The sequence below is a fragment of the Pan paniscus genome, chromosome 15, assembly GCF_029289425.2.
Source record: "Pan paniscus chromosome 15, NHGRI_mPanPan1-v2.0_pri, whole genome shotgun sequence".
Taxonomy (NCBI): domain Eukaryota; kingdom Metazoa; phylum Chordata; class Mammalia; order Primates; family Hominidae; genus Pan; species Pan paniscus.
Genome location: NC_073264.2, coordinates 56,680,960 through 56,825,138, shown reverse-complemented (window position 1 = coordinate 56,825,138; position 144,179 = coordinate 56,680,960). Strand labels below are relative to the sequence as shown.

Sequence of the window (144,179 nt, the reverse complement as noted above, 5' to 3'; positions counted from 1 at the left end):
AAGGATGGAAAGAGAAGTCAACATCGCCACAGTAACAAAAGTGTGGATGAGAATGATGTAGAAAGAGTCAGAATGGTCTGCATACGAGAGCCAAGAAGGTCACCTCAGGAACCCCCAGACTGAGGAAGAGATTCCATGGAAGCCAAAGGTACCCCAGGGCAGCACCGTTAAGGGACAGGAGAGATCAGGAACATGCCCTACTGGCTCTGCCTCAGATGACCAACAAACATGGTCCATAGTCAAATGGAATGGGGAGAATAAAGGAAAAACTGCACCTCAACGAAAGCAGAAATGATCACAGGCAGAATTACAGGGGGGAAAGAAGGCAAGAAGCAGGAACAATGAAACAAAAGTCGATGTCAGGCCTTTGTTGGACAATACCCACTATTCATAAGTATTTGTGATAGACGAAGATGCCCTCAGGGAAACACTTCAACAAAAGCACAAGATCAAACCTTGATGGGAATGGCTGCCAATCCCTAATACAAACCTTTGCTTATTTATTTTAAATCTCTGAGCATCACTTACAGGAAAAATAAACTTTCCTTCCAAAACTAAGTTTGCTTATATGCATTGTCTATTGCCTCCCCCTAGTGATTGGATATGTGAAATGCCATAAGAATCTATTGGCAGAGCTGGAGAACTTAAGTGACCGCGATGATGGTGATGACAATGACGATGATGATGATGATGATGCCTTTTTATACTTGAACAGTATTGCATGCTCCTCAAAGTGCTTTCACACAGGTAATTTCATGTATCTGGATAACTACTTTGTAAAATAGACAATATGGATTCCACTTCCAAATCATCTCACACTGACATTGCTTTGGAGCCTATTAATCAAAATCCGAGACAGAAAACTACCTAGGGATTTGGAGTCAGACCTACATTTGTAGCCTGGTGCCACCATGCACCCCTTTGTGATTTCGAGCCAGTGGCTTAAACCATGAGCCTCCATTTCCATATGTGTAAAATGGGTTGAGACTGCATATATCATAGAGATACAATAACCACTATATGAATCATTCAGTACTGGCTTGAGCACTGTGCCTGGTGTGAGGTAAGACCTTTTAAAATGTCATGGTGGTGGTTGTTGTTGCTGCTGCTGCTGCTGCTTGTTAATGGCATCTTTTAGGAGTGGCCTTTCACTTCCTCAGGATCACATTTATGATTTCTGAGCCTGCTGGGAGACAATTCTTCCTTGTATCTAACTGAAAAACATGTACTTTACTTAAATCTACTTTCAACCAGATGCAGGAGCTTGTGCCTGTAATCCCAGTGCTTTGGGAGGCTGAGGCAGGAGGATCGCTTAAGGCCAGGAGTTCAAGTCTGCAGTGAACCATGATCACACCACTGCACTACAGCCTGGGTGACAGAGCAAGACCCTGTCTCAGAAAAAAAAAAAAAAAATCTACTTCTCTTTCTCAATTTTCCTTATTTTCCAGTTATTTTTCCCTCCTTGGCCTGGCTTATGACCTGTCTTAGGGTTCATTTCTAAAGCAGAAGAACCTTGGCCTGACAAGAAGTGCAAAATTGCAGGATGTCCTTTCCAGATGCTCCTTCAGATGCTATAAAGTCTGCCTGTCCAGCCTAGGAACCCTGGGAGCTAAGTGCAATCAGTAGAGCACATTAGACGAGGCGTTGCTCAGAACAATTCTCTTCCTCAAAGACTTTATCCCTGGTGGTTAAAGAGGAACTAGTGGTCATAAGAAAGTGTGGAAAAATCAGATAGGGAGCTTTTTAAGACTCTAAATCTGGCTTATTATCAGTGAGCAAGCTTATGAAGCACACATGCACCTGAGTGCATGCGCACACACACACACAGAGGTTCACAGCAATTATGGGCTTATGAGATCTGCTTGGGGATAGCAAAAAGTAATTCCTGAAGTCAGCTACCAAAAATAGCTCCAGCACCTGGGCTTAGCAGATGTCAGGATGAAAAGCAAACAGTTTATTCTTGAGCAAACACTTTTGACACAACCACAAGTCACCCAGGCAGCCCTCATCGCAGGTGCTGGCCTGTCTCCACTTCATGGAGGAGTCAAGAGTCTGCCACATCCCATTAGGCCTTATGAAATAATAAGTAGGAGAGAAAGTAAAATGGCATTCAGGAACTACAGAAACTTCTTTATCCTGATGCTTCCTTCCTACTGCTGAAGAAAACACCATCCTTGCCACCTCCAAGTGGCAGAAGTCTATAATTCTTTTTCCTGCATACTAGGAAGGTCTTTCTCAATAGTCATGCCCTGGGATGTGAGATACCGGCCCACAAAATCAAGCCCGTGCATGCCTCTCTGCAATGAGCTTGGAGAACTCATACTCCAGTCCCTAAAGTGCACACAGCAGACTCCATCCAAGTCTCAGTTTCTTCAAAGCTTCCAGCCTTCCCTGTGAGCCCACACCAAGGGTGGACAAAACTGTAACAAACCAGGGACCTGCCATGCTGACCCCACCTCAGGAGCCAGGGACACTTGGGAACCAGAGGCCTAATTCACTGTGCTTAGCATCGTATTTGCACCACCATATTTGCACTCAACAATGTCTGATTGAAGGATTCTATTCATGCACATTGAAAAAAATGATGTCTCCAAGCCTTAGGTGATGGTGGGTGAAGTGTACAGGACCAAGAAGATACAGCTCTTGCTCTGGGAGATGAACATTCATTGAGTACTGTCTACGTGCCAGGCAGCGTAAGATGCTTGACCCACATTTATCCTATAGTCCTCACAATGATCTATGAGAAGGTGTTAGAATCCTTGCTGGACAGGTACAAAGATTGGGGCTGTAAAAGTTTAGGTCACTCGCTGATGGCTACACAGCTTGAGGAACAGAACAAGAATTTGGAACCAAAGGCTGTCTACTTAAAGGTGGTGTGATTACAATGCTGACATCCTAAGAAGCAGCAAATGTTACTGTGAGTGGGAACCTGAAAAGATGGCTCACCTGGCTGGGACAAGCTTAGCTAAGGCAGCATTTAATAGGCAAGCTGTGCACCTCCTCAGTCCAGTCTGGACACCCAAATCTTGACTGCAGTTGTCCATTGAGGGCTACCTTATTCAAGAACTGAAGAGGGTTCTTTAACTTTATGAAGCCAGCACAAAGAACCAGATAAGAATGACCACATTCACTCTAGGGAATGAGGTTAAGAGCATAGAGGTTCTAGTGTCACATTACCTGGGTGACGCCTTGATTAAGCCACTTAGTAGCTGTATGATCTTGGGCAAGTCAATGAATCTCTCTGGGTCTCAGTTTTCTCATGTGTACAATGGGATAAAAATGGAATCTACTTCATTTAGTGGAAGGTTTAATGAGATGATATCCTGAAAGTACTTAGCACAGCAGCTGAAACATTGCAATTATTCAATTCATGCTCACCACTGTTATTACTATATTACTATCATTACAGTTATCAATCATAATTATATACAATAAAAGATAAATAATCTGTACTGGGGTGGACTCACATTAATTTCCAAATTCTCCTTGCTGGAATTGAACAACTTTAGCCAGATATGGCTAAAGGAAATGTCTTTCTTTTCTTTGGTTTTGCATTTTCTGCAGATTCTGTTCCATGCAACGTGTGCCCTTTCCCCATCTGTCTTCATCCTGGGGCCAGGAGGGAGGGAGAGCTTCCAGACTGGTCATCAGACACCAGCGTGGTCAACAGAGCATTCACAGGGACTGTGATAGAAGTCTGGTGGTAGTAGTTCTGGGGCCTAAGCAAAAGAGCTATCAACTGCCCTGTTCATCAATGCCTTGCCCCCTGACTTGTTCCTTTCCTTGAACCAGGGTCCATACCCTAAATGCAAGGAATAACTAATATCTGCTCCAAGTCCACATATTTCTATAAAAAGTTTCCATTTTGAAGGGAAAGGCACTTTCTTGCTTTACCACCACTTGTTGGCATACACACATAAGATACAGCAGTGTATCATCAGGGTTCCCCAGAGAAATAGAACCAATAGGGTAGACAGATTCTATTATAAGAGATTTATTATAAGGAATTGGCTCATGCAATTACAGAAGCTGGTTAAGTCCCAAGGTCTGCAGGGAGAGTCGGCAAGCTGGAGACCCAGGAAGAGCCAATGTTTCTGTTCAAGTCTTGCAGGCAGGAAAAAGCAACTATCCTAGTTTGAAGGAAATCAGGCAGGAGGGTCTGACTTCCTTCAGAAAGACTCAGGGGAGGGTCAGAGTATTTGTTCTATTCAGGCCTTCAGCTGATTGAATGAGGCCCATTGACACTAGGGAAGGCAATCTGCTTTACTCAGTCTACAGATTTCGATGTTAATCTCATCCCAAATTACCCTCACAGAAACACCCAGAATAATGTCTGACCAAATATCTGGGCACCAGGTTGACACATGAAATTAACCATGACGGCCAGGCGCAGTGGCTTACGCCTGTAATCCCAGCACTTTGGGAGGCCGAGGCGAGTGGATCACGAGGTCAGGAGATCTAGACCATCCTCGCCAACATGGTGAAACCCCGTCTCCACTAAAAGTACAAAAAATTAACCGGGCGTGGTGGTGGGCGCCTGTAGTCCCAGGTACTCGGGAGGCCGAGGCAGGAGAATGGTGTGAACCTGGAAGGTGGAGCTTGCAGTGCATGGAGATAGCACCATTGCACTCCAGCCTGGGCAACCAAGCAAGACTCCATCTCAAAAAAAAAAAAAAAAAAGTAGCCATCACATGCAGTGTGAGGTTTTCCTCCCTGCATTGCAGCCATGTCTCCCGCTGGGCCCTCCATTCTCAGCCTGTGATTTAGCGATGATGAAGTGTTTATCCATCCTCGGCCTGTGATTTAGTGTTTATACTCTGCTCTTGCCAGCAGCAAGTAAACTTCCAGACTGAGTATGAGCTGAAAAACACCTCCTGTAATACAGAGAAAAAAATTCACCAAATAAAATTTCCTGCATGTCAGTGTCCTGCGGCTCAACACAGTGAGAAGGAAATAGCCACATTTTGGTAGCCGGGCCTGACTCGAATCCTAGTCCTACCTCTTCTGGGTTTGTGCATCTTGGAAATGTTGCTTAATCTATTCAATCCTCGTTTCCTCATTCTTAAAATGAGCATAATAATAGCCCACTCTTGCAGGGAAATCGAGAGGATGAAAGTAACGTGTAAAATACTGGACCCTCTTAGGCATGTCATTAAGTGGGAGCTCACTGTTCCCGTGGAAGCTGGTACATGGCCCCCGGTTGCCATAGTTTGAGTGTGGTTTCTGCCCTACCATTTCGTCCTGCCTAATCATGCAGGATCCTCCACTGCCTTGAGGCTAATGGCCCTCATACTGTGCCTCTTATGATATTCTTGCTGTTGGGCTTCATTAATTGTTGCAGAAATCTGTTAGGTACAACCCTCTTGAGACTCCTACTGCGCCCCAGAATAGCTTACAATTCTTCACATTACAAATGAGCATCCTCAGCACTTCTTTTCTCGCCCCAAGCCTCCTGGGACATGTTTAAAACAATAATCAAAGCAGCATAACCCGTTGACACAAGCCTTGAATAAAAGCGGGCTGTCCCTAATCCCATTCCTTTTGAGCTCATTAAATGACCTGCAGTCCCACTTTAAATGAAATCTTTGTTTCCAAGGAAGAGAGAGGAAGTGTTTAGCATCCTAAAGTCACTGCTACCAACCTACCTCTTCCTCTTCATTCCTCCTGAGTTGCCCCTTCCTGCTCACTGTCACCCTCCTTTCTCAACAGTCTCCTCACTTTCCTGCTATCCTGCCCCAAAGTCGGTGATGATGATGATGGTAACTGAAAACATAGCCTGAACACTTACTCTGTGCCAGGCACCAATATGAGCAATTTACACACACTAAGTCATTTACTTCCCACAACAAACCTAAGAAGCGCACATTACTGTTATCCTTGTTTTTCAGATGAGGTGACAAAGGCACCAACATGTTTGAAGAGCTTGCCCAAGATCACAGGACTAGTGAATGCCCAAATCCACCACACATTAAGGATCTTCCAGCCATCCTTGAGCCCCTCTTCTCTTTCACTCTTACCCTCACCCCTACCAGATCCTATCTCTTCTGCCTCCTAAGTAACTCCTGAACCCATCCCTTTATCTCTCCTGAGATGGTCCTGCTTTTTGTAGTTTGGGCTCTCATCACCTCTTCCCTGGATTCTCACTGCTAAAATCTCTTCATTGTTCTCACTGCCACTAATGACTCCTCTCCCAAATGACTCCTCCCCCACATCACCCTCCACATAACCACATTCGGTCAGCCATTAACTTGTTCACTAAGCATTACTAATAAGTTTCACAAAGCATTAGTAAGCAGCTAACATTGCCAGGCATAGTAGTAGATTTGGGGTCACCAAAGTGGATAACATAGTCATCCCTGACTCCAGGGAACTCACAGTATCAGGAAAGTCAGACAGGCAAAAATAACAAATACTCAATGGTAATTGAACGTAGACCTATGCAACATGTGAGATGGGAACTCAGAGGAAGGACTACCAGATTCTGCCCAGTTTGATGTAGTAGGACTTATTTTGCCTACAGTTCACTAGAGCAATTTAAACAAAATCAATGGTATTTGGTCTTAGGTTTTTATTTTGTTTTTGTTGTTGTTGTTGTTCTGTTTGTTTGTTTTGTTTTGTTCTGTTTTTACATACCCAGAAGTCTGGAGACAAGAGGTTAAAGGGGTGGGTGAGAGTTTCATTGATTTTAGGGCCAATTCTCCTGCAATTCTTTTGGCCTTTCTTCTTGGTCACAAGATGGCTGCTGCATCACCAACCATCGTGTCTATGTTCAAGGCAAGAAAAGGAGAAAAGGCAAAAGGGCTGGATCAGCTCATGTGTTCTTCTTTTTAAAAAAAAAAAAAATCAAGAGAACTTTTGCTTTTCCAGAAGCCTCCCCTGCAGACATTTATTTAGGGGTCACAGCCCAGATCTAGTTTACATGGCCACTTTTAGCTGCAAGGGAAGTTGGAAAAGTGAATATTTGGTTTTCAGCCCCTCTAGTAGAGAGGCAGTAAGGGAGAAGGAGGTTTGATGTGACATTTAGATAGCCAGACCACACATGGGCAGGAAAGTTTCAAAGCAGAGGTGATGCTTAAGCCAAATCTTGATTTCTAATTCATAACCTGTATTAGTTCGGGTTCATGCTGCTGATAAAGACATACCTGAAACTGGGAACAAAAAAAGGTATAATTGGACTTACAGTTCCACATAGCTGGGGAGGCCTCAGAATCATGGCAGGAGGTGAAAGGCACTCCTTACATGGCAGCAGAAAGAGAAAATGAGCAAGAAGCAAAAGTGGAAACCCCTGATAAACCCATCAGATTTCATGAGGCTTGTTCACTATCATGAGAATAGCACAGGAAAGACCGGCCCCCATGATTTAATTACCTCCCCCTGGATCCCTCCCACAACACGTGGGAATTCTGGGAGATACAATTCAAGTTGAGATTGGGTGGGGACACAACCAAACCATATCGTAACCCATCAATGAGTGCCATGATCAGTGTGCTAGTTCTCATTCAGAAATGCTTTGACAGTGAATTCTATGTATAGAATTTTCATATTATCATTACCACATACCTGTTCAACAATAGGAAGGCAGAACTATTTGGACAAAGATGGAAACACACGTAACGTTATTCCATTGTCCTCTCCTGTACCTCCTGCTCCATCCCCTGCTCCCTCTCTGCTCCCCAGCAGCCTGCATTCCCTTCTTTGCCTGTACTGCTTCAGGCCTTGGCTTAGACATTGTGTCCTTCTAGGAGCCCTCCCTAGCCTAGGCTCAGTGCCCCTCCTGCTTAGTTTTCTGTCTTTGTCATCCCCACGGCTGCCCCGAGCTTTATGGAAGCACCGCTATGTCTCTATTGTTATTTGCTGTGGTTCTAGCCCCAGAACTTCTGCTTGGTTCCTGGAAGATGTACAATAAAAACTTGTTGAATGAACAAAAATCACAAATCCTCCATAGATATACAGTAGCATCCCCATATTTTTAGGCAAGTGCCTTTCTTCCTAGCCAAAAAGCAACCAAGAAAGCAAACAAACAAAAACCACCCTAGAAGTGAAGCCGAGAAGGAACTGGCTTAATTCAGATAGGGCTCAATATCAATCAAGGTGCTACTTTCTATTGACATCTGTACATAATCTCAAAATTGGAACCCAAATTAGAAAGAATAAGAAAGACAAACCAACAATCAGGAGATGGTGCTCAAAGGACCTAAACTGGCTTTCTGGTAACAAGAGCCAGCTCCCTGCTACAGACACGCCTCAGAACACAGGCTGGCCCTTGGCATGTGCTCACAGGGAGGGAGGGAGACGAACACTTGCTGAGGGCCCAACACACACCAGGCCCTCCACAGGCCATCCCATTTTTCTCACAACCCTCTAAGGTAGAATGGGTATGCTGTTTGTAGGAACATGCAACAAGGCTATAATATGATGTGTTAACTAATAAGCCCCAGTGGCTAAACACAATAGAAGATCATTTCTCACCCACGCAAAGTGTGCTGTGGGCCCTGCCCTGCACAGCTTTCCTCCAGGCAGTGACTCTGGGACCTAAGCTCCCTGGTGTGACTCCACCAACTTCGAGTCCTTCATTTCCATCCTTAATGATCTCTCACCTGCAACTCCCTTGAGAGCAAGAACATGCTATTCCAACTAGTCGTTTACTTCTTCCTCAATTCGTAGGTATCTAATGGTTTCTTTGCCTTTTGTCTGATGAGGTCTCTTCCTCCTCCAGATGGCCCAACTGGATAGATGCCAAGACAATGCCACTGGCTTTCTCTCTAACATGACTTATGTCTGGTCCATGGCAGACATCTACATACCCTTTGTTCTGAAAAATTTGGGAAATGCAGGCCATCCAGCATAGCCACCACTCCCTTATTTTGCCGTCAAACAAAGTAGCCATTTCTTGACCTTTGTATTTTCCGGGATGGAGTCAGACCCGTCTACTCTGTTTTCCAGATGCAGAGGATGCATAACAAACTGCCAAGTTGGATTCGTGGAAGGCCCTCCCTCTTTAGATGAAGGGTTCCCCCATTCCTGACCCTTGACGGAGGTGGGACTCACAGTACAATAACAGCAACAGCAATCTCTGAAAAATTCCCTTCTCTCCTAATTTCTAACTCCCATTTATGTGATCATAGGTGCAGGAATTAGGAGTAGCAACACCATTTCCCCATCTTCCATTTTCAGAGTACTGCATGTTTCAGAATCACACCCCACTTTGCAATTTCGTCTCTATACATGTGAGCTTCCACTTTGATATATTAATATACAGATTTGGAGCCCTTTGCAAAGCATGTGTGAGGGACAAGAGGGTAAAAGAATTTAATATATTGACAAAAGTCATGTATATAATGAATCACAGAAAAAGAAATATATATTATTTTTAAAATTTTTTAGAGCTGTCAAGGGGCTAACACCTCCATGAGGGCAAATGACAGAAACAATGGAATTTAGCAGCTAAGAAATCTGGAATGGTGACAGAGTGTATCAGAGGGTAGAATACTGGAGAACAATAGCAAGGTTCAAGCTGTGGTCTTAAGCATGAAAGAGAAGAAGGTCTTTCGAGTTGCAATAGTCTGAATAATGGCTCCCCAAGAGATAGCCACATCCTAATCCCCAGAACCTGTGAATGTGTTATGTTACAAGGCAAGGGGAAATGTGATTAAGGACTTTGAGAAGGGACAATTAGCCTGGATTACCCAATAGGCCCTAAATATAATCACAAGGGTCCTCTTAAGAGGGAGGCAAGAAGCCTTTTATGTTTAATGCAATAGGTCAAGATCATGTTTATGAGTCAACCTGACTGGGCTATGGAGTACCCAGTTAACCCATTTGGTTAAACATTATTCTGGGTGTGTCTGTGAGGCTGTTTCTAGATGAGATTAACATAAGAATCTGTAGACTGAGTAAAGCAGATTGCCCTCCCCAGTGCGAGCTGGCCTCACCCAATCCATTGAAGGTCTGAATAGATCAAAAGTCTCAGTAATGGAGAATTCACTCTGCCTGTCTTCAAGCTGGGACATCGACTTTCTCCTGCTTTCAGGCTCATACTCTGGCTGAAAATTATACCATCAGCTCTCCTGGTTCTCAGGCCTTTGTACTCAGACTGAAACTATACTGTCGGCTGTCCTGGGTCTCCAGCTTACCAAACACAGACGGTGCGGCTTCTCAGCCTTCATAAGCATGTGAGCCTATTCCTTATATTAAATCCCTTTATACATAGATGTCTTTCCTATTGCTTCTGTTTCTCTGGAGAATCCAGACCAATGCAAAGGTCAAGGGGAATGTGATGTCAAAGCAAGAGGTTGGAGTGTTGTGAGGAAGGGCTGACAAACCCAGGAATGCAGGGGGCCTCCAGAAGCTAGAGAATGTCAGGGAAGAGACTCCCTGCTGGAGCTGCCAGAGGAACCAATCCTGACGACATCTTGACTTTAGCCCATGAGACTCACTTTGGACTTTGGCTTCCAGAACTGTAAAGGAATAAATTTTTGTTGCTTTAAGCCACTAGTTTAAGCTACTAGTGGTAATTTGCTTCATCAGTTGTGAGAAACTATACATGAGTCAAGGTCTAAGAACTGTGAGCCTAGATCGCTGGGTGAGATCCACAGTAAGTTCAAATCACCTGCGACGGCTGCGGAATTTGCACTGGAGAGGAAGCTGGAAGGCGGATGCCAGTTTCTAACCCATGGGGGAGAAGTGACCAGGGGGTGAATGGGTGACAGCAAAGGGGAGAGCAATGTTTCTAGATAGCGTGAGGCTCAGGGGAGCAGAATTTTATTTTAAAGAATAGGGGAGGGGTATCAGTTTTCCAAGGGAAACGGTTATCAAAAGGAGGAGTGGATGACCCAGGTGAAAAGAAAACAAGATGTTGGGTCAGTGGTGAGGAAGCACGAGGCAGTGTGGGGATAAGAATCTAGGGGAGGATATTTGATTGAAAGGTGGATCAGTGGGTCCAATCTGGAGATAAACCCCACAAAACTTGAACAGAAAAAGTTTAATATAAAGAGTTATTCATTACAACAGGAGATGACCTACACATGGGGTAAAAATAGCACTAAAGAATACCCTGGGCCGGGCGCAGTGGTATATACATATATGGTGGTGTATATATATATGTATACACACACACACACACACACACACACACACACATGCTCTTGGCAGCCATACCATAGGAGCAATAAGCAGATAGAAAACACCAGAACTAGGAAGAGAAGGTCCTTTTCCTTTCATGTCCTTCCAACAACTTCAACTGACAAAGCTTAACAGTGTACCTGCTCCAAAGGAGAAATGTTTAAAGGACCCAGCTCCATTTTAGGGCAGACAATGAAAAGTAGGTTTGCAGCTGAGAAGCAATAAATTTATAACCGGCTCAGGGGGCCCTTACATTTGAGGTGGTAACCAAGGATGGCAGTAATATGAGGCTGGTGAGCTTACTGGTCTTAGTTTCCAGAAAAACCCTGGTGTACAGTTACTAGAGAACTGAGGATTAGATGGTGGCCAGCTGGTGGCCAGCCGCACTTGTAGATGTGAAGGCCAGTACAGAGCAGCTGAGCCTGTAGACCCTAAGACCTGTATAGACTGGGCCCTGGGGGGAGCCAAAGGCCAGGACTATAAAAAACCCCTAAAAATTTATTGCAAACTGCAAAATATTTCTTTTCAACATTTATAATGTCTGAGACATCAAATTACATGTCATCTCATTCAGCTCCATCCCTCCTGGGCCTACTTAGGCCACCCTCAATCTACAACCATTTTGGGAAAGGAGATTTTTTTTCTTTTAAGTTATCGCATAGAAAGTAGCCTCAATCCCAAATCCTATCACTCTCCTTATAATTCAGCAGCTGGTGAATTCCCTTCCAGGTTTCATTTGGAATGCTATAACCTTGAATCCCTCAGCCACTTCCATAAAGGCAAGTAAAATATGATCTCATCAGACACACCAAGAAGCCAGTTGAAATAATCAAATGATCTCTCAAGGAAGTAAAGATATCAAGCCTTAACACTTAGGAATTTCAGCTTGATTCTGCTCTGTAGTTAATGAAGTTTTTAAAGTTTGGCTCTCACTCTTCAGATCTGGCTATTGAAATTGCTGAGGGCTATGGTTGTGGGAAGTGTCAATATCACTAAAATGTGCTTATTTGCTCTATCATGATTAGGGTAATTTAAGCTTGGGACTCCAAACATTCAAATGCTTCAAATAAAAGGAAACAATATGGCTGTCATTAAAATGGTAGTAACTGAATCTGCCATTTGTTCATTTTCTGGCAGGAAGACAAATGGTCCCACATTGAAGCCTCAATTGTGCTTATTCTAATCATTTAAATCGTTGAGTTGGGTGGCTTATTTTGCCAATGGCAAAAATGCCACAGTTTGTGGAATTTTTCTCTGCAGTTACCCCTGCTTCTAAACTTTCCCTTGGGATAAGTTGCATTAGCAGGCATTTTTCCCTCCTAAGCCTATAAGTAAGCCAGACTGAAACCTTGGCGCAGTAAGTTCTACTTCCAGCTGACTTTCTATATGTCATCTATAACAAGATACAACCTTGCTTTGTCTTGGTTACCTCACCTATGAAAGGCCGACGAGAGTCTAGTAAAGTCTGTTATCTGGCATGGAAGGAACTTGGTGTTTGGAATTCTGCTATTATAATAGAAATAAAGACATGCAGGGTAGGGAGTAGAGACAGCAAGACATTCAGGACAGTGGCATGTACTCTGATAGGGTCTTTACTGGCTCAGAATCTTGTGCTTTTTCTTTTTCTGGAACAGAATGAAAATTTTTAAATCTTTTGCTGTGAGGTTGAACAGGCACCAAAGAACCAATCCAAACTTATCAAATCATCTATTTAATAAGCCAATTTATTTCATAAACAATTGAATTGTTAATGAGCAGTAATTATTCTCTCCCTGGAAGTTATCCTGGCTTAGCTTTGTGGGGCTTTGCCCTAAGCACGAGCAGATTAGTATTCAGCCAAAGACTCAAGGGAATCCCTGTTCAATTTCTGAAACTCTATAGCTCCGTCCTCTTGAGTATTCTGCTCCACAAAGTACAGTTGGTTTGGCTATCTCAAACTCTAACTTCTATCTCTTCAACTCCATGAGGCTGCATGACTCTTTAACATCCCCTTCCTCACACTATATTTTGGACATGGCTCCCAGGCAGAGACTCTGGGGAGTGAAAGCTCATCTCATTTGTCCCCTTTTTCTCAGTCACCATGGTCCTGTTGTCTGTTGTCCAATGTCTAAAAATGGTGGATTCTGTATTTTGTTCAGATTTTTAGTTACTGGTTGTTTTTGTTATCATTATTTTCTACTGTTGCTTTTTTTTCCAGTCTTCTTTTTAGTATTATGTTTTATTCCCTTTCTTTTCAGCTGTGCCCCTTTGTGTAATTATTTTTATTTGTTGCTCTAGAGATTACATTATGCCTCCTTATCAGTCTATTTGAAATTCATGTGGTACTGCCCCATGTATGCAAGAACATTACAATAACATAATTCCATTTGTCCCAAGTATTTTGTGCTCCCTCTGTCATGTATTTTACATCTATATAGTTTTACTTTAAAATTTAGTTACCCTTTAAATAAGTTTTTTAAAAATAAAAAGATAGTCTTTATATTTTCACATATTTTGCCTTTTTGGAACTCTTCATTTCTTCCTGTGCATTCAAGTTTTCATCTGGTGTCATTACCTTTACCTCCAGCTACAGGGAACTGCGTTTAGCGTTTCTTATAGTGCTGGTGTATGGGTGATAAATTCTCTCAGCTTTCATTTATCTGAAAATGTCTCAAGTTTATACCTTTTTATAACTCTTCTATTATCATTTTAGTGAGATCTTAGGAGGGAGAAGAGAAAAATTTATTCAATACGCTTTCTTTAATGCAAAGTTGGAAGCCTGACTGTATGGGATTCTCTATTTCACTCCTGGCCTCTCCCAGCCCTTCGCAATTCTGGAAAAGATTTTTTGGAAAACGCGAACTGGTGCCCAAAGCCCTCAGAGGCCAGGGGCCAGATAAAGGGTGTATAATGGTTACAGAGAGAGGTTTAGTATCCAGGCAACCATTTTAAAAACAATAGTAACAGCTAACATACATTAAGTTTATGTTCCAGACACTAGCCTGAGTGCTTTATGAGCATTCTCTTACCTCATCCTTATAGCAGCCCTATGAGGCAGGGGGAATGAGAAACATTATTGACTTCCTGGAGTTGCTGTGAGGGTAAATGGGGTGAGGATAAACCATTAGGGAGAAGGGTGGTAGCACATGGAAAACTCGACATATGTTAACTATTGTTATTATCGCTGTAGCAAAAAAACACAATGATCACAAAGAATATCAATAGGAAGGTGGATCAGCTCCAGACACAGTGGCTTGGCAGGAGGGAGCTAGGGAAATGAAGTCAAAGAGTGACTTCTGAAGGGGAGAGACTGACGGGCAATGCAGGGATGCTGTCCCTTGACTCCCTCCTGCCCACCATATCCCGAATTATCACTGCCTCATAAACTTCCTTTTCCATGATTTGATGGCTGGAGTAGCCCTGCTTACTAACAGGATGATCTGTGCAAGAGACTGATACAGATTATCCTGGTGGACGTCTCTTAATGTTCAATTATAGCTTGGTATTTTGGTTTATGTTTTTAAAACACTTATGTACAAGTCTTGTATATACATGTTGATAGCAGCTTTATTTATAATAGGCAAAAACTAGAAAAATACAAACATTCATCTATAAATGAACAAATAAATCAATGGTAGTATATACAAACAATGCCATGTACTCAGAAATAAAAGGGACTATTGATTCTTATTATGCTGAGTGAAAGATGTCAGACAAAAAATAAGTACCTACTGTATGATTCTAGAAAATGCATATTACCATAGAGAGAAAGCATTATCAGGAGTTGCTTGGAGACAGGAAAGTGGGGGAGAAGACAAGTTACAAAGGTACACAAGAAATCTTTTGTGAGTAATGTTTATATTCATTATCTTGATTGTGGTTCATATTGCAAAATTTATCCAACTGTACACATGTGTGATTTATTCTACATCTATTATATTTTAATAAAACGGTTTAAAAACAAACCATGAGATCTCAGTTAACTCCCACTATATTGGCAAAAGAAAAATGATTTGTAGAATAATACCAAGTGTTGTGAAGTTATAGAGCAATAGAAACTCCCACATACTTTTTATGGAAATGTAAATTAAAACCACCACTATAGAAAACAGGCTTGTGGTTCCTAGTAAAATGGAACATGTACATATTCCATAAGCCAAAGTTCCATCCCTAGGTATATGCCCTAGAAAAGCTCCTATCCTCAGACCCAGGAACATACGTACCAGAATATACATAGTACCATTATTCACAATAGCTCATATTCTAAAAAATGGACCCTGTTACTGTCCATTTAGAACAGATGGATAAGGACATTTTGGTATATTCCCTCAATTAAACATTATATAGGAAGATGAAGGGGGAAGAGGAAAAAAGAGAGGGGACAGAGAAAGGGAAAAGAAGGAGGAACTCAAGCTATATGCAACCATATTTATGACTCTCATAAAATAATGTTGAGCAAAAAAGGCACATCACAGAAGACATTAATCATCCATCCATCTTAGTAAAGGTCAAAAGCATATAAAACTAAATAATGTACTATTGGACGTGTAAACCTATACAAAAACACTACTTACAAAAAACAAAGGAGTAACATACACGAATTTGGAATTGTGATTATATCTGTGAGTGGTCGGAGTTGGATGGGATTGGGAAAGGATATCCAAGGAAATGCAAAGTAACGGTAACATTATCTCTTTTAAATAGGATAGCAGGTAACCAAGTGCTCATTGCATTCTTATTATTTATACCTCACAGGTATTTTACAACTGTCATTCTCAATCAAATCAATAATAAATAAAAGTAATTTTAAGAAACAGTTATTACCAAATATTCAACTTAGGCACTGTAAAGCTCTATAAAGACTCCAAAGAATAAACTCCTACAACAATACAACTTTCTAGATAACTTTCCAATGTACCAGTAGCAAAACGAAACATGGATTGAAAACACTAAGCATGGTACCTGGAAAACAGCACTCAATAAATGTTTGCAATTATTATAACTGCCATTATTTTGTTGTTGTAATTATTACTAATAATACATGCTAATTGCTTTATAGAAGCATCAGCCACAATCCAGTTAAAAATTGTAAAGTTAACTCCTAGACCATTGTGAGAGTGAACAGAAACTGGGGCAATTATGTGTTAAAGCTACTCATGATATTAAAACCAGGTGCTCAGCACATATGCAAAAGTTCTGTATTCTCCATGCAAATGTGGGTAGGAAATGCAAGCTAGTTTATTCAAAATAAGTGTCCAGATACAGGCAGAAAGTTACCAGGATTAGTTGTCAGGAAAAAAACCTGTTTCATCTGACTGGACATATTTATCTGTTCTAACAGAAGACTAAGTCTATAGAGACTGTTACCTAACAGAACATTAGGGCTAAGATTCCATAAAAACTTTTATACCTGGGTTCCTATATTGTCCTCATAGTATTAGGTGAATAAACCACCCTGTCCTTGTTACCAAAAGTGGGAAAAACTTACACTTGTCTCATCTTACATTATTCCAAGCAATTCCTTCTTCGAGGGGATAAAAATCATAATATTGGTCAATTGGAGAACAGCATTCATGCATATTCAGACTTTGTCAGGGTGGATAACAAAGAAATTCACTGAAGAGGAAAAAAGCTTCAATTTGACTTATTTCTGAAAAAAATATTCTCTGTGTGACATGATGAGAAAATATCAAGAAACACCAAGAGAACCACCAACTGGAGCCAAACACATGTTGCAGTCTCTGTTCCTCTCCAAATTTGTAGAATTTATAGAAGTGGTATAAAAATACTTAGTAAATATTTTAAAACCTTGAAAACAAGAACACTCATTTAATAAGAAACTGTGAAGAAATTGCAAAAGAAGAAAGGCAAATTGAAAACCATATGCATGACTTTCAGTGTGTTCCCCAAACCAGCAGCATTAGCTGCCGGGAATTTGTTTGAAATGCAAATTCTTGAACCCTAACCCACACCCACTGAACCAGAAACACAGTTTGGGAACTGAGAATGTTATCAATTAATAAATTTGATTTTAACAAGTATAAAGCATACTTTCAATAGTTTGGAACATTTACAGATATTGACTATATAATTGGCAACAAAGGAATTGTTAGAGAAAACTCATATTATTGCATTTGGGTTAGAATTTGCCAGTCACTGATACAGTTTGGATGTTTGTCCCCTCCAAATCCATGTTGAAATGTAATCCCCAGTGGAGGTAGGGCCTAGCAGGAGGTATTCAGATCACTGAGGCAGATCCCTCATGATTTGCTTAGTTAGCATGATGAGTGAGTTCTTGCTCAGTTAGTTGACACGAGATCTGGTTGTTTAAAAGTGCACAGTCCCTTCCCCTTCTCTCTTGCTCCTGCTTGCCATGCAATACTCCAGCTCCCCCTTTGCTTTCTGCCATGATTATAGGCTTCCTGAAGTCTCATCAGAAGCAGATGCCAGCACCCCGCTTTCTGTACAGCCTGCAGAACCATGAGCCAATTAAGCTTTTCCTTATAAATTACCCTGCCATGGTTATTTCTTTTTAGCAATGCAAGAAATGACTAACACGGTCACATTTTAATTTTATTTACATAGCTAGCAAGGAGAAAAACTAGATGCAGAGGTTTGATAAGCCTGCACAATTTAGGTGGCAATGGAACTTACCAACACAATTCATCAACATAAGTAAGCAAATTTCCATTTCCTGTAACTATAGTCTGTGGATTAACTCAACAGTAACATATTTTATATATTTTGAAATGAATACTGCATTCACTAAATAGGAACTTTGTGTTTGGCACTGGATGAAATCCCAAGAACTCTGTATTGAATAGCTCAGGAAGAACCTGCTATTGACTCATAAACTCGTAACTGCTAGATTCTTCATAGCAAAAGCAAGAGACAACGCAGAAATGCAAATCTAAATAAGACCTTTCCCCACCTGTTTGACTCTGTTTCCTATGTTCTGAGGTCACTGGAAAATAAATATTCCCCAACTCCCTCTTATTTTTTAACTGAAGAGGGTAACAACCAGTCTGGTATAGTAACCTGAAAACTCAAACTTTCAGATAATGAAATCATTTCCTGCCAAAGCTTCACATTCTTGTTGACACATTCTTATTCTAAACCAAGACTAAATAAATTTCTTTTTTGGTTTATAATTTCTTTCTGAACTCTCCACAAATTCAGGAAATTGGTGTCATATAGGTCATATTCACTGACAAAAATGCAATATTAGAAAAGGATCCTTTAAAAATCTACGCATGTGAAAAATATGTAACACACTCCAAAAAAAATAAAAAAGCTTAAAGCAAGCCCAGCTGAAAGTGGGAATGTATAAATTGTGGCATATTCTTAGTTCAAAATGAATAAATTTTAAAGTTAATATTGAATGAATAAAGCAAATGGCAGAATGATTTGTATAAATTTTGAAAACATGCAAAATAGTATTACATTAGTTATGGATACCTACCTATGGTATTGATAATAACATGAAATTAAATGATAAATCTCAGCTTCAGTGCAGTGGCTACCTCTGAAAATGCAGGGAAATTTGATGGGGGTTATACAAGATGTTTCAACTGTAGCTAATGTTTTCTTTTATTTAAAAAATTCAAGCAAACAGAAGGTGGAGGAACACCGACTTTTTCTCTTATTTTCTATGCTTTTCTATATGTTTGAAATATTCACAATTTAAAAAAATTAAAAACTGGAAGACTAACAAAATACCTACATATCAAAATCTGAGGTGCAGGTAAAGAAGTCCAGAGGAAAATGTATAGCCTAAATTATTAGAAAACAGGAACTGAAAATAAATGAATTAAAATTTACAGGTAAGTTGGCAAAGAAAATTAAAAAAGTATAAAAACATAAATGAATTGAATATAAAAAATACATAAAAAATAGTGCTAAGTTGTCCAATATAATTTAAAACTGTTGGAAAAATAAACCAACATGCCAGACCAGTGACTCGTTTTTGATCTCAGAACTGCTTTAGACTTAAAATCTTATTTCTATCAATATTCAACGTACTAGAAATTAAAACCAAGAAAATTGGAAGTTTACTAATTTAAAATAACAATACAATGAACATATTTTCATGAACTATAACTTCATTTTCCAAAACTCAAAAGATATAATGAGAAGAGTGGCATGACTTCACATATTTGCAAATCTTTTTTGTAGGGAAGGGGTCTCCCTATGTTGCCTAGGCTGCTCTTGAACTCCTGGCCTCCTCAAGGGATCCTCCCACTCCGGCCTTCCATAGTGCTGTAAGGAGTCATGAGCCACTGCACCCGGCCTTGTAAATCTCTTTAATTCCTGGCCTAATAGAAGGCAACTGCTTCTGAATTCAATCTGTTGTGATACGTTGTTTAAGTTGAAGTATATGAAAAAAATCTGGCCTCACACAGACATATCCTTGGAAAAAAGGCAGCCATTTCAGACAACTGTGGATGTTCTTTAATGCTACAGCCAAACTCAAGTGGTAATTTATTAAAGATTAACCACAATACGGAGTCTGAAATGATATCAATGAACTTTTTGCACTGTTACATTAAAATCCATTGGTTTGTCTTGCCCTTTTTTTTTTTTTTTTTTGAGATGGAGTTTCTCTCTTGTTGCCTAGGCTGGAGTGCAGTGGCACAATCTCAGCTCACTGCAACCTCCTCCTCCCCGGTTCAAGTGATTCTCTCACCTCAGCCTCCCGAGTAGCTGGATTACAGGCGCCTGCCACCACGCCCAGCCCTGTCTTGCTTTTTGAAGGGATTTTTCACCCATGCATGACTTTGTAACACTGTGCATTGATAATTTGGAAAATACTGGTTCACTGAGTTATACAGATCTTCCAAATGTTTACACACTTCATTACACATATCACAAAATCACATTCATTACCATCACTACTGATCTCATCAGAAGACATTCTTAGGTGACTTTGATATTGTAGTAGGACTTTTACTGGGATGAGTAGTGGTGTAAATACAGTAACAAACAAACAATTGGAAGCCACTGCTTTAACACTTGCTGAGGTACCATTCAGCGCAGATGTCAATATGGTGAAAAAGGCAAATAATGTCTTATTATGAAAATTAAGTTTGACCTTGCAAACTCCTAGAAAGGGTCTTGGAGATTCCCAGTGGACTGCAAACCATACTTTTGAGAACCACAAAGGTAGGCAATCCCTTGCAAAGTAGAATCAAGACAAAATGAGAGAAGGCACCTTAACAACAGGAACAAATGGAGGGAAAAAAACGAGTAAATTTAAAAATTATCAGACTATGTATAGTCTAATTTTAAAAATTACTCCAGTAATTTATATAATTACACTCACATTTATAAATGCATACATATATAAAAAAAATTTTTTTTATGAGTATAAATAAGGCAATCAAGCCAGACAGCTTAGGTTGGAGGTTGGAAACCTGGTTCCTCTACTTAGTAGCTGTGAGACCTTAATTTAATTATCCTCCCTGTGCCTCAGTTTCCTTATCTATAAAATGAAGATGATGAATGCACAAGCCCCTGGCCAGTTAAATTCTAGGGAAGATTAAATGAACTAACGTAACTGCTTAAAAAACGTCTGGCATGTGATAGGTTGTACAAGTGGTATGTTGGCTGCCTTGCAGAACTCTGCCAACAAATATGAAATGGCCAGATTTTCTAGGAAAATAAAAATGACAAAAATGTAGTCAAGAAAAAAAAATCTACCACCCAGGTTGCAGAACAGCCTAAGAAGTTAGTGTCCTTTCCCAACCATAGTCTTCAACTATGCTTTGCGGAGTCTCCCTCTTCTGCACATCCTAAGCAGACCCAAAAGCTGTTCTGTAACTTCCGTTAATACAAGTCCAGTCCAACCTAGTGTAATAACCCATCTCCCATCTGCCCCCTGGCTTTAATAATGCCAACAAGGAATCGTCTTTTCTTTCATTCTTCCTTTGCCCTTCCTTTTCTGGGGACCCAAATGAATGAGGTCAAGGGACAAACGTGTCTTAACAAACGAGGGTATAACTGCAGCCTCCTTCTGGTGGTAACTGCTTCTCCCTACATCTCATCCTGGGCAGATTCCACAAGTGGCAGGTGCCCATATGCAGTCTCTGTCCCGGGATGCAAGACACATGAAAAATCTAGCTCTAACTCTGTGAGCCTCACAGCTATTGCCCACAGCTATACACCACATAGCCTCTTGCAGCTAGAGTGAAACGCATGCAAGGCAGCTCAAGCCTGGATGCTTTACACAATATCACTACCTCCAGGAAACGAATTAGTTTTCCTACGCCAAACCCAAGGGTATGGCCGGCTTCACAGGCATCCCCACTCCTCCCTTCCACGTCTCTCTCTTCTCTTTTGGGGGATCAAGAGGTCTGCCCCTGACTATTCTTTATTCTCTTCCTGTAAGCTTTCTTCAATGTGTAATTTTCTTGGGGCTTTCTGCCTCAGTTGACTGTGATAGTGGCAAGGAGAGCCATTTGAGTTTGATGACACAGAATTCCTTCTCTTTTGATGCTCCCTTCCTCTCCTGGAGATAGGTTTGTAATATACTGGGAGAAGGTGGACAGTCGGGGATTGAGGCAAGGAGGCTAGTTTGGCCTTTAATCACTCAGTGCAACTAAGGAGCTGGGAATATTTAACTGTAAGGGGAATGAACGTAGAGCACAGAATTATCTTTGCATATCTGAACAATCACTGAGAGTGTGATAAGATTTTCCTATGTGATTCTGTAGTGAGAAAGGACAGATTGATGCAAGTATCAGGGACACAACTTTTAATAATGTCATAGAAGAACCATTAACAGTTACAGCTGTCAAGTTAGAAAAGGCAATGTTATGAACTTCCTGCTACTTCAGAGGCAAAAGATGAATGACTGTAAGGTTGGGATGTTGAGGGAAGGGATACAAACTGACAGGAGACTGGACTGTGTCCCCAGAGTCCTTTGAAATTTATTTTTTTAAATTCAAACATACAGAAAGGTTGGAAAAAAAACAGAATTACACAATTATTCTGAGGAACTTAGCTCTGAAGAGAGAAAGAGTAGCAAGAAGATACTGTAACTTGGAAGGCAGAATTTGTCTGTTACAGGTGGCAGCAACATGAGCACCTTTAGGCAATGGGAAAGGACAAAGGAAAGAGGCTGATGATGTAGTATCTGGCCTTCAGATCAATTTCCCAAGGATTTGCTGAAAGCAGCAAAGGTAGAAAAAGGTAGCTTGAATCCCCACACCAGTCCTCACTGGCCATAAGAAGTCACTTCAGTTGATTTCTATATGCCTTAGAAATACTACATGTGCAGTGAAGTGAAAAGGTTAGGAAGCACCACTTTAGATAATCTTCAACCTCCAAAAATGAATTTTATCCATTCATTCATTTAAATAGTTGAGCACAATGAAGTATCAGGCACTGTCTCAGGCTACAGATACAGCAAAGAACCAAAGAGATGTTTCTTGTCCTTGTGGAGCTTACTTACTGGTGGGAACAAGGGGAGTAGAAATCAAGTATGACAGACAATAAGGCAGAATAGGGAGGGCAGAAGGATAGCGGATAGTCAGGAAAGACTTAATTAGAAGGGTGACATTTAAGCAGATTTCAACATAGTGAAGGAGCAAGCCAAAGCTGACACACCAGAGGAGAGTTTCCAAGCCCAGAGAACAGAAAATGCAGAGGCCCCATGACAGAAGCATGACTGTTATGTGCACAAAAATAACAAGATGACCACAGTGCAGCCTAATGGGTACTTTAGGCACAAGATATTTCTCAGTGGTTATTTAGCATCTGAAGTGTTTTTAACAAATTATTTATAAAACTTTCATTGGCTGGGCACAGTGGCTCACACCGGTAATCCCAGCACTTTGGGATGGGTGGATCACTTGAGGTCAGCAGTTCGAGACCAGCCTGGCCAACAAGGTGAAAAACCCTTTCTACTAAAAATACAAAAATTAGCCAGGCATGGCGGCAGGCGCCTGTAATCCCAGCTACATGAGAATTGCTTGAACCTGGGAGGTGGAGGTTGCAGTAAGCCCAGATAGTGCCACTGCACTCCTGCGTGGACAACAGAGTGAGACTGTGTATCAAAAAACAGTAACAACAACAACAACAACAACAAGATAACACATGTAAACTGTGTAACCGTGCCTGAAAAAGAAAACTAAAAGTTAATTATTATTACTTCAAAAAAATAATAGTAATGGTAAAAATAGAGCTCCTCTACCTGAAGTGTGGGTGTTAAGTCTGAAATCCTAAATGCTTGCTCTGTCCTTTCTGAAACCCCAGCACTCCTGGGGCACTTTACATTGGACCAAACTGAAGAGGACCCAGAGCATCAGTTAGAAAGGTTACAGAGGCTACATAAACCTATCTTGTTGAATGGTTGCCAATTAATAGCTGTATTCTAAATTACAATGATCTGTACTACTAATGAAATCTGTTAAAGCTCAATAAAAATTAGAACAAGTCAAGTGTGAATAATAAGCATCCTTTTATTTGCTGACGCCATTACAAAAACTGATTACATTAGCAACAAAAAAGTGTTTTCTTGAGTTGAAGTCAGAGGCAGTTACTTCCCAAAATGTTAAGTAAAACAGTGTACAACATCAGTATTAAAATGTTAAATTTTACATTGTCTTTACCACTTTGATCTTCTGAACAATTTTATTGAGCAAAATAAGATAAAAGATTACATGTTTATCTTCAGGAATGTAAAGGTCTAATTATTCAAACAGTTTTTATTATAAAACTAAACTCTGAAGGTGTCTACAGAGTTGGCTTTTTTTTTTCCTTCTTTAAATCAGTAGTCTAACAAGGATTAGAAAAGACAAAACTCTGTTCAGTGTTTCTGACAAAGTAGAAAGGGTGAAAACATAAATAAGGCTTTAATTTGGCAAAATATAATACAATGCCTTTTTTATCCTCAAATGAACAGTTTCCCAATTACTTCACTCTGTAAAAGATCAGAAAGAATGAATTTCACTTTAAAACAAAGCAACAGAAGGCAATCAGAAGACATTTGTCAAACACCAAAAGTACATATTCCATTTGATCTAGCATGGCCCTTTCAAATAGACTCAAAGCAATTCACACTAATGGTAATCAAACTGAGAAAAATCTCAGGATTCAAAGGAAACAAGCTTTTAGGTAGATACTTTTAAATGTCAGCCAAATTCTGTTAGAAAACATTTAAGACAACAACACTGGTAATCCATTTTTATTAGTCCTACTCAAGAGAATGTAAAGCTAAAGTGAGTGAGTAGCACTGAAAAGGGGTTGAATACAACCTTACCCCAGTGAATAAATAATTTAAAAGAGCAGAAATAGATTTTTTTTTTTTTTAGGTCATATGAAGTTTTCTAAGTCAGATAAGATGACTAAAGAAATTAAACCTCAAAAGCCATTAGAGAGACTAAGAGGACTTAACCAAACACATGTTAAATTTTGCCTTGGATTCTGGTTTGAGGAAAATAGTTAAAAAGCTATTTTGGGTACAATTGACAAAATGTGAATAAATGTTTAATACTGGATAGTACATAACTACTATTTTGTCTTTTTGGTTGTAATAATGGTACCACTGATTGGTAAAACAATGTCTTGTTTTCGGAGATGCGTGCTAAAGTACTTAGAGATAAAATGTCATAATGACTAAAAGTTACTTTCAATTAGTTTAACAACAACAAAATATGTAGACATATAGAAAGAGATGAAGCAGGTGGAGGGTTTACGGGTGTTGTACTATTCTTTCAACTTTATGTGTTGAAATAAAAAGTTTAGAGGAAAGAAGCAATTGGAAAATTAAAAAGCAAAGTTATCACTGGCTATTAACAGTTGATCGGAAAGTCTAAAAAGATCACTAGTACATTAAACTCTAAAGTGCTATGTAAACACAGAAAATGAAAACCTGATCCATATGATAGCTAAGGTTCAGTGTAGAAATAAGATAAGTTTTTCTCCAGAGCATTAACTCTTGTACTTCAGGAGCCCTACAAAAGGACTTCTTCTTTCAGAAACACTTAAGAATCTATTTGTTAAAGGGAGTACAGAGAGTACACACAGAGCTTCACCTCCATTTCTTCTGGATACTACTGTAAGCCTCTCCAATACGCTACTGACAAACCAAATATCAACTTTAGGAAAAAGTCAGAATTGATTGACAAAATTTCTAAGAGGCTGGCCAAAAAAAAAATAAAAAGACAAAATGAGGAGAAAAGAAAACAGTGACAAAAGGGATCAGTGAACACAGTGCCTGAATTAGGGAGAAGAAAAGCACTGATTAAGAACACAAGCCCTGTACCCAAACTACCTTGATTTAAACCCCAGCTCGCCCATTTATTAGCCGTATGACCTTGGACAAGTTATAGAATCTCTTTGGGTCTGTTGTAACATGGGAATAATAATACCTACCTACCTAACGCACAGGGTGGTTGTGAAGATTAAAGGAGTTGCCACGTGTTGGAAGCATGCTTATGCTAACAGGCATACTCATGAAGTATCAGCTATTTAAATTATCATCCTCCCTCAACAGGATTCTACAAACTGGTTCCAAGATAAGGTAACCTGGGATAATAAAGTTTTCTGATTTGGTTAGAAATACACCTAGAAAACTTAGAAACCAGGCAAATGTGAAACATAAAGAGTAGATATCTGGGAACAAAAAAGTATATTATAAAATGCCAATACTGTCAATTCATATAAAAGGCATCTTAATCAATCTCCCACTCCCCACAATGGAAAGCGGAGGATGGTACCCTTTTCTTTTTTTGATGGGGGGGAGGAAAAACAGGTAATGGGGAAAAAAATTTCCAAGAGAAAAGTTTTCACAAATTAAAGATATCAGTTAAATACACCTACCCCTACAGCTCTAAGAAACGCTAAGTACTATGTATCAGGATTTAGAAAAACTACATCACTGCATATTATTTCTTGCATATTTGTTTTTAAAAACAACTCTCCCTTTATTGAATATGTGCAGCATTATCATAAACAATTCATAAATACTTGTGTATATTTTTAAAGGTTTCTTGACATTAGATATATTAACCTATTACCTACATTCCAATGATTAAGAAATGTGTATTTTCAATTTAATCATCTCGTGTCAGTTTAAATAGAGTATACAGGAGGGAGAATATATGTAGCAAAAATGATAGCTAAGGATAAAAACCTGAGGGTAACACAAACATTTAACGGGTATAAAGAAGAGCTACGGGAACCAAAACATAAGTACATACGGAAGAATTATCAATGTCAATGCCAGGTAGAGCCTAAGGAATGAAGAAGTTCGAGAGTGCCTGGTGGGCCTCTATTTTCATAACAATCCAGCCTATCATTCATGATATAATACTGTCAACCACCCACTTGCCAAACTTGGACTCATGTTTATCAGCTGACAAAAGAATGTTGTGCTATCACTTAGGAGGGGAGCTGCCTGCCAACTGCGTTGTGAGGGTATACAGACATATTTTAATAAATTACTATAATTCTGCAAATCAAAAAGAAAAAGTGTTATTATCAATGATTCATATGTCTCAAATGTAATACAATTAAAACAAATGTGGCAGCGGACAAGCCAAAAATAGTTCACAAGACTTAAAATGAGCAGACTATGTATTTAGGAAGAAAAGGAAAATATTAAAGAACATCTATGAGATGCTAAAGAGAGAATATTGCTTAGGTCGAAAGGCAAGGGGTAATAGGCAATCTTTTAATTGTTTAAGCTCTCTAGAAATGAAACCCTTCCCTTATGAGACAAAGGTCTAACGTCAGCATTTTTGACATATTTCATTAAGTACTTTCAGTATCTCATCACATGCAAAAGAAGGGCCTATATTGGATCTAGCAATTAGGGATCATTAATGATTTTTGCAAAAATGATTTCATTGAAATAGCAGGAAGAAAAGCCATTCTAGAGTGTATAAAGTAATCAATAACAATAAATAAGTAGATAGAGAGTATTTTCTTAAGAATACTAAATAGTAAAAAAGTAAAAAATAAGGGTGGTAACCTGAAGGAAGTACAAGGTTAAAATAAGCCATCTGAGCATGTTTTCAAGACTGAACAGAGGGAGCCAGTGGAAAGAATAAGGCTGAAGTCCTGGGAAGAAGCGATGGAAGAGTTTCCCTAGGAAGCAAAGTTATTTCCTAATTTGGAAAAGCGAGGAAATGTGGCAGAATTTTTACATTGGGAAACTGGAGAAGTCAGCTTACCAAGGATAAAAGATTTGGGATGAGGCTTAATTACTTTTATTGATATGTTGAAGAATGAGCTGGGCTTATTATATGGAAAGTCATGTTAGAGATAACTGACCTGAATTAGCATTTTGAAGGAGAGCATGTGTCAAGGTAGGCCAGAGGATGATCACTCTAAAGTGAGACAAAATGCTCCTGTAAGATCAAAATGGAAGTCCATCCCAACTTTTCCAGGATACCTAAGCTCTCCCTGAGGCCTTGTATAGCCCAACACAGTATTATCAGGGGTTCTGAAAGGGATAATTCAGTGATGAGTTGCCCCTCAGGGTCTCCAGGATATCATGATTGTTTTAGAGAAAGTATCTTCAAAAGAAGAATATCTGAAGTATTCAGTGCATATCTGAATACTCTAATTACACTCTAGGCAGTGTGACTTAAGTTATTCATAAAACAGGTAAAATCCAGGTAGCAACAGAAAAAAAAAAAACCCTACAACCAGAAAAACAAAAACTGCATTCACCGGCTGGAATACAAGTCATTTTAAAATGCTACCAAATCTGAGCCTTCCAAGGTAATATAGACAATAAAAGCTCATAACATGACTTGGTTAATTATGGGTTTAGCTATCCTCAAGTAAAAATCTCACTTCAGGAGCTAATGAACGAATTTCTTAGATTACCTAACAAAAGCAAACTTGAATAAAAACCAGCTTTCAATTTTAAGACACTGTGATGACCTTACTTTCAGTTTAGCAACCTTACCTCAGTTAAAATGTTATGGTCATTTTATTTTGGGAGGGAGGAAAGGAGGAAGGAAGGGAGGGGGGAGAAAAGGTCACAGATACTTACTCTAAACTAAGAACAGAATAAACTAACGAAGCAGTTGCAGGTATTAAGGCAACACACAAAAACCTAGGCAGCCAAGTTACAAGAGAGTCTGTTTGATACAAAAGTCAAAGGAGGCAAAGATAACCCCTCCAAGCTACAAGACCTTCAAAATATGCACAAAATAGAACTAAAGCTCCAAGAAAGCTTAAGGCTGTCATCTGGAAGTTCTGAGAGATAAAGAAGGAATATTTCCTCTAGTGAAGTGAGTTTATTTATGTAAATACACATTACACAGACACATAACATCAATTACCCATAGACAGCAATATTTCAGTTGTCCTTACCTAACACCTGGTAGTGCTCTTTCTCCTTTGTGAGCTGTTGGTTTACTGCCTGAAGCAACTGCTGTAACTGTGTTACAGTCTGATTTAGACTTACAGACATTGTCTCCTTCTCAGAAGACTCCTAAAAAGAAGATGGAAGTGATGATAAACTCCATACACAAGGAAAAGAAATGTACAACCAAACAACAGAAAATGTTATATTGCTGATTTAAACACAAACATTAAAAAATCTGAACAATGACATGAAAATCAACAATAACAAAAACCACATAGAGAAATACTGTTTGCTAACTAGTGGTGCAAACTAGTTGGCACCAAAGAAAACTATGTTATAAATGTTGTCACTTGGACACAAAAGGAAAAAAATCTAGAATCTATGAATATCAGAAATATATCCATTTTTTCTTTCAGAAAAAGAAAATTTGCCCCACAAAAGAAAGTACATTCCAAACAGTAAAAAAAGTTAACATATACTGAGCTCTTACTAAGTAAGTGCCAGGCACTGTTGTAAGTACCACCTACTATTTTAAGTGTTTTATGTATTAACTCATTTACTTCTTTCAAAAACCCTACAGGATAGGTACTATTATCATTGCCTTTTACAGATGGGGCAACTAAAGCACAAAGTGGCTAAAGATCTGCCCAAATTCACATGGCTACTAAGTGGCAGAGCCAGGATTCACACATAGGCAGTCTAGCTCCAGAGTCTATACTCTAGGCCAGCAATACCCAACCGTTTTGGCACCAGGGACCAGTTTTGTGGAAGACAATTTTTCCACAGATGGGTGAGTGTGGGGATGGTTTCAGGATGAAACTGTTCCACCTCAGATCATCAGGCATTAGATTCTCATAAGGAGCATGCAGTTCACAATAAGGTTTGCACTCCTATGAGAATCTAATGCTGCCACTGATCTGACAGGAGGCAGAGCTCAGGCGGCAATGGTCATTCACCCACCACTCATCTCCTGCTGTGTGGCCTGGTTCCTAAAAAGCCATTGACTGGTACCTGTCCACAGTCCAGGAATTGGGGACCCCTGCTCCATACCTCTCAACACAACCCTTAAAATTAACATACCTCACTAAGCAAAAATGCGATCAAACATCAATGAAAACACTACATTTTAGGGACAGGATATTTTCAAGAAAGATGACTTTCGGAGATAGACCTTATACATTTTTGTTCTTCACACAGGTCACAAGGTAACTAGCTCAGAGATCTGGGGATGAAGAAAATACATACCGTTTCTGGGGAAACATCACTATTTTCAATAACAGTAGTGTCTCCAGCAGCTTTTACTATTTTTGACTGGATAAGCTCCAGTGACTGTTGAGCCTATAAGGAAAACAATATGGTAGCTACTAAATAATTCAGTTGATAAATACATAAAAAATGAATAATTTTATTCATTTTGTAGAAGATAAAAGCTCCTCTCAAAAGACGACACAGGTTTTTCCCTCCAAAATGAAAATAGCTTCACCCCCCACCAGATTATAAGAACATATGTTCACTGTTTTTAAAAGCTTAAGTAATGCAGAAACTATATAAGGAAATTTAAAAACAGAAATAACCATAGTTGATATTTAGGTTAGTATTAGTCTAGATTAAAGGTTAGTCAAATCTGGCCCAAAGCCTGTTTTTGTACAGAATACAAGCTAAGAATATTTTTTACTTTTTAAAGGGCCATGTTGCTGGGCGCGGTGGCTCACGCCTGTAATCCTAGCACTTTGGGAGGCCAAGGCGGGCGGATCACCTGAGGTCGGGAGCTCGAGACCAGCCTGACCAACATGGAGAAACCCCATCTCTACTAAAAATACAAAATTAGCCGGGTGTGGTGGCACATGCCCGTAATCCCAGCTACTAGGGAGGCTGAGGAAGGAGAATCAACTGAACCTGGGAGGCGGAGGTTGCAGTGAGCCAAGATCGTGCCATTGCACTCCAGCCTGGGCAATAAGAGCGAAACTCCATCTCAAAAAATATATAATAAAATAAAGGGTTATGTTAAAAAGGAGACAAAAATATTCTAAAGAGATCATATGTGACCCACAAACCCCAAAAAAGCTTTGGGATTTGTCCACCCCTAGTTTAGATCCCTCTCTACATATTATGTGCTTATAGAAAATATTACATAAGTGAGCTTTAACATACATACTGCTTTATACTTACCTGTTTTACAAAGTATGTTATTAACTTTTTTTTTTTTTTTTTTTTTTTTTTAGACAGAGTCTTGCTCTGTCACCCAGGCTAGAGTGCAGTAGCGTAATCTCGTCTCACTGCAACCTCTGCCTCCCGGATTCAAGCAATTCTTCTGCCTCAGCCTCCTGAGTAGCTGAGACTGCAGGTGCGCACCACCACACCCAGCTAATTTTTGTATTTTTAGTAGAGACAGGGGTTTCACCATGTTGGCCAGGCTGGTCTTGAACTCCTGACCTCAGGTGATCCGCCCACCTTGGCCTCCCAAAGTACTGGGATTACAGGCATGAGCCACCATGCCCAGCCGTTATAAACTTTTTTTAGTCAAATATTTATGTGCTTTTCCAATCAAATGTTGCACAATATTTCTACTGTATAGGTATGGGGCAGTTAATTGTCACCTATCATTGCCATCTTAGCTACTGTAAATAAGATGGTATATCTATTATATAACTTTGAGCACCCGTTTAGTATTTCTAAAGTACTTTCTAAGAAACTACATTGCTAGGCTAAATTCCATGTTTATATTTTGATCCAGAGGTCAAAAATTAAAATCACGTATCAAAGTAAACTGACTGCTCAACCAGAACAGTGTATTAAGCATCAAAGTTTGTCCTCTAAAACAGACCCAAATTCACATTCTGTCTACACTAAAATAATCTGACAACACTTGTGGATTCCTAGACTTTTACATAACAATTATAAACTATAAGCATATAGAATCAAAAAAAAATTTCTTTCAACTCTTTAAAAGGAGTATTATTTTTTTAAATGAGATAACTTTTAAAATCTATTAGAATATCAAATATTTAAATGTTAGACAATATCTAATATTGGTGAGGGTATAGGGAAATACATGTTCTCATACCATGTTGAGAGGAGTATAAATTACTACTGTTGGGTTTCTGGGATTCCATTTTATACTATCAAAATTTAAGTGCGTACCTCTTGTTCTTGCAATTCCAAAAAGTGACACTTGTTTTGCTAATGATGATATATCCATAAACACTATCATAGTTCTAAAACAGCTTTGATATAAGAATATGTGAATTCTACTATTAAAAATAGACCTCAAAACAGAATTATAAATAACCTGTCAAACCAATGCAAAGAAATGCAGTCCTAAAAATCATTCATTTGCATTGAGATTGGAAAAATACATTTGTATGAAGAAATAAATGAAGGGAAAACTTCTGAAAAAAATAGAAATTTATATCTTTGTTTTATCCAAAAGACCAAGAGAAACATACTTTGTAAATGAATACACAGCCAAATCCCAATTTTAAAAAATATATGGATGCAGCCAAATTTTAGTAACTCCAACTAAATTTTACTCTGTACTTTATAAAGCAATTAATTATAGAAATGTGAGGAAATAATGAGGTGAATTAAGAATCCTGGAAAAACAAGCCAAAAAGTTTCATTCCAAAATAGTAACTAACAAGCAGCTTAAATTTATAAAAGGTTAATATTATGATGCAAAACAACAAATCCAGGATTAGAAGCATAGGTTTGCTTAAGATGGAACACACAACATAGGCTCATGATACTATATCTCTAGGACAAACAGTGCCTACCTTATGCAAATCACCAGCTACCTTCTGTCTTTCATTTTGTTCAGTCCTAAGTTTTGTGAGTGTTTCATTTAACTGTGCCTTCAACTGTAAAAATAAAGGAACACCACAATTAACTTAATTTGCATCATTCTTTGATTATGCTGATACCTCTAGGACTGAAGAATGAATGGGACTGCTAACAGTTATTATGTACAGTGGATTAGCCAATATGCTGCACCAGATGTATAGAAAGGCTAAGCAGTAGAGGTTCCCATCTGTAAAGCTAAACATAAGAAAAGCCACAGAAATGAACTACAGTTTAGAGTAGAAAACTGCAAATGCAAAAACAAAACCATCAAATTCCAGTAAAGTACCTTTTAAAGGTATCACTATTTATAACAGTCACTGAAATTATTTCAAATTAAAAGCCAAATAGATACTTTACCCGTTAGTTTTTAAAGGCTTTCTTAATCTATACAGTTCAATTAAAGAGTCAATTATACAATATTTTTTAAAACATTGAACAGAAGACTACAAATCCAATCAAATTAAAACTCCCCAAATACTGACCATCGTTTAAGGCTTCACTAAGGGGTAGTACAAGACCACACTGGCCTATATTATACCATCAAGAAATGCTTTATGATATACCTATGAATAACCAATCTGTCAAAACAGAAAGTTCTGTAACTCCAGTGCGAATATATAATGCCGCTTCTCTGATTTTCCAATTAAATATGAGCAAGGAAAATGAACTATACTGCTCCCAAAAAACTTTCTTCTTATTCTCGTAAGGTAATTGTTTTTGCTTCCCACCCATGGGCACTTTTGAAACAGTTCTAGAGGCCCAAAGGGGGAAATACAAGGCAGTGACATTTAAAATTGGAGGGAGAATTAAAAAGGGGTGGCAGTGGGGCGGAGGGAAATTCCACTTGGAAATTTTATCTGAGGAATTCTATGTAAGTACCCAAATAAATTTTGGTCCTTTACACAACTTTGAGTTTTAATATTCTCCATCAGAGAAATTAATCTTTTGGCCCAAGAATACACAAAGCACGTACAGGCAAACAAAGCTATTTTATCATAAAAAGTAGCAGCAGTTATTCTGAGCAAACAAACATTAAAATAAAGATCCCAAACTCAAGACTAGGGAAAAAAAGTAAGTAACAACCACTCAAAATGATCTCCTGACAGAAGTAGAGGGATAAAAAATCAAAATAAAGCATTAAGCCGAGTGGAGATGTAACCATGTAACTGTTGAGTCAGCCACTAAGCACCAAAGTTAATAAGTAAAACTCTAACAACTAGTTAGAAATGATTTTTTAAAAACATAGAGTGAGGACTTATAGCCATGACATATCACAGTCCTAATCTGTGCAATGCATAGCATAGAACCAGTCTCACAATGCAGTGTGAATGAGTTCAATTAAAGTAAAACATTGGTACATAAAACAAAGATTTAAAAATTAGAGGTGTAGGGCTCTGTGTGTGTAGGGCTCTGTGTGTATGAACATCCCTAATCTGAAAATCTGAACTTTGAAATGCTCCAAAATCCTAAACTTTTTAAGCACTGATATGACACTCAAAGGAAATGTTCACTGGAGCATTTCAGATTTCGGATTTTCAGATAAGGGACACATACAGAGCAAGCATATAATACAAATAATCCAAAATCCCCCCCAAAATTGCTGGTTCCAAGCATTCCAGATAAAGAATACGCAACCTGTATTTCATACCGCTCTACTCTAAAAATTGATTCCCATAAATTTTTGCCATAACATAGGATACCAACCACAAATGAATGAGTTAAAGTTTTCTTGGTACATGGAGTAATGCTAACAAGAAAATTCCAAACTGGGCAGGGTGAACTTTGGGTAAGGAAAAAACTTACTTCTGTAATCTTCTGAGAGTTTATTAAGGTACTTAAAAAAAAAAATCTAATCCTTGTGCTGTAACAATTTTTAACTCACAAGGAAGACATAACAATTGCTGTTTGAAACAGAGAGCAAGACAGCCATATTTGTCTAATAGCTAAGTCTGTCACAATCAGTACAGTTTTTAGAAAACTTGAGAATAGGAATACAGGGTATTATATGTTTTAAGACATTTAGCTAACTTTATCTCAAAGCCTATGCTTTTAGGATTACTATACTCTAAATAATATGTTGATAATAAAGACTCTTATATGCTTTTTAATATTTGTAATATATAGAGAGACTAGGTTAAAATTAGAAACTGGATTAGATTACTGCCCTTGAATGAAGAATATGTGTCTTTGACTTTCAATATAATCTTCTCCCAGGTTAGAAAATAAAAGGCCCCATTAACTATGATAGTCTGAGAAGAAAATCTTCGTAACTCAGCCAATCTTTATTTCATTTCTTTATTCACAGAAAAGACTGCTGTTTGAGAAAATAGGATTTATAAAACATGGAAAATTTTGAAAAAGAGTTGGAAGCCAAACATGCCATTGTTAGGAGCTAAGAAAAGAAGGATCATTTTAGGAGTCAAGAAAAGAAAGATAATCTTAGGAATCATTGGAATATGAAGATTATCTTAGACTTACAAAAAGGCCAAGCTAAAGACGTTAGCAAAGAAAAAAAAGCTTGGATGGTTTCTCCACATGTCAATAAAGTGTTTTCAGTGCCTACTTGATACCCAGTGGAGGACAAGCTTCTTACCAAATTTAGCTCTTCATTCTGTCTTACTGCTTCAGAATATGAATCATCAAGTTTTTTCTGCAATTCAGTCAACAGATCTTTCAGCTGCAATGAAGTTTAGAGTTTAAGATTGATCTCCTTATGATAGCCCATGTTTTGTATGCTACTCGGAAGCTCTGCCACAAACAACTTATACTGAAATATCACTGTTATAAACTTAATCTGAATTGAGAAGCAAGTTTGAAAAGATTCTGTTCTAAGTACCTCTCTGACTTCTGTAACATAGGTAGATCGTTCCATCTCTGCCTTTTCTAGTTCCATTTCCAAATGTTCTCGTTCTCTTCTCAGCTAGCAATGCAACAAAGGAAAAGTTAACACACTTAAAATTTCCTTTCATAATATTTCCCCACAAGACAAAATTATGACACTTACGAATATAAAACTGTATCAACTCAAACAGTACCCAAGATATTAAGAGCATAACTATAAAGTAATCTTAAACTATAGATCTTCAGACACCCGTTAATGCTAAAAACAAATCCATAGGTTACAAGTAAAACAATCAAATAACATACATTTTCAATATCCTTATTTTCGCTTCTTAATCGCTCTAGCTCTTGTTCTGAAGATGTAAATGATGACTGCATCTGAAATGTGAAACAATTACATGGCCAAGTAAACCACCAAGGATATAGCAGTTTCTATCCTGTAGAATTCTGATCAATTAAAAGACACTTCCAAGGTTTTGAAATGCATCTCATTTAAAAGAGATGAATTTTAAAAGACCTTAAAAATGAGTCACATTGAACTTGATTTAAATTGTAGTCCAAACCTACTCCATTTGTATATTAGGCTCGGCTAAAAGTGATTAATTTTTGATTAGTATTAACTGATATTCAGCTGTATTTATTCTGCAAGTGCATTAGAGTACCATCAGCAACTGTAAATTCTGCACATTGGCCCCAAAAAATAAGTGAGTAATGGTACTCTTTATCACGCTGAAGTAAAAGGGAGAAAAATTAAGGTTGCAAAATAACATTCAGGTCCCACGAATAGAAGAATGACTTTTTCTTGAATTCTATATTATGGGTTAAATACTTTAAAACTGATTTTGAACCCAGTATTCTTTACCTTATCACACAATAGTTCTGTAACTAGCATTCTACATTCTATATGATTACCCTTTAGTCATACTTTAAAACCAGTGATTTTCAAACTTGGGTGGGCATTAGACTATTCTGGAGGGCTCATGAAAACACAGACTGCTGCCACCCCACATACATGTTTTGGATTTGGTAGCTGGGTTGGGGCCCAAGAATGTACATGGTGATGCTGATGCTGCTGGTTCAAGCCCCACACATTGAGAACCACTGCTCTAAGCTTTTCTTTTGTAAATACCTGTTTAATAGTCTTGTGTGATTCATCGACCTTAACTTTCCATTTATTTTCTTCTTGCTCAACACTTCTCTGTAGCTTCTGTAAAATTCCTTCCTACAGACAAAAGTATAGTTGTTTTGAAAAATTCATGTTCTAATGCCAAGATAAAACTATTTAGGCCATGAAGGAAGAAGGTAATGATTTAAAGTAAAATCAAAATGTAGATTAAAAATCATTTCCTACTGTTTCTGCAAGGACGGATTTGTATTTTTCACACTCTAGCTGTAACAATGTGTGCATTTCATCAGCTTCTTTCAACTTGTGCTCTAGAACCTGCAAAGAACGAAATAAAGAAAAACTTCATAATTCTACCAGAAAGTTTTATGCTTCAAGTTTGTTTTAGTACTTAATACTGTATTATGATAAATGGTTTCAAAGTGTTTTATAAGGAAACACTACATTTCAACCTTTCTAAGTAGCGATGAAGTTCATTCAATAACCCTTTTGGTCATTTTTATTAAACAATGTTATAATAAATAGTCTTGGTACTAAAGTCTTTAGTCAGGTGGTAAGATCAAAGCAGACCCACATGTGAAGTATGGTCACAATGCCTATGCTACACACATGGGAAAGAGGATTTTATTCATGCCACTTGAGATACAAGAAAACAATAATAATAAATCCCCCCCAATTTCAGTAGCCAAGGATAAAAACCAATCCAGTTTCTAAATACCTCTAATGATGTATTTGGGGATGCTTCAGCAAACCAGTGAGATTCTACCTATCTCGACTAATCTTTACTTTTTAAACCTAGGCTAAAAAGATAGTAAGGGATAAATATTCAATTTTAGAAACAATTAAAATACAGAGTTAAAGGAATGGCAAACACTAGCTTTGTAAACAAATCAAATGCAAAGACGACTTACTGTATTTCAACTAAAATTTAAACAAAATGAAATCACCTTCGTACACTTTCTCAAAAGAGCCTTATTCGATTATCTTTTATCTTTTCCAAGCTTATGAAAACAAAATCTTATTTGCTTCTTTTTTCTATGTTTAAATTACAAACAGTTCATCTGCTGAACTAACCTTAACCTCCTCTGACCCTGAAGTTCCAGCCATACATTCTTTTGCCTTTTTTTCAAATCCATGCAACCATTCACTATAACTCTGTGGACGAGAAAAGTTAAAATCATTAATTTCCAAAGAAAAAAAATCCAAATAAAATAGGTGAAACATTTAAAATAACCAAATTAGATAATTATAAAAGAAACCTACACAGACAAACAGGACATTGCTACAAATTTCAAAGAGGAATGTAACTACTGCATAAGTTGGACATAACCCACTTTTAAAAACAAGCACTAAAAACAGACCTACGTACCTACCATCAAAATAAAATATTATATACCTAACCAAGAGTATTTTCAACTGAATTCTGCAGTTGCATGTAGAAAAGCCTGGGTTCAAATCTGGCCTCTACCACTTACTAGCACCAGGACAAATAATCTTTAAAACACAAAAAACCCAGAATAATTTTTCAAAACTGTTTCCAGGTAAATCAGTTCTCAAAAATGAAGTATTTTGAGTTCATAAAGTGAAAGTGAAGTATTTTGAGTTCATAAAGATGTTCCATTTGGAGGATTTCAAATTCTATGAAAATGCTCCAAAGACTCTAAAATTATTTCATTCAAATTAGGAAATATTATTCAGTATTTAAAAAATCCTAATGAGAAGTGATATGCATACACATTCACTTGTTTGAATCCAACAAAAACTCAATTTGTGCTGACAGGTTAGCTGATGTAAATATGCATGTATTACAGTTTTGGCATTTACTCTAAATTTTAGAATAAATTACTCTAAATTATTGATGCTTATCTGAATTTTACACTTTGATAAAGTGTATCTGTGTGTTAGATACTTTAAATCAAATTTCCTCTTATTCCTTCTTTTAAGTCTTTGGATTAAATTTAAGAAAAAAAACTCATGAAATTTTTATTAACTGCTATAATATAAACTGTTACATATGCAGCTGAATCAGGATTCTCTGTAAACTATCAAATAGCAAAAAACAAAAGTAGATGCTGAGTCACTCCATAGTACAATACCTTTAATATCAAATTAGTTTTAAAACACTATTTAACCTTCTCACATTATAAATCTGAACCAAGATTAAATGTACACTATCAGAATCCTACTTAACAGTTTCAACTATTGGTACCCAACATAAACTAAAATAAGATAAAAAACTAGTTTTGTTGCTTAAAGTTTGTAAATTTCCCTCTAGGTCATTTAATTTAGATCTCTGCTATGTTGACTGCTCAGCAAAACAGCAGAAGGAAACAGTAAAAAAATTTATATATTTTTATATCTACTAATTATCTTGACTTATCTTAATATTAATGAAGCTTATTGCTTTATTATTTTATAACATAAATAGTTTATTGTCCTTCAAATCTTTACAAACCTAAAATGCCAGACTCTAATGTTAGCACATAGAAAGTTTAGTACATTTCTTGTAGACTATATGCAGAAATATTCAACTTTTAACAAGTATATGAACAAAAGCCAAACAGTATCATCCATATATTATGATGACTTATAAATATTTCTAGTGTCAAAAAGATCTGGTTACTGAGAGTGGGTAGTATTGCTGTTAGAAAAGAAAATTTTTACTGCTGGTGATCTTATACAATCTTTGAAGAACAGAAATTATCAATCATTAATTCTCTTGGCTCATAAAGTACTGCCAAAAAATACATCCCCCAATATTATTTCCATAAAGTAGAAACAAAAACAGGTTATGCCACAAAGAAAAAAAAATTAAATATATTAATAGCAACCCTTTCTCTTAGGTTCAATTTAACAACAGCACTAGAACTGATAGTGTATCTATACGTTTACTCAGTGCTAGATATTTCATCAGTTCAACTCAAAAGTGGTAGAGATCTCCTAAACTGATCAAATCGGAACATATCCTCGATAGTTACAATGGAAACAAAGGAGTTTTGTCTCCTTACTTGAAATAAATGTAGGCTATACTTAACTCAGACTACAAATAGAACAAGCCATTAAGTTTACTTACCCCACCCCTAGCACCCACAGAGCTCCTTGGAGAAATAGTTGATTCTATGTTTGGGGCAGGAAATGTATATGATAAATCAGGAGCACCTTATCATACCACAAAGCATAGAAGCTATCAAAGTTTACAGCATTGTGTCAAAACGACTTGGTAACAAACCTAAATAAGTTCCAATGGGCCAAAGGAAGACAAGCAGACATTACGAATCTCCTCATGAAAGTGCACACCACCGCCCATGAAGTGGTCTTGCCCCTACTCTACCCTACCCCCAAAATACTGAGCCTTAATCTGACCAGGAATCAGATTCCTGATTACAGATTTGATACATAAAAGATACATAAAGAAAAGAGGAACATGCTAACACCACAGGGATGCAGTCAACTAAATCCAAACTGTGGGAAACTTCATAGGAAACCACTAAGTTTTGTTTTTGTTTTTTTTTTAAAGGAGGTGGGGTGTTGCTGAGAAAGAGTCGGGGAACCCGAGGATTAAAAAATATCTAAGAGATGTCTCAAACCAGTTACATACTGACCTTATTCGGATCCTGATTAAAACAAACTACAATAAGTTATTATTTAATAAAACAGACAATTTATGACAACTGGAGAAATGCATACTATACAAAATTAAGAATGTATTTTTAAGTGTAATATCACACTTTTTAAAAAGAAATGCTGTTTTAGAAATGTGTACTGAAATATTTACCGAAGAAATGCTCTGATGTTTGAGTTCCTTCAAAATAATCTAGGGAATGCAAGGTGGGAGGTAAAACAAGATTGCTTATATGCGTGCCATGTACTGATAAGTGCTATGGAGAGATGCTGGGTACATCAGGCCTCATTATGCTTGTCTCTCTACTGTTGAACAGTTTTCCATTAAATAAGGAAAAAAAAAAAAAAAGACCCTACACTCTATTTTAGGAAACTCACATGCACATTCACTGACTTTCTCTGCCCTCAAATAATTATTGTTAATTCTCTGAACAAAGGATAACATGTACTACCTCAAGTAAACCAAGTTGTTCTATATTATCTGTAAGATTTCTGCTTGAAGAAGGTAATAGATGACCAAAAATCTTGAGTTTTAAAATGTAAAGAGCCTAGTTCATAGTATCAAGTACATTAAGGAAGTGTTGCTAAAACTAAGAAGCAATCACTTAAAATTAAGTTTTAAGTAAAGCCATTAAGAATGTTACCATATTGGTTTTATTAGCATTAAAAAACATTTCTTTCCCAAATATGATGTTTTTAATCCTCTAAATAATGTCTCATATATAAAATTTTATAGAAACAATAGTATCAGGTAAATAGAAATGAGTTTTGAACCAAGTTATTAATCTTTACTGAAAAGCACCAGCTTAACAATAGGAAAGATCAAGAAATCAGCACTCTACTGAAACCAAGTGGACTGCAAATGATGTTGCTTATTCACACCTTTCTTGAATAATGTCATCATGTTAAAAAAATAATAAATTAGTCTTACCAAATTAGAAGGGACAGACACCTTTGGAAATAATTTTTTGAGAACTTCTTTAGCCTCCAACTCAACAGCTTCCACCTGTTGCTGCCTTTCCTAAAGCAGAAGATGAACCAAATCAAACTTACAAGATCACAGAATGTTTTTAAAAAAAGAAAAGAAAAAAACTATAGTGTTTTAAATTCTACGGGAAGAAAAAGTTTTAAAAAATTTTTAATACTAACAAATGTTAAAATTTCCCACTTTAAGATATTAAAATGCTCCCATAAGAAAAAATCTGCAAAATCTCTAAAGCATCCTAAATATCAAATAATGCCTTAGCAATATCTGACAATATGGACATTTTCCTTGGCATTTAGAAATCAAGTGATTTGCCTGTCCAGGAACGATTCAAAATCAGACACACAAAAAGCATTCCTTATAGCTAAAACTTTATAAACTACCTATAGTAGAAAATACACATTGGAGGAACACAACTGAGCTTTATTGGCTGGTATATCTCTATTAAAAAATGCATCACTGATGGACTATATAACATCATGGCATTAAAATGGTAACTTTCTTATTTCCAACTTCAAGGTCATGTGAAGTATTTATGCTAAACAAGGAGGACCATCAAAATCTGATGGATGACATAAATGGGAAAAAGAAAGAACAAGGAGCAACTGATGGCATATTACTTCACTAATGCCACACATCATAAAAACTAGTTCTGACACTTGTATATGGACTCTGCTATAAATTTACAAATATTACAAATGTCTAAGTCTAAATGTGCTGATATTAAATCCAAGTCTAATGGATATCAATTATAAACTCAAAACCATGGTTTGTCAAAATTAGGGTAATGACTTATCACGCACCAAAAAAAAAAAAATCTAACATTTGAACTACCTCCACAAGATCTGAAAAAAAAAAAAAAGACCCCTATAAAAATGCATATCTAAACCAAGCCAAGAAAATCATCTAAAAACAAGTCACAAAGTTCAACAGGTGACAAGAAGGCAAGCAAGCTAGAAACATCTCAACCATATCTTTCCCCCAACATTTATATGTGAAATTTGAAATCTATCACTGATTCAAGGTCTACACACTTCAATTTTAGAAAATCTAATCACATGAAAATTTACACAACAGCTACAGATTTTGCCATTTTCCATACACACAAAAAGCTGTTAAAGATCAGCAGCAGTATTTTTACAATAGGTGTTTTAATAGGATATTTTCAATAATTCAATGAAGTCCACTAATTTTCAGGAATACACCTAACTGCATAAAATAAGGAAAATAATTAATGCTATTTCAAGGACATTAAGAGGTAATTCTTATCATTTGACCAAAGTACTAATCTTTAAAGAAAACCGGTTAGGAAAAGAGACACTGAGGAACAGCTTTTTGAAAACTTTCCAAGGGAAAAAAAAGACTAACTAAAAGAAAAAAGTATCTAACATAACCAAGAGCCACAAACATGGGAAGTTACTTTTATTTGGTATTAACAATTTTAGCTAAGTAGTTTTCATCTGACACAGTAGTTTGGTTATAGACAGCAATTTCCATTCCACTTTAACATCTGGGAAAGATCTAATATTGAAAACTGAACTATAATTTGCATACCATCTTTAAGTGAAATGTATAAGAGTTTCTTTCAGTAGCTCCTCAAGAGTATTTAGCCTTTAAAAATAATCCTGTAAAGACAGCACATATCATCCTCTTTACATTTTAGGTAAGCTGACCGTAACTTATTTCTAGTTAAAATACTAAAAGTGTTTCACATAGTTCCTTTTCATCACAACATAATTTATGGCACTGGGTCAATCAACATCCCTTTACACCTATGCTATCTAAGGATTGTCTAAATTCCATTGAAATATAGAAGACTTTCAATTCTATTCTCTGTAGATCTTTAGCTATGCAAGAAGGCATTATGCACAAAAATTCTTTCTTTTAGAATCATAAAATGCAAAAATGCCTATGGCAAGCAGCATGTAACTTCTTGTAGGAATGGCGTGATTAGCACCCACATACCCAGTCCCACTAAAAAAAATAACCAAAAAGGTGGCTCTTAACCATCAAAAACAAAGTAATATAAACAACCAGAAACCACACTAAAACCCTCATCGCTGACAGAAATGACTGTACAATTGCAACCACTCCCAGTGAAATAATAATGAAATGTCCTATCTGACCTAGATTTTCCTACTCTCAGGTCCCAATATACCTCTCAGCTACCTCGAATTTAACCTTTACTGAAAATTATGGCTAGATAAATAGGGATATAGTTAAATACAAATCCACTAAGCTATAGGAAATGTAACTACAAACGTATACTTGCTAAAAAAAAAAAAAATTTACAGAACTATTTTATGCTTAAACATTCCTTCAGGTGTCACTAAGACTTATATTAAAGATTCAATAGAGTACCATGGCACACAAAATATTTTCATAGTGCTAAAATTAATCATGTAGGTTCTTTCATTTACCTGTCTGCAAAATTCAATACCCCTGGTTTCACATTTATTCTTGGCAGGAATTTTCAAAATACTTAACTGGACTGGCAGATTCAATTTTCTCAATCTTTAAAAACAACTTCTCTATTACAATTCATTAGAAATCTTCACACCCAATGGTACAACTTGAGCTCAAGGAGAATGTCCTCCATTGTTCTGAAGACAGATGGGGCTATATATTTCAGGAGTACTTTACATACTCTGGTCAAGAGAATTATCCCTTGATAGTAATATTTCATCTAAACATGCCATATGTGTCATTGCTAGCCAGTAATACATGAAGTTTCAGTCCACCACCTCTAGGGAACCATTCCAAGCAACACACCCAAAGTTGATGCCTTTCCTGTATTTAAGACTTTGATCATTTCTCTACCTTATCTGAGACATCTTGGTGTGCCCTCCAAAACACCTAGTTTATGGCACATCCTACATATTCAAATGTGTTTGTTAATTCACCTAGATTTCTTTGGTTCAAAGTTTTCATGAAAGTTATCTTAACCAACCCAAAAGGCGCATATTGTCTGACAAGAGGTTAACATCGGTCTTCTGAGACTCTTCAGCTTAAAGTTGTGCTCAACAAAGCCCAAACAATCAGGTAATCACAACAAATCAGCATGCCCAAAATTAAAGCTTCAAGGAGTAGATGAAAAAAGCAGAGATGATAGAGATGATAAATATGGATAAGGAGATTTTATATTTAAATTGCAGTAAAAGTAAATGCTTTAGTCTGATTTTAAGACAAGCTGCAGATTTTCTCTGTTCAGTGGATTGTTTCTAGGAGTTAGCATTACAACCTTGGAAGTCTTGTTCACTTTGTCCTGCAGCATTTTTTCAGTTGATGCCAATGCTTCCATTGCTTCCCAGTTTTTCTCCCGAAGGTCCTAATCATTTTTAGAAAGAATGATTTCAGTTTATCCATTATTGAAAGATTTTTGCTTTTTTACTTCATCAGTATTTTGCACTGCATTTAAATGCTGGTTACTGCAAAATTATTTCAATGGGAAAATATGCATATTAGCAAAAAAATAAAAAGCAATGTTTAGAAGTTTGAATGAGAAAATAAAGACGCCCACTTTCCATGTTTTAGTATATATATCAAATAGGCCAGCTTTTAAAATAATTACTATGCACGTGACAAAGAAGAAAGCATTCAAAAGTAAAGACACAAACCAAGAATACATACATGATTTCAGGTACATTGAACATTAGAAGATTAAAGACAGAGCAAATATAGAAGTATTAGAAAAAGCTTTTCATGTGATGTTTAAACGAGGCCCAATAACACTCATAGGACTTTCCACTGCAGTGTAACATTTTTTCTCTATGGTTTAATACAATTAACATGTTTCAAATCTACCTAGGAATCCCATAGTAACCCACTGTGTCCTATGTCTTTCTTGGCATGGCCAAACATTCATGCCACAAAACAACCTTACATGAATTGTATGAGCTAGTTGATCAAAGCAAAGGGGAAGGCTGGAAGGCTATAAAATAGATTCTCTTGGAGGCAAAAGAGGTTATTAAAAATTGAGAGATCTGGATTTTAACAGCATTTCATTCGCAAATATAATCTGCTATATTTCAGTCTTTTTTTTTCAGAATGAGAAATCTAAACAGATAAAAACCAACAACGAAAAATAAAAAGCCAATAATCACCATTTATTACTTAATATATGCCAACCACTGTACTTGGCAGTTCACAAATTCTCACCGTTACAACAACCCCATGAGGTATTTATTCCCATTCTATAGATAGGGAAACCACAGCTCAAGTAAGTTAGGAAACTGAGCCAAGTATACACAGAAAATGAAGTGGCAAAACTAGAAGGAAAGACTGACACTGCTATCTGCTGGCCTCCAGTGTCCTGGCTCTTTTCACACGGGTTCAATGTCTCCAGCGCTGCTGCTGCTGCTGCATTACCATGCCCTCCTTATCTCAGAATTCCAATAATAAAACACAGTTAAGATGTTAGCAGTATATCGGCAAGTTCACCTCAAGTTTTGTGGCTAAGCAATGCTGTTAGTACTGTTATACCAACACACAAGTGGCAATTCATGTACCTAATTTTGACAAACTCAGGGGTACAAGAAAATGTCAACTTGTTAAATTAACAATTTAACACAAACTTTGAAAAACAGAAAACACACATCCATTTACTAGCAATACTCCCCTAGATTTCAGTAACATTTTATCCTTGCTCAAGTCTTAGCAATCACACTACAGTGTACAAAAATTTCTTCTCTAGCAAGAATGCTTGGACTCTACTTACAGGTGTTGCCCTCTGGTATGAGAAAAGTTAAGAAATTCTACTAAATTGTTTGTCTATAGAGTAAGTTATTAGGGTTCATATTTCTGAAAGCACTATCCCTTCCCTTTCTAGTATAAATGTAGTCAGGTTCTAAAGCCTCTAACACACTTAATTACCAAAATTTGAACCACCTCTCAGTTAAAAATGGGAGGTTCTGGTCAGGCGCCGCCGTGGCTCACACCTATAATCCCAGCACTTTGCAAGGCCAAGGCAGGTGGATCACTTGAGATCAGGAGTTCGAGACCAGCCTGGCCTACATGGTAAAACCCCACCTCTACTAAAAATACAAAAAACATTAGCTGAGTATGGTGGTGCACACCTGTAGTTCCAGCTACTCAGGAGGGTGAGGCAGGAGAATCGCCTGAACCCAGGAGGCCGAGGTTGCAGTGAGCCAAGTTCATGCCACCTCCAGCCTGGGCAACAGAGCGAGACCCTGTCTTAAAAAAAAAAAAAAAAAAGGCAGGAGGAGGTTCCAGAAGGCTTTCAAAAGACCTCATTACTGAGTATACTGGGTTTGAATACTGGCATTACTTTTAGTTTACAAAAAGGCCAGCCCAATCTAAGAGGAAATATCTTTGATTTTAAAATACCAAGCTGAAAAACATGTTTTTCCAAATAAAAGTTCAACAAAAAGTCAATTGCATTTTTAGCTTTTTAAAATAACTAAAGGTATAATAATTATAGCTTCAACATTTAAATATTTATAAGAATAAGAATTCATCTTTTCACTTACTTAAAAAAAACTGTTCTCCAATAATGCCCCGCCCCCCGAAAAAACTACACACAGAAAATAGTACTTTCTTACAAAGATTAAGAAATCGAAAGTAAAAGTAGATTTTTAAAAAATTCCTGAACCATATTTCAGTGTTAAAGTAATAAAAAGAAAAGCTTCATTCTGATAAAGATCTACTTACATTGTTTTTCTTCCTCTGGTGTTCAACTGCATCCTTCAAAGAATCTAACTCATTCCAGAGACCACTTATTTCTTTCTCTCTTTCTGAAATTCTAAACCAGAACATGAATACATGTAGCAAGATTTTAGGTAAACAGTAATACAACTTAGATCCCTACCTATCAACATTTGCTATTACAAAATAAAAATATCAAGAGATAGCACCTTGAAAAGTACATTAAAGAGTCTACCTACTGTTGACCATACAAAGCCCATCCTATGAATTTCAGAAATGATTTCTAATGTTAGTTTTTATGCCTAATATGGTATGCTCAGGCTTGTGCTAAAGAGAAATCTCATCCCCTAAGAAACATATTATGAAGATATGAACTGTTGTAGCTATTTATATTTTTACCTGGGTCAGTACACAGTAGCTATTTTCAGAGGAGTTAAAACTGATGTAGAAGCAGTCCCTTAAATATATTTTTTTTTCCAGAGGGCAATGAATCAGTTATAACTTTAAATGGCTAACCCACAACAAAAGTATAATATTAAAATGAGCTCAGTGTTTTCTTGCCATTTTCATACCAATCTCAACATTCATGTTTTTTTCTGCTACTGTTTCCCAGAAACGCAGAAGGCAATGGCAAAGATTCATAATTTGATTCTGTTATAGTTGAGAGTGGCTGGAGTAGAAAGTTAAATAACAAATAGCTCTTCCCTGAGAATCAGTGTCCATATAAGAGGCTGGCAAACTAGGGCTATGGGCCCACTCCACAGTCTGTTTTTGTAGGTCCTCAAACTAAGAGCTGTTTTTACATTTTTAAAGTGTTGTTTTATTTATACATGTACACACATATACACATATATATACACATGTATAAAACAGACCTATGGGTCCCACAGGCCTAAAATGCTATCAGGGCCTTTACAGAAAATATTTGCCAACCTTTTCTCTATATAGTCAAACTCAAGATTCGATTTAATAGTCAATAATTCTAACCTAGTAAACAAGCAACTCTGTAAACCAACCAAGATGGAAAAACATTTAGATTAAAAGAAAAAAAATTAACAATATTCCCAATGATAGATCACTTACATCATCTATTAATATACTTAATGTGGTTGACATTTTAACATGTTGAAACACACTAACTTATGTGAAATGACCTTAAATGTAGCCTCACAGAGAAAATTACAGGCCAACAAGAAAAAGGTATCAGTAAAAAAAAAAAAAACTCCTTAAGAAAGACAATCATAAAGACTATATATATGTATTTTTTTTTTCTTGGTGCCAGGCTGGAGTGCAATGGTGCGAAATTCCTGGGCTAAAAAGATCCTCCCACTTCAGCCTCCCAAGTAGCTGGGACCACAGGTGCATGCCATCACACCCGGAATTTCTAAACTTTTCGTAGAGACTAGGTCTGACTATGTTGCCCAGGCTGATCTCAAACCCCTGGGCTCAGTGATCCTCCCGTCTCAGTCTCCCCAGCTGCTGGGATTACAGGCGTGAGCTACCACATCTATCCTAAAATTTCTTTTAAAAAATGAAGCTAAGACAAAATTTGCATCATTCAATTACACAATCACATCTAGAAGAAAGAAGACCCAGTAAGATAACTGAGATAATAGAAGGTGATTTAGAAAACCCTGCAAAGTATAGTTTAACTTGATTTGATGTTTTCTGAATGCCTAAAAAAACAAAAACAAACATCTCCCTCAACAAAATATTCAAATCCAAATACCATAAAAAAAGCATCTTAGCCAAAAGTACTGCTCAACTCTAAACTGCAATTCAAGATATCCAAATAGAACTGTAAAAATCAGGTGCCATTTGCAGTTACACTAAATTGCTTATTTGAGAATGGTTTATCACATAAAAATAGTTACTACTTTATAAACTGTGACTCAAACTTATTACTTACACTTTTAATAATTCTTCATGAGGGGGAAAAGAAGATGCCTATCAAAAGAGTTAAATGTTATTTCAGAACAAAACTTTTCAGGAGACTTAAAAACATTGAAGCTTTTCTCAAATATAAATTAAGAAAACAACAAAAGTAAAAATAGTATATATTTCATATGCCAGTAACCCTGACTTTAATCAAGTGATTTTAATAAAAACATGTACAAATCTGTAAAATGTATTGAATGCTAAATCCAATCTCTACTGTCGCAACGTACTTGAACTCTTCATTTAATAAGTATTTATCAATTTCCCACTATGTGCATGGAAGCACACCTTACATTTTCAAACTGCACAATTCAAATTTGACTACATAAAAATGTTAAGCTTCCAAGTTTAAAAAAAAAAAAAAATACCAGAAATCAAAAGCAAAACTAGGACAAGTTATGTTTCCTCACGTTTAACAAAGTTATTTATACATCAACATGCAAAGGTACACAGCCCTTCATATATGGTATTTATTCCTTGGTGACAATAATCTCTCAAGCTTCTTGTTTGCAAGGACTCCAATTCATTTGTTTCTCAAAATACTATCAAGTCTATCCATATACATGCATAAATTAATTTACAGGCTATTTTGGGTAGCATCTTTTATAAAAACACACTTTTGTTTTTACCAAGCAGAATTATAACTTGAAAACCTCTTTTAAATAGTAGTAGACTATTGCTTATGATACATTTGTTAGTTTCTCTCCAGTTACTAATGTTTCATTTGGGAAGAGGGGAGATAAGTGTACACATATCTTTAACCCAACCTCTACAGTATTTAAACTGACTTGCTAAGAATTCTAGGATCAGAAAACACACATAAATACAAAACAGAGCTGGAATACAGGCAATAATATTATTTGTGTATACTTTATAGATTTGTTTTACTTTGGATATGACATAGCAAGTTGCTTTCTTTTATATAAAATTTGATAAACATAAATAAAACATACTTCATTCTCAATGAAAATGCAGAAATGGCAAAAATACTCATATGTCACTGGTTATATAATTTTTTTGCCACATAAGTGAAAGGCAAGACATCTAATAATACCTACCTGTTGGTGGTTTTGTTGTTTAAGCTCCTCAATTTGGGACTTAAACAATTTGTTTTCATCTTGTACATCCTAATTAAATAAAAATTAAACATCAGTATCTAAACAGATTTTTTCCACATAAACTTAGATCATACAAGCTAGAAACAGATCATACAAGCTAGAAAAATTCCAAAATAGCAATAATTTTAAAGGGTGTAATAAGCTCTTCATTAAAACATATGATGAAATTAGAGTATTTATATTAGTACTAGCTGCGGAGTTTGCATGTCTCAATGGAACAAAATAGAATCCAGAAATATACCCAAATAGCTCTAAGAATTTAGTATGAAGTGACATTTCAAATCAACCTCAACTCTAGTAACATTTTGGGTTTGATATTTTTCTTTGTTGTGGGGGTTTTATCCTATGCACTGCTGGACATTTAGAAGCATCCATGGCACCCATCCACTAGATGCCCCAGCCCGCCTGCCCCAGCTGTGACAACCAAAAATGTCTTCAGATATTGACAAATGTCCCCTGGGGAACGGAATTACTACTGCTATGATGGATTATTTAATAATGTGGCTAGCCTTCTCTTTTTAATGGTTACAATGTTATTGTTACAGCTTACTGAAATAAGTTACACTAAATAAGCTAAACAAACAAACAAACAAAAAGAATTATAAACACATTAGAAGAAAATGTAATTTTTTTTTTTTAAAGATGGCAGTCTTGCTGTGTCACCCAGGCTGGAGTGCAGTGGTGTGATCTTGGCTCACTGCAGCCTCTGCCTCCCGGGTTCAAGTGATTCTCCTGTCTCAGCTTTCCGAGTATCTGGGACTACAGGCACCTGCCACCATGCCCGGCTAACTTTTGTATTTTTTTAGTAGAGTCGGGGTTTCACCACGTTGGCCATGTTTGGTCTCGAACTCCTGACCTCAAGAGATCCACCTGTCTCGGCCTCCCAAGGTGCTGGGATTACTACTGTGAACTACCACACCCAGCCGAATATATTTTTATGATCGTAGAGAGATACCTTTCTTCCGGAGACTTAAAACTCTAGAAATTACTTATATTTGAGTACATAAAAGTTTCAAATTTCCCAAAAAGGGGAAAAACACAAATGAAGTCAGAAGAAAAAATGGGGAAAATAAATCACCTCATATAATAACAAAAGGTTATTTAATTTCCCTTATTACATAAAAAGGATCTTACAAATTAGTTAAAAAAAAAAAGTCAACTCAGTGGAAAAAGTGTGGGAAAAATTAAAGGACAATTCATATAAAAATGACTTGAACATATGAAAAATGCTTAACTTCTCTCACAGTCAAATGCAAATTAAAAATAATCTTACCATCTTTCAAGTATAATATCAAAAATTTTTATCCTTGTCAATGTTGGAAAGGAAGAAGGTGAAATGGCCCTTAGTTGGTGAATGTGTCAATTAGTGAAAACACTTTTGCAGGTCTATCTAGCATTGTCTAACAAAATTTAAAATGAACCTACATGAGAGGGAGAAGGAATGTGGTAGACTCGAACCTTGAAGCATGTAATGTGAGCAAGATTAATCCAAGACAATGTAGGCATCTACGCATTTGCTATGACTTCAAATCAATGTTCTGTAAGTAAGGTGAATACTAACTGCATGAAGGTAAGATATTGATTTTCTATTTAACTATCTCTTTTAACAAACAAAAAAGCTACATAAGCCTTGATCCAGAATTTCACTTCTAGGATACAGATAACACTAGTAAAAGTATTCAAAACATGTGCAAGGATATTCACTGCTGCATTGTTTGTGCAGAAAAAACAGCCCTAAATAATCTAGGTATCCATCAACTGGAATTGGTTATATAAATGATATATGCTGGCTGCGGTGGCTCACACCTATAATCTCAGCACTTTGGGAGGCCGAGGTGGGAGGATCACCTGAGGTCAGGAGTTCGAGACCAGTCTGGCCAACATGCTGAAACCCCATCTCTACTAAAAAATACAAAAATTAGCTGGGCATAGTGGTGCATGCCTGTAGTCCCAGCTACTCTAGAGGCTAAGGCAAGGAGAATGGCTTGAACCCAGGAGGAGGAGGTTGCAGCGAGCCGAGATCACGCCACTGTACTCCAGCCTGAGCAACACAGCAAGACTCTGTCTCAAAAATAAAAATAAAATAAATGATATAACCATCCAGTATCATAAAACTATTAAAAGTTAAGGCAGAAATGTGCTTTATATGTTAAGATCTTGAAAACACTGTTAATTGTGAAGAAAGCAAAATATACAAGTTAGTATAGTTCAACAGAGTATTTAATAAACAAGTATACATACATACACACATTTTATGCATGGGTACTTACTCAAAAAATATGCCAATAATGACACCTAGTATCTGGGTGGGAGGGAGACTCATTCTGTACTCTATTTTTTGGCAGCAGTTAAAAATTATTTTAAAGCATGCAAAGACAATAATTTACAAAATAATTAATTTTAAGTCACCATATTCACCTGTAACAGCTTTGTTTTGCTAGAAAGATCACTCTCCCTCTCTTTTAGTGTGGCTTCTAACCTCTTCAATTCATTTTCCTTTTCTTTCAACCTAGAATTTTTTACAAAGATCTGCATTAACTAAAGTACATAAAAAAGGAAAACCAGACTCCAATATCACCCCTAAGAAAAAAGATGGCAGAAACAATACATACCAGCTTTTTTTTCCCCATATTATACCAACTTAGAAGTTTGTTTTAAAAGATATTTCTAGGATCATTCTACTCAGTCATACTTAACATTTCTTAAGCAAATGTGGCTTTATCTAGGAAGAAACTCTAAAACAAAAACTAGGAACAAAACTATATTTTATCAAATTGTTGCAAAAATTACCACTTCAAAAGCAAGGAGTTTTGCCCCCAAGAATCTTAGTCATAATTTGTTGACCCTGGAAATTACAAAATATGTCTAACCTTTGTACTGAAGAGATGCTATGGATAATTTAATCTGTTTTTCCCTTACCCAATGCTGACGTAAATCTTACTCTATCTAGCCCAAGTGAATCTCAATTGCCCTGGTCATCCTAAGCAATAGACCGCTAGCATAACACCACCATCAAAATGATCTGTTTAACTGTTTCCTCAGGATAGGAAATCTTATCCATTTCGGTATCCCCAATGCCAGAAAGCACATAATAGAGTCTCAAGTACTCGTTGAGCTGAACACTTATTTTTACCACACCTTGATCCAGAATTTCAAGATGCTTATAAATCTATATGAAAAAAATGACAAAACAGCATACATGAAGAGTGAGATAAATGTATAAAAAGGGAAAAACTTAAATGCATATTGCTAAGTAAAAGAAGGCAATCCAAGGCTGAGCATGGTGGCTCATGCCTGTAATCCCAGCATTTTGGGAGGCCAAGATGGGAGGATCACTCAAGCCCAGGAGATCAAGACCAGCCTGGGCAACACAGGGAGACTCTGTTTCTAAAAAATTAGCCAGGCAAGGTGGCATGTGCCTGTAGTCCCAGCTACTCGAAAGGCTGAGGTGGGAGGATTGCTTGAGCCCAGGATGTCCTGGCTGCAGTGAGCCATGATCACAGCCCTGCACTCCATGTACTCCAGCCTGGGCCACAGAGAAAGACTCTGTCCCAAAAAAAAAGAAAAGAAAAGAGCCAAACCAGAAAAGCCATATACTGTATGATTTCAACTACGAAATTCTGGAAAAGGTAAAACTCTGAAGACAGTAAGATCATTGGTTGGGTGGGGGGTGCTGCCGGGATGTGGAGGAAGGGAGGGAGGGATACACAGGTAGAACACAGGAGATTTTTAAGGCAGTAAAACTGTTTTGTATGATACTGTAATGATAGATACATGTCATTATACATGTTAAAACCCACATAGTTTCCTAATGGAAACTATGAACTTCAGTTAATAACAACGATAACAATGTACTGCTATTGGCTCATCACTTGTAACAAATGTACCATGCTAATGCAAGATGTTAATAGGGAGAATTGGTATTTCTCTCTTTTATCCCTATAAATATAAAAAGTTCTCCACCACAAAAAATAAAATCTATTAATTTAAAAAAGAAAATGGCAAAAAAAAAAAGTAAGGCAGAAATATACCTAAAATTACCTACTTTAATGGTCTACATATCTCTACTATAAACAGGCCAGAAATGAGGCCCTAAGCTTTCCAAGCAAATAAGAGATAAGCACCTCGACAGTTACACCATAGCCAAAAGACAAACAATAATTGTACAAATGAGTAATCTTCCAAGAACAGAGTAATCACCCTTATTTTTAGAAAGATAATAACCTAATAAATATCCTCAATATCTTGACAGTTTAAAACGCGGCACTTCTTTAAAACAAGTATCAATAAAGAGTAATGGTATCACCAAGAAAAATTTGTTAAAAGCAATTTTAAATGGGGCCAAGAAGATCAGGTCCAGATACCCTTTCCCACCATTGTAACCTGCTGTACCTTAAGACAACAGACTCTCTAGAATAAAACATTTTCTAAGATTCATATCTACAGAAACTGACACCTCTTATGCTGACTAGATTCAGTTTTCCTATTCAGCACAGGATAATATGACAAGTTCCATTTTCCCTATAAATAAATTAAAATTACAGAAAGGTTTAAAATTCATTATCAAGATTATGGCTAAGATTATCTTTTGGTTAATTCAGAGATGTTACTAACATCTAATTCAAATACTAATTTTCATTTGAAATAAGTTTAATCTCTATAATAATTGCATACTTTGTTTTAAAAAATAACTTAAAACCAGTCTATATTTGCGGAAAGAATAATTGAAAAAATGGGTTTGATGGATTTGGAAAGGATAAAGTCTCCAGGTATCTGAAAGCATTTAAATAACCTTTATTTTACCCAACAGAGACTTAGCCTATTTGCGTCTGGAATTATAATTTCCACTTAACAATAAAGTTAATGATGTACAGGAAACTCATCATTATATTCAAGCACACCCTGGAAAATAATGAGACGTTTGTTTCTCTTCAAAATGTGGTCTTAAAGCATACTTACACAATCTCAAGTTCTTCAAACTGTGATGCAGAAGAGGCCTGAGAAACAGAATCATATTTTTAATGCGGTTAGCATTAAATGTTATGTTGTAGGTGCTACAACATATATATGGAATCACCCACCAATAAAAACAAAAACATAATTATATGCAGTAAATTTAAGATTGGGTCATTTATAAAGCAAGGACAGAATGAGTTTTATTAAATAATTTTTCATACTTATTAAAAGATTAAAGACTAATACTTTAAACAGATAGTTAAGGATGAACTAAGAGTCTATTTGAAAAGGTAGAGATAAGGAAATGCTTGTAGGCTCAGGTTGACAGATTAAGCAGTTAAGTATGACTTGCCAGAAATAAAAGCTAACTTATTTAAACAACAACAAAACTACGGTACAACATAATTTTTCTGGCAAGAAACTCAGAACATATTAACATCTTTACTTTCTAATGCCTTAAACAAAGATTTCTCATTCCTTATGTAACATGTTGGTAATTTGTTTATACTATACCTCTTTCAAGTTATGTTGTGCTACTTCCTGAACATGTGCTTTTAAAGATTCATTTTCTTCTTGAAGATCCTTAAAAAGATTAGGCGTAAATTAAATTGATAGTCAAGTATAAAAAGGCTATTTTTTATTGTTTTTAATTTCTCACCTGTAACCACTTCCCTGTATTGGCTAGGTCTTTCTCTTTCTCTTCCAAAACGGCCTTCATGGTATTCATCTGTTCCTCTTTTCCTTTTAATCTGATAATAAATTAATCAGAACTCTAAATGAAAATGTTACATGACCATAAAAAGCAAAAATCTTAGACACTGAAAAAAGTATATTTTGGGTAGTACTCACAGACCAGCTGATTAAACTAAACTAAAACTTATCAAGTATAAAGGCATACAAGGCTAGGCGCAGTGGCTCACGCCTGTAATCCCAACACTTTGGGAGGCCAAGGCGGGCGGATCACAAGGTCAGGAGATCAAGACCATCCTGGCTAACACGGTGAAACCCTGTCTCTACTAAAAATACAAAAAAATTAGCCGGGCGTGGTGGTGCGCGCCTGTAGTCCCAGCTACTCGGGAGGCTGAGGCAAGACAATCACTTGAACCCGGGAGGTGGAGGTTGCAGTGAGCCGTGATCATGCCACTGCACTCCAGCCTGGGCGACAGAGTGAGATTCCATCTCAAAAAACAAACAAACAAAAAAAAGGCATATAAGATTTTGGAGACAATCAAATCAGGAAGCATAGGATGATTAAGGAAAACCATTCTATCACTGAATATCCAGACATGAGTAAGTTAGTTTAGCTGTACCTCTACCCTGTATCACCTTAAGTCAATACAAACAAATTTGGAAAACTTACTACAATTGATCTGGATGTGAAAGATACCAATTTCACATGGCTATTAAAATAGGCAAAGAGCAACATCTCAATTTGAGGTTATATTCGGATTATAAATCATGAAAAGACTTCCTACCTCCTTCCCACAAAAAAACTTAATAGGTTAAAGCCAAATAAGAAACTTAGGGCCCTTAGGAGTTTTGAGATAATCAGTATTTTCGTATTTTCTAAAACACCACTTGAAATCAAGAAGCTATAATTTTCATTATACTTCTATTTAACTCATGAAAAAGAAATAGTAAAAGGAAATGAGATAAATGGTACTTACAAGTTCTGAAGCTCCTGAACTTTGGAAGTGATAGATAACTGAAATACAAAGGACAGAAAAATCAATTAATAATCCTTTCAATTTAACTTATTAAGCTTTATAAGTCTTTATAATGTGTACACTTCAAATTACAAAGAAACTAGCTGAATTTTTCATGACAAAATGAGATGTGTTTTGAGTTTACCTCCTCTTGACTCCAATAACAGGAAAATTAATAAACTAAAAATAATAAGGGGGAGGGACAAGGAAAATAGTTATGAATAATAAGTCTAACTAATGTGATGCTTTTTTTCTTTAGGCTAGTCAAGTGAAGCAGTGGGATGGAGAAGGAATAAAGAAATCTGTAACTGGTTGTGATCAATCAGTTGTAAACACCACTGCACTCAGACCAGTCATACTTCTACAGTACTGAAAATTAGAATATTAACTCTCCACACACCTCCCTACCGTATCAGAGCTCTTCTCCATCCCAGTTTTCAAGGCCAACTACTCAACAGTACTCTATGATGTCCTTTTTTAATTTTTTCTTAATCATACACAGTCTGATAATACCTTTTATCCTCCACTCTCTTCTCACAGGCCCTTCAGATTCTTGGCTTAGATGTCAGTTCCTCAGGAGGAGACTTTCCTGAACTCTCAATCTATATTAGAAAAGTATGATCTTTTCATCCTACCTGTTTCGTTCAACACATTATCTCCAATCACTAGCTAGTGATCCACCAATCACAAGTACAGTGCTTTGACAAGTACTGTTTTGACAATAAATATTGCTGAATGAATCTATGAGATGAATGAATCATCTCTTCAATGAAATCTATTTTTTCAAGAAAGCCTTATCAGATTAAAATCAGCAAAACTCATCAATTTCCAATAATCACATCTATGTCTGAAATCCCAATGAAACTTGTACTTTGTTCTAAGGCAGAGATAGAGCAATGTATATTCAAATAACATTTTGGTCCATGCAGTTTTCTTTTAAAAGGGGGCAGGGGGATTTAAAAAATTGCCAAACTGTTTCGTGTTTCATTTGTAATTGGCAAACTAAAATGAAACATTAACACAAAAAATGTTCTAGAAAATAACCATTAACAGTTAAAATTTTTAAGACATACAGATTAAAATATCAAGAATACTTTCTCAAATCAGGCAAAAAATAAAATGAAAAGCACATAACCCAATATACCTACAGCATACTACTAAGTTTTTTCTGAGTAACAAGAAAAAAAATCAAATAGCTCATAAATAACACAACTAATAAATCTGTCATGCTATGGCTCTGGGATTTTTACCTGTTGAGCCTTTTCAAGCTGGACATTTCCTATTTCTTCTTTTAGAGCCTTTATTTCCTGTTTCAAATCCTTGACAATGACAAAACAGACAAGATTGGACAATGGAAACACAGAAATTGACATAAAATGCAATGCACAGACAAACACACGAAATTAAATGATATTAACTAAAGTTGATAAACAAAAACATAAAACACAGTTCTCTGTCTCCCAATACCTGAACAGTTTTCTCCTTGTTAGCAACTTTGAGAAGTTCTGCCTCCAGAAGCTCTTCTACAGACTTGATCTTTCCATCTTTCTCATGGATCCTTCAATAAAGAAATGCAGTATAATTTGATTAGAAATCACCAAGACCCACCAAGATATAAAAATAGCACCAAATAATGAAATGGCTCTCCAAATCAACCCTTTCCCATTTTAAATAAAATAGCAACATGTCTTTGTAGAATGGCCAGGGTGAACATAAAGCTCCTCCTAACAGACAGCTGAAGCCTATGCACACAAGAAGTCAGTTAAGTGCTTCAGAAGTACATCAGAAATATAAGATTTGTACCCTGAGGAATACAGAGAAGAATCAAGTTCCATTCAACTATACTGACTCCCATCCTCTGGAAATAGTTTTTTTTTTGTTTTTTTTTTTTTAATTATACTGAATTTGGGAAAGCACAGCTAAGTTGTCTTATTCCATTAAGAAAAATTGTAGAGTGAAAGTTAAACACACATCAGCTGTCCCAACTGCACAATAAAACTAGATTTCTAAGCACACACACACAAAAAATGGACCAAAGAAGAAAAACCAGTTTATAATAATGTTATCACTTACACTTTCTTAAGTTCTTCAACTAGAGAGGCAAAAGAAACCTGGAAATAGGAAAGTATCCTACTTAGTAATTTGTTCAAAATAGAAATGGGTCAGAAATAGAAATGCACATTATCCTTAGATTTTCCAATACAATCAAAATCCAAATGGGAAAAGCCCAGGCATTCTTTCGAGACTTTTTTAATGTCATAATAATGACAACAAATAGCATTTTGAACATAGGTAGCTTTAAGGTCACTTATAAATATGCCAAAAGAAAAAATCATTAGATAAATGTTAAAATTATTTAATCAATAATTCCAACCATAGAGAAAACAAAACTAAGAAACTGCCTAATTTCAGGCGGCCTCTTTTACTAGAGTCTTACTTTATATTTGTATACTTAGAACCTTTTTATCACTCTAGTAAGAGGCAATGGCACCCTATCTGGAGCATTTGTCACAGTACCTGGCATACAATCAGTATTAAATTGCAGCCTCTATTACTGATTATCATTCATAAATTAAAACTATAATTGACATATTCCAACCTGGAGGAAGAGAAACAACAGACCTGTTTTTATGCAACAGTTTGCCCACTGTTTAAAAGAGAATGGGCTGGGCACAGTGCCTCATGCCTATAATTCCAGCAATTTAGGAAGCTAAGGTGGGAGGACCACTTGAGGCCAGGAGTTTGTGACCAGTCTGGACAACATGTCGAGACCCTATCTCTACAAAAAAATAAAATAAAAGCCGAGCATTGTGGCATGAGCCTATAGTCCTAGCTACTTAGAAGACTGAGGGAGGAGTTATTGGTTGAGCCCAGGAGTTCGAGGTTACGGTGAGTTATGATTGTACCACTGCACTCCAGCCTGGGCAAAAGAGCAAGACCCCGTTTCTTTTAATTTAAAAACAAACAAACAAAAAACACAGAGACAAAGAACAGTTGTAAAAATTTACATTACCTGATCATTTTGCTTAGCTTTTAAGTCTTGAACTTCTTTTGTCAGAGATGAATTTTCTGTTCTTATTGCCTTTTTCAAAGACACATAAGCAAAACATGCTTTTACTCTCTGAAAAATATAGCTAGCTTCAAAATACATTAGTTTCTCATTTCTTTAGCTGCTTCTTTTCTACTCTGGAAGGCCCAAAACTCTCACTTTTTTCCATGTCTATAATTCTGTAATGTCTATAATTCTGTAACTTCTATAGCTATCCAAACAAATTTTTAATTCAATTACACCCACATATATTTCCACTCATATCTGGACAACCTCAAAAATATACAGTATACAACTTGTTAGTTAAGCTACTCCTCTCCCTAAATTCAAATACATCTTTTAACTTACTTCTTTCAGCAACCTTTTCCCAATCAAGTTAGGTAAAACTAATGACAACCATAAAATAGAATGGCAATCTCTTCTCTGGCCTCCAGTACTATTTCATGAATTAAGTCTGCTAGTTATCATTTGGTTATAATTTTGGTGCAAGTGGGGAAACTGACAAACTATAACAATAGTATCTACCTCATTAAGGCAGTCAATGTTATGCATTTTTAACTTCTAAAAAAACTTTAAAAAAGCATTATATAAATTTATAAATGTGAGAGGTACTATTAAGTTTAAGATCTATGGGAAAAACCTTACACAAATTACAGAGAAATCCTTTTATGTCACTGAATAATCACAAGGAAAACAAAACTACAAAATGCTTTACATTCAGCTCCTCTTCTTTAGTTGCCACCTGAATAAGTCCAGTTTCAAGTAATTCTTCCACAGTCTTTAACTTCTCATCTTTTTCTTGAATGCTGAAATTATAAGTTTGTAACACATGTATTAACTATTTTTCAGTTAATGACATTATTATTATAATTATTATTATTTTTTGAGACAGAGTCTCACTCTGTCGCCCAGGCTGGAGTGCAGTGGTACAATCTCAGCTCACTGCAAGCTCCGCCTCCCGGGTTCATGCCATTCTCCTGCCTCAGCCTCCCGAGTAGCTGGGACTACAGGCGCCCACCACCACGCCTGGCTAATTTTTTATATTTTTAGTAGAGATAGGGTTTCACCATGTTAGCCAGGATGGTCTCGATCTCCTGACCTCATGATCCACCCGCCTTGGCCTCCCAAAGTGCTGGGGATTACCGGCATGAGCCACCACACCCGGCTCTTTTTTTTTTTTTTTTTTTTTTTTTGAGGCAGAGTTTCACTCTTGTCGCCCAGGCTGGAGTGCAATGGCATGATTTTGGCTCACTGCAACCTCTGCCTCCCAGGTTCAAGCGATTCTCCTGCCTCAGCCTCCCAAGTAGCTGGGATTACAGGCATGCACCACCATGCCTGGCTAATTTTGTACATTTGGTACAGACAGGGTTTGCCATGTTGGCCAGGCTGGTTTCAAACCCCTGACCTCAGGTGATCCACCCACCTCAGCCTCCCAAAGTGCTGGGATTACAGGTGTGAGCCACCATGCCCAGCCAGTTAATGATATTATTTCTAATCATTTTAAATGGATCAACTCTTTTGTCCATCATTTCTTACAAACTTTTAATTCTAGAAAGGCTTCTAGGGATCTTTGATCATGGTCTGAGGATACTTCCTCTTTACAAGTAAAATGTACTCAAGTAATTCATGCTTATATGCTAGCCTCAACAAGTAAAATTACTGCCACACGTGAAACCCACAAACGGTAATGTAATCCCAAATCAACAGCATACTACATTTCTTCCATTACAAAGTTTAAAGAGAATTTTAAAACTCTAATTAATGTAGTTAATTTGGTAGAAGTAACTCATCAAAATATAAAAAGAAAACTAAACTCTTACCATTTTTCCATTTGTTCCACAACATCCTTATTAGGCTAAAATAAAAATCACCAAAAAAAGTTTAACTTTACCAAATTTGCATGAAGTAAAACCAGATGAGAAATGTAATTTTGTGAAAATTGTTTAGGGTTATTAAATAGATACAAAATTTAGGACAATAACTTATCTGAAGACTTGATAATTAAAAAATTCAGAAAACACAAAACAAAGAGATACATCTACACAAGAGACACAGAAAAAGTAGTAGTGTAAAATGGGCTGGCAAAATGAATTAGTATCTTATGAAAAAAATCTTAATCACTAGAAAAGATAACCTTAAGACAATCTGCCTCACTTCCTTTACATTAATTCAATTCTTCAAATACAAAGAATCCAGACTCTAAGACCTCGCAAGCCCAAAAAAAAAGAAAGAAAAGAAGAAAAGAGAAGGAAAGAGAAAGAGAGAAGGAAAGGAAAGGAAAGGAAAGGAAAGGAAAGGAAAGGAAAGGAAGGAAAGAAAGGAAAAAAAGGAAGAAAGAAAGAAAGGCAAACAGGGGCTCTTTTAATTGATTTTTTTTTTTCTATACTAAGGTGTAACATTTATATAAACAAGTGCATAAATCCTGTTCACAGCTCAGTGAATTTTGGTAGATAGATATTATGTAACTACCAACCAGATCAAGATATAAAATGTTTTAAAACTGATTGTAAATTGCAAAAGCAACAGGAATACATTCTATTTATAAAGCATTAGAACATGACATGTAAGATGAGTCCCCTTTGAAACTTCTCCTGGCATCCTCTGGTACACACACAAGTCCCCAATGTTAAAATTTATCTTATGTCCAAAGTGGGATTTCTCCCTCAGTATTCCCTTATCTTCCCTTATCTTCAGACAGCCAAGCAGCCTGACCAAAAAGATTTAGGGTCTTTCTCCTAGAACATTCTCTTCTGTGCACCCCTTTCCCAATCTTGCTAGTTTTTTACTTTTTTTCCCATTTTTTTGTTTTTCCCAATCTTATTACAATCATTTTTTACAAATGATATTAATTTTTCCATTGCCCTATCCAAGTCCTAAAATTCCACTCTGTACATATTTATGAAATTAAACCCTTCTCTTTAATGCCTAAGTTTTGGCCCTCAGCTTACTCATCTCAAATATCATAATACCCTAATTCTTCTCTCTGCTTCTAGTTCATAAGAATTGTTTTGTAGGAGGCACAGGAAAAAACTTCCCAATGGGAAAAAATAATCCAAACATGAGAAGGGAAATAGGAGTTGTCAAAAGTACATTAAATCAGGTTTATACTATGAAAAACAAATCATGCATTAAGCCTTTAAATCATTCATGAAGATGGTTTTTGTCCATCTTTATTTTCAATGAATGCCATCTCACAAAAAGACATAACACTATTAAGTCTAAGTTACCTGCACCTTAACCATTTACTGTATTGTACCTTTAGTTACTCCTACCTACCAGAGTATTCTTTCTAAAATGTTAGGCTAAATGCTCATTTATCCTTGCAACACTCTTTAGTGGCTTACCCACATGCTGCATCAGGTTCATGGTCCTGACACAACATACAAAGCCCTTCATAATTAGGTCTTAGCAAATCTTTCTCTACTCCTTACATCCTTCCTGTATTTTGTACTTCTGCAATATACCAATACTCTGAATATGCCAATCTTGCCACACTGTCATGTCTTTGAACATTGTATTCCCTCAGCCTGGACTGTCTCTTAGCTCTTTGGCAAATTCAAGCTCATTTTTCAAAATCAGGTTTAGTTGTTCCCTGTGTTACCTCCCCACCTCCTTCAAATATTAATAGAATGCATTATCTCATCTCTTCCTCTAAACCTGTACAGAGTTCAGAAACTTCATTCACCATAACTTTCTGTTTAACAGATCTATCTCCATATTAGGAGGGCAAGAATCAAGTCTCATTCATCTCTGTAACCTCAGCATGTAGGTAAGTAACTAGCATATACTCAACTAGTAAATAAGTATTTGATGAATTTTTTTTAATGAAGTTCCAGTTTAGAAAGTATTCTTGGTCTGCAGCTCATCAAATACTCTATTGCATAAACCTGACCCAGCTTAGTTTGCATCTCCAACATTTTTACTTTACTTCATACTTTATTGGTTTAATCCAATCCTACTGTTTCCTCCCCTAGATGATTTCCAAAACTAAACCATATACAATATATTCTGCAATACAATTTAACAAGGCAGTAGGGCAAAAAGAAGAAACTTCTTATAGTTTTCACTTAATAATCTTGATCACTGAATCTTAAAAATCTACTGGAATAAGAATAAGTCACGTTGCTCCTTCACTAAAAGTCAAAATGTGCTCTCCCACAGCAAAAAACAAAAAAAGTCTTATTCTGAGTAAATGAAATATTAGTAAATGATTTATTTGCATTATCTGACCATCTGCAAGCCTAAATCCAAATGCAGCCTTCCCTCCTTTAGGGTATCAACAGGTTAACTTACTTGGTACCTGTTGTCTTTCTGCTTCCTACACCTGAAGAAACAACAACTTGGCACCATTATTGGTTTCTGCTTTCATACGCTCAATCTTTTCCTCCAGAATAAAAATCCATGGGGTAAAAGGACTGAAATTTTTACATAACTAAACTGTTCAATCTCTCAACTGTCACTTGGAATTCTGACTGTGGGATAGAAAGGGGTTAAAGAAAAGTGGAAATGACAGAAATTAAGATTATACCAATCTTTTCTCTTCTTTCACTAGCAGCAACAATAAAAACGACTAGAGGAAAAGCCACAAAAATGGTTCTTTGTCTGCCAAGATGAAAGAAGTCTCAACTATAACCAAAACCTCAGTCATATGCTTTCTAGACTATTAATAAAAAGCTTTCAGAGTCAGAAGAACAATTCTAAGAATTACCCAACAGATCTTAAATTAGTATCACAAAATGAGTTTCCCCTTATCAAATAATTCTTTTAAATAAATCAAAAAATGTGGCTATAAAATTTTATCCTGTGAATTAATTATTCTTCGTAACAAAAGCACATCTCATACTAAAAGTTGTCACTTTAACAGAACATCTAAAAGTACGTAGAAACATTATAATAAAAGGCTGACTTAATAAGATAGCAATAATATTAACTTTCATAAATATGATTGGGAATTTTACATAAGGTATGACAATGGCATTTCTCAAGGTATTATATGATTTTAAAGGAAAAGAAAAATTTAAGGCTGGTGGTTTTACTTTTATCTAATGATGGAAAATACCATTTTTAGCAAAGAACAAAAGTTTTCTGTTTAAATAAGAGTTGCCAGCACCTGGATACTACTAGAATATAAGAATTCTAGGACAGTTTCAGAAGTTTCTAAGCATTTGTTTTACCTCCATGAAGTTAATTTTAAAGGTTAAAACTTCATACACTGGTTATCAGCATTTCAAAAATCTCTGGTAACTAACACACAGAAACTATACTCTGCTTTTCCAAGTAAGAACACACACACAAAAATCTATTACATTTTATCTAATCCAAGTCACCAATGTTATATCTCACCACTGCTATTTAACAGTAAAAATTAAAAACGTTGCCAACTAAACAACTAAACTGTAACCAGAGACTACAAGATACATTCTTATTTCAGAGATGGTAAGGGAGGGTGGGGGGAGAGAAATCTTATAATTGATATCATATCTTTTTTGTAAGCTATACCAGAAAAGGAAATAAGACAAAAATAAGCCTTAGCTGGGCACAGTGGCTCACATCTGTAATCCCAGCACTTTGGGAGGCCGAGGCAGGCAGTCACTTAAGGCCAGGAGTTCAAGACCAGCCTGGCTAATATTGCAAAACCCTGTCTCTGCTAAAAATACAAAAATCAGCGGAGCATGGTGACATATGCCTGTAGTCCCAGCTACTCAGGAGACTGAGGCACGAGAATGGCTTTAACCTGGGAGGCGGAGGATACAGTGAGCCAAGATAGTGCTACTGAACTTCAGCCTGGGCAACAGAGGAAGACTCTGTCTCAAGAAGAAAAAAAAAAAAAAAAAAAAAAGAATAAGCCTTAAATGCCATTTAAACTAAATATCATCCCTTCAGCACTGTCTCCTCTATTACCTTTAGTTTACAAGGGTAAAGCAAATACAAAGTAAGTAGTAAGACTATGTAATAATGCACTTAATATCATACGGGGAGGTAGAATAAATGGATTATTTCTTGACAAGTTAACAAAATACTTCCAGAGGCACAGCTACTTACACCAGCTCAATATCTGCATAAATGTGAATTTTAAAATGAATGAAAGAACGCATGCATTTGCTAAAGAAGTGCTATCATTTGCAATGGCTTTACATTTCGGCTTCCAATAAAAGTACAATTCAAAAACTTAATATTAGGAACAAACGCAAACCTCCTATTCTAATGTGTCATCAAGAGTTTGTTGTAATTGTAAGAGCTGCGTAGAAGAAGAGTACGAAGGCAGCACTGAGGAATAGGCAGAGAACAGATTAACACTGGGCTCTAATTTATGGAACCATGCTTATTCAAAGCTGATATAGTTTTGATGCCTTGCTATAAATATAAAATGAATAGTGATGGTGGCAGGGGATGGAGATGAGATGGATAAAATAAATACTCTAAGGGAAAAGAATTAAGGTTTAGATACCTGTCATAAACAAAGCACTAGGCTAGGCACCATACATAAGCTTCTCCTTTCAAATCTAACAACTTTATGGTGTAAATATAATATAATCTCCACGTGAAAGGCTTGGAATGAGAGGTGTCACAAAGGTTAAGCTATTTGATCAACATCACACTGCTTTTAAGTGCTGGTAGTAAGTTTCAACCTTTAAAGACACCATACTCCCTAAAAGAAAAAGCTGAGGCTCCAAGTCTAAGGCAGGACATTTATTCTGAAAGTCAAATGTATCAAAATGGCTTAAACTATTTTTATGCATCCTATTACACATTTTTATTTTTCTGGAATGTGCTTTTGAGCAGATTGGCATTAGCTTCACCTCAGGGAGAAAGAATTTCCTGAATTTAGATACAGGATGAATAGAAAGGCAATAACAGCCATATCTAAGCTTAAGCAAAATTTCTCAATTAGTAATTTGGTACCTAAATAAGAAGAACCAGATCTTGTTATATATCAAGTATTTCTACTTTGTAATTTAGGAAAAGCCTTACCTGTTCAGAAACAAGAGTCTGTAGCTTCTGAACTTCTGATTTTAATGCTTTGTTTTGGTCATTTAGAATCTGGAAGAAAGAGTCTCAATTTACTGTTTTATTAAGAAAAAAGGTAATAAAGCAATCGTTTGAATGGGTTTTTGAACAATCAAACCTTTATCTCAGCTTTCAGTCCTCAAAGTGACAGGTGAATTATACACTGACATAATTCAAATTTCACTGGACACAGAGATGCACCCTAGCACTTGGTTGGCCATGACCAGAAACTAGAACTACAGCAACAGTGGAGACAAATAAGGCAGTCCCAAATAGAAACTATCAGCTGAGAAAAGATTGGGGGCCAAAAATAAATCTCCAAGCTCTACTAAAAGAACAGATAATCTAGGGGGAAAGTCTATGATAAAATTCATGGTTTGCATAAGTCCCCTAATAAACTACAGAAACATTGTTTCAGAGTGACTTCATACAAAATGTAGTATTTCTGGAATCACTCAACTGAAAAGTATACAAGGTTGTTCTAAGAAACCTGAGTGTACAAGCTTAATCACACACCTTAAATTCTTCCATTTTGTTTGAAATTTCATGTTGTAGTTGCTCTTCCAGCAATCTTATTTTATCATCTTTAACATAAACACTATGAGGGTGAAAAAAAAAATTAAAATACTTCATACATTCAGAAAATCTACAGGAATTATGGGCACAACTATCAGTTAGAAGCAGCAATATTTTCTGCAACAATTATAATTAAACATAAATGTATGAACGACTAGATGTACAATACTTTAGTCACCTTTGTTGCATCTTCTCCAATTCATGTGCAGCAGCAGCCTGTGTGTGGAATGAGAAGAAAATGATATCACTTCACAGGAAGTGCTCAAAACTATTTTTTTCACTAATTTTTACATATTAAAAAGCTGTATTTCCATATATTTGAAGTTACAGCAATACTATATATTTCTGTAACATGTTTTGCTGTTCGATATTTTTTACTTCTTTTATTCTAGACTATTTTCCATTCTTCATACACACTAACAAAAAGGTATATCCTTTTTGAATTAAATGGCTCAAATAAAAGACTCAAACAAACCAGCATAGTAAGATAATTTTAACTGCCTCCTGTGATATCTTGAAGTGATTAATTCACTGGATCAAATATTTATTTCAACATAAAAACAGTAACATCAAATCATGCAGCCAAAGATAAGAAACCATTATATTTTTTACTTACACAATCAAATTGGGGCTCACAATATCAATGAAAATAAGAATACGCAAATTGAAATTCTGAGATCAATGTTCAAAAGCAATAAAGATCTACCTGCTCATTTGCCAGGGCCTGTAATTTCTGCACTTCAGCTTTTAATAAGAAATTCATATTCTGTATATCCTAGAACAAGGAAAAACAGCATTTAAAATACTTAATACAATTGATTTTAAAGTTTGTAAAGCATCTTTTCTACAAAAGAGTTAAGCAAATGTCTCAACTTACAAAATTTCCCAAATAATCAAGAGAAACCACCAATTCCTGTTATTTAGCATATTCCTATCAAATTATTGTAAATTATATCACATGAGAGAAGCCCTTTGAATTTTTCCTCGTAGAGAGCTAGAGAATTTTGTAGTTTAGAAAAACAGTTATTTCAAATGAATTCTAGACTATTTTCCATTCTTCATATACCCTCACTGATTATGTGGATCAAAGTAATTTAAATTTCAGTTCTGTAAAATATTGTAGCCATTTATACAAATTACTATACCTTAAGTTCCTCTTCTTTACTTGTTAAATGATCACGTTCACTTGCTAAAGAATCTTCAGTCTGTTTTATCTGCTTATCCTTTTCTGCAATCCTTTAGAAGGAAAGACATTTGTACATTCAATAAACATTCAGAAGTCACAAATCAAAAGGATTTAAAGCCTTAAAAAGCATCATCCTTACTTCAGTAGTTCTCATATACCTTCCATTTCTATAGCCCCTTTCAGTTTACTAACAACTGTCATACACATTACTATAACTCCTTAAAATACATAACCCTGTTTTAAAACTCGAGATAAAAGAGGTTAATTTGTTAAAGCTAGCTATGTCAAAACCAGATTTCAGATCTTCCGAACTCAAGTGATCAGTGTCTATGCAAAATTATACGGCACAAAAAAAGCATATAACTTTGTTTTGGGTATACTACCACAGAGCTGGACACAGAAGAACTACAACTACTTATAAGACACAAAAACTAATTTCCTTCCACTACTTTCTAAACAATTACCTCTTCCACATAATTGCTAACACTCAAATGAAAGTCTCCCCAACTCTTGTTATAATAAAAACATAAATAAAAGCAGAATATATAATGTTTAGGGACCCAACTCACTAATGGGAAAAAGGAAAAAAAAAAAAAGCAAAAGTTGCTCCAAATCTAGTTCAGAGTATTTTCTGAACAGGTCAGAGGTATAAAGTTAATCATAAGTGTCGCATCTAACAAGTATCAGTTAGTGGTGACTACACAATTATAAGAGTGTGAAAAGGTAGGCTTACACTTTATGTAATTCTTCTGCTAGAACTGAAGCGGAGGTCTAAGAAAGAAAAATAGTGTCAACATAAAAGTATTTAAGAGAAAGCTTTATAGCTATACAATAATCGTAACAGAGCTTTAAATTTTAAGAGAAGTTAATGTATATAAATTGTTATGAAAGTAGCTGGCCCATGGTAAGTGTTCAATAAAGAGTAACTATCATTCTGAAAGCAAGTTTGATCACCAACAGCCAGTAGTCACGAATTACATATCACAAGACATTTAGAATAAAACAAGTTGACAGGCCTGGAAACTAAATAATTGACAAGCAACAAATGAGTAGGAAAAACAGCCAGAAAGGCCATTTGTCATCCTGTGTTTCTTCTCCTTAGTAACAACTTTTAATAATAAAATTATCCATTCCATGACTAATATAGTTTAGTAATACCCATGTTCATGTTTACTATTTAAAAGATTCTTACAGCATTCTCTATGTATTTAACTCCTGATAAATTTTTTAGAGCCACTTCTCAGCTGATAACTAAAGATCACAATTCAATCTGAGTTGGTAATTCACATATACATACACATCCACACCAGCACCCTTTCCTGCATTAATTCTTCCTCAATTACTTTAGACTATAATTTCTACAGATAAAGCAACTAGGAAAAATATATTTATATGGTCAAAGCTTTGGGAGTCTGAACTTCTCTGAACCTTAAAAACAAAATTTTAATGTTAAAAACCACTTTTTATACAGAAATGTCAGACTTCTGAGCCAATACTTTTTGCTACAAATAACTCTCAGAATTTTCAAGTTGAAAAACTGAAGCTCAAAATTCACAATACTTGTTTTTATTTGATTTTCTTTATATTATTTATAAAGACGTGTATGTCACATCAAAGAATAACAGGTCTTACACTATCACTTGAAAACTTTGGAAGGCTGAGTCACTAAACTGAGGTACAAATTTTCAATTGATCATTTTGCAAATATAATCTGTGATCTATGGTTACCATATTGTTCCCCCTGCTGATATATTAGGATTTTCCAGAGCTAGCTGATATTTAATGAACATCTGTAATACATAAGCCACTATTCTAGATAGGATTTGGCCAATTCTCTCTCCTTGTTTTGTGACAGGATTGGGGACATTTTTGTATAATAAAAGCTCTCTAACCTTCCCCTCATCCAATTAGTTGGTATGGATTTCTTTCTTAGTGTTTTCCCTCAGCACCGTACATAATTAGCAAGTGTTTAGCACTCAGGATCATCATTTGTTGATTCATTGACTAGTCTCCCAGCTATTAATCCAGTATTTGGCACTCAACAGACATTCAGGTGAGTGTTTAAATGGCTGCAAGTTATTAATCATAAGCAATAAGAAAGCATCATTACCTGGGCTGCTATCTGGGAATGGAACTGCTGAATTTGAGCTTTCAAAGCCTCATTCTGCTCCAAAATATCCTTTCATAAATAGCAACCAAAAAGAGAAAAAGCATGCTAATAAATAACCCCATGTATATGAACACAACGTATTATAGGTACATTTGTTTATCTTTTCTTTTTTTTTTAAGGCATTCTTAGATTCCAAAAGGCATTATTTTAAACAATGATTAGACAATCTGAGTTAGCTTATAAGACAGAAGTTAAAGATATGTTTGTGCTATTCCTAATCTAACACAAAGAGCCTAAGACTGTGGGTGAGCACACCTTCAAACACACCATATTGTGACAAGTGCTCAAAAGACAAAGTTATAATTATTCATCATCATTTCAGAATTAGGATAAGGTAGACTTTAGTCTCTCTTCTAGACACACAGATCTAATAACTGACCACCTGTATTTTTTTTTTAAAAAAAAAGAAGAAAAAAATACCTGAACCTGCATTTGTAGAGACTCTTCTTTGTTCACCCTTTTCTGCTCTGATTCCATTAACTGCATTAGTCTTTGCTCCAACTGTTGTTTTGATACCAAGGTATCTGTAAGCTTACTATGCAGACTCTGTACTTCATTTTCTTTGGCCACAAATTTACTCTGTAAATCTGTAATAAAACATTACATTTTACAGAGGTCTCTTTCTTTGCCTAGTTACTCATACTCATCTTTCATGTAGGCATTCTCGCCTCTAGAAAACCTTCTTTGAATCTCTCCTGCTTCCATTCTTGCATGCTCCTGTAGCAGGCTATACTTGCGTTTCATGGGAGAAAGGGAGTAGTAGAGAAACAAACAATACACATAACACGTACTCCATTATCTCCCAGATGGATCCATCAAATTAAGAGTAAATGAGTAAAAGTTAGCATGTATTAAATGGGCAGTTTTAAGTAAACTACTTGGGATGGTAATGCTCTGTTTTTCTCTTCAAAATAAGAAGTGAGTATTTTCTTGGGAAAAAAAAAAAAAGAATTAACCAAAGAACCAAAGAGAATAACTACAGAAAAGAAACACACACAGCCAGGATCCCATTAACCTATCATGCACTATAATTTTGCCTGCAACTTTAATGCTTCAGGCAAAGCTAGTAGGTAACTTATTTTAAAACCCTAACAAATGTCAAAGAAAGAAAGATATTCTGAAAGCATAAAAGCTATTTTTATTGAGCTATAACCAAAATGCCAAATTATACTTTCTTCACAGATGGAAGAGAGAGGAAATTTTACCCAAAATTATATACAAAGTTTACATGAATACTTCTTCCCCTTACCTTGCTGTGCTGCCTCATGTTCCGCTGTTCTCTTCCTGATGTAGCTCTGAACTTCTTCCCACCTTCTCTCAGCTTCTTGTAGTTGAACCTTGGTATTTTAAAAGGGAGAAAGGATAAATTAGCACAAACACAGAATTTCTACTTTGAAAAAGAGGGAAAAAAAGCATCCTCTACCTTTACTGTTGTATCATAAAACTGCTTATTGCAACTAGTTTCCTACATTTCAATAAGACAAGCAGATACACACAGTCTAAAAGCCATTTATTTATTAGCCATAGCCATCCTATCCTCCAACATTACAGGGTTTACAGTTTGGAGATTATTTCAGACTCAATATTTGTGCTGAGTTTCTATCAAGATAGCTACTACTATATACATCTGATCCACTTAGCAATAACCTGTTTCCCACTAACCTTCCTTTAGCTGATAAGCTTCCGAAGGACAGGATGGTGTCTTTATTGCTAAATCTAAGTAGCTAAAAATTCTTATTTTGAGGTATTTTTATAACACAACACTCCAATCATGACTATAATCTTTAATGTCATTTATTTATCCATATCCACAGAGAACAGACTTCCGTATCTATGCCAGTAGTAAACCCACCAGCAAGATCAATATTAAATAAAAGAAAGGATACTTATATCAATCTCCCAACAAGACTTAAGAAAAACACTATTTTCCATACTCAATTACTCTTGAAGCCTTTTTAACTCCTACTCTGGAACTGGTATCAAAGTACAATTGTATCAATGACCTAGGTAGGAATCTATTATAATGAGGTAGCATTTAACTTACACAAATTGAACTATACTTTCAACAAATTTCCTCTTCAATAAAAGCAGGAATAGAGAATTATACTCATCATTCTATTCAATGTACATATGCTTCAGAATGCATATAAAATGAGATAAATGAATCTGCTCCTCCCTCAGTCAGCCTGAGCAAAGCCATGCATCTCTTCATAGTATAAGCATCTCACTGGACCAAGTGACACTCTGGCGTCTAAAGATACAGTATGTGACTTTTTGTACATCATGGGTGGAGTGCAAGCCACTGGAACACTACTTAGTCTTGTGCTGAAGCAAAGGAAAAACTACCTATTCCAGTGCTGAAAGAAAACTAGGTTCTGCTGGACCTACTGAAAAATCCAAGCTATGGGTGATAAAGTGGTATTAAGGGTAATTTTTAACTACATGATTTCTGCCCTATACTGTAGACCCTAACCCCCATATATAAGATAAAATTCTACAATTTATATCTGTCAATCAGCTAACATCATTTACCATATCTTCAAACGGTCTTTAACTTCAAATTCAAGCCTATATTCAATTCTTTCAATAGGGCACATGCTTCTTTTTCTTTCATCAGGACATAGCATTTAGACTACAGGTCCCATTAGGCTTCAAACTATATTTTTCAAACCTATATACACATTTAAGTCATCAAATTAAATACCTACTGATATGGTTAGGCATTGTGTCCCCACCCAAACCTCATCTCGAATTGTAATCCCCATAATCTCCACGTGTCAAGGGAGAGACCACGTGGAGGTAACTGAATCATAGGCATGGTTTCCCCCATGCTGTTCTTGTGATAGTGAGTTCTCACAAGATCTAATGGTTTTATAAGGGAGTCTTCCCCCTCGGTCGGCATTTCTCCTTCCTGCTGCTTCGTGAAGAAGATGCTTTGCTGCTTCTTCACCTTCTGCCATGATTGTAAGTTTCCTGAGGCCTCCCCAGCCATGTTGAACCGTGAGTCAATTAAACCTCTTTCCTTAAAAATTTACCCAGTCTCGGGCAGTTCTTCATACCAGTATGAAAACGAACTAATACGCCTATATTATTCATGAAATGACAAATAAAGGTGAGAATATATCACCTTCAACTGAGTAGCTGCTTGCTCAGCATTCTTCTTTTGGACTTCCTCTTGCTGTAGCTTTCCTGTTTTCTCAGTCAGCTCATTCACCAACCTAGCATAATCCTGGCGTAGTTTATTTAGTTCTGCAGACTGCCTGAAAACAGTAACTGGATTAGGAGCCTTCCATTATTACAAATATATATAAGAAATAAACAAAACATACTTTGTTAGTTTTGCTGAGCTGAGCTAGTAGTTCCATTTACAGCCCAACTGAAACAGAACACAAGTGACTACTAACAATAAAGTTTAGTTGTATAATTCCTATATAATTCTAATGAGTTATTCAAATTCTAAAATCACTGTAAAATATCAAGAAAAATGGATGACCATAAATAGTGTCACCTTCAAACTGGTCTTCTGAAAACGTATTAAAAATCAACCAGTCAGGGTACTGTGTACCGGTATTACTAGTCTCTCTAAGGTACTATTTCTCAAAGTATGGCCTCAGAGCCAATCACTATCACAAGGAAAGTGTCTTTTTTTTTTGAGACGGAGTGTGACTCTGTCGCCCAGGCTGGAGTACAGTGGCGCAATCTGGGCTCACTGCAACCTCCGCCTCCCAGGTTCAAGCGATTCTCCTGTCTCCCGAGTAGCTGAGATTACAGGTGTGCGCCACCAAGCCCAGCTAATTTTTGTATTTTTAGTAGAGACAGGGGTTTCACCACGTTGGCCAGGCTGGTCTCGAACTCCTGACCTCAGGTGATCCGCCTGCCTCAGCCTCCCAAAGTGCCAGGATTACAGGCATGAACCACCACACCCGGCCCGAAAGTGGCTTAATATGTAGACTCCTGGGGCTCTACCTCAGAGTCAGTGAATCATAATCTTTTAAGGGGAGGACTCAAGAATACACTTTTTAATTAGAATGCCAGGTGCTCTTCAGAATACTGAAGTTTGGGAGCTACTGTGAAAGGGGACAGATGGTTTAAAACTTATAAACTCATAAGCTTGTAGACCATTCCATTGGTGGTACTAGTATTTATTACATAGTTTATATACAATATACACATACATGTTTACATAAATATGTAATATATGATATATATTAATGTATTTGTATAACTATATAATAGTATGACATTAATATAACATAGTTTACATATGTATAACTGAAGAAGTTCTTCACAAAGCAAAAGAGAATTGTTTTTAAAAGTAACTCATTTTAGAAACAAATGTAAAAAAACAAAAGTCTAACCAATTACTATCAAACGCTATTAATATTTTGATGATTCAAGAAAATACTCTGCCATTCAATTAAAAATAAGGTATTTGGAAACATACTTGCTTTCCAGTTGATTTGTAGTGTTGCTGACTGCATCTCTCAGTATACCATTTTCCTGCTTCAAGTGAGCTATCTCTGCCTCCATCTGCTCACGAACTTGCTGAAACTAAAATTATTTTACACATATAAAACTTAGAAAACAAAGACTGTCAAAGCTAACTTTTAAAATAAACTTTATTAAAATGAGAATATAAAAAGCATCAATAGAATGAAGTTTGAATCATTCTTCTCAAATAAATATAAACAAATTTAAAAGAATTATATTTTGTTAGTGATGAATGCAAATCAAATACAAACTGTCACCACATTCAAGAATACAAGTAGATGCTAGCTGCTATCATATTTGAAATACAAGATAAACATGCTTAGAGATGATGTTTCAGAACTAAATATGATTTAGGACTTCTTTCCTACCGAATAGATTCATACAAAATTAAGCTTGTCCTGATCTTATGTCAATTATACGTTAGCAATATTCTTAAAGTCTTTAGTAAGCCAAAGTTTAAAAACTGAAAATATGTTTGGTATACTTTATATTAAGTTACAAATTGGGCCATAATCATACAGATAACACAAAAACCTGCTTGCTAAAATATTCTGACCTCTTAATTTTTTTTCCAAGTTTTTACATTATAAAATACATATAACATAAAACGTACCATTCTAACCATTTTCAAGTATACAGTTCACTGGTATTAAATATATCCATAATGCTGTGTAATCATGACCACCATTCATCTCCATAACTCTCTTCATTGTGTAAAACACCTTCTACACTTTTTAACGAATAACTCGCATTCCTCTCCCTGCAGCCCCTGGCGACCACCACTCTAACTTTCTTCTTCTAATTTTTAAATTTTGGATTAAAGAATCTAAAGATAAAGGCACACTGACTCTTATATTCTCATAAGAACATGTTTTTGTATGAAATAATCTTATTAATAATTCTTGCAAAAGAAACTGTTGCTTATTAAGGGAAATGAAGGTATACGTTTCTATTTTTCACAGAAGTTATCATATGGAATCTATATCCTGACCTCTGTAAGTAATCAAGTAAAACAGGATGAATCACTTAAATACCTTTCACCTTCAACAAAAGATGCTGCTACAAGTATCTGCCTAATTTTCAAATTAACAGGAATTAGGGATTAAGAAGAAAAGATCACTTGAGGCTAGGAAAATCAGTTCTTCACTAACTCAAATTGCTGGGGGAAGAGAAGATGAAGGAATGAGTTAAACAAATGCTAAAAGCAGTGGATAGGGTAAGAACATGAAAACAGCATCATTCACTTCTTTTTTGCTATTAATGGCATTTCAGAGGAAAACATTGGGACTCTGAAAGCAGCAAAGAATATTTTAAAATTTTTAGCAGACTAGCGATATTATCAAAGCAATATTTTACCAAAAAAAAAATCTGGTACCAAATACAAGACGGAATGAAAATGACAAACCTATTAATATCAGCCATAATTATCCCAGTATGTAATAATAAACTAAAGACATGTCTAAGAATTGAATGCAAGAGTAACTAGAAATAAAGAGGTTTGGAGTTTTTTGTTTTTTGAGACAGGGTCTCACCCTGTCACCCAGGCTGCAGTGCAATAGTGTGATCACGGCTCACTGCAACCTCATCCTTCCAGGCTCAAGCCTCCCACCTCAGCCTCCTGAGTAATTGGGACCATGGGCATGCCACCATGCCTGGCAAACTTTTTAATTTTTTTATAGAATGGGGTCCCACTATGTTGCCCAGGCTGTTCTCAAATTCCTGGGTTCAAGTGATCCTCCCACCTCAGCTGGGATTACAGACATGAGCCACGGCACCTGGCCATAGAAATAAAGTGTCTTTAAGATTTCAGAGCAAATTGTAGCCTAAGCCAGGCAGAGAAAAGTCACAGGATTCAAGCATAAAGATAATAATGCCTCAAAATATTAAAAACATCATTGCTCATGATTGGCCTGAAAAAAATACATATATATATATATATATATCTCAACCTGATCAATAGGTGAGTTTTAGACATATATTAAATCTGAGGTAATGACAGACCTTCCGAATTGAAGGATCAGCCAGCAGATGGAAGTAACAATTTCAAAAAGTCACTGGTCAAGAAAGTTAAATTAAGGAAGGTATTACATGACCACCAAGCAAGCAGACTCAAGCCATATTCTTCAATAGCCTCTTTAGCAGTAATAAAGATATTTCAATCTTTTCAAAAATAAGAAAAAAAAATTCACTGGTCTAGTCCTAACTACAATCATGAAAATGGAAAATATATACAAAAGACAGACTGTAAAAACTGAGCCTTCTGACAGAAGACAGGTGAAAGGGTAGGAAGCAACAACAGACAAAATCACTCAGGCCAAAACCTTGGAAGTCATTCTTCACTATTGCCTCTCCCCTTCACACTAACACCAAGCCCTATCTAACTAACTCTTTGTATACTCAAACTCATTCTCTCATTGTCAACATCTAATTTCAGGCCCTTGTTCTTTGACTTGAATTCTAGCAAAGTGTTCCAACTATCCCTTGCTCCACTTTCCCCACGGCTACCAAGGTAAAAATTTAAAATAGTAGTATAATTCCAGCGACTACTGCGTTGCTTAAACTCCTTCACTGGCTCCCCAGTCTTCAGGTATACAAGGCCCTTTAAGATGGGGCCTCTATCTACTTCTCAATATCCCTTCTTCATTCCAGCCCTCATTACCAAATACCACAACTCTTACTGTATTTCTCATAGAGCAGTTACTCTAGACAATCTGTACTGGTAACACCTGGAGTGCACTCATTAAAAAGCTCAATCCTGGGTCCCAAAATATACCCACTGAACTATCACCTCCAGAGATGGACTAAGAAATCACACCAAGTAACTCTTATCCTCAGTGCCCATTTCTTTACTCTCTTACTTGATAATGCCTAATTGTTTTAAAAGATTTAACACAGTCTGCATATCACTTCTAAAAAGTCTTCCCTATCAAATCCTTTTCTTCCCTACCTCCCATCACCATTGCTCTAAAGTCGCCAATACTTATCTCTATCATCATATTTATCTGCATCCGGCCTCCCTACCTCATCCCCACCTAGAAAAGTTGTTTTACTTAGGACACAGAATGAACTTCACTAGCCACTGTATGTTGATGGCCCAACAAAGGGCCTTGTACATACTAGCCACTTAAAAGTTTGCTAATAAAGTCAATGCAACCATTTCATCTTGTTTCCAAAGAATGAAAATATACCTTCATCTGCATCTGTTGAGTCTCTTGATAACTGACATGTATTTTGTTTTGAAATACATTATGTTCCTTTTCTAATGTTCCAATCCGATCTTTCATCCTTGTTATAACCACATTGCTTCTTTCTTTCTCTGTCATCATTTCCTAAAAGAATATCCCAGAAATTAAAAAACTTGTTATTTAATAAGTATCATAAGCCTGCAACAATGATAAACAATGATGTTATTTAACATCAGTAAAATAATCATGAATGATAAAACATTAAGTACTTGCTTAAAAAAAGCAAGGTCAAAAGTTTTTAAAAACAGTCTTCTGCATCTCATCTGCTCTTCACGCCAATTCCCTTCATAAACACTTTGCCACTGTTGTTTACTCTTAATTCAAATGCATTTTCTAGTTTATTATGAGTTAAAGACTATGAACCTAGAATAAATCCTACATTCTAACTTGATTACACGAAAGAACATTTTAAAGCACAACAGTTCATTCTCTATCATTCCCAGGTACACGTTCTCTTTCAGGGAAAAAAGGCCTAGAAGGAAATAATTCTCTTTCCTAAGGGAAAAAATAGGGATAAGATGTCTATAGTGGAGTCAAAGTTTGAAACAAGGGAAAGCAAATTCAGAAAGCAAAGTTTTATCATCTTCCTAAGTCAAATCTTTTTTTTTTTTTTTTTTTTTTTTGAGACGGAGTCCCACTCCATCGCCCAGGCTGGAGAGCAGTGGCGTGATCTCGGCTCACTACAAGCTCCGCCTCCCAGATTCACACCATTCTCCTGCCTCAGCCTCCCGAGTAGTTGAGACTACAGGCGCCCGCCACCATGCCCGGCTAATTTTTTTTGTATTTTTATTAGAGACGGGGTTTCACCCTGTTAGCCAAGATGGTCTCGATCTCCTGACCTCATGATTCACCCACCTCAGCCTCCCAAAGTGCTGGGATTACAGGCATGAGCCACTGTGCCCGGCCACTAAGTCAAATCTTAAATGAGGGATTTCATTTTGTTTTGCCGGTACTATGAACTCCTAGAACAAATATTAATTATCAAAGTACATGAAAGCCAAGCAATTTTAAAGTTAGCTGCAGGTATCATTAGGACTAATCATGTTCCTGCTCTAAAGCAATTGTATGACAAAATTTGAGATATTACATAATTTATGGCTGCCTGAGTTTGTTCATTCATCTTTACAAATTGTTATACTCCTGTATAACATACTTAGAAGTATACACATCATAAGTATGCAGCTCAATGAATTACCAAATTAGTTATCCTAATTTTTAATATTTTATATAGTCATAGTCACAAAAAACTATGTTAAAGTTTCTAATTTTATTAACAACTTTAATTAATCTTGCCAACTTTTTCCATTGACTTTTTTTATTTACTTCAAATTCACATAAAGGATTTATATTCAAACAAAGCCATTCAGTCTTACAATGTCATCAAGTGGCTAGGTGAATGACTCATAAATAAACATCATGTATTCTACTGCATTTAATCCCTAGAAAGAGAAACAAGCACTTCAGGAATAATGAAACCATATTTTCTATAGTTTCAATTCTGTTCTCTCAGTTTCATGATGTTTTAAAGATTGGCTTTTCTGGTATTTTTTACTATTAACCTCTCAAAGTAAAATTTCTGAGATGTGACGAACTTGACAAAAAATTATACTTACCACAAGAAGCTCCATAAATAAATTACCTATGTTAAGAGTTTCACACTTATTCCATTAATCAGACTAAAACAAGATCACACCAAATTCTGTGTTTCTATAGAGAACAGATCTAGGTCAGATCCAATTAAAACAAATTCCCATGCTTCTGTACAGAGTGCTTTTGTTATTCTGAAGCTAGGATATCTGTAAGTACTCTTATTTTAAATAATTCAACTATAGGCTATAATATCACAAAAGAGACAGACAGCTCTATCTACCCTCCCAAAACTCTAAAGGAAAGTTACTTTTGTTGGACATAAATTACAAATAATTAAACTACTGATTATGGACAATTTCTAAAATCTTTTGTTGCTTCTGATTTGGGAAGTATATCCCTCGTACATAAGAATGTCTTCACCTGGGTTAACTGCTTACACCGATCCTTTGTAGCAGCAGCATCTTCCTTCACAGCAGCGAGTAACTTGTCCTTTTCTTGAAGCTGATGTATAAGCGTAGTCAATTCTCCCTTACTTGACTGCAATTGAGAAAGCAATGCAGAATTAGTAATAGTTACCATGGGCTAATAAAAATTATGAAAATGAAATGTGGCACATATACACCATGGAATACTATGCAGCCATAAAAAAGAATGAGTTCATGTCCTTTGCAGGGACATGGATGAAGCTGGAAACCATCATTCTCAGCAAACGAACACCAGAACAGAAAACCAAACACTGCATGTTCTCACTCATAAGTGGGAGTTGAACAATGAGAACACATGGACACAGGAAGGGGAACATGGACACAGGAAGGGCAACATGCCTGTCGGGGCGTGGGGGAATAGGGGAGGGATAGCATTAGGAGAAATACCTAATGTAGATGACAGGTTGATGGGTGCAGCAAACCACCACGGCATGTGTATACCTATGTAACAAACCTGCACGTTCTGCACATATATCCCAGAACTTAAAGTATAAGAAAAATAAATAAATAAAATAAAAAATAAAAGGTGCTAAGATTTAAAAAAAATTATGAAAATGAAGTATCTAACATCAAGTGTTCTTGGGTCAATGCAGAGTTCTGTATTACATAAAAAGTAAAATAACTGCCAAATACTGATCAGTGAAATATTCAGAAAAATCTCTTTAATGTTGTGTATCCTGAAATTTCCAACTAGATACATATCAACCAAGAAACAGATTTTTACGAAGAATTACAGGAATTCCAGTTTTAAACTCAGAGTCAAGACAGTAATTTCCTCCTTCTCCTGCTAGATCAAAAGAGAGAATATGAAACCAAAATGTAAGCTGCTATGAATGAAACAGTAACCTGTAATCTCAAAGTATATGAGGAAAGACCACCAAATATAGTAAAGATCAAACCAAATATAGTAAAGATCAAATTCAGATGTTCCACGACCCTGTCAGAATATACCCATGGCTACAGAGGTGCCATAGATGTGTAGTTCTCTGAAATTAACAGGCACATCCTGAAAGGTAAAACCAGCCATCCCCAACTTGACATGGGAAACAACAAACAAATGCAAAGATTGCAAGCAGGAACTTTCTTGGAAGAAGGTCTCAAGAAGGAAAAAAAAAACGTTGCAGATAAAATCCCACATCTCAAGAGGAAAAACATCACTCAAAGGGAGCAACTAGCCAGTGAGGCAGTCAAAAGATTCTCTACAGGGAGACCCTAAGCCTCTTATCTGAAAAGCAGCAAAGGCTAAAAAAATCATTTTACATACACAGACCCCAAGGAGAACACCAGCCATCCCTGACCCTTCAACAACACCAAGCTCTAGCACAAAGATGATCCAAGAAAAACACCCCTCATTGGAAGAACAGTAGTAGTAAATAAAATGAAACAAAACAAAACAAAACAGGATCTATACACGATACCAAAAAATGAAAATAAGAAAAACACAAATAACAAGTGAAGAAAAATCACCAGAAAAAGGTTATCACACAGCAGGAAAAAACTGTGGTTAAAAATCTAATATAGTAATCATCTCTGGAAAATAAAAGAGCTCAGAGAAAAGATAACACAAAACGAGATGAAACGTGAGCTGGCAAAACTAAAGTGGAAGCAAAAGCAACACCATCCCAGAAATAATACTACAGTTGGAAGCAGCAAACAGAAAAGCACATGCCGCTGTAAACACAGTAAGAGCCATAGAGACCATGGTGAAGAGAAATAAATAAAAAGTAGAAATAAAGTTTTCTTTGGTTATGTGTTAGGGTTTTTTTTTTTGTTAAAGATATGAAAAGACAACGAAGGTAGGCAGTGGAGAGCCCATATGTATTTAACTGATCTCCATTATTTTACTTATTTCAAGAACATTATATATAACTTCCCAGTAATAAAAGCTAACTTGAATCTAATGATTGAAAAGGCATACTGTATCCAAGGGAAGTTTAACAGAGCAGTCAATGTCAAGCCATATTATAGTACAACTACTGAATGCCAAAGAAACTGAATCCCTTGATGTGTGTAGAGTAGGTCAGACACTGAAAAAAATCCAGTAAATAATAAACACGTGATTGATTATTCAAAGAATGTTTTATTGTGAGAGTGCAGTTTAACAAAAATACATGAAAAGGGTGCAAAATGCAGGCTGGCGTCAGACCTCTACCAGCAATATGAATAAAGTGAACAGTGAAACAACAAATGCATAGAATGTTTCAAGGAAAAAAAATGAAATTCTGGAATGTTATACCCCACCAAACTATTATTTGAGTACAAATACAAGAAAAGCATGTTAACTTGCCAAAATCTGGAAAATTTTTTGAAGAAATCCCAGGAAAAACAACTTCAGCTAACCAAGAGATGAATAAAGAAGCTATGACAAAAGTACTAACATTGAGATCTGGACCCACCATTAAACTACAAAATTAAAACTAAAACATGAAAATTATAATCACAGAAAAGATGTCAAATATTACAAGTATCTGCCAAACAGAAAAACTATTATTAATGGAAGTTGAGACTGGTGGAAGAAAGAAGCTAGGAAAAAAATTTAAGTGGTGTAACAGTAGTTCCTCCTGCTACACAGCATGGGGCCCAAATTGTTAATAATTTAAAGTTTAAAATATAACTGAAGCAAGTATATTTAAAGGTCAATGATAAAAAATTAATAATTAAACATTTTCTTACTAATAATTACAATAATAGTTTACATTTTTCAGCAGTTATTATATGCTAGGGACTCTAAGCACCTAACATGCACTAGCATTTAATTCTCAAAACTTGATCATTCCCATTTTTGTCATGGGAAAACTGAGTCACTGAAGCTAAGTAACTTATCTAAGGCCACAAAGCTGCAAGTGGCAGAGTCCAGATTTGAATTTGGGAAGTCTGACTCCAGAGCTCAGGATCTTAACCACACTCTCAAGTGCCTCATAACTCGAATACAAGGGCATGTGTGCACTCACACAACATAACATCCCTGCTCCAACCCTTCTAGCTTTTGCTGTTTTCCCCTTCCCACCTAAGCTTACTCGTAGCGGACACTCGCTGTCACTTTTCCCATTCATTTGGTACTTATTTATAGTCTTGTACTGCAATGAAACTGCTTTTACTAAGGATATCAAACCCAGTTTTACAATCTTAATCCTCCTTGACATCTCTAAAGCATGTTACTGTTGATCATTCCCCCAACCTCCCTACTTCCCAAACTCAAAGTTTCTGTGATTCCACTACCTCCTGGTGTTCCTCCCACCACTTCGCTCCTCTTTAGTATCTTTCATGGTGATTTTCCTTGCCCTTTAATTGTTGGTGTTTCCTGGGGTTCATTCTTGAGCCTTCTATCACCTCTCACATCCTCCCTGATCTAATATACATCTACCATATGTACTGTTGATAGTGGATTATCTTCCTCAATCACTCCCATTGTAGCCTTTCTTCTACTCCAGAGAAATATGTTAATTATAAAATGACTATATCCACTTAAATGGCACAAGGGATGCCTAAAACAGCTTTCTGAAATTTCTGAATCCTCTACTCTCTACAAAGTGTTCACAAAAACCACTGTCACCACAATCTATCCAGTTACTCAAGAAAGAAAACAAGCAGTCACCATGGACTCTTCTTTAGCCACTACATACAAATGCTCAAAAAATCCTATCCTATGCCAGTGCCCTGTATTTATCTTCCCCCTTGCTCTAAAGTGGTCTTTATTCAGCACGAGGATTCAATTACCTCTGGGACTTCGAACAATCTGTGAAAAGCTCTGACCAACTCACTTCTGGCAGGAAAAAGGAGAAATTCAACTTACCTAGTCTTACTCAGATACAGGAGACCTACAAAGGCAGAGTTCCTTCAGTAGAGAATAGAACCGCCCCATGAGAAACCAAGAACAATAAGATTTTAATCTAAAACCAAATGGCTCCAAGGAAAAGGGGAAAAATGTGAACAGTTTCAAAACACTTGCTCCATGCTATCTTTAATAGTTTCCAACTTCTTCCAAGGCCTGCCTACAATAGATAAAGGGTAGTCTGATTTACCACCCAGACTCTAGAGTTGAAAGCTGTCTCAGACAATAAAATGATTACTCTTGCCCCCATAAGCTACCAGCAACATCTTTCATTAGAAGAGAGACACTTAAAGCAATTACTTTTAATCTTAAAAAGCATTAACTCTAAACAGCAATATAGTAACATAGTAACTTCAGCAAGGTTCTTCCCTGCTAGGAGCTTTTCCCAATCCCCACATATAACTAACAACTTTTTTAAGTATTTACTCACCCAATTACAATAAAATAAACCGAAGGACAAATTCTTTAATCAATATCAAGGCTAGGAGCCGTGGCTCACACCTGTAATCCTAGCACTTTGGGAGGCCAAGGCAGGATGACTGATTGAGCTCAGGACCTTGAAACCAGCATAGACAACACACTGAAACCCCATCTCTACAAAAAATACAAAAACTAGCCAGGCATTGCCTGTGGTCCCAGTTCCTCAGGAGCGTGAGATGGGGGGATTGCTTGAGCCCGAGAGGTGAAGGCTACGGTGAGCAGAGATTGCGCCACAGCACTCCAGCCTGGGTGACAGGGCCAGACCCCATCTCAAAAAAATAAAAACAAAAATAAAAATAATCAAGAAAGTTCCTTGCAATAAAGCATCTGTCTTTGTATTTAAAGTCACATTTATCATATTTACTGATTACCTTTTTACTCTGGGCCATTGCTGGCATCACATGGAAACTAACAAGCATACTACACTGTAAAATTGCCACAGATTTATAAAATGCACTGTCAATAGAAGTATGACAGACTTATAATGCTATGATAAATGCTATGGCAAAAACATCCAGACGGTTGTAAGAAAGAATAGCAGGGCAAACAATTTAGACTGTGAATTCAGGTTAGCCTTATATGAGAAAATGACATTTAAGTGGAGACTTGAAGGAGGAAGTGGGCATAGAAAGAAATTGGAAGGGAGGGTTTGGGAGGAAAGGGGAGATAGGACAGACAGAAGAAACAAGTCTGGTATGACAGAAGAACCAGAGAAGACTCCATATGGGTGAAACTTAGGGAATAAGAAAAAATGTCATTAGATGAGGCTGCAGAGAGAGGCAGGACATAGACCTGTTAAGGAATCTGGATTTATGTTTTAACTACAAAAGAGAAAAACACCAAAGGGTTTTTAAAGCAGTAATATAACCTAATTTATCTCTTAAAGGTCACTTTACAGTTATGTGGGAAAAAAAACAAAATTAGAGGACTAAGAGGAAAAGCAGAAACATCAATCTGGAGACTACTGTAGGTAATCAGGTGAAAGGTAATGGTCTAGACTAGTATAAGAAAAAATTAAACCACTGAAGGTTTGAAAGTAGGCAAGAGGTTATGGGGAAAGGTGTGCATGTGTGTGTTTTTAGAATAAAGACAGTTAAATGCACCATCTAATATTGAATAGCAGACAACATATCACTTTATTTTACATAGGTAACCCTTGAAAATTTGTCACCTTTCCCAGTATGACATAGTACATATGATATTATAGTGAATATGACCCATAACAATATAGATGTTAGCTGCGTGGGGTTTTTATTTTACAATTTTTTTAAAACATCAGCCATAGCAGTGATTATGCCATTCAAATCATTTCTTTTAGAAGAGTACTATTACAAACACAACACACACACCCCCCCCACAATAATAGTCCTGAGGTTCTTTGAACGGTGTGATCTTCAGTCACAAAAACCGTTCATACATGCTATCCAGAAATCACCTGACTTTGACTTTAGCACTTCTAGTCAGAGCAAAGCACGGTACAGTTTAGCCAAGGGCCAAATGACTTTAAAAGTAATATAAATCTGGCCGGGCACGGTGGCTCACGCCTGTAATCCCAGCATTTTGGGAGGCCGAGGCGGGTGGATCACGAGGTCAGGAGATCGAGACCATCCTGGCTAACACGGTGAAACCCCATCTCTACTAAAAATACAAAAATTAGCCAGGCATGGTGGTGCATGCCTGTAATCCCAGCTACTCTGGAAGCTGAGGCAGCAGAATCACTTCAACCCAGGAGGCAGAGGTTGCAGTGAGCCGAGATCATGCCACTGCACTCCAGCCTGGGCAACAGAGCAAGAATCTGTCTCAAAAAAAAAAAAAAAGTAATATAAATCATCTTACTTATTTTAAGCAATTGGCTCTGTCAAAGGATCAGATGACAACAGATGACATTTTAAATAAGTGAATTGATTCGTGTGAATATATGATATGGTTTGGCTGTGTACCCACCCAAATCTCATCTTGAATTGTAGCTCCTATAATTCCCACGTGCTGTGGGAGAGGCTCGGTGGGAGATAATTGAATCATGAAGGCAGTTTCCCCCATACTGTTTTCCTGGTCGTGAATAAGTCTCACAAGATCTGAGGGTTTTAAAGGGGAAATCCCTTTCATTTGGTTCTCATTCCCTCTTCCCTGTTGCCATGTAAGACATGCCTTTCACCTTCTACCATGATTGTGAGGCCAGCCACATGAAACTGTGAGTCCATTAAACCCCTTTTTCTTTATAAATTACCAGTCTCAGGTATGTCTTTATCAGCAACGTGAAAATAGACTAATACACTAAATTGGTACCAGGAGTGAGGAACTGCTGTAAAGATAACCGAAAATGTGGACGTGACTTTAGAACTGGGTAACAGGCAGAGGAGCTGGAACAGTTTGGAGGGCTCAGAAGAAGACAGGAAGATGTGGGAAAGTTTAGAACTTCCTAGAGACTTGCTGAATAGCTTTGACCAAAATGCTGATAATGATACCGGCAATGAAATCCAGGATGAGGTCATCTCAGATGGAGATGAGGAACATGTTGGGAAATGGAGTAAAGGCGACTCTTGCTATGTTTTAGCAAAGAGACTGGTGGCATTATGCACCTGTCCTAGAGATTTGAGGGAGACTTGAGGGAGATGATTTAGGGTTTCTGGCGGAAGAAATTTCTAAGCAGCAAAGCATTCAAGAGGTGACTTGGGTGCTATTAACAGCATTCAGTTTTAAGAGGGAAACAGAGAATAAAGTTTGGAAAATTTGCAGCCTGATGATGCCATAGAAAAGAAAATCCCACTTTCTGAGGAGAAATTCAAGCCAGCTGCAGAAATTTGCATAAGTAATGAGGAACCAAATGTAAATCACCAAAACAATGGAGAAAATGTCTCCAGAGCATGTCAAAGACCTTTGCAGAAGGGCCCTCCTATCATGGGCTGGAGACCTAGGAAGAAAAAATGGTTTCCTGAGCAGGGCCCAGGGCCCCCCTGCTGTATGTAGCCTAGGGACTTGGTGTCCTGCAACCCAGCCACTCTAGGCATGGATAAAAGAAATCAAGGTACAGCATGGGCCATGGCTTCAGAGGGTACAAGCCCCAAGCCTTAGCAGCTTCAACGTAGTGTTGAACCTGTGGGTGCACAGAAGTCAAGATTTGAGTTTTGGGAAACCTCTGCCTAGATTTCAGAGGCTGTATGGAAACACCTGGATGTCCAGGCAGAAGTTTGCCACAGGGGTGGGGCCCTCATGAAGAACCTCTGCTAGGGTAGTGCGGAAGGGAAATGTGAGGTTGAAACCTACACACTAAGTCCCCACTGAAGCACTGCCCAGTGGAGCTGTGAGAAGAGGGTCACCATCCTGTAGATCCCAGAATGGTAGAGCCACTGACAGCTTGTACTGTGAGCCTGGAAAAGCCACAGACCCTCAACGCCAGCCCATGAAAGCAGCCAGAAAGGAGGCTGTACCCTGTAAAGCCACAGGGGTGGAGCTGCCCAAGACCATGGGAATCCACCTCTTGAATCAGCATGACCTGGATGTGAGACATGGAGTCAAAGGAGATCATATTGGAGCTTTAAGATTTGACTGCCCCACTGGATTTCAGATTTGCATGGGGCCTGTAGCCCTTTTGTTTTGGCCAATTTCTCCCATTTGGAGTGGCTGTATTTACCCAATGCCTACACCCCATTGTATCTAGGAGGTAACTAAGTTGCTTCTGATTTTACAGGCTCATAGGCAGAAGGGACTTGCCTTGTCTCAGATGAGACTTTGGACTGTGGACTTTTGAATTAATGATGAAATTAGTTAAGACTTTGGAGGACCAGTAGGAGGGCATGATTGGTTTTGAAATGTGAGGACATGAGCTTTGGGAGGGTCCAGAGTGGAATGTTATGGTTTGGCTGTGTCCCCACCCAAATCTCATCCTGAATTGTAGCTCCCATAATTCCCATGTGTTGTGGGAGGGACCTGGTGGGACATAATTGAATCATGGGGGCAATTTCTCCCATATTATTCTTGTGGTAGTAAATAAGCCTTACAAGGTCTGATGGTTTTATAAGAGGAAACCCCTTTCGCTTGGTTCTCATTCCCTCTTCCCTGCCACCATGTAAGACGTGCCTTTCACCTTCCACTATGATTGTGAGGCCTCCCCAGCCACGTAGAACTGTGAGCCATTTAAACTCTTTTTCTTTATAAATTACCCAGTCTCGGGTATCTCTTTATCAGCGGCATGAAAACAGACTAATACAATATATAAAGTAATTTCTGAAGGCATTCCAGATGTATGTTCTGAGATGTTAAGGACGGGAGTAGATATTAATTGCTCTGGCTAAAGTCTTGTTTGGTGAACTTCTAATGACTGGTCATGAATATGCCCATAATCAAAAAACACGCTTACCTTCTTTAAAGCATCTTGTATTACACCAGACTTCTCCTTTAGCAAGTCTACAACACAAAGAGCCTCATCTTCAGAAAACATCATAGTCTTCAAGGACAGAAGAAAATCTTTAAACTTCACTTCAGCATTTTCTTAATTTGAAAAAAACAAACAAACAGAGTTGGCATTTAAAAAACACAAATAATAACTTCAGCAAAGGTAAGCATGAAGAATTCATGGCCCAGAAAGTCAATAACCGAAAGAAAACAGATATATACTTCAGGTTAAATAAAACAAATACTCCAGTCAAGAGGAAAAAAAGGGTTTATCATCTATAATACGGAATAATTGCATTAGCTAAAAGTTTGCTCAAACTGCAAAATACTAAAATGCCAATATACCCTCGCTTTAAAAAAAAATCACTTAGGTGTCTAGTATGTGCTAATATCTGCACTATTATATTCACAATAATCTCAATGAACTTTAATAATCCTTGCACACTGACAACCAACTGTGAAAAACAAAATAATCCTGAGAGATATTAAGCCAAATTCCACACATGAGAAAATAAGTTCTAAGATAATTATAAAAAGGAAATCTGATCCTATGAAGATCAAATATATGCAAACCATCCTGACATTTTAAAAATCCATGCGTCAAGCACCTCCTGACCCACCCACCCTTATTTTCCCAAGATTCTCCTATTAGGCATTAACAACCTCTTCTTAAAAAGAGCTGCCACCCATCAGACTCAAAGGAGCCTCGGGCTTTTAATACTTCAGCTAAATTATAAGTTTTAAAAGGTAGTTGTGTACTTATGTGGAAACAGGGGATATGTGGGAACTCTGAACTTTCCAATGAATTTTGCTGTGAACCTAAAACTACTCTTAAAAAAACAGTCTATTAAAAAAAAACAACAGTTATGAATTAGCCAAGAAACCTCACAGGAGACAGTAGTAGCTGGGAAATAATCATCAGATAGCAAAATAGCTGTAGGACCTTTAAAAAGTCAAATTCAAGTTCCAGATCTACAAAACTGAGGAGGCTGGACTAAAAGACTACCAATAAGTCTTCTACCACAAGGATTTGATTCTTTTGAAATGCATTGTTTCTATGAGAAAATGAAATCTATGACTCCATCAGAACTCAGAAATGTGTTTTTATAGTACAACAAAGACTGTAAATCCCATATATTACCTTTGTCAGTTTCAGTCTTCAGTTTTTTAGTCCCAGATTTCTGGATCCCTTCTACTTGGTCAGGTTTAAGCAAATCAATAACCTCTCTCTTATCTACCACAGGACTTGAGTCAGCATTATCCATCAAAGGAATATAAGTAGTTGCATGAATAAGGGGTTCATCTACGTAGACTGCAATTTAAGTTCAACAAAATCATAATTAGAATTTTTACAAAACAGAGTAAATGACATGCAAGCATAATTTAATGATAAATGCAGTTCTTTTGAAACCTTTACTGGTAGCTCAAATTGGTTTTAAATTCCTATTTCGTCATTTAACAAGTCAAAACACTCATTCTAATGAAGCCGTACCAGCTCAACAGTCTTATTTTATAGTAAATCATTTAAATCATCTAAAAGTGTATAGCATATCTCCTCTAATGGTATCTAAAAACTTTTTACGCATCCTTAGGTCTCCTTTAATTTTTGTTTTAATATAAGATTTCCACTTAATTAGTGCTCAAGGAAAACTATTAGTTTTTATTTATGTTGGTACTTTACCAACTTACTGTAGTTGATAATTTTTAAACAAGTTCTTTGTACTTGCTAAGTGCAAAAACCACAGTGCTCCTTGCAGATAGCTTCTCATTTCTGAAGAGTTATGCCTCTAATTTCCATGGCACATCTACACTTGCTAAAACTTCCAAAATACATTAAAAGTGGAAGAAGGAAGCCTCTTTATTTTGTTCCTAATTTTAATGGGAAGAATTTGAAGAGTTTGAACATTAAGCCTAATGTCTGCTGGTTAGAGATACAAACTTCCACACCCAGATGAAAATCTCTTTTCTTTTCATTCCTACCTTTCAAAAAGAGCTTCTTTACTTATATATGTCTCTTCTTTTATTTAAAATGGTTTAACATTTAATTTTAACAAATATATTCAGGTAATATTTCTCTCATACCTAATTGATATGTCATAATTTTAAGTTGTTTAGTCTTCACAAATTTCACAGCCAAGCTTTCCCTGGAAAACTGTGAACAAATAAGATTGCTCCATCTCTTATAATCTGATGCTTGCCATATACACATGTGAGTTCTGTTTAGGAATTAATTGGAAATGTAAGCTAATGCCAGATCTAGCTAATGTCCTTAAGCATTACCTTTAAGTGATATTAAAAAGTACAAAATTTCAAGAATGTTTTTCTTCTATGGTCTGTATGCTATTTATTTTTTCAAAACTGAGTTAAGAATATTTATAAATGCTTTGCCCTTTGTAAATGGTATATAAACTTTTTCATCTCAAATGTACACTCTGCCCATCTGTCAAAGCGCTATAAAGTCATAAGGCTAAAGATAATTTTAGACGTGCGTTAGTATTACAGTTGTCATTAGCACACATTAAACTGGGAGCTAAAGAGTGTGTGAGATTCCAGGGTCCCTGTGCTGGTGTACTTCTCTAGAATTAGCATTACAAAAATACATATCTAAACATCTCACCATTTTCTGTCTTTGGTTTCTTTGATGAAGCTTTCTTCTTCCCTGATCCACTTTCTTGTTTAGTCTCTTGGTGGAGGGGCAATGCTTCTTGCCTTTTTGATGGTACCATGAGAGTTTCCACCTTTTTATCCTGGTCATCTTTATTAAACACAAACAAAAAAAAAATTGTGGCAAACAATGAACATAACGGAAAAGATGCAATCACTGAGTAATTCCCAGAATGTTTTACCACTAAAAATTTAAAGTCTGACATATAACGCTCTCACCAATAACTTATTCTAGCTTTCTTACTCCACTACACCAGCTCTTCAATGTACTTACTCCTGCTTTCCCATTCCTCAGCTATTTTCAACCCTACTGAGCCTATAGGCATGATCAAGTCTCTATCATCTTAAAAAATAAACAGCAAGGTGCAGCTGCTCACACCTGTAATCCCAGCACTTTGGGAGGCTGAGGCAGGTGGATCACTTGAACCCAGGAGCATCGCTTGAACCCAGGAGTTCCAGACCAACCTGGGCAAAGTCGTGAAACCTCATCTCTACAAAGCTCCATCTCTACGAAAAAAATAAAAAAATTAGCCAGGTGTGGTGGCGCACACCTGTAGTTCCAGCTACTCTGGGGCTGAGGTGGGAGGATAGCTTGAGCCCTGGAGGTCGAAGGTGCAGTGAGCCAAGATCACACCATTCACTCGAGCCTCAGCAACAGAGCAAGACCCTGTCGAAAGAAAAAGGAAAGAAAGAAAGAAGAAAGAAAAGAGAGACAGAGAGAAAGAGAGAGAGAGAAAGGAAGAAAGAAAGGGAAGGAAAGGAAGGAAAAGAAGGAAGGGAAGGGAAGGAAAGGAAGGAAAAGAAGGAAGGGAAGGGAAGGAAGAGAAAACCCTTCCCCATCACCATAATTCCCAGCATCCCACATCCATTTCCTTACATATTGACAAAATACTCTTAGTTCCTTTTCTACCAATCATTCCTCAACTAATTGCAACCTGATTTTTATCTCTTTCATTCCACGAAAGGATTAACTCAGATCCCCCAGTGTCCCAAATGCCATATTCTACAAATACTCATTAATCCTTATTTGACTACTCTTTGGCATTTTATACTTTTGGTCTCTACCCCTTTCTTAAAATTATCTCCTCTCCATTATGCTAAGTAAAATATGGCAGTGACAAAAAGATAAATATTGTATAATTTCACTTATATGACATTCCCAGAGTAGTCAAATTCATAAAGACAGAAAGTAGAAGGGTAATTGTCAAGATATGGGGGAAGGGGGAGGGACGGGGGAAAAGGGGGAGGCAGGCGGAATGGGGAATTAGTGTATAATGCGTACAGAGTTTCATGTGGAAAAGATGAAAGAGTTCTGGACTTGGCTAGTGGTGATGATTATATAAGAATGTGAATGTACTTACCACTACAAAACTACACACTTAAAAGTTGTTAAAATAGTAAATTTCATGCTGTATGTAATTTGCCACAATAAAAATAAATAAAATAAATTATCTCCTATCAGCTCCCATGATAATTCTCTTCTTACGCTTGAAATATTCCTTTGCGGTATCCTTTGGGAACTGCTTCTACTGAATACTGCTTGTTCTCAGGGTTGGGGCTTCAATTAAAATACTTCCCTTGGATGAGCTATCTACTCCCATGCCTTCTACTACCTTCACGCTTAAGGTTTCTGAATCTACTTTTCTACATTTACATACCCTACTGCATCCTGAGTTGCTCTATGTAGATGGCCCCACAGGCATTGGAAACACAAACTGGAAGTGTTCTCTTCTCAATTCACATCTAGTCTCTCTCCAGTATTACCTATTTTAGTGCTACCAACCATCTGCCAAGCACAAGTTGGCAAACTTTTTCTGCAAAGGGCCACGTAGTAAAAACTTTAGACCTTATAGGCCATATGGACTCTGGTACAACTATTCAAGTCTGCCACTGCAGCATGAAAGCCAGTCATAAACATATTATGAATGAGTGAATGAATGTAGCTGCATATAAAAACACTTTATGAATACTGAGATTTTGACTTTTTTTACATTTTTACATTTCTCAAAATATTATTCTATTTCCCAACCATTTAAAATGCAAAAAGTGTTCTTGGTTCATGGGCATAAAAAAAGGAAGTGGGCTACATGTGGCTCACAGGTTGCAGTTTGCCAACCCCAACCTAACTCAGAACTTGGGAGATCAGCTTTAATCCTATCTTCTCCTTTATCTGCCACACTTCTATATAGTGAGGTTATTCGTGTCATTCTTACTTTGCATACTTCTCAACTTTGTTTCTTCTGTCACTACCATAGTTCAGGCCTACATCTTAATTTTAGAAAACTAAAATAACCTCTTAACTAGTCTGCCGGCATCAAATACTGCCCCATGAAATCTGTTCTTGCTAGCTCTGCCAAAAAAATCTTTCTAAAACAGAAATATGACCATGTAACTAAACTGCTTGAAAATCTTCAACAATGGCTAACCTAAGAAGTCCTAGCTCCCTGGCACAGTATCCAAAAACCACCATGATCTAGCCACTGCTATCTTTTCAGCTCTGTTCCCTACCACTCTCTATACCTCACGTTGTATGGCTCAATAATACACTGTACTCTTGCAGCTCTGTGCCTTTACATGATATTCTGCCAATGAGTAATGAGACCCCACTATCTGCTTGATGAAGCGATTCAATGCTCAGGAACTGCCTCCCCTGTAAAGCCTTTCAGCCCAGCATAAGCAGTAGTTGCTTTGGCTTCTATATTTCCTCTATACTTTCTCTATCTCCTACATAAACCACATTTTTTTTACTGGCTTACGTGTCCTTTTCCCCAACTAAAACATGTAGTTCTTACTATGCCTTGATCCTAGCTGACATGCAAATATTTAAAATCCAATACAACCGGGTCAAGCGTGGTGGCTCACGCCTGTAATTTCAGCACTTTGTGAGGCCAAGGCAGGTGGATCATTTGAGGTCAGGAGTTCGAGACCACTCTGGCCAATATTGTGAAACCCCATCTCTACTAAAAATACAAAAATTAACTGGGTGTGGTAGCACACGCCTATAATTCCAGCTACTCGGGAGGCTGAGGCAGGAGAATCACTTGAACTTGGGCAGCAGAGGACACACTGAGCCAAGATCGCACCACTGCACTCCAGCCTGGGTGAGAGTGTGAGACTCCCATCTCAAAAAAAAAAAAAAAAAAAATCAAATATAACCTCCTACAAGTTAAGACACACAAATGACTTAATGGTACATACAAGTCCTTTCAAATAAAACAAACTGTTTACAGTTTCACACATCGCCACACCAATTCTCAAGGCTTTTCCATTGTACCTATCAACCCCCTTTCCCTGGAATCTCCCTCCCCTCCCCATCCACCCAAAAAACCTAACTAGTACTTAACCAAACTTTTAAAATTTCTGGCATTACATGCTTTAAGTGGTCTACCTTAGAATTCCTACACTGGTTTAGACATATCTAGACCATTACACTAAATCTTTCATAATGACCTATCTGTGTCTACAGCTAGCACACGACTACCTCGAAAATGCACTATTCATCTCTGTAGCCCTATTACCTAGCATAATGCCTAGCATAAAACAGATATCTGATAAATGTTAGCAAAATGAAGCAATCAAGGGTGAGAAATGATATCTGATTTTAGCTTTTCACCTTTAATTCTTACCACATCATTTAGAAAGTTCGTAACTGCTGATATTTACAGGTCCTAAGTGGTTTTAAGTAAAACAGCCAAAGTTGGATATTTATAAGATGTATGGGTTTTTTTTTTTTTCTTTTAATTTCTTGTAGAGATGAGGTCTCACTTTGTTGCCCAGGCTGGTCTCAAACACCTGGGCTCAAGGGGTCCTCCCACTTCAGCCTCCCAATGTGCTAGGATTACAGGCATGAGCCACTGCATCAGGCCCTGAAGTTTAAAGTGCTATTTTATGATCAATACTAATTTCTACCAGCAATTAATGTTAATGAAGCAAACACATAATGAAATGAATAATCATGGTTTCAAATTCAGTATTAAACATTCTGTGTATGTACCTAACAGAATATCTCAATTCCAAGCTCCAAATCATACAATAAAATTAAATAGATTAAATAGATTACAATACCGCTTCCATTTTTAGACTTCTTCTGCCCTGGTTTCTTCTTCGAGGCAGCTGCTTCAGAAGGAGGGGTGGGCTGTTTAGTAACTGGGACAGGTTCTACTTTTTTGCCAGGAATCTTTGATGCGTCACTTTCTTTGATGACCTGCTCTTCAAGCACAGGCTTTTGTTTCTTTTCCTTCTTTTTTCTTTCCCTAACACTACTTGAAGTTTCAACGACATTCAATGGAACAGGTACAACTTGATCATCTTCTACTGCCAAAGCATCTGATAATTTAAAGTCTCGAGGTACACTCTCAGAGTCGGATTCATGGAGGTTTCCATTCTGGATTTCTTTCTTTTTATTCTTTTTCTTTTCTGCTTTCTTTTTATCTGTTTTGGTAGGAATAAGCTTTTGTTCTCTTTTCTGTTTTGCAAGAACTTCATCATATAATGTTTCTTTCATGAAAAGCCAGAAGAAGAGGAAAATTACTGTAATAACTATTGAAGGAATAAGAACAATAAAATATGCTGACTCATAAAACTCCATGGTACTTTTGTCAATGTGATCCTATAAAACCTAAATAGGGAAGAAGGTGGGGACAAAAAAAAAAAAAAGAACCTGTCAGTCTCATAAAAATTAAAGTCAAAACTGCTGCTCTTTCAAGTGGCATTTCAAATCTAACCTGACCTACAAATCTAAACAGGTTAGTTCTTTAAATCACATTCTTGATTTATTTGCCAACTACAATTCATATATACTATGAAAAATAAGACAAGTGGTAACTAGAAGGAGGAGAACACATCCTTCCATTTCTAAATCATGTGAAAATATCCTAACTGAAGAGAAAAAATTTAAATATTCGTTACTTTCTTTTCCCGAAATATCCACTTTTGGTACTTTATTAGTAGTTAACTTTTTTGTTTATTGTACAGTGTTGATAACTACTACACGTGAAAATAAGGAGGTACTATTAACTCAATGGACATTCATTAAAAGTGTCATATTCTGAAATGCACACACACGCAAAAAGAGGTGGTTTATTTACAGATTAAGACCAGTCACCAACTGCTTGCATCTTTACACCAGTGACTATCAGCCTCATGATGCAGTGGGATCTATCAAGGATATAAAAATCTAATAAAATTAAAATTGAAATGTTAGGATGTGGCATTTCGCATTAAAATAAATTACAGACCAAGCGCAGTGGCTCATGCCTGAATCCCACCACTTTAGGAGGCTGAGGCAGACGGATCACCTGAGCCTAGGAGTTCCAGTCTACCCTGGGCAACATGGCGAAACCCTGCCTTTACAAAAAAAAAAAAAAAAAAAAAAAAAAAGACAAGAAAATTAGCTGGGCATAGTTAAGTGAGCCTGTAGTCCCAGCTACTTGCAGGCTGAGGTGAGAGGATCACCTGAGCCTTTGAAGTCAAGGCTTCAGTGAGCTGTGACTCTGCCACTGCACTCCAAGCCTGGGCAACAGAGCAAGTCTCTGTCTCAAAAAAATAAAATAGTGAAATAAATTACAAGTTAGGAACTTATCTCAGTTTTTTAAAGGCACCCCATACTGCACAAAACAAGTTATACAGCAAAAGCGAGGCTGCCATCAACATCCTACCGAAATTGCTAAATAAAAGGCTTTGCCTCATCAACAGAACATCAGCCCTACTTTTAGATGGACTCAGTAAGTACGCCCGGGGCGGGGGGGGTGGGGTGGCGATGTAATTTGACTACCAACATCTGCCTTGAATATACATATCACTTACGTGAAGGGTAGTTTCTGCTAAAATTAAATCTCAAAGTATAAATGATTCTGATGTTGAGATTCTAGATATTGATGCTCCTTACAAACATGCATAAGCCACATAAAAGTGACTTGTATTCTTATGTTATCTCAAATGCGTTGTAGAAAAAGACAAGGTATATAATACAGACATAATTAAACATCAGGACATGTTTAGGATAAAGCAAATTAAAGTTAATTGCTACATCTTTAATGTAAAAATAAATCTGAGAATTTTTTAAGTTTTTAAATTATCAATTTGGAGAGTCTTGATATGTCATGATTAGATAAAGAAACCAAATTCTACCTAAACAGGGAACTTATTCTAAGAATTATTTTACACCTAAGAAAATATCTGATTTTAAATTGGATAAATGTGAGTTTATTGAATATAAGACTTTGCCAGAACTGTAACAACATGGGTTTGAACTGCACAGGTACACTTACACATGAATTTTTTTTTTTTTAACCAATTGTTACTGAAAATACATATTCGCTGGACGTGAAACCCAAGTATATGGAGGGTCAACTTTGTATACTCAGGTTCCACAGGGACTACTCCAGGACTTCCAGCATGCTTAGATTTAGGTATACACAGGGGTCCTGAAGCCAATCTCCTGCATATACCAAGGAATGACTGTCATTTGTTCAACAGGCATGCTATTAATCTATATGACTGAAGTAATATTTCATACTTCCATAAGCAATTTTTTAATAGTATTAGTTAAACCCTAGATTTACTAAGACAAGGTTTTAACAAGTTAAGGGGGAAAAGGAATCATGTGCTAACAAAATACTAAAAGAAACTCCATACAGAATTGTTTCCCTGATAATTCAAATTAACATGAACTATCCAGGTTTTAAAATTAGACACATTTTACTGTGCCTCCGTTAAGTGTGATTCGTCAACCAGGAATGCTTTAAAAGAGCCCAGAATTTTTTTTTTAACATAGCATCCACAGAATACACAGCCTATTCAACATAAGCTGGGCAGCCGAGGGAGAAAAAACACAAAACAATGAGTTGGAATGCTTCGAGTTTTTGCTTTGGTGAAGAAGAGACGCTAAGGCACTTAGCAGCAGTAATAGAAGCTGAAAAAAGGGGTAAAAGTCAAAAAGGCCTAATGAATAAGCTGCAGCCCTGTACAAACCTAGGTTTTAGGAAAGCAGAAATTATGATCAAGCACAGCAAATTCACCCGTATAGAAAGAAAAAGTAGCAAATGTTCAAGAAGAGAGGGTATGAGACCACAAGAATTCTGAAACACTGATTCTTCAAATGTTTTAAAGATTTTCTAGTTTCCTTTTCCAGGTCCCATATATAGGCGTGAAGGAATCAAGCTTTCTGTCTCTGGATTTTCACGGGAGTCTCTCTTCACACAATTCAATTCACCTTCACTTGAGCTCACCTGAGTCTCACTATGCATTTAGCGGAACCTAACTAGACACCAAGAGATTAAGAATCAAGAAAATGTTTGCTGCAGCCATAAAAAGGAATGAGATCATGTCCTCGGCAGGGACATGGATGAAGGTGGAAGCCATCATCCTCAGCAAACTAACACAGGAACAGAACACCAAACACCACATGTTCTCACTCATAAGTCAGAGTGGAACACTGAGAACATATGGACACAGAGAGGGGAACAACACACACCAGGGCCTGTTGCGGGTGGGGGCTGAGAGGAGGGAACGTACAGGATGGGTCAGTAGGTGCAGCAAACCACCATGACACACGTATACCTATGTAATAAACCTGCACGTTCTCCACATGTATCCTGTTTTTTTTTTTAGAAGAATAAAAAAGAAGAAAATGTTTGCATTCCTTTAACCCAATAATCCCAATTCTTTATCCCTAGGAATTTATTTGCAAGAAAAAAACATATAGAAAGATGTTCATAGGCTGGGCATGGTGGCTGTGAACACTTTGGGAGGCCGAGGCAGGCGGATCACTTGAGGTCAGGAATTCGAGAGCAGCCTGATCAACATGGTGAAACCCCGTCTCTACTAAAAATTCAAAAATCAGCCGGGCGTGGTGGTACGTGCCTGTAATCCCAGCTACTCAGGAGGCTGATGCAAAAGAATCACTCGAACCCAGGAGGCAGAGGTTGCAGTGACAGTAAGCTGAGATCGCGCCACTGCACTCCAGCCTGGGCAACAGGGCGAGACTCTGTCTCAAAAAAAAAAAAAAAAAAAAAGTTCACAGCAATATTACATAAAAACTAAGAAATAAAACATTCAAAATCAGAATGATTTCAATCAGCAAATATCAACTCATAGTATAGGTATTAAAACCATGAACACTAAAACTTTGTTAAATTCAATTCAATGCTGCTAAAAAGTCAAAATCATATGTAATTATATGATCAAAACATTTTATGTATGCAAGTTCAGTAACTAAGGAGTTGTGCCAGAATCATGGGGACAGTCTCATTTGCCTTAATACTCTAGTTTTAAACTTTGTTTATGATAAATTCATAAAATATTATTTTAAAAAGGCAAAACATGAGTGTTTATTGAATAAATACTACAATACCAATAAATATACCTCAAATTCACATTTTACCCATGAGCATCAGAATTACATGAGGAGGAAAAAAGAGGAGACAAAAAGGAACTGGGAATGAAACTGAGGAAAATTCAGGGAAGAACAAACACAAAGTTTTAAAAGCAGGGAGGCAAAACTGAAAAATAAAAGTAAAGAGGTTGAGACAAAGTTAATTTAGCTCTGGGTAATAAGAACCAGGTCATTAAAATTTTCTAAGTCCACAGTATACAATTCAATACATGTTTGTTGAGTTGAAAAACATGGAGACATGTAGACACTCATGTTGTTCTTTCACACATGGAAGAAATAACACTGGTGATTTTTGCTAACTCACAACCCGAGTTATCACAAAAAATGTATAATATTTTTACACATTTAAGAAATGGGGTCTCTATATATACACTGCTCAGGCTGGACCACATTGGCTATTCACAATCCCTATGATAGCACATTGCAGCATCAAACTCTAGAGGTCTTCCCACTTCAGCCTCCCAAGTGGCTGGAACTACACTACAGGCATGTACCACCTAGCCTGGCTTACCCTTTCTAATATTAGTTACCTCTTTAACCTCATCACACATAAGTCATAATAGATTCCAATCTGAATGCAATGAACAGCCAGTGGTGGCAAATAGGATTTCTCTGTCAAGAGAACCAGGAGAGAAATATCCATGGAACAATAGGAAAGCAAGTCCAAACTATTTTAAAACCACATTCCACACCATTGTCTTTTATCTTTCACTCGGACATAAATCTTTCAAGAAACTGATAAAGATACTGACCCTCTTTCTCAAAGAAAAAAAGTATCCACACTCACTAAGTTTTACATATAATCTCCAGAAGGTTTCTGGATTCCCTGAAGAATATGCACGGGCCCCAGGTTTAAAATCCTGCTCTATATTGAGTTTTCATTCCTGCCCTATCTTAAAAGAACTAAAAAAATAATTATAATAAGTTAACACGCATAATATGTAAGTCGTGTTTCGTCAGAGTACGTATTACAAATACTAATCAAATAGTTTTAAAATTCTATTTACTCGCTCTCCTATAACTTAATTTGTTCATACAAAAACTGAGACACATCACTGAGTTAAATTTTACAAACTTCTCAGAAGGCACAATGACCCATTTATATTAATATAACAAAGAAGTGAAACCTAAAATTTTAAGTGATATAAAAATCTGGCAGCAATTATTAGAATTTCAATAGAACTGCTTAACCAAAAAGGATAATATATTTATGTATATACAAGACAGACCACACTGTTTATATAATAAAACAATGAAACTGTTTCAGTGTGGGACATGTGAAGACACATCACACAACCATTTAAAATAATTAAGACTGTAATGCAGCAAAATACATTACACAGCAGAAAGACTAAAAGTTTTGTGTTGAGTATTACATACACTCATAGATGATACCTAAAAAATGAGAATCATTACATTTTTTGAAGGGAGATTATTACAAACATTTTACTGTTTGGTTAATTGTTCAACTTTTAAAATTTCACATTGAAACAATAATTTAAGTAACCAACCTGAATGCACAGTATTAAACTTTTAAAAGCTTAAATACATAAACATAAGAATTGTTAATATTATGAGAAAAAACTGAGGCAGTTTGATAAGTATACTTTATTTCAAGTAATAGAACAATTTTGAATTATATTTTCTTACTATAGTGTTTCAGTTGCTCTTGCTTCTGCTATCCTTTTCTTCACATTAAAAACAATGAAAACAAATGACACAAAAAAACTAATTTTATCAATATTTCTGTCCTTCAATTGACACAATTTTATCAGCTGGGGTGGCTCAAAAAAACCATTAGCAAAAACTTAACAAATCAAAATTCAAGACTGAAATCTGAACGCAGTGAAAATCTTTTTCTACCAAAAAACATACTAAGCAAGCAGACACATTTGAAAAAAACAAAAACAGTAAGTTGAGGGAAACGTAATTTTCAACACAGGAATGCATAATTTCATAAAAATTCCAGTATAAATCAATGTCTGGACAACTAAATGAATACACCTTTAAGATATACAGGCTCCCAGAGTAGCCTATAAGAGCTTTATTTCATTATTTGAATACAGTTAAAATATTACAGAAGTAGCTGTGAGGCCTAAGCTGAAAGCTATTTTTACAGGTTATTTGTAAAAATAATGTTCATAGGTTTAAAAAAAAAACAAAAAACAACAAAAAAAACTATCTGTAATCTGATCACACTGAATCTAAATACTTGGCATTCCAAACGTGCCACTCTTCATACCATGTTTACCTTTCTTTAAACCCACAATACTATCTTATTTTTTTTTAAACAGACAAGTTGATCTTTTTTTAAGAAAAATGATTTATGGTAAGTACTCTACAGTGATAAAAAGTTTACTATTGGTAGCCAAGTATCATTTAATTAGATTTCCATTCTGCAAAAGGTTTAGATACAATGAACTCCTCCTGCTAAAAGTAAATATTAGCCATCATGTAGTTGATAACCTTCAAATACAGTATGCGTGTTATATTGCAGATACATCCTGAGCAAAAGTAAATTATTTTAAGATTAGTGAATAGCAATATAATGAGGCAGTAAAATGGAAGGCAAGAGTCTTGGCTTTTAGTCCCAATTCGGCCTTCACTCAGAGTCTTACTTAAAAAGTTTTATCCATGAGTTTCTTCTCACATGGCTTTAGGGTCCAAACTACTTGCATGGCTTGGATATGCCAGCCAAAAAATTTAAGTGGCCCCCAGCTGGTGGTGCCCAGAGTACCTGTGGCAGAAGCAAATGCATAACCTCTTTGGCGGACTCCTTCCCCAAGCCAGGCTCCTTAAGGTTTTTAAAAATTATTATCCAGATATAAGCCCACAACACAAAATAACAGAACATGTGATAAGCCATCATGAACAAGAGGCAGCAGAAACGAGCTAAAGAATTAGATCTCCAACTGCACTCCAGCCTGGACGACAGAGCAATACTCCCTCTCAAATAACTAACTAAATAAATAAAACCAAATGGATAGGTTAAAAATAGTTGCAAGGAGACCAATTAAAATGACTTTCAGTAGTTTAAGTAGATCTAATGACAATAAATCAATTTCAACACAGAAATACTTGGGTGGAACAACTAACAAGAAAACACAACTATTTGAAAGTGAGTGAGGACACTAATAAGACAATTCCAACATGTCATGCCTGGAAGGTTCCATAAATGAGGAAACCCCTTGACAAGATTAAGAATATAGGAATAGGCTCCTATCTGGGAGTTCTAGATCAGATTTTGAAGAAAATATGGGACGACCAGCTAGAAAAGATCAGCAGTCAACCAAGTGGGAAAAATCAGCAGTAAGAGGCTACTATGGATTCTAAATCAGGCAACCAAAGGAAACACTTTCTAAAGTTCCATTTAAAGCACTTCACCTTATCCCTGCAATCAAATCTAAAAATCTTTGCCATGTCCTTTGTATGAAATCTCCACCTATCCTTCAAAACCCAGCTTAAATCAAACCTATGAATATGTAATTTCAACTCTCTTCCACAATAGTCTTTATTATTCATTTGTTATTTAGCACCGACCATATGTCAGGACTGCTCTAGGACATTCTGAGTAAACAGCAGTAAAAGGGCCACAAACCCTGCACTCACAGAGCTAACATTCTACTAAGTGGTAAGACAGACCAACAATTAGTATGCAGTATATGAAAGGGTAACAAGTAACAAGAATAGTGATAAGGAGGGAAGAGAAATAGGGAGCACAGGAAGATGTGGACAGTCATTAAATTTTATTTAAATTTTTTTTTTTAATTATTTAATATAGAGACAGGGTTTTGCCATGTTGCCCAGGCTGGTCTCAAACTCCTAATGGTTAAAATTTAGAGTAGAATGGTCAGAGATTATTTCATTTTTAAAAAATGACATCTCAATAAAGACCTGAAGTAAGTTAAAGATAGAGCCATGTTGCTATCCATATCTAAGTGAAGAGCAAAATACAGTGAATGAGGGAAGAGCAAGCACAAAGATCATGAGACAGTAACATACCTGCTATATATGAGCAAGAGCAGTAAGGACAATGTGGTTCGGGTAGAATGAACAAAAGGATAAACTGATGAGGTCAAAGAGAATTTGAAAGGGAGAGGGGATGTGGTTAACAATTCATGTAGTTTCTTACAGGAAAAGGATTGTGGCTAACACTCTCAGTAATATGGGAAAACTACTGGAGGGGTCTGACTAGGGAAGGGTGTAGGGAGAAAGTGAAATCAGGGAGAACTGTTAGGTGACAACTGAAATAATTTAGAGATGATGGTAGCAGGTGAGATGGTCAAATTTTTGATACTTTATAAAGGTAGAGCCAAGATGATTTGTTGATGGACTTGATGTGGGGTATGAGAGAATAAACAAAGCCAAAGGCAATTCCAAAGCTTTTAGACTAGGCCAAAAACAAAGGAGCTGCCCTTTACTGAGATAGGGGAAAAGTGGCAGGGACATGGTTAAGGCTGGAGATAAGGAGTTAGGTTTTAGGTAAGTGGAGATGTCCAGGAGACAGCTAAATAAGAGTTGTCACGTGACAAGTGAAGGCTGGAGATATAAATTTGGAAGTATTCAGCAAATGGACTATATTTAAAGCCATAAACTTGGATAAAATCCCAAACAAATGGGTATAAATAGAGACCAGGTCTCAAGACTGAAGCACTGAAATTCAACAACAGGAAAATGAAGAACTCTCAAGGGAGACTGAGGAGAGCTAGAAAGAAAACTAGGAGTCTGCTGTCCTGGAAGCCAGATGAATAAAGTCTATTAAGGAGGAGAGATGGATCAATTTTGTCAAATGGGGTTGGTAAGTAAAATACAATGAAAACTAGTAATTGACTTCTGAATTTAGCAACACAGACGTTACTGGTGACTTTGACCAAAGCAGTAGAGTAGTGGTGATCAAAACCTGATTGAAATGAATTTAAAAGTTAGAAGAACTCTAGCAAGTGTGGACAACTCTTTGAAGCAGCTTTCCTGTGAAAGGATGCAGAGAAATAAGATGGAACTTGGAGGAGAACATGAGGTTAACAGTTTGGTTTTTAAAGATGGGAGAAATTACAGCATGATAATATGCTGACAAAAAAAATGATCCAGTAAAAAGGGAAAGAACAATGATGCAGGAGTGAGAGGCAATGTTTTCAAATAGCAAGAAAAGACAGAATTTGGACAAGTAGATAGAGTGACTGGCCTTAGATGGTAGCACAGCCAGTTCATCTGCAGAAACATAAAGAAGGAAGAATATAAAAGCACAGACCCAGGACAGGAAAGGAGGTAGACGGTATAGACATTTGTGAAAATTCTGTTCCTAATGCTACTATTCTCTTTATGAAATGAGAAGCAAAGTTATAAGCAGAGAATAAGTGGAAAAAAGATGGTGGCCAGGCACGGTGGCTCATGCCTGTAATCCTAGCACTCTGGGAGGCCAAGGAGAAAGGATTGCTTGAGCCCAGAGTTCAAGACCATCCTGGGCAACATAGCAGAACCCTGTCTCTACAAACAATAAAAAATTAGCTAGACGTGGTGGCATGCACCTGTAGTCCCAGCTGCTTGGAAGAATAAGGCAGAAAGATCGCTTGAGCACAGAAGCTCAAGGCTATAGTAAGCCATGATTTCACCTCTGCACTCTAACATGGGCGACAGAGGGAGACCCTCTCTCAAAAAAAAAAAAAAAAAGACAGTGTTGAAGGCCTTATAAAACACATTATAATTATTGCTGTAGTTTTCGTTCTTTGTAAGTTGCACTCACTTTAATTTTCCACTGAAGTTTTTGAATGCAGGGTATTTGACAGTGTTCACAAATAAATTTGCTGACTTTAAATGAATTTATAATCTCACTGAGAAAGGAAGTATATAGTATCTACAAACCTAACTAGAGCAAAAATCCTAACTTGAGCCTCCATATGGTTCTACTCTTCCAGCTCAAGTACCATGTCTACAGCTAGTTCTCCTCCTAAAATTCCAGAGCACTTATTCTCTATTTACACAGACATGCATATAATTCTATGAGACAGTAAATGGTTTCAACTAATATAGCAAGGCAGCAACATACTGCAGTGTGATAAAGAAAATAAAATTGAACTCAAAATCTAAAACAAATCTAAATACATACAAAAATTTAGTTTGCTCTAAGTTATTTGTAATCAGTAGAAGGCTGTATCATTCAAATCGACTAAAAACATCCAAATAAAGTTTCAAACATAAGAAAAAATATAAAGCACTTGAGGGCCGGGCGTGGTGGCTCACATCTGTACTCCCAGCACCTTCACAGGCCACAGTGGGTGGATCACTTGAGGCAGGAGTTTAAGACCAGCCTGGCCAACATGATAAAACCCTGTCTCTACCAAAAATACAAAACTTAGCTGGGTGTGGTGGCACGCACCTGTAATCCCAGCTACTTAGGAGGCTGAGGCAATGAGAATCACTTGAACCCAGGAGGCAAAGGGCTGCAGCAAGCCAAGGTCACACCACTGCACTCCAGCCTGGGTGACGGAACGAAAATCTACCTGAAAAAAAGAAAAAATATAAAGTACTTCAAAACACAAGAAAATAGGCTCATTTTACATAGTTCTATATGTTTAAATGTTTGTAAGTATATTCCATTTGCAGTAAGAATTTTTAAAAATAAATGATTCTACAAATCATTTTGAAAAAACAAAAAATTCAATGAGAAAAATAGACAAAGCATTAACCATTTCCTGAAACGGCCATCAAAACGCAAAAACTCATCTAAATTCCTATTGTCCTAGTCAGTCACTACACCAAAAGTATAATGGCCCCGGAGTGCACAACATAATTATACAATAAGATAAGAGGAAAAACATTCAAAGCAAGCAAAAGACAAAACAATCCAGGAAATCCAAACACTGGAATTCCCCAACATGGGAATCCCATTTACAGTATCTTTTCTAAGATTAACTTTATAGACCACACTAAAATTTCAAAGCTATGGTACAATTTCTCCTTTTAAACTGCAAGACAGTTATTTCTATGACTCACATCTTATTAACACACCACTTACTTCAGCAATATCCATTCTAAAGTACTGCTAACCCAATGTGAAATGAATACAACTAATGCCAGAAATGAGTAATGAAATTTAATTTCTCCATTAGGTATCATGTCACAACAAATGAGACTTCTATTTTTTAATCAAACTTTTTTCCCTTTAATATGAGAATAGATCAATCCATTTGAACAGCTTTCCCAAGAAACTGAAAAGGAATTGCAGAGGTCATAGCTGCTGAAAGTATCTTTCAGACTTTTGCTTACTCATCATGCCCAAACCAGCCCATTTTCTCAGGAAAAGGCACTGCTCATTTAAAAACACTTCCATGGGAAATAATCTGGTTAGAAGTTTATTCGGTAAAAAAAAATCTAATTTATAATTAGACAAACTGAAAGCTTTAATACCAAAAAAGTAATAACTTTTTAAAACAGTCTTTCAAATCAACACATAAAATCAGTTTTCGAAGACAAAAGAACATGTCATCAAAACTGTTCAAAAATTAACACTACAACATGAAATTCATACCGTAAAACAGCTACACCATGTACAGAAGCTTTCCTCCCCTTAAAATCTACCATCTTGACCTACTTTTCCTTTCATAAGATTTCTGAGTAAGAAAGGGCCATCTAATCCAACTAGCCACTCAGAGATTAGACCCAGCTGAACAGGCAGCCAGCCTATGTTTGAAAAGCAGGGATGAATACCTCCCATAAACCCCTTTTATTTCTTTAGAAAGACAAGTTCTTTTTAGTTTTGATCCAAAATCACATCATCCTATAACTTCTCCCAGTGGTCCTAGCTCTACCCTAACCATAACAAATCTGTCCAATCCCACTACCACAGGGTAGTCTTAATAACTGATGCTTAAATTTAATGAAATTAAATTTAGCAGCAAATAGAAAAACTTACTTCAAAATTTATCATTCACAAAAATTTCTCATCCTTTGGAAAAGTTTAGCTAGGGTATTAAAGTTGAACATAACGGGTTAATTAATAAAATATTAATAAAATAACTCTTAGGTGTATCACCTTAGGTCACTCAACAATGGAAGTACTAAAATGATCAGATGTTTTAGGTATTATGTCTCTTCTGGGGATATTCTTGCTTATCCCCAGAAGAGACATAATACCTAAAACATCTCACAAACTAAACATAAAATGTAAATTAGAATATCAAATACTATCAAAAATGACTACTGAAAAAGTTTTGCTTATGTAAACAAGAATTTTTAATTATTGTCCAAGAACACCCAATTAAAGGCAAAATAGCCCAAATACACACAAAAAGTTTGGTATATTATCACAGTGCCATTTCAAATCACTAAGTTAAAAAAACAGATTTAATAAGTAGTATTGACACAAATGAGAAAAAGACACAAGAGAAAGCTTGTTTGCTTTTCCAAAGGCCAGAAGTCTCCATTAAGATTTTACAACCTTAAATTCTGATCTACAGTTTCTGCCAATCCAGAACACCCCCTACTGCCCCCTTCCTACCACAAATATTGACATAAAAATGGCTCACGGATCACCTGAGGTCAGGAGTTCCGAGAACCGCCTGGCCAACATGGCGAAACCCCGTCTCTACTAAAAATACAAAAAATTAGCCGAGCGTGGTGGCGGGAGCCTGTTAATCCCAGCTACTCCGGAGGCTGAGGCAGGAGAATCGCTTTGAATCTGTGCTTCTGTGCGGCAGAGGTTGGCAGTGAGCCAAGATTGCGCCACTGCACTCCGCCCTGGGCGACAGAACGAGACTCTGTCTCAAAAAAAAGAAAAAAAATGGCTCAATGGCCACAAAAGCCCTGGGACTCAGGAAAAACTCTTGGGAAGGAAAAATCTCTCTGGAAAAAAACTACCTCTGTCCAATCTAGTCTGTACAGTATAGTATTTGCAGATATACTCCTGCCAGAGGTGAACTTCCAGTCAAAATAAACAAGAGTAGCACATACAAACAGGGAGTAGATCCCAAAAAAACTGATAACAGAATGTGAAAGACTATTAAAACAAAAATTTCAGCCATTAGAGTTATAAAAGAAATCAGAAACACAGAAAACACTCATAAAAAAACAGAAAACTTAGAACTTGAATTTTATAAATTATGTGTGTACATACATATGTACACAGACATACAAACACCCAGCAATTAAAAGCTAAATGGCCTGATAACTATATAAAGTTGAATTATCAAACAAGACAGACGATTAAAAAACTGACAATGTACCACAAAAAAATTATACATAAGGGAAAATATGAAAGAAAAATTAACAGACATAAAGGATACATGAGAACGTCCAATAAATCCAATGGGAATTCAAGGAGAGGAAAGAACAAAGAAACACAGTGGCTGAGAATTTTCAAAACCTGTTGAAAGCTATGGATCTTCCAATTCAGGAAAGGCAACAAAATTTGAACAGAATAAAAGATATTTAAACATTTGTTGTAACGTTGTGTAACTTAAGCAAGTCTTGAAAGCAATACAGAAAAGAGTACCGAAAAATTTAGACTTACATAGTACTTAGCAATAGAAGCCAAAGAATAATGTAATAAAATCTCCATAGAAACAATGACCATTAATTACCACAGAATTCTAGACCCTGCTGAACACTGGAATATTAGTTTTTAGAAGCAATAAGTCTGTCAGCTATGCAACAAACAAAACTGATCAACATTAGTAAATAATTAGTAAAAATTAATTCAGACTTTATATGAAATTTACTAATCCAGAATGTAATTTTTTTTTTTAATGAACAGTACCTCTTTCCAACCAGAGTATGACTGATTGAGGAACCAATATTCTTTTTTTTTTTTTTTTTTTTGAGATGGAGTTTCGCTCTGTCGCCGAGGCTGGAGTGCAGTGGTGGGATCTCGGCTCACTGCAAGCTCCGCCTCCTGGGCTCCCGCCATTCTCCTGCCTCTGCCTCCAGAGTAGCTGGGACTACGGGCGCCCGCCAACACGCCCGGCTAATTTTTTGTATATTTAGTAGAGACGGGGTTTCACCATGTTAGCCAGGATGGTCTCGATCTCCTGACCTCGTGGTCCGCCCGCTTCGGCCTCCCAAAGTGCTGGGATTACAGGCGTGAGCCACCGCGCCCTGCCGAGAAAGCAATATTCTTATTATTTCACTAGGGATTACAGCTGACCTTTGCTTTTCTCTAATAAACTTTTCAGGAATGCACAAAGAAGAGTGCTAGCAAAGAGTTTTCCCTCTCTGGCCCCTCAATTACTCCAAGCTTCCGTATACAAAGCCATATGAAATTAGGATAAATCTTCACAGATAGTCAAGTACACCAATCAAATGGTGAAAGCCTGAATTTTTTTTTCTAAACCTTACAATCTATTCTGTAGTCTACATTTTAATTTCTACACTTCTACAACCTACATTTCTACTTTTTTTTTTGAGATAGGGTCTGACTGTCGCCTAGACTGGAATGCAGTGGCGCGATCTCGGCTCACTGCATCCTCCCCCTCCAGGGCTCAAATGATTCTCTGGCCTCAGCCTCCCAAGTAGCTGGGATTACAGGTGCCCGCCACCATGCCTGGCTAATTTTTGTATTTTTAGTAGAGATGGGGTTTCACCATGTCGGCCAGGCTGTTCTCAAACTCCTGACCTCAAGTGATCTGCCCGCCTCGGCCTCCCAAAGTGCTGGGATTACAGGTATGAACCACCATGCCAGCCCTTCTACATTTCAATTTTAATGTTCATATTCCACAGGGAAATTCCTATCATTGCTATTTAAGAAACAGCAAAGATATTCGACATCTACGCAAACAGTAAAATTGTGAATAAACAGCAAAATCTTACACACAATCTAAAAACAAGTACAAATGAAGAATCCGATAAAATTAAGAAATGTTCATTCTGATTCACTGAAATTAAGAGGCATTTGCTTTAATACATTCACAATCTTACGTGTTTATCATTCTCTGAAATTGTACCTTAAGAACTATGGCTTAAGAAAACATTCCCTGAAGACTTTTACTCACTTATTACACAAAGTTTAGCTTATACTACTCAAAAAGTGTAAGCCAAATGAGTAACTCCCCTTTTCAAATATATGTTCTCCCATCTATCTGGGAGCCCAACACAGAGTCCAACGCACAATGTTGTCAAATATTTACTTCTCTGAACATAAATAACTTTATATAGGTGGTCCTTGTGAGTTCTTCCCTTTGGATTTTTTTTTTCAAAATAATCCTTCATATATACAGTATATACTAATCCTATTTGTGTTCACTGGTACTCTGAAACACAAAATCAAGGATGTTTTATCATGATATGGACTTCACCATAATGTTCTATTCTTGAAGCTGCAAAAAGAGTCTATGACAGAAAAAACATCAAAAAGTACAGATATAATTACCTTGAATTGGAAATAAGTGTAGCTTTGATATATTAACAAAGTTTAAGTCTACAGTGGCAAAAAAAACTTTGTCAAAAAAAAAAAAGGTTCTATTCTTTTGACATCACTCGCAATAATAGGAAACCTAAGCAAAAAATTAGTGAGAGACCCGATCTTACTAAGAACCTTAGGGAGCTAACGCCAAGAAAAAGTAGTCCTTGTGATTTCACCAACTGAAAGTTGGTTTAAGTATGTCAATTATGTAATTAACATAATTAAAACACAGCACACCATGAACCTTCAAAATTTGTGATTGCAAAGACTGCCTTCCAGACAACAGAAATATGAGGTAAGAGGATGAAAGGTGATCAGTTATCAGAACCTAAAATATAGCCACAAGTAGAGGCTCCTATCCTATGGTCATCCTTAGAATCCATGTTTACAACACAACCACCTCAACAGCCATGCAAAGATAGATGTTGCCTTCAACAGACACAGCTGCCATGATCCTACATTTCACGTTCCATGAAAGGCTTCTGCTTTCCTCACTATTAGAAGATGCCTAAGAGTTAGGGGGAAAAAAGTAAAAGCTATTAAATATCATGTACTAAAAATAGAAAGTAGTCAAATTAAAATTGATGAATTTATTTTAGGTAAATCCAGACAATGTTACTAAAAAATACAGGCACATCAAAAGCCATCCACTATAAACCATTTATTTATTTTATTTTTTTAATTTTACATATTTTTATTTATTCTTTTTTTTTTTTTTTTTTTTTGCTATTGAGTCTTGCTCTGTCGCCCATGCTGGAGTGCAGTGGCACGATCTCAGCTCACTGTAAGCTCCGCCTCCCAGGTTCACACCATTCTCCTGCTTCAGCCTCCTGAGTAGCTGGGACTACAGGCGCCTGCCACCACACCCAGCTAATTTTTTTGTATTTTCAGTAGAGACGGGGTTTCACCATGTTAGCCAGGATGGTCTTGATCTCCTACCTCATGATCCGCCCACCTCGGCCTCCCAAAGTATTGGGATTACAGGCGTGAGCCACCGCGCCCAGCCGCCAAACCAGTCACTATTAAAAAAAATCACTCCGATACCTTTTTAAATAAAAGGGTTACTAAATCAGGAAAACCCAATACACATTATGGAATGTCTGATTTTGTCAGAACAGTCAATAAAGTAAACAAGCTATCCTTGGAGATAAGATTGATAAATCCTGAACATGGCTGAATAGTGGCATAAATTGGAGAATATTTAAAAGGTTAAAAAATAATATCCCAAAGTTGACAATTAATGGTTTAGAAAGTATCTTAACAATGTACCAAAAAACTAAGTCTGACCTTACTAACATTTTAATCAATTACTTAAAGATAATCTTGCCAGTTTACAAATGTGTTGAATATGAGGATGAGAACAAAGGGCAAACCAATTAAAGGTTTCAGAACGTAAGATTTGTATTATCCTGTGTTACTCTTTGAGTTACCTGGTTAGAATAGCAGAAATTCTGACAACTAGTTCAGATAAGCTGGAACACCACGTTACTAAGTCTACTACAGACTTAACCACATCATGAGCTGTTCATTTAACTGGTTTTCATCAAAATGGCTCTTGAAAATTACCACTTTTCAAGCAATGACCTTTTTTGGTATTAGTGACTGTTTACCTAAGCACACACAAAATATTCTATAGAGTGAAATTTCAACATTTATGATTTCAGACTCAATGTTTTATTCAACACACTCAATGTTTTATTCAACATTAATTATTTCCCATCAGCGTATATCATATGGAACAGATCTATACTGTACATACAGTACACTGGATGAACCTAGATATGCTTTGTGTACATATGCAGAGCAAGAAAGTCAATGAGCTTCCAGCTCCTACAACTCCGTCTTTTCTGCATGTGTTCTATTTCCCGTGTTGTGAACAACTTGTGTTTGTTATTGCCCTAGTGGTGCTTTTCTGTGCAGACAACTTAAGTGCGTACTGAATGCAAGATAACTCTGAACTCCAGAAAGCTTGAATTGGTGAAAAAACACAGTACAGAAGAAACAGACTTCCCAAAAAGTGACACTCTACCAACTACACTACCATCCACTATCAAATCTTCTTTCTCCTTTGGCAAATACAATTAGCCTTCATTATACTACATTATTATTTTATGTATAAAGTGTATTTACTTTCAACTTGTTTATACCTACACAAATTTGTCTTCATTGTTAGATTAATATTTACCTACGTGTGAAAACTGTTTGGGATGAAATACCGCATCATAATTCCCTACTAAAATTAATGGAAATATGCTTTCATTTAATAGCTTTTAAATTAGCAGCAGGGTTTTCAAGAATGAATTCAAAACATTGGATATTTTATTTTCAAGTTGGAGATAACAAGCAAAAATATTTCAGACAACAATGGATACCAGTCCAAACTCAAAAATGAAAAAAAAAAAAAAACTCTACTCTGCTTGAGTGGGAACAGCAACTCCAAAACAGAACGAAGAAACACAGGATGAGTGAGATCGAGCAGCAAAAGCAAGAATCGCATTTCAATGCTTAAAGAGTCTAACTAATTATTATATAATCATAAATTAGTGTGATGCTAATATCAGATGTGTTCTGTAGAGCTGAATAATATTCAACAAGATTAAAAGATTTGTGCAAAGGAAGGGAACAGATCACTGAACTAGAGCACTCAGGATACACTATGAATACTACTCAGGATACATAAGCTGGGATTCAAAAAACAAGTAAGCCTAAGATAGGTAGAAATGAAGATAACGACTTCCAATAAGGAACCTCCTCCAAATACTTAGTAATAGTGTGAAATATTACTTTTGCGCCAACCTTTTGCACGAATATAAAAGGAAATTTAAAAGATATGGCTAAACTCAAAACTAAGATAAACATCGTACTGGGTGAGAAATGCAATAAAAATTCAAAACAGTAACCCATATCTTAAGTGGAGTAGAGGGAAGAAGGAACCAGGAAGATGGCTGGATAGTTCAGTTCCTAAAGGTAACAGCAACAAAACAGAACCAGGTTCATCGCCTGACACCAAGGGGTCAAGATTTGCACAGCTTGTAAAAAGAGAGGTTTCAAAAAAATAAAAAGGTAAAAAAAGAGAGGGGAGGAGAGGGGAGAAAAACAATGACACTGCAAATCCAGAGCTATAACTTTACAGAAGCTCCAAGCCTGGAGAAAAAAAAAAAGACAACAAAACATCCGATGTCATAGCAAATTAAAAATTAGTAATTCCTTAATGCAAAGCTAGTGTTCGTTCACATTCCCCATGTACTTTGTAAGTATTTTGTTATTCCTTGACTGGTATATTTCTTGTCTCCTTTCACCTACTATACCTATCTCTTTATTTGTCAGTTTCTTACAATTCTTAGAACTTTTAGTTGGGAAGGGAAAAAAAACCAAGCAGCTAGTCCTAGCGCGTTTCCCAGTGTGAATTTTGTTGATAGTACCCTCACAGTGTTTAACAAGTTTTCTTTTCTTTTTTTTTTTTGGTGGGGGGGTTGTCTATTTCTGATCAATTAGTAAATTCAAAAATAAGATTAAATTTCAGAGTTTTTATTTGAATGCAAGAGTTGTCAAAATAATGAGTCTGTCCAACATTAAAACCAGTTTTTTTAATCCAAAACATAGCAAGAAATTTAATGAGAAAAAACAATCATATAAAAACATGAATTCACACCAGATGTTTGATGAAATGGTCTGACAAAGATTTTTAAATTTGAACATGTTAAAGAAGGAGATAGAGGTTTTCTAAGTAGCAAAAGGGTTGCCAAACAAAAAGAGAATTGAAACAGGTGATTATGAAAAAGCAATTCCAAATTTAAAATATGAAAATTATAGATACTGGCATATAGACTTAACAGATACAATACACTCTAGACAAAATAGAAAAATAAAATGGTAAATTGCTAGACAGTAATGAATTCACCTAGTATGAAGCACAGAAAAGAGAAAAAAATGATAGAACAATTAAAAACACGGGATAAACTTAGCCTCCAAGACAGGTCTAGCAAAAGAGAAAAGTGAAAATAAAAGAAGCAATATTTAAAGAGGTGAGAATTTTTCAAAATTAAAGATCTGATTCCTCATACTGTAAGTATACTCTAAGTACAAGCTGTATACATAGAAGTTTGTCCATACATATTCAAAATACCAAGCACAAAGATCTACTTCACAATATATGTGCAAAACAATTTAAGAAAACCACATGCAAACACTGGCATCACTGTGAAATATTTACAAAACACTTAGGATGTCAAATAGGGACTGGAGGAGGGACTTCAAAGTTTATTGAATAACTATCCAAAGTTTCTTTTTCAAAACACTCCTACATACAGTCATCCCTCAGTATGCACCAAAAATTAGTTAAGGACACACACAGGTACACCAAAATCTGCCCATAGTCAAGTTCCATAGCCCATCTACTCAGGTTTCACCATCCTGCTCCACGTATAAGTGGACTCATGCAGTTCAAACCCATGTTGTTCAAGGGTCAACTGCAATTATTTTCTTATGACTCTAAAAGTAAGTTGTAGATGCAATCCTCGAAACAACTCCATACTGTCAAAGTATTATTTCAAAGCATCTATAAATAAACACATTTTAGCCCTTAAAAACTGAAATGGTAAGCAGTGGAAATCTTGGAAAAAAGAAAACAGCATAAAGGGGAAGAAACAAAAATCAATTCCAGGGAAAGAACTGTGAGACAACATAAAACTTTATAAGACAACATGCAAGAACATCTTCATAACCGTGAGGTAGAGAAGAATTTCTTAAACTAGACACAAAGTACAAATTATAAAAGGAAAACACTGATAAATTCAACTACATTAAAATTTTTAACTTTTAACAGAGACACCATAAGAAAGTCAGAAGACAAGCCACAAAGTAGGAAGACATTTATAACACATAATTGGCAAAGAATTAGTATTCAGAACATATGACGAAATCTTGCCACCCAAAAAGATAAACCCAACAGAAAAATGAATAGTCATTTCAGAGAAAAGGAAACTAGTGCCTAGCAAACTCTGAAAATATGTTTTCTCTCATTAATCAGAAATGCAAGGCCAGGTGCAGTGGCTCACGCCTGTAATCACAGCATTTTGGGTGGCCGAGGCGGGCGGATCACCTGAGGTCGGGAGTTCGAGACCAGCCTGAGCAACATGGAGAAACCCTATCTCTACTAAAAATACAAAATTAGCCAGGTGTGGTGGTGCATGCCTGTAATCCCAGCTGAGGCAGGAGAATCGCTTGAACCTGGGAGGCGGAGGTTGCAGTGAGCAGAGATCGCACCATTGCACTCCAGCCTGGGAGACAAGAGCAAAATTCCGTCTCAAAAAAAAAAAAAAAAAGAAAGAAAGAAAGAAATGCAAGACATACAATGTATCAATTCACACACAATAGGCTAACTGGTTTTTGCCATTATCATGTATAGGGAAGAATGTGGAGCCATCACACATATACACTGGTGACAGGAATAAACTGGCACATTTATATTGGAAAGAAAACAATTTACACGAACTAGTAAAGTTGAAAATGTCTGTCTCCTACAATCCAGCAATTCTATTTCTAGCTAGTCATAAGCCCCAAAACTATCTACACTCTAGTCTCAATTCACTAGCGATTAGCATAAAACTTAGGTCTTGACTAGCGTTTTTAGTTTTAATGAAACAGAACAGCATGGAATAGTATACCTGATAATATACTGAGTCATAATTTAAAATGTGTTTCTTATTGTGAGTGGTAACAAAAAGTTTGAAAAAAAACACTATCCTAGAGACACAAGTGCAACAAATAGACCTATGCTAGTCAAGGTGTTCATAGCAGCACTGTGTATACTAACAACAAAAATACCTAGAAACCCAAATGTCCAACAGGAAACAGGTTGTAAAATATTCATACACGAAGTAGCCAAATCAGTTAGAGCTACATACAACATGGTGAAAGAATATCCTGGGCCGGGCATGGTGGCTCATGCCTGTAATCCCAGCACTTTGGGAGGCCAAGGCGGGTGGATCACAAGGTCAGGAGATCGAGACCAGCCTTGCGAACATGGTGAAACCCCATCTCTACTAAAAATATAAAAATTAGCTGGACGTGGTGGTGCATGCCTGTAATCCCAGCTACTCAGAGGCTGATGCAGGAAAATCGCTTGAACCTAGGAGGCAGCGGTTGCAGTCAGCCAAGATCGCGCCACTGCACTCCAGCCTGGGCAACAGAGCGAGACTCCACCACAAAAAAAAAAAAAAGAATATCCTGATAACAAGGTTGAGGGGAAATAGGAAGTTACAAATAAACTCATACAGAAGGATTCCATTTAGAGTTCAAAAACCAACAAAACAACAAAATAGTTTAGGGATACAACTAGATCTGGCAAAACTAAAAGAAAAGCAAAGGTAAGAAAGGTAGTGGTTAGAGTGTGGGAAGAGACATAAAGAAATAAAAAGGATTATGTTCTCAAACTGGGTATTAGATACAAGGCTGTTCATTATGTCTTTATATCTTACACGTATTCTTAAAATATTATTTCATATGTATTTTATTTTAAAAGAAAAAATTTAAAGCTGAGAGGTACACAGGTGTTCAGTACACAGATGTTCATTTTACATTTAATCTTTAAACTGTACATATACATTATATATTCTCTTATATGTCTGAATCATTTAATAGTGGTTTCAACTTTCAATAAAACAATAAAAAGACAAGTAGGAAGAGATAAATGTAAATCAAAACAAACAAGCAAACAGGCATAAGTTTCCCTGCTTCTTAACTTACACAATTACAATAAAAGCACTGAATAATTGTAGAAAGTTATTCCTACTTTGGAAGAAATTTTCCCCAAAAAGAAAAGTCCTTTAAAATAAGAAATCTGTTAAAAATGTTTACAGAAAATATCTAGGTTTGTATGTGTGTTTTTTGTTTTGTTTTGTTTTTACTTATTACAAAGCTACCTTAAGAAATCAGATAAATAAGGCTGGGTGCAGTGGCTCACACCTGTAATCCCAGCACTTTAGGAGGCTGAGGTGGGCAGATCACAAGGTCAAGAGATCGAGACCATCCTGGCCAACATGGTGAAACCCCGTTTCTACTAAAAATACAAAAATTAGCTGGGCGTGGTGATGCATGCCTGTAGTCCCAGCTACTCAAGAGGTTGAGGCAGGAGAATCACTTGAACCTGGGAGGCGGAGGTTGCAGTGAGCGGAGATCGTGCCACTGCACTCCAGCCTGGGCGACAGAGAGAGACTCCATCGCAAAAAAAAAAAAAAAAGAAAAAGAAATCAGATGAATATAGTAACCAAGAATAATAATTAAAGAATCTGTGGCCCAGCATGGTGGCTCATGCCTGTAATCTCAGCACTTTGGGAGGCTACGGCGGGTGGATCACTTGATGTCAGGAGTTCGAGACCAGCTTGGCCAACAAGATGAAACCCCATCTCTATTAAAAATACAAATATTAGCCAGGTTTGGTGGCAGGTGCCTGTAATCCCAGCTACTCGGGAGACAGTAGAATCGCTTGAGCCCAGGAGGCAGAGGTTGCAGTGAGTCAGAGGTTGCAGTGAGCCAAGATTGCACCACTGCACTCCAGCCTGGGTGACAGAGCGAGACGCCGTTGCAAAAAAAAGAATCTCTTTATACCAAAAGTAGTATGTTATTTTGAATGCTGCCAGGACTTTCTGCTTAAATGAAGGTTACATAACACTGAAAGGATATGAAATATAACTACCAATTTATGCCAGTAATTAATCCTAAAAGAGCAGACAAAAATTCGGCTTTCATCACTTTACAACTAACTTATATTTATGAATTATTTCTTTTCTCCCCAAAACCTCAGACAAGGTAAATGCCTCGGCTGTATTTTACATATAATTCCAAGGCTAATCTTGAATGTATAACTGACCTTTGAACACTATGGGTTTAAACTGTGTGGGTCCACTTCATGCAGATTTTTTTTTCGGTAACTATATTGGAAAATTTTTTGGAGACTGCAACAATATGAAAAAAACTCACAGGGAAACCACAGCCTAGAAATATTGAAAAAAATTAAGAAAAATGTCATGAATGCGTAAAATATATGTAGATCCCAGTCTATTTTATAATTTACTACCATAAAATATACACAAATTATAAAGTTAAAATTTATCAAAACTTACACAAACCAGACCCTATATGGTTACCGTACATGGTGCCATTTGCAATAGATGGAAATGTAAACAAAGGTCAAGATACAGTACCAAATCACAACTGCATAAAATTAACTGCAGTACATACTGTACCACTGTAATAATTTTGTGGCCACCTACTGTTGGTATTACTGTGAGCTCAAGTGTCTGAAGTATCCCTGACTCCTATCCATGACTCTAATTATCTCCACATGAGCATTCTGTCCTTCCAGTAACAGTATCACAGTAAAAAGTGATCAAAGTTCTCGCATATTGTTCATCATTTTTAGCACAACACTGTAAACCCTGAATAACACCATGAGACCCACGCCAAGTGCCACTAGTAATGCTGGAAGTGCTCCCGAGAAGCAGAGAAAAGTCATGACAAGGAAAAGTTGAATTACTTGATATGTACTTAGACTGAGGTCTGCAGTTACAGTTGCTCACTGTTTCAGACAGATGATTCAGCTTACAGATGATATAAACTTATGGTATCAATAAACAGTACAGTATTGTAAATACACAGTCTCTTATGATTTTCTTAGTAGCATTTTCTTTTCTGTAGCTTTATTATAAGAATACAGTATATAATACATATAACGTACAATATACATGTTAATTGACTATTTATGTAATTGGTAAGGTTTCCAGTCAAAAGTAGGGTACTAGTAGTTAAGTTTCTGGAGAGTCAAAAGTTATACAAACATTTCTGACTGCACAGGGTGCTAGTGCCCCTAATTCCCACATTGTCCAAAGGTCAGCTGTATTTTTTACTTGAAAAGTGCTCCAGAATTTTCAAGCTCAGAAATACTTCAAGTTAAAACTAAATCCAATTATTTAGACTAAAAGAAAAAAAAGAGTGAAAGAATTAAGCCACTTTTACAAAAGGATTCAATTTAAACTTAAAATTACAGCAAACATCTAGTCAAACTGGAAGCTATTTAAGAAATGATTCCCCAGCAATAGAGTACCAAGCACAAAGATTACCCAGCACAGCACCTGAAACTGTACCCAGAAATAAGAGCACTAAATAGAAGCTTGAGGAATTCCCTTCACAGAAATCATGACATTCAGCCAACCTCAAGAGACCCAGATTATGAAAACTATGTAAAGTAATTACGGAAACATTTCAAATGAACATGACTTCCCAATAAAGTAGGCAAGTACAGGTTGGTGGCACATAAGTGAATTCAACCTGTGTGGATATTACAGATTTAAGGCAACATCTTCAATGTTCTGCAACATAGCATTCAGAACACTAGGGAGTTTTCAGTGCACAGCTTAGCTTGTCCAAATTTATTTCAGAAGGTAATTAGATCTAAACACAAGCATTCACTAAATTATTTATGTACAGATTCCACTCAAAACACTTACATTACTGATGAACAAGATTAACTGGGACTAAGCACACGCATTTTGCTGAAATTCGTGTTTCAAATTGTTTTCCATTCCGCTCTCCCAAGAGTAAACCTAAAACCCTTATTCTTAGAGTTTCACTTTATATGGCATACCAAATATCACTGTTAGCCATGCTAATAATGGATGGCAAGTAAAGCAAAAGACTCAATGAGTCCCAATCATTTTCAAGCATCAGACCACCCATTCATTCAAATTGAGCACTACCTAGGTGTCAGACATATAGTTCACAGCGATGAACAAGACACAGTCCCTGCCTCACATTGTTTATATTCTTGTAGGTGAGGCAGATACCAAGAAAGAAATAAGCGTATTATAACATCAGGTTGTGACTGATAGTGCAATTAATAAAAATAAGGCTGTGACAAAGAACAGGGAGGGTATGCATTTTTAGGTAGGGTCAGAGTTGGCGTTTTCGAGGTAACCATTAAGAAATGTCTATAAGATCACACACGAGTAACTTATAATGAACATATGCAGGAAATGAAACAGAAAAGTTTCTTGGAAACAAAAGGACGACATTCTATCTACTGCTTTCCATATAACTAAAACATTTTATAGCATGTGGTTTAAGTAGCTTTTACTGTTTTCCCCACTTGAAAAACTTCAAGTCTTTAAATTTAAATCACTAGTTTTAAGAATTAATCTTCTAATTCCTATGCGGGGGAGGGGGATCCTTATAACCTTCATTTAGCTTTGTAATGCCTAACATTAGACAGCTGCACATGGACAGCGTTTTGTTTTCTTCAGAAAGCATTCTTATAAAACAGCTCAACGGGTAAGAATGGGCTCTAAGTCAGAATGCCTCAGTTAAAATTCAGGCTCCTCCTAAAGATATTTGTGTCTTTGAACAAATTATTTGTCTCTCTGGTTTTCACCAAATAGTACCTACCTCATAAGGTTGTTGAGAAGATTAAATATGATATGATATGATAATGCACCTAAAGCATTTAGAGTCTGACAGCAAATATGTACTCCAATGTTAGCTATCACTTATGAGGCAACTACTGAGGTAAGATAATTCTTTAATGAGCCTTAGGCAGGTTAATATAGGTTAAGATCACACATGCAGTAAGTGGTACTGACTAGCAAAACTAAATTCAAGCCCAAGGTCTTCAGGCTCCCTAGTGCCCAAGCTGTTTCCACTACCCCACAGAACATTATGTAATTAAAGAACTGGACAATAAAGAACTTGCATAAAACCTTAGAGTTAATAAGGTCTAAGACCTGTAGGTCTCCTAACTAGTGACTTCCAGCTTATTATACCAGACCAGATTGTTTCCTTGACAACTCAATGACTCATGCATAAGAATAATAATTGTCCCACATTTTCCAGTGAAAATGCAGTGTAACATCATGTCTCCTGATAGACAATGTACACTTACTTGAATTCACATAAGTTCTGAAAACTAATTGTAGATGTTACTCAGAGTCAAAATAAAGAAATAAGGGTAAATAACATTCTCTTCTAGTAATTATAGGCTGCTATGATCCTACGGCCCCTATGGAACCTATTCAAAGTGGAAGCTGTCTTACAGGATCTCTCACTGGATTAACTGACATTCTCCTCCTTTGTAAAAATACATGGGCTGGTGTCTTCTGAAAGCTGTTTCTGGCTAGCAGTTACTCTCCTACTCACTTATTTCTATATATCTATCAAACATGAAAATAGAGTCAAAAGGTGTTATTTCTATAAAAATGACATTAAATCCTTTGGAAGGCCTTGATGAATAACTGGAAAAATCTATAAAGATTTTGTACTTGGAGAGTTTCCCAGTGCCTATCTTTTCATTCCACTTTAAAGAAACCAATACTAGAAATCATAGATAATGCTTTTAGAGTACAATCTATGAAAGGAAAATCAGGATAACCTTTATTTTAAGAAAAGAAATCAGTAAAAATAAAAAGGCAAATAAAAGTAAAATCAAATATTTTAAGTGAAAACATTTAAGGTGCACATATATTTTGATTCCTTGCTTTAACCAACGTTTTGAATTAACTAACAAATGGTCCTAATCATGTGGAGTATGTAAGAGGGTCTCCACCACACTCTAACATCATTCCTTCCACCAAGCAGCTCCCAAAGGCTCCATGCCACTTTCTTCCACTCTCTGACCATCCCTGAAAGAGGAAAGGAGCAAACTGAAAACTACATGTATCCAATAATGAGTTATCCATCAAACGAAGGAATGCGAGATTTTTTTTTTTTTTTTTTTTTTTTGAGACAGAGTCTCACTCTGTCACCCAGGCTGGAGTGCAGTCGCACCATCTCAGCTCACTGCAACCTCCACCTCCCTGGCTCAAGCAATCCTCCCACCTCAGCCTCCCAAGAAGCTGGGACCACAGGCACACGCTACCATGCCTGGCTATTTTTATATTCTTTTTAAAGATGGGGTTTTGCCACGTTGCCCAGGCTGGTCCCAAACTGCTGGGCTCAAGCAATCCACACACCTTGGCCTCCCAAAGTGCTGGCATTACAGATGTGAGTCATCACACCTAGCCAGGATTTAATTATTGTGTTCAACAAATTTTTATTGAGGACCTGCTATGTGCTAGACACTGCTCTGAACTCTTAAAGAGTCATCAATAAAACAGACAAAAAGCCTACCCTCATAGAAGCTATGTAATACTGTGTGTTTGGGGGTTATGTGGAAGAGACAATAAACACAACCAGGAAATTATATAGTATGACAGAAGGTGACAAATGCTATAAAGAAAACGGAGCAAGGTACAAGAATCAGACGTAGGGGAGTGCAGTTTTAAATAAAATAGGCACATCTTTTTAAGAAACTGACATTTAAAAAGCAAAGACTGGACGGAGACAACAAGCCATGCATGTATCTACAGGGTAACAGCCAGTGTAAAAAACAGCTCTGTTTCCTCCATGGCACTTGTCACCTTCTTGCCAGGAGAAGTAAACAGTATATAATTTCCTCATTGATTGTGTTTATTATCTCTTCCTCTTGCCCTCAAACATACACTATTACATAACTTCTATCAGGGCAGAGCTTTTCGTCTGTTTTGTTTATTGATGGAGCCTAAGCGTTTAGGGCAATGTCTGATATGTAGCTGCCCTTAGGAAAGCCATTGGAGCCAGAGAGAAGTAAGCAGAGGGACAATAGTAGCTAACCTTAGAGGTAAGGAGGAATGAGGAGAGTGGAAGTGTCCAGATTCTGTATGGCCTTAAGGACATAAGAACTTCAGCTTTCACTGTGCATAGAGAAAGTCACTGTAGCATTCTGAGAAGATAAGTAATATGATCCAGTTGTTGTGTTGGAAAGACTGCAGGGAGTTAGGGCAGAGGCAGGGAGATCAGTTAGGAGGCTAATTGCATAAATCTAGGTAAGAGATAAGAATGGCTTGCACCAGGCTGGTGAGCAGTGGAAGCAGTAAGTACTGATTGGATTCTGGTTATATTTTCAAGATAAGACAGAGCACAGAATGCCAAGTGTGAAAGAGATAAGTCAGGGATGACTCCAACGTTTTTTTACCTGAATGTTTGATGGAAACATCAAACATCAAACATGTTTGAGGAAAAATATGGAAATTTAGTTGGAGTTGACTACTGCACATCCAAGTGGATAGGCCTAACAGGACATGTGGAAAGTCTGGGTTGGAGATATAAATATGGGAGCCATCAGCATATAAGTATTTAAAACCATGACACTGGATAAGATTGTCAGAGGAATATAAAAAGAAAAGTGAAACAAGGACTGAGCATGTCAACTTTAAGAGTAGAAGATGGAAGATAGAATGAACAAAGCAATTAGGAAGGAGAAAGCCCAAAAAGCAGAATGTCCTGGAAGAAGAGTGCAAACAAATTACATTTAGTGTACAAATCACTTTGCTGAAACCAGATTTAAGTTACGGAAAAGTTCTTAATCTCCCTGTAGTAGCTAGGACGACTCGTAAAATACTAAATCATAACTTTTTTTAGGGTATGTCTTCTAAATTTCCGAGGAATATTATATTTCCTATCAGAGTATCTACTAAAACTATTGTTAGAGTTAAAAGTATATCTTGCCTATTTTCTTTTACATAAAACCAATTAAAAGCTTGTACCATTTTTTAAAAAAGAAAAATAGCATAGTTTTCACTGCTACCTCTGTCAAAAACACATTTAAGCACAACAGCTCGGCACACAGTTGTAAACTGTCATTATTTCTCTTTCTCTAGACCTCAGATACAGAAGGTTAAATTAAACCCCTTAGTTCACAGCACATAAGGGTCTTCCCCTTAATGTTTAATTTTCTATTTATAGAGGAGGGAAAAAGGCTTATATTCTCATCTAGACCAATATTTTCCTGGTGATTTGAAAATAAATTACATTTTTTGATTGGGACAAAGTCATGTTCACAGGAACTGAAAGAGGAAGCAATGAAATGCAATTCTCTTTGAGCATGAGTGATCATCAATGTCACTTCTAGAGAAATAGTTACTTGCTTGTATCCTCTAAGTATACTCTGGATTTACCTTCAAAGTCACTAAAAACAGTACAGAGAACAAGCAGGTCATAAGGTGTATTCTCAAATATATGAACGATCTTGCAAAGCACGATTTTTCTCATTTCCTTATTACATATTAGGTCAGATTCCCAAGAGAACCAAAACCTTCCTAGAACCACTTAAGTTCATTAACAATTTTATATTTTAACAAAGTATTGGAGATCTTTCAGGTTAAAACTTAATTTGCTATAAAAATTATAAGCATACAATTAAAAAGACACGTTCCATTCAAGTTAAGAAATTAACTTACACATAGGAAATGTATAAGACACATTCAACTTTTAAAAAAACGATTATGATTCAGTATTCTACGTGTCATCTTAACCATGACAGGCTGATTAAGAACTTTTAACCATAACTTAAATTCAAGTTAAGAACTTAACAACAGTGACAATCTTAATATGGGTTCTTTAGAAGTCTCAAAAAGGTTTTCACGTTTTAGGCTCTTTTAAAAAGCCATCTTGACTGATATTAAAAATATAATTATTAAAACGATCTCCCTACCAAAAGCAGATTAAAGCCTATAAACTAGAAGGGAGACTGAAGTGACGCATTTTTAGGGAAAAACACAACATCAAACGGAAGAGACTACTGGTATTAAAAGAATATAGAAAGATCTAAATTGGAAACAAAATCGTAAATGTCTCTTCATAATGCTGACGCTGAATCATTAAGAGTTAAATACTTGTTATTCTTTATAATTTTCAAGTATTAAGAAAATTTTTCAATAGATCTTGTTATATTTTCAAATTCATTATCAGCCTCAAGTAAATCAAGTAGAACACCTTATTCTCTAAGCTCACTTGATAAGGTATTGTTATGTCTGCTGAAGGCTACAAAATTAGAAGAGACATTTGAAACTCAATGTTGGGGTGGGAGGGAAACTCATGAACAGACCCAGCTATTTCAGGTTAGATCCTTAAACTAAAAACAAAAGGAAAAAGGGAAAAAAAGAGCCTTTTTTTATCAGGCAGCACATCAAATATGAAAGTCTACTGCAAGGCATGTCTACCCAAAATACTCAAGAGTAATTTAGTGTTATTCTTGGGATCATTATCCCAAGTCTTACCAGCAATTGCTTCGGACCAAACTGGAGACACTGTTGCTATTAGCCTGCTAGGTAAGCTAAGGAAAACAAATGCAACCTAATTTAGCAAAAATTCTAACTTTAAGTCAACTCCTATACAATTCAGAAGCTTTAGTTCACCTGAAGATGCTTATCTTTAGCTGGGCTGGCTATGAGTGTCTACATTTCTCAAGGCTTTCCACAAAGTCATCACACACACACACACACACACACACACACACACACACACACACACACCCCTTAACTGCTGGCTATGGGTGTCTACATTTCTCAAGGCTTTCCACAAAATCACACACACACACACACACACACCTTAACAGTTAACTTCAACCGTAGCTCTTTAAGCACTACTAACTTAAATAGCGGCTAAGGAATCCGTTTGCCAACACAGTTCTGAATTTAGATTCCTCCTTCCTCCCACAGGAAAGAAGGGCCAACACTGAACAGCTTACTTTCAACCTAACCTAGTCAAGGTGCAACTGGGGCCGGCTGGGACGCCGCTGCCCGCGTCCGGGGCTGCCCACGTCTAGTGCACCCAGCGCCTTCGCCGCCAGCGTGCGGGGCTGCACATCCCACACCAGACGTATGGCTGAGAGCCAGACGACTTCTCTAGACTTCCCGTATAGTTTTCCGGCGAGGTCCCCAAGGCCAAAAATCTCACTTTTGGAAACTGAAGGGGTCAGGCCGAATCGCTAAGACACACCCCTCGGGGACAGGAAGGGATAACTTCGCCGGTGTCGAGGGTGGTCCACGGATTTTTCCAAAGTCCCCCCTCATGCTGCTTTCCGTGCCCAACCGCCTCCCGCCCTGACCTGGGGACTCGCAAAGGGCAGCGGGAGGGGCGCCGGGGAAGGGGGCGAGCGCCCAGACCGCCGGAGGCAGCGGCGAGGACTGGAACTCCAGCATGGCGTTAAGTGTGGCCCAGCTCCGGCCCGGGGACGCCGCCGGAGACGCGCTGCCTCCGTCCACCGGCCGAGGAGGCGGTAATCCGCCTTCCCTCCCGGGGGCCCTCAGGCTTGGCTAAAAATAGGTGCCTCGGTCACCCCAGGGCCCGCTCGGGTCGACCTCGCCTTCGGGAGAGTCGTCCTTGGGGAGGGTGGGGGGTGTCCCTCGGCCGCGCCCCGGGTGCCGCGACAGAGCCGGGGTCGGGCCCAGAGTGGCCCCGCGAGGCCGAGGAGGTCCCTCCGAGCCCGCCCCCTGCGGCGTCCCGGCCCCAGCAAGAGCCCCGCGGCGGCGACCGGATGCCCGAGGCCTACCCAGCGGGCGGCGTCCGGGCCCCGCGGCCGCGCCCCCCCCGCCCGGCGCGGCCCTCCCGCCTGCCCCAGGACCCCGCGGCCGGCGCCGCCTCCCCCCGCGCTCCCCGCCGCCGGCGCCCGTCCCGGTGCGGCCTGCTCACCCTCACCCTGTGCGGCCCGGGAGACCGGGAAGACGCGGCGGCGCCGGCACTACAGCCCGGGCCGCCCGCTCCGAGGCGCCGCCGCCGCCGCCGCCGCAGTCGCTCAGGTGCCGTCGCGCCGCTCGGCAGGAAACGGGCGGCTTCGGGGCGGGGCGGGGCGGCCCCGGCACGTCCTGGCGTCTGGGCCGGCGGCGCCGGGAGACCGGCCCCTTAAAGGGACAGCCGCCGGCCCGCCTCTGCCTCCGCGCGCCTGCCCACGCGCTCCGGTACCCGCTGCTCGCGGCTGGCCGGCTCGGGATTCCGGGCTTTCTTCCCGAGACCGCGTCCCCCACCTGGGCCGAAGGTGGACGCTCAGGGGCTGGAGGCTCAGCGGAATCCCCTGCGTTCAGTAGCCCCGCTCTCCCCTGTCCCGAAGGTTGGTCTCGTCTCGCGCGGCCATCCCTCCAGGGCACCACCTGGCTCCCCACGCCTTTTAACTTCAGCAAACGGCACTAGATTTACCCCCTGACTATCCCAGATTTCCCCCAGAAATTACTGGAAAACGACATCCCCCGTCCCTTTCTCCAGGGCAGATTTCTCTGAAATCTCCTTCGGGCAACGCTAGCTACAAACGGAGAAAGAAATTAGAAAGCGACCCAAATAATGGTCGGGCGCGGTGGTTCACGCCTGTAATCCCAGTACTTTGGGAGGCCGAGGCAGGCGGATCACGTGAGGTCCGGAGTTCGAGACCAGCCCGGCCAACGTATAGTAAAACCCCGTCTCTACCAAAAAAAAAATACAAAAAATTAGCTGGGCATAGTGGCGCACGCCTGTAGCCCCAGCTACTTGGGAAGCTGAGACAGGAGAATCGCACGAATCTAGGAGGCGGAGGTTGCAGTGAGCCGAGATCTCGCCACTGCACTCCAGCCTGGGCGAGAGAGTAAGACTCTCCGTTTCTCTCAAAAAAAAAAAAAAAAAAAAAAAGGAAAGAAAAGAAAGCGACCCAAATAAGTTGTGTGCAAATATTATGAAAGTGTTGTGACTGCCAGCTGGTAGCCATTTATGAAGCCGGGGTAAAAATCTAGAAACTGCTGCGCGAGGAGGGATGGGCCCGGATCTCTGCTTATTCGTTTAGCTCTTTGCTGAAAGGATGGCAGCGATCCTCCCGGTCCACTGGCAAGTGAGTTTCGTGTGGATTGTTTACCGATGATCAATCTCTCACAGGAGGCCAGGCACTGCCCCACTACATGTACAAAACACTCCAAGCTGTCCGCAAATGTTATGAAGGCTTAAAATAATCCTAACGATTCCAGACTGTGGATAGAGATACAAAAAATTAGGACTCACCACCACCACCTCGCCCTACATCTGACAAAGTGGGAACAGAAGCAGTTAAGGAATGAACAGCAGAACCGTTTCTACACCAACAGAATTTCCTGTACATGGGCTGGTTAAAAGTATCTATACTTTTTATTCTAATCATTTCTAAGTTTTCTAGAGCACCTCCAAAATACAAATGAGAACTGCGCAGTGTATAGTGGCCTGAGATATTGAGAATTCTGCCAGTCTTCAGTCACCGTGTTCTCCACAGATGCATTGTCTTATTTTAACTCCAGAGGCGTCCTCTTTTTTCTTTCTCATTAGGATTACTCTGCCCCTCAGCGGTTCCAGTGCCCTCAAAGCAATCTATCTCTGAAGTACTGGCTATCTTCTGAGCGTGTGCCAGAAGATCCAGCTTTGTTGAAAAGCGAAGCCGTTAGTCCCTTAATACAAAGGGTAAGTGTATCATTTATGTAATGGAGTTTAAGGGCTCTTGATTAGCTTACAAACAACCATGTTATTTCCTCAGGTTAGTACTAACGCAGGTTTTAGGTTAGAATTAAAAATTTATATCATTCATTTTCCTGACCAGTAAAACTGCAGTGTCATTTACAGGCAATAATATTTCGGTGCACTTGTAAGTAAGACAATGAGTGGAGTTTAGGATTTTCTCAAAACATACTACTGCTTATACTAAAGGATGACTTTGTATCACCTATTTCAGCTTTTCTGGCGTTTGAACTTTGACTATTGAAAGGGAAGTGGTTGAATGCTTTATTTTTTATAAGCTTTCTATTTATTCACATCAAAACAAAAAGATTTACTGGAGGCCGGGCGCGGTGGCTCACACCTGTAATCCCAGCACTTTGGGAGGCCGAGCTGGGTGGATCACCTGAGGTCGGGAGTTCGAGACCACCATGGCCAACATGGTGAAACCCCAGCTCTACTAAAAATACAAAACTTAGCTGGGCATGGTGGTGCACGCCTGTAATCCCGGCTACTGGGGAGGCTGAGCAGGAGGATCGCTTGAACCCAGGAGGCAGAGGTTGCAGTGAGCCAAGATGGTGCCACTGCACTCCAGCCTGGGCAACAGAGCAAGACTCTGTCTTAAAAAAAAAAAAAAAAAAGATTCACTAGAAATGCTATGCTTCTCTAGTGTTATGCATAATAGGCAAGCCCTATTATGAATTAACACCAACCCTCTAGGTTTTGAAGTGTAGTATAATATAATTAGCTATAGTTAACACATATAATTAACCTACGATATAATTAACTTTGGCTGCTATTTACTACCCTCCAATGTCACTGAAACCAACAACTAACTTGTTAAAAAGGATTAGCAACACACCCAGCATCTGAGGTACCTCTAGTTGCAACAATTAAGAAATTAAATTTTATTGAAAACTATAAAGTCTAAACACTGTTACCTAAAGAGCACACATCCTATTTTTTTTTTAATTTAACAAAATTGCAATTTACTGAAGACTGTCTTCTGAATTTTTTGCGTGTAACAACTCTTTCTTCTGAGTTTGGGGAAAGTTTTAAAGACAAATAATACATGCCTGTCCTGCAGATGGAGAACAAGCTGGCTATTCCTGTTTTGACTAGGGTAGTTTTCCCATAAGTGGTGACTTGTGTAGAGATTTGAGTAATGCATAACAGATTATATCTCTTGACTCCACAAGATCAGGGATAGCAGAAATGAAAGTATAATGGAAGCAACTGGAGGATTCCAGGTCCACTTTCACCCAAGTAATGGAGACGGAAGTTTCATCGAAACTTCTTCAGCGGCAGATCTAGAAGTCATTAGCTATTCTGGCAAAGTATCTGTCACAGAAAGGTGCTTCATAAAGGTCTGCACTGTGCTCTTTTGACCTGTGTCTTCAAGCATGTGCTGTCATAACAGATTAAAGATGACTGAAAATTATCTGCCACTCATTGCATGAAAGGTGGGATCTGTAGACCTCCCTCTTGAATTTGGGAGAGTTCTGTGACTGCTGTGACCAATGAATATAGCAGAAGTGACGCTTTGCCAACTTCTGGGTCCAGGCTATACGAGACAGGCAGTTCCACTCACTGTCTCTTAGATCCATGTAAAAAGTTCATCTACCTTGCTGGAAAAACCATGTAGAGAGGCCCTGAGACTACATTGGGTGGGAGAGGGGCTCAGCTGGACCATCTTCCAACTGTCCCCATCAAGATGACAGAAATATAAATGAAGCCTTCTTGAACTCCAGACCATCCATGCTACAAGCTAAATGCCACCAAGCGACCCCAGTTAATACCATGTGGAGCAAAAATATCACTTAACCAAGCACTGCCTGAGTTTCTGACCCCACAGAATTCTGACCCCATACAAATAAAATAATTTTTGTAATTTTTTATAATTTGTCATGTAATAGATAAATGGAACAGCCTTCTTCCACTCTTTTAAATAGCTGCAAGAAATCTTATTCAAGCAGAAGGAAGTTTCTACTTTGTTCATACAGTCTCAAGACATCCCTGGAGCCTTTCAAGGGAAATTTGGGCAGAAGTAGGTAGAGAGGTAAAGCTATTATGTAACATTACTTAACATGATTAAAACCACCTTAATGTCTCCCATCCTCAAAGGCTGCCAGTGAATTGGAAATTAATGGATTAAATGAGGACAGAGAAACTAGTATTTGTGCATATGCACTGTGCCAGGTATTTAACGTATCTTAGCTCATGTGGTCTTCGAAACAACCCCATATTGTAGTATCAGGCTCACACGGGTAACTAACTAGTGCAAAGACACAAGGCTCACAAACTGGTACTTGACCCTAGAGCTCTTTGACTCCGATTCCCATGTACGTGCCCCAATACCATGTTGACTCCCAAGGTGTAAATCTTCAGGTATACAAACTATTAAAATGTGAATTTTCATTTATACGTAATTTTTGCTTATGATATGTTTTTTGTCACTTGCATAATAATAGATATGTAAGTTTAAATCAGCAATATTATACTGGCTATCAACCAGTTTCATGTAAATTTTTCTAACAGAAAGAATGTAGCATTGAAATGTGTACATTTTTGTCCAAGTACACCTGGCAATTGAAAGAAAAAATCCAAGCCACTTGGATGCTTGATTTTGTGATTTTTTTTTATACACTTCCTTATAAGAATTATTTTTAGGTATTGAATTTGCAACTACAAAACCTGATTTTCCTCCCGGTTCTGTCCCTTTCTAGTAATGAGACATTGGACAAGTCACTTCACTTCCCAGAGCTTTAGTTTCCTCACTAGTTAGTGGAGGCCAAGAGTTAGCTCTAAGAGTGTGAGAATTATTAATAAATGAGATAATGTATTTTAAAATATTTTTAAACTACAAAATAGCATATAACTGTATAACAGAGTAACCACCTCATAGGGTCTAAATATAAATAGGCATTATTTAACCTATAATGTATCTGAATAATAATAACCACCCTAGTAGCTACTTTTCATATACTATATATAATTGCCAATTATAACAACCTCATGGGATGTAATTATGCTCACTTTACAGATGAGACAGCAGGCTTAGGAAAGGAAATAATTCACAGCAAAGAAGTGTGCAAAAGGAGGAAAAAATAGAAAGAATGAATAAAATAACTTGCCTAAGGTCAAATGGCTACTAAGTGGCAGAGCTGGGACTGAAACTCTGAAGTTCAAGCTCCTTCCTCTCTACCAAACTATTCCCTACATGCCAACAGGCTAGTTTACAACCTGCTTGAACAGCAGGAGAAAAGGGAGATTTGATCTCTTTCTTCTCACTTTTAGCCCAAACCACTCTCAGCCTCACCACATAGGTGGGAATCCTTTTTTGCGGGGGCGGAAGGACAATGTCTCACTCCCGATGCCCAGGCTGGAGTGCAGTGGCGCAATGTCAGCTCACTGCAGCCTGGACCTCTGGGGCTCAAGCAATCTACCTACGTCAGCCCCCTCAAATAGCTGGGACTACAGGCACACGCCACCACACTAGGCTAATTTTTTTATTTTTTGTAGAGACAGGGTTTCGCCATTTTGCCCAGGGTGGTCTCGAACTCCAGGGCTCAAGTGATCTGTTCGCCTCAACCTCCCAATGGGCTGGGATTACAGGCGCGAGCCACAGTTCCCAACCTTTATTTTTAAAAGCTTTACATATAATTCAACACCCTTTCTCAGCAGCTACTTACCCAGTGTTTAAAGGTTTAATGTTCTTCACAGTTATGTAATTCTTCTATCACTCTGAACTCAATCTTAGAACCTTTTTTTTTCTTTTTGAGACGGAGTTTTGCTCTCGTTGCCCAGGCTGGAATGCAGTGGCGCAATCTCGGCTCACCGCAACCTCTGCCTCCCGGGTTCAAACGATTCTCCTGCCTCAGCCTCCCGAGTAGCTGGGATTACAGGCGCCTGCCACTGCGCGCGGCTAATTTTTTGTATTTTTAGTAGAGATGGGGTTTCACCATGCTAGCCAGGCTGGTCTTCAACTCCTGACCTCAAGTGATCCACCCTCCTCGGTTTCTCAAACTGCTGGGGTTACAGGTGTGAGCCACCGCACCTGGCTTCAATCTTATAAACGTTTTAAATTGCATGTTCATTGTGAAAAAAATAAAAAGAAGTTTTGAAAAATCACCTATAGTTTTATATCTAGAGATAACCCTAACATTTTTATTTCTTTTTAAATACCAGCATACTTTTATTGTAATTGTTTTAGTAAATACTAAATGAAGTAACACATGCAAAACTTTTAAATAATATCCTGGGTTGTTTTTTTTTTTTTTAACATCTATTTCTTTCTGACTTTAAAATTAACAAATAAATTTGGGAAGACTATTATATATTTTAAAAGACCAAAGAGACGGATCAAAGAAACATGGTAAGTTACCCTTGATTGGATCCTCATAAAAAAACAAAGTTATAAAAAGATGTTTTTGGTACAAATGGGAGGTATTTGAATATGGACTGAATATTGAATATTAGAGGACTTGTTAATTTTATTGGGGATGATTATATGTGTGCTTATACTACAGAATTATGTACAATATCCTTGTGTTTCAGAAACACCCATTTAAGTACTTAGGAGTAAATTAATGATGTCTAACTTACTTTCATTTCAAATGATTTAGTAAATATATATATAGATAACATGGAAAAATGTCAACAGTTGTTCGGTCTAAGTGGTAGGTGTGCAGGTGTACATTGCACTGTTTTTCAACATTTCTGCATGCTTCCCAATTTTCACAATAAAATACTGAGGGAAAAATCCAAAAGAAAACTATGGCTATTGAGGCCAGGCGCGGTGGCTCACGTCTGTAATCCCAGCACTTTGGGAGGCTGAGAAGGGCGGATCACGAGATCAGGAGGTCGAGACCATCCTGACTAACAACACGGTGAAACCCCGTCTCTACTAAAAATACAAAAAATTAGCCGGGCGCGGTGGCGGGCGCCCGTGGTTCCAGCTACTCGGGAGGCTGAGGCAGGAGAATGGTGTGAACCCGGGAGGCGGAGCTTGCAGTGAGCTGAGATGGCGCCACTGCACTCCAGCCTGGGTGACAGAGCCAGACTCCATCTCAAAAAAAAAAAAGAAAAGAAAAGAAAACTATGGCTGTTGTAGAAAATTTGCAGAAAAAAAAAATGTAACAGCAAAACCCAGTGGTTTGCAACCTTTCCTTGTATCTTTTGTGATGGTCACTTTTTTTGTAAATACTTTAAAGTGTTTATTAAAAATCAGCCTTGCAGTCTTTATCCTCTAATCCAATTACCCATGCATCTTATGCTGCTAGTGCTCTCCTCGTCTCTGGGGGGTTGGGGTGTGGTTGGGGAAGTCTCTGGAAGATTTTCCATGGCTCTCTTTAATAATGAATGCTACACTTTTGCTAGTAAGATCCCTAAAGAATGCTCCCAGTAATGGAAGGTTACTTTGTAGTTCTTTAGTCCTCACTTGACAAGTTTTATTTGCTTGGAAAGTTAGATCAGTTTTAGGTGATCAGTATTAGCTCTTCAACAAGGCCTAAATAAAAAATTTGGTCAACATACAGGCAGCAGGCTGTCATATATGTGTCATATAAAAGAAAAACAAAAAAGTTCTTTTTCACTGCCTGCACAACCTTCATCCTGACCAACTATGTTGCAGGGATAAACCTGGCCTGAGGAATCAGGCTAGAGAATGTGGATATGTCAGCATAAACCATCACCACTGCTGTCCAAATAACTCTTAATATGACCAGGCGAGGGCAGATAAGTAGCAACAAATCAAATCAAGTCAGCAAATATTTATAACGTGCATAGCATCCTGTTAGGTATTTGAATGTAAAACATGCATTCAAAAATTTTTGTCCTCCGAAGTGGTGCTCACATTTTAAACCTCGCTCCTGTTTACTGACTCCTATTCAGTTCCTTTGTGATAACACTTGGACCCCAGCCAGCCCTTACCCAGTGTTTTTCCCCCTGTAGCATGACAGCTCTGTTAACCTTCATAGGCTTTGTTCCATTTATTTTTGACCACATCTCCAGTATACCAATTTCTTCTGAGTCAACAATTTTTTTAAAGCCACCTTTTGGTACTTCTGTATATTGTTTTGGAAATTTTCTATTTATGAGAAAAAGCAAATAGATTCCAAGCTCTGTTACAAATCATTATTCCATGAAGGCTGTAGAATAATTTCTCTAGATGCCAAGTCTCATGACACAGAGCTCTGGATGTCAGCCTTTTCAGCCCCCTCAGGGACCTCACTCCATCAGCAATGCCCTTTCTGTCTGTATTTCCAACCTCTCCCTCTCTGTCAGTCATTAGTGCATTGAGAGCTCTCTCCACTTAAATGGGAAAAAAAAAGTTACTTCCAACTCCAGATCACCCCATCTACCTCATTTCTTGCAAAGCCAGGTTTTTGGTTGGTTGGTTGGTTGGTTGGTTGGCTGATTGGTTAATTAAGAGTCACTTACTTAGGATGGGTGTGATGGTTCACACCTGTGATCCCGGCACTTTGGGAAGCTGAAGTGAGTGGATCACTTGAGCTCAGGAGTTTGAGACCAGCCTGGGCAACATGGTAAAACCCCATCTCTACCAAAAAATACAAAAATTAGCTTGGTATGGTGGTGTGTGCCTGTGGTGCCAGCTACTCCAGAGTCTGAGGTGGAAGGATCGCTTGGGCCCAGGAGGTGGAGGTTGCAGTAAGCTGAGATCACACCACTGCACTCCAGCCTGGGTGATAGAGTGAGACCTCGTCTCAAAAAAAAACAAAAGGAGTCACTTACTTGACTGAGTATTTTCACTCACATTCACTCCTCATATTATGCTTCTGTACCCACAACTAGATTCTGAAACACTTCTCACCAAAGTCACCAATGACCTTCTTGCTGCTAACTCTAGTGAAGCATCTCAGTCTTCATCTGGTAGAACCTCTCTGTTACATATGACAGCACTGATCACTTCTTGAAATGCTTCTCTTTCCTTGACTTCAGTCGAAACCTTATCCACATGGCTCTTCTGACACACCACACACCATTGCTTCTGACAAACTGATAATCACAGCAGAGTGAGACAATGGGCAAAGAATTCACAAGCAGCAGCTAACATTACAGAATGGTTGGAATGGCTATCAAAAAAACAGCTTTGGTGACAAATGAGAGACAGAGACCGAGGCATTAGAGTGCTGTTCTACCAGATGCAATATGTGTGCTCCAAATCAGCTACAAATCTGTATGACTTTTTTAAAAATCTGTAGACAAAATATATAGGTGCAGAAACCAAAAGGAAGAAGTGAGAATGGCTCTTAATTTTTTTTTCTTTTTTCTTTTTTCTTTTTTTTTTTTTGAGGTGGAGTCTTGCTCTGTCTCCCAGGCTGGTGTGCAGTGGCTCAATCTCAACTCACTGCAACCTCAGCCTCCCAGGTTCAAGTGATTCTCCTGATTCAGCCTTCCGAGTAGCTGGGATTATAGGCGTGTGCCGGCACACTGGGATAATTTTTGTATTTTTAGTAGAGACAGGGTTTCACCATGTTGGCCAGGCTGGTTTTGAACTCCTCACTTCAGGTGATCTGCCCACCTCAGCCTCCCAAAGTGCTGGGATTACAGGCATGAGCCACCGCGCCCCGCCAGCTCTTATTATTATACCTATTAATCTCTGCATATTTAGAGGTCTTGGATGCCAGGGGAGGAAGACTTCTATCAGGAGATAAATATATCCTATTTGATCTGACAGTTGAGGCTTCCAGGTGGTCGTTTATGTGTTTCTCCAGCCACCGAACAGACAGAGAAGGGATATACTATTCTTACTGGAATCATGGATCCGTACTACCAAGGGGATCTGACCCCTGCTTGATTTTCTTGTAACTGCATTAACCATCTCATACCAGTTTGTCTGAGACTTTTTCAGTTATATCACTCAAAGTCTCACATGCTGGAAAATCCCTTAGTCCTAGGCAACTTGGGACAATTGGTTACCCAACTAACTTCCCTAGGACATCGTAGATACTCAATACATTTGCTTTAGAGTGGATCTTGTTTATGCCAAGCAGAAGCCATCCCAATCCTCCCAAAGTAGATCCTTGATGACACTCAGACTTATTTGGCATCCCAGGGAGAAATGTTTGCAGATAGCATTGGCTTGCTCCTTCACTGGCTTACTTCTATCCACAGACATCATCCTCAGTGGCTCCTATGCCTTTGAGGATGGAGTAGTGCTTCCCTGGCAAGCTGAAGGGAAAACCCTGCATGTCATATACTTGAGCTCATTTTTGTTCTTTACTCATATTTTCCCAGAATGATGTACTACTTGATATTTAGTTTTTCAAATGAATTCTCTCATCAATCTAATTTTTCCAGCACCATGGAAAATTTATGTTCAAGAAGGGATCATAGAAATCATCTAACCCAAACCCAACTATTTCATGTTCATCTGCAACTGCCCTAATATTAGAACTTCATTATTTTTGTTTTAGCTTATGATTTGTCATGTTCACCAGGCATTCATTTCCTCAATTGACCAAAAATTACACTTGCACATTTGATGTAGTGAGTAATTTATTTTTGCTTGTATAATGATCGTGAACTCTGAGTTTCAAAACCTCAGTGTTCTCTAGCATCTCATCAAAAATCACTACTCAATGAGAGCTTGTTGATGAGGGACCTTGGTCTGCTAAGTCCCATTTTCTATTGTGTCTTGGTAATAACATCTGTGATTGTCAAAAGATCTGCTTCCATATGGACCTGGCTTACAGCGCCAACCACAGAGTAGAACTCAAAAACCAAGATTAAGATTTATTTCATTTCATATAAGAAACAACTGAGATAAAACAATACCATCCCACAAATCCTCCACTGGTGCTAATCTCAGTCAAATAATGGGGTAAATTGACTACTGGTCTTGTATTTTGCTCTTACGAATCAGTCCTCTAATTTTTTGAGGTTAACAATAAAGAAGAACAGAATTTGTGACGCCATTTAAATTGTAACCAAGAGATATTCGTTATGCTTAGAAACTCACTCCGGTTTGTCAGAGTCTACCTCCTATAAAATTGCCAGGAAAGAAAGGGGATTTCTAAAGAAAAATATTTTTTACCACTTTTTTCCTTCTTTGGGTTTAAAATTTATTATTTTATAACTTAATTTTCTTCTATTGAGTGTATTTGGACCGTTATGGGAGATCTCAATTCCCACTCGTTCAGGGGTTTGAAAAGAAACCAAGATTACAGAAGCACCAAGATTAGCAGCAACAAACACCTTTCAGCTTCTAGCCTGACAATAGAGGATAGAATGTTAAGAGTGCTAAAAAGACCAGACCCAAGCATCAATGCTCCACTAAGTTCTATAAATAGTTTTGTCAAAAGTCATTTATTATTGAGAAAAGAAAATAAGTATTTTGCACAGAAAGTTTTTATTAGAAGGAGGAGTTCAAATTAACAGCCAAAGCATTACACAAAGCTTCAGGTTGAATGATTTCTAAACTTTTTTTTTCCAGTGTCTTTTCACAAATCTTTTAGTTACTCTTGTCCCATCAGTGGTAGGAGTCTATGTTAGGCAGGAAACTATTTTCAAATAGCTTCAGAGCAAAACCAAATCTAGCATAGAGCTGTGAGATCTTTTATTAAGAAGTCAGGGAAATTTAAGGTGGCATCTCCTAGGTCCTAGCAGACAGACAGAAGAAGGCCTTCCGGGGATTTTAAGAGTTTATCTTGCAGACTTTCTCTGCTTAAACAGCAGGGCCTCCAGGAATGTAAGGTCATTGTCCCACAACAGCTTCAGAGAGTCCAGGGAAGATACTTATATCAAGAGGTTTGTGGGCTTGGCTTTTATATGATGGGTGGATTATAAACTGACACTCAGGAAGTCCACAGAGTTTTTAAGGTAATTATATAAGCTTAATCTGAGAAAGAGAGACAGGACAGCACCTACCCTGATTTTACCAGCATTTTTCAAAGTGTAACTCACAAATTGTGATCCACACCAGACCTCTTGGTCTGAATGTTGCAGGGGTAGGGATGGAGAGCAAAGAATGGAGGCATATCCAGGAATCAACATTTATAATAGATAATACGTATAGATGTTAAAATTTGACATCCTAGCTGGGCATGGTTGCATACCCTTGTAGTCCCAGCGACTCAAGAGGCTGAGGCAGAAAGATCGCTTGAGCGCAGGAGTTCGAGGCTACAGTGAGCTATGATTGCATCACTGCACTCCTGTCTGGGCAACGGAGCAAGACCCTGTCAAAAAAAAAAAAAAAAAGATAAATTGATGTCCACCTCAAACAGACCTACTTACCCATTCCTAAATATATTATTTCATTGGTAATGCCTTCCATTTTCTCATGTTGGAACACCACTGCCTTCCATTCTGCAAATATTATCCATAGTTAAATTTTGTGCATTTTTTTTAGTAAATAGTGGTGAATCAATTGGACAAGGGAATATGATGCCTATCTCATATATACATGCACAAAAAATTAATTTGAAATGGACGTAGACCTAAGTGTGAAGAATAAAATAATAGTTTTAGAAGAAAACATAGGAGAATACCTTTAAAATCTTGACATAGACAAAAATTTGTCATAGATTTAAAAATAAGCATAACACTATACATTGAAAATAATACTTCATTAAAATTCTTTTTATCAAAAGACACCATTAAGAGAGTGACATGCAAGCTAAATCCTGGAAGAAGACATTTGCAATACAGATACACAACAAAGTACTTGTATCCAGAACATGTAAAGAACAGCTACAACTCTAAAAGAAAAAGACTGACATCTTATTTTTTAAATGGGTAAAAGACTTGGGCAGGCACCTTACAAATGGCCAATAAGTATGTGTCCAGTATCACTAATCATCAGAAAATTGCAAATTAAAACCATATCAAGTGGCAAATAAGAAGAATACAAGATGCTCAATATTATTAAGTCATTAGGGAAATAACAAATTTAAAACACATTTGAGTCCTACAGCATATAATCAGCTCTCCATATCTGTGGATTCAACCAACCTTGGATTGAAAATATTTGAAAAATAAATAAAATAACAAGACAATAAAAATAATACAAATTTAAGAACAATATAGTATAACAACTATTTACTAGCATTTACATTGTATTAGGTGCTATATGTAATCTAAAGATGATTTAAAGTATAAGGGTGTGTGTAGTTTTACACAAATACTACATCATTTTACATAAGGGACTTGAACATCTGCAGATTTTGGTATCTGCAGGGGGTCTTGAAGTCAATTCCCTATGAACACTGAACAATGACTGTACCTACTGGAATGACTAAAATTAAAAATTGTGACAGTACCAAGTGCTGACAAGGATGCAGAGCAACTGGAACGCTCATGTATTACTGGTAAGACTGCAAAATGTCACAGCCACTGTAGAAAATAGCTTGACAATTTCTTATAAAACTAAATACACACACACTATATGTATATATACACACACATATATATATTTACACACATACACACACATATATATATAACAGGTTGAACAGCCCCAATCTGAAAATTAAAAATCTGAAATGCTTCAAAATTGGAAACTTTTAGAGTGCTGAGATGATGCTCAGATTTCAGATTTTCTGATAGGGAAAACTGGTAAGTATAGTGCAAATACTCCAAAATCTTAAAAAATTCAAAATCCAAAACACTTCTGGTCCCAAGTATTTTAGGTAAAGGATACTCAACCTGTAGTTTGCTACGGCTGTCATTTAAAAATACCTTTAACACAGCTGGGTATAGTGACTCACCCCTGTAATCCTAGCACTTTGGGAGGCCCAGGCAGGCAGATCACGAGAAGTCAAGAGTTCGAGACCAGGCTAGCCAATATGGTGAAACCCCGTCTCTACTAAAAATACAAAAATTAGCCAGGCATGGTGGTATGTGCCTGTAGTACCAGCTACTCAGGAGACTGAGGCAAGAGAATCACTTGAACCCGGGAGGAGGAGGTTAGAGTGAGCTGAGATTGTACCACTGCACCCTAGTCTGTCTCAAAAAAAAAAAAAAAATCATCACAGTTCTGGAGGCTATCTCAAGGTACCACCAGGTTTGGTTTCTTCCGTGGTTTTCAGAGAGCCCCCTTCTTGCTGTGTGCTCATGGTCTTTCCTCTGTGCGTGCACAGCCCTGGTGTCTCTCTGTGTATCCTCATCTTTTCCTATAACTACACCAGATATATTGAATTAGGGTCCATCGTAACAACTCCATTTGAACTGAAGTGCCTCTTTAAAGCCCTTATCTCCAAATATAGCCACATTTTGGGGTACTAGGGGTTAGGCTTCAATCTAGGAATTTGAAGGAGACACAATTCATAAAACCATACAACCAGCAATCTCACTGCTAGGCAAATGAAAGATAAATGACAGGATATATCCACACAGAGACCTATAGGTGAATGTTTAGGGCTTCTTTATTCATAATAGTCAAAATTTGGAAACAATGAACACCCATAACTGTCAATCAGATACATCGTAGTGCATCAGTACAGTAGAATACCAGTCAGCAATAAAAAAGAATGAATTTCTGAAAGAAACAACATGATGAATCCCACAGACATTGTGCTGGCATGTTCTCAGCAAGAATGGCAAAGTAGAAAACTCTGAGAACCTGTCCCTCCACAGAAACACCAAAAGAGCTTCCAAAATCAACTTTAATCAGAACACTGGAAGATAGTCCAAGGGGAATGCTCAGATAGGAGAAGGGCCACACAAACATGGTAGAAGAGCTTGGTGGCATTTTTCTTACCCTTGCTCTCTACCCCTCTGCAGCTCAGCAGTGGTCTTGAAGACAGCAGTCCAAATTGGAAAGGAGGAAGCAAAACTATCTCAATTCACAAGTAACATGAACTTATATATAGAAAGTCCTATGGGATCTACAAAAAATTATTAGAAATAATAAATGAATTCAGTAAATTTGCAGGATGCAAAATCAACGTACAAAAATCAGATGTATTTCTACACACTAGCAATGAACAATCCAAAAAGAAAATGTATGTATGATAGCATCAAAAGAATAAAATACTTAGGAATAAATTTATCAAAGTAGATGAAAGATTTTGTATTAGTCTGTTGACACACTGCTAGTACAGACATACCCGAGACTGGGTAATTTATAAAATAAAAAAGGTTTAATGGACTTACAGTTCCACATGGCTGGGAGGGCTCACAATCATGGCAGAAGACAAAAGGCATGTCTTACACAGCAGCAGACGAGAGAATGAGCGCCAAGTGAAAGGGGTTTCCCCTTACAAAACCATCAGAACTCGTGTGACTTATTCACTACCACAAGAATAGTATGGGGGAATCCACCCCCATGATTCAATTATCTCCCACAGGGTCCCTCCCGCAAACACCATGTTTGCCAGGCTGGCCTCGAACTCCTGACCTCAGGTGATCCACCTGCCTTGGCCTCCCAAAGTGCTAGGATTACAGGTGTGAGCCACCATGCCTGACCATATGTGGATTTTTGACTGTGCAGGGGAATGGGCACCTCTACCCTTCACATTGTTGAAGGGTCAGCTGTATATATAGGGTTTAATACTATTTGCAGTTTCAGGTGTCCACTGGAAGTCTTGAATTGTATCCTCCACAGACAATGAGACTACTACACACGTGTGCTTAATTGAGATATAATTCACAAACCATACAATTCACCCCTTTTGAAGTGTACAATCCAATGATTTTAGTATAAGAGTTGTGCAACCATCACCACAATCAATTTATGAATATTTTTATCATCCCAAAAAGAAATCTCATACCTATTAGCAGTCAATCCTCATTTTACCCCAGTCTCCTTACTTGGAAATGACTAATCTACTTTCTGTCTCTATTGATTTGCCTATGGAGACAAATTGATTTATGCCTGGGGCACCATCACCAAAAGAAGAGGAAATGGATGCAAGCCTTCCCAAAACAACAGGTGAGTACCACAGCATGCAACTAAATAAACTGCATCTCACCTTCGGAACAGAGCTTGGTGGGTGGGGGAGTCTACTACTTAATTGGAATCAGCTGCTGCAGTATTAATTCATGGTCATCCGATTGGGCTCAATGACCTACCTGTGCCCTAAAACAGTCATGTTCATCTTTTTTTCTCTCCATGACTTAGTAGTTTCTTGAACATAGTGAGTGTTCAGTAAATAGTTTAATTGACTAGAATTTACTCCCCCAGGTCAAACAAATTTTCAACCCGTATTGTGTAATTAAAAAGGAGACCTTAGGTAGTGTATTCTTGACTAACAGAATAAACAAAAGTAAAGCTTAGAGTGAATAACTATGCCACTTAATATTAGTCAAATGTCCATTTACAGTAGAACCAAGGAAGGACTGTCTCAGCGATGACAGAAACAAAGCTCAAATTCCTTGAACAAAGAAGGGACTAATTTATTGCTTGATGTCACAGAAAAGTCCAAGGAGAGTTTGGCTTCAGGCACAGCAAGATCCAGAGACTCAGGAATCCCTCACTCTTGCTCCCACCCATGGCCCTGCTTTCCTCTGTCAGCGTCATTCTCTGGAAGGCTTTCTTTGGGAGTTTCCACCAATAGATTTAGGCTTTCACCCTATGAGATTAGTAACCCTAGGGAAAGGGGGAGATCTGTTTCCAATAGTTCTAGCAAAAGTCTGGGGTTGATTTGAATTTGGTTGAGCTTTGGTCACATGCCGACCTCTGAAAAACCACTGTGGTTTTAGGAGGAAGGACTATGTCAGTTT

The 144,179-nt window shown here is 37.3% G+C and overlaps 2 protein-coding genes across 40 annotated transcripts; one reads left to right on the top strand and one right to left on the bottom strand.

The window, feature by feature from the left end:
* Positions 1–23,541: 23,541 nt before the first annotated feature.
* On the bottom strand, positions 23,542–128,237 carry KTN1 (kinectin 1). 39 transcript variants are annotated; one of them, XM_055097613.1, is made up of 48 exons: positions 127,126–127,449; positions 126,296–126,351; positions 119,044–119,167; positions 109,533–109,870; positions 106,155–106,278; positions 95,452–96,004; positions 91,340–91,477; positions 89,864–90,034; positions 88,688–88,818; positions 79,954–80,070; positions 77,887–78,027; positions 74,652–74,758; positions 73,335–73,467; positions 71,457–71,544; positions 70,628–70,794; positions 70,148–70,216; positions 68,771–68,808; positions 67,997–68,087; positions 67,558–67,626; positions 67,030–67,067; positions 66,792–66,873; positions 66,240–66,308; positions 61,088–61,122; positions 59,983–60,073; positions 59,232–59,300; positions 58,292–58,329; positions 57,686–57,776; positions 57,469–57,537; positions 56,180–56,217; positions 55,171–55,261; positions 55,026–55,094; positions 54,516–54,553; positions 51,975–52,065; positions 49,497–49,565; positions 48,410–48,447; positions 46,507–46,597; positions 44,078–44,164; positions 40,783–40,872; positions 37,305–37,385; positions 36,459–36,548; positions 36,237–36,329; positions 35,414–35,485; positions 35,103–35,186; positions 34,860–34,943; positions 32,200–32,283; positions 29,672–29,764; positions 28,432–28,552; positions 23,542–24,022 (listed from the first exon to the last, which is right to left on the bottom strand). In XM_055097613.1, exons 6-48 carry the CDS (start codon positions 95,972–95,974, stop codon positions 24,018–24,020), a joined length of 4,074 nt encoding a protein of 1,357 aa, XP_054953588.1. In that variant the 5' UTR covers positions 95,975–96,004; positions 106,155–106,278; positions 109,533–109,870; positions 119,044–119,167; positions 126,296–126,351; positions 127,126–127,449; the 3' UTR covers positions 23,542–24,017. The 39 variants fall into 39 exon arrangements, with proteins under 39 accessions (XP_054953588.1, XP_054953590.1, XP_054953591.1 ...); XM_055097615.1 differs by lacking the exons at positions 119,044–119,167; positions 126,296–126,351; positions 127,126–127,449 and adding an exon at positions 127,710–127,858; XM_055097616.2 differs by lacking the exons at positions 119,044–119,167; positions 126,296–126,351; positions 127,126–127,449 and adding an exon at positions 127,716–127,812.
* On the top strand, positions 127,218–133,608 carry LOC100986095 (basic proline-rich protein-like). Its single transcript, XM_057299697.2, has 3 exons — positions 127,218–127,296; positions 127,531–128,124; positions 129,333–133,608. Exons 1-3 carry the CDS (start codon positions 127,218–127,220, stop codon positions 129,401–129,403), a joined length of 744 nt encoding a protein of 247 aa, XP_057155680.1. The 3' UTR covers positions 129,404–133,608.
* Positions 133,609–144,179: the final 10,571 nt, after the last annotated feature.

Bases quoted from the DNA above. Each gene is read 5' to 3' on its own strand.
- LOC100986095 (XM_057299697.2), top strand. From the start codon at position 127,218: ATGGCGTTAAGTGTGGCCCAGCTCCGGCCCGGGGACGCCGCCGGAGAC. The intron at 127,297-127,530 runs GTAATCCGCCTT...TCCCGGCCCCAG, and splicing joins GTCCACCGGCCGAGGAGGCG to CAAGAGCCCCGCGGCGGCGA. The intron at 128,125-129,332 runs GTTGGTCTCGTC...CTTTCTCATTAG, and splicing joins CGCTCTCCCCTGTCCCGAAG to GATTACTCTGCCCCTCAGCG.
- KTN1 (XM_055097614.2), bottom strand. From the start codon at position 95,974: ATGGAGTTTTATGAGTCAGCATATTTTATTGTTCTTATTCCTTCAATA. The intron at 80,071-88,687 runs GTAAGCGTGTTT...TCTCAATTGCAG, and splicing joins TACAAGATGCTTTAAAGAAG to TCAAGTAAGGGAGAATTGAC. The intron at 59,301-59,982 runs GTAAAGCATTTT...TCTTTGAAAAAG, and splicing joins CTAAAGAAGAGGAGCTGAAT to GCAATAAGAACAGAAAATTC.